Here is a 138052-nt window from a genome sequence, read left to right on the forward strand (position 1 = left end):
ATAATTTTTCCACAGTTCAGGTTTTTGAATCTGGCTCAGCCGCGCCTTTTGTTGATACTTTGTTTTTGTTAAATAAATCTACTTTGCTTTTTGAATATCCACATCCGTGTCCTTTTCAAACCCACCCCAAATTTACACATGATGGCTGTATGGATCATGGTGGCTGTATGGATCATGGTGGCTGTATGGATCATGGTGGCCGTATGGATCATGGTGGCCGTATGGATCATGGTGGCCGTATGGATCATGGTGGCTGTATGGATCCTGGTGGCCGTATGGATCATGGTGGCCGTATGGATCATGGTGGCTGTATGGATCATGGTGGCCGTATGGATCATGGTGGCCGTATGGATCATGGTGGCTGTATGGATCACGGTGGCAGTATGGATCATGGTGCCTGTATGGATCATGGTGGCTGTATGGATCATGGTGGCTGTATGGATCATGGTGGCCGTATGGATCATGGTGGCCGTATGGATCATGGTGGCTGTATGGATCATGGTGGCCGTATGGATCATGGTGGCCGTATGGATCATGGTGGCCGTATGGATCACGGTGGCCGTATGGATCACGGTGGCCTTATGGATCATGGTGGCCGTATGGATCATGGTGGCCGTATGGATCATGGTGGCCGTATGGATCATGGTGGCCGTATGGATCATGGTGGCCGTATGGATCATGGTGCCTGTATGGATCATGGTGGCCGTATGGATCATGGTGGCTGTATGGATCATGGTGGCCGTATGGATCATGGTGGCTGTATGGATCATGGTGGCTGTATGGATCATGGTGGCCGTATGGATCATGGTGGCCGTATGGATCATGGTGGCCGTATGGATCATGGTGCCTGTATGGATCATGGTGGCCGTATGGATCATGGTGGCCGTATGGATCATGGTGGCCGTATGGATCATGGTGGCCGTATGGATCATGGTGCCTGTATGGATCATGGTGGCCGTATGGATCATGGTGGCTGTAAGGATCATGGTGCCTGTATGGATCATGGTGGCCGTATGGATCATGGTGGCTGTAAGGATCATGGTGGCCGTATGGATCATGGTGGCCGTATGGATCATGGTGCCTGTATGGATCATGGTGGCTGTAAGGATCATGGTGGCCGTATGGATCATGGTGGCTGTATGGATCATGGTGGCTGTATGGATCATGGTGGCCGTATGGATCATGGTGCCTGTATGGATCATGGTGGCCGTATGGATCATGGTGGCTGTAAGGATCATGGTGGCTGTATGGATCATGGTGGCTGTATGGATCATGGTGGCCGTATGGATCATGGTGGCCGTATGGATCATGGTGGCCGTATGGATCATGGTGCCTGTATGGATCATGGTGGCTGTATGGATCATGGTGGCTGTATGGATCATGGTGGCTGTATGGATCATGGTGGCTGTATGGATCATGGTGGCTGTATGGATCATGGTGGCCGTATGGATCATGGTGCCTGTATGGATCATGGTGGCCGTATGGATCATGGTGGCTGTAAGGATCATGGTGGCTGTATGGATCATGGTGGCTGTATGGATCATGGTGGCCGTATGGATCATGGTGGCCGTATGGATCATGGTGGCCGTATGGATCATGGTGCCTGTATGGATCATGGTGGCTGTATGGATCATGGTGGCTGTATGGATCATGGTGGCCGTATGGATCATGGTGGCCGTATGGATCATGGTGGCCGTATGGATCATGGTGGCCGTATGGATCATGGTGGCTGTATGGATCATGGTGGCTGTATGGATCCTGGTGGCCGTATGGACCATGGTGGCCGTATGGATCATGGTGGCCGTATGGATCCTGGTGGTCGTATGGATCATGGTGGCCGTATGGATCATGGTGGCCGTATGGATCATGGTGGCCGTATGGATCACGGTGGCCGTATGGATCATGGTGCCTGTATGGATCATGGTGGCCGTATGGATCATGGTGGCTGTAAGGATCATGGTGGCTGTATGGATCATGGTGGCTGTATGGATCATGGTGGCTGTATGGATCATGGTGGCTGTATGGATCATGGTGGCCGTATGGATCATGGTGGCCGTATGGATCATGGTGGCCGTATGGATCATGGTGGCCGTATGGATCATGGTGCCTGTATGGATCATGGTGGCTGTATGGATCATGGTGGCTGTATGGATCATGGTGGCTGTATGGATCATGGTGGCCTTATGGATCATGGTGGCCGTATGGATCATGGTGGCCGTATGGATCATGGTGGCCGTATGGATCATGGTGCCTGTATGGATCATGGTGGCCGTATGGATCATGGTGGCTGTATGGATCACGGTGACTGTATGGATCATGCTGGCTGTATGGATCATGGTGCCTGTATGGATCATGGTGGCCGTATGGATCAAGGTGGCTGTATGGATCACGGTGCCTGTATGGATCACGGTGGCCGTGTGGATCACGGTGGCCGTGTGGATCATGGTGGCCGTATGGATCATGGTGGCCGTATGGATCATGGTGGCCGTATGGATCATGGTGGCTGTATGGATCCTGGTGGCCGTATGGACCATGGTGGCCGTATGGATCATGGTGGCCGTATGGATCCTGGTGGCCGTATGGATCATGGTGGCCGTATGGATCATGGTGGCCGTATGGATCACGGTGGCCGTATGGATCACGGTGGCCGTATGGATCACGGTGGCCGTATGGATCACGGTGGCCGTATGGATCACGGTGGCCGTATGGATCACGGTGGCCGTATGGATCACGGTGGCCGTATGGATCATGGTGGCCGTATGGATCACGGTGGCTGTATGGATCACGGTGGCCGTATGGATCACGGTGGCCGTATGGATCATGGTGGCCGTATGGATCATGGTGGCTGTAAGGATCATGGTGGCCGTATGGATCATGGTGGCTGTATGGATCATGGTGGCTGTAAGGATCATGGTGGCTGTATGGATCACGGTGGCTGTATGGATCATGGTGGCCGTATGGATCATGGTGCCCGTGTGGATCATGGTGGCCGTGTGGATCACGGTGGCCGTGTGGATCATGGTGGCCGTGTGGATCATGGTGGCCGTATGGATCATGGTGGCTGTATGGATCAAGGTGGCTGTATGGATCCTGGTGGCCGTATGGACCATGGTGGCCGTATGGATCATGGTGGCCGTATGGATCCTGGTGGCCGTATGGATCATGGTGGCCGTATGGATCATGGTGGCCGTAAGGATCATGGTGGCCGTATGGATCATGGTGGCAGTATGGATCATGGTGGCCGTATGGATCATGGTGGCCGTATGGATCATGGTGGCCGTATGGATCATGGTGGCCGTATGGATCATGGTGGCCGTATGGATCATGGTGGCCGTATGGATCACGGTGGCTGTAAGGATCACGGTGGCTGTATGGATCACGGTGGCCGTATGGATCACGGTGGCCGTATGGATCATGGTGGCCGTATGGATCATGGTGGCCGTATGGATCACGGTGGCTGTATGGATCACGGTGGCCGTATGGATCATGGTGGCCGTATGGATCACGGTGGCTGTAAGGATCACGGTGGCTGTAAGGATCATGGTGGCCGTATGGATCATGGTGGCTGTATGGATCACGGTGGCCGTATGGATCATGGTGGCTGTAAGGATCATGGTGGTCGTATGGATCATGGTGGCTGTATGGATCATGGTGGCTGTAAGGATCATGGTGGCTGTATGGATCACGGTGGCTGTATGGATCATGGTGGCCGTATGGATCATGGTGGCTGTATGGATCATGGTGGCTGTATGGATCATGGTGGCCGTATGGATCATGGTGGCCGTATGGATCACGGTGGCCGTATGGATCATGGTGGCTGTAAGGATCATGGTGGCCGTATGGATCATGGTGGCTGTATGGATCATGGTGGCTGTAAAGATCATGGTGGCCGTATGGATCATGGCTGTATGGATCATGGTGGCTGTAAGGATCACGGTGGCTGTAAGGATCACGGTGGCTGTATGGATCATGGTGGCTGTATGGATCATGGTGGCTGTATGGATCATGGTGGCCGTATGGATCATGGTGGCTGTATGGATCATGGTGGCTGTAAGGATCATGGTGGCTGTATGGATCACGGTGGCTGTATGGATCATGGTGGCCGTATGGATCATGGTGGCTGTATGGATCATGGTGGCCGTATGGATCATGGTGGCCGTATGGATCACGGTGGCTGTATGGATCACGGTGGCTGTAAGGATCATGGTGGCTGTAAGGATCATGGTGGCTGTATGGATCTGGTGGCTGTATGGATCATGGTGGCCGTATGGATCATGGTGGCTGTATGGATCACGGTGCCTGTATGGATCCTGGTGGCCGTATGGATCATGGTGGCTGTAAGGATCATGGTGGCCGTATGGATCATGGTGGCAGTATGGATCATGGTGGCCGTATGGATCATGGTGGCTGTAAGGATCATGGTGGCCGTATGAATCATGGTGGCAGTATGGATCATGGTGGCCGTATGGATCATGGTGGCTGTAAGGATCATGGTGGCTGTAAAGATCATGGTAGCTGTAAGGATCATGGTGGCTGTAAGGATCATGGTGGCTGTAAGGATCATGGTAGCTGTAAGGATCATGGTAGCTGTAAGGATCATGGTAGCTGTAAGGATCACGGTGGCTTTATGGATCATGGTAGCTGTAAGGATCATGGTAGCTGTAAGGATCACGGTGGCTGTAAGGATCATGGTAGCTGTAAGGATCATGGTGGCTGTAAGGATCATGGTGGCCGTATGGATCATGGTAGCTGTAAGGATCATGGTGGCTGTAAGGATCACGGTGGCTGTAAGGATCATGGTGGCCGTATGGATCATGGTAGCTGTAAGGATCATGGTGGCTGTAAGGATCATGGTGGCTGTATGGATCATGGTGGCTGTAAGGATCATGGTAGCTGTAAGGATCATGGTGGCTGTAAGGATCATGGTGGCTGTATGGATCATGGTGGCTGTAAGGATCACGGTGGCTGTAAGGATCATGGTAGCTGTAAGGATCATGGTAGCTGTAAGGATCATGGTAGCTGTAAGGATCATGGTGGCTGTATGGATCATGGTAGCTGTAAGGATCATGGTGGCTGTAAGGATCATGGTGGCTGTATGGATCATGGTGGCTGTAAGGATCATGGTGGCTGTAAGGATCATGGTGGCTGTATGGATCATGGTGGCTGTAAGGATCACGGTGGCTGTAAGGATCATGGTAGCTGTAAGGATCATGGTGGCTGTAAGGATCATGGTGGCTGTATGGATCATGGTGGCTGTATGGATCATGGTAGCTGTAAGGATCATGGTGGCTGTAAGGATCATGGTGGCTGTATGGATCATGGTGGCTGTAAGGATCACGGTGGCTGTAAGGATCATGGTAGCTGTAAGGATCATGGTAGCTGTAAGGATCATGGTAGCTGTAAGGATCATGGTAGCTGTAAGGATCATGGTGGCTGTATGGATCATGGTGGCTGTAAGGATCATGGTAGCTGTAAGGATCATGGTAGCTGTAAGGATCATGGTAGCTGTAAGGATCACGGTGGCTTTATGGATCATGGTAGCTGCATGGCTCTAATGATGGGGTCATAAAATTTCAAGTTGGAAAAAGATAGTTTAAGGTATTTTTTCTACAGCTAAACATGGTTGTGGGTCACTTTTGACCCGGAAAACAACAGGAGGGTTAAAGACCATAATAATGTGAAGTTGCAGGAGTCTTCTTTCAAAGGTCAAAAACTGCATCCAAAGGTCACGTCACAAATCTTTAAATAACAGCGTGCAGTGCTGAGCAGACTTCCTCCACACCCCAGCACGGCGTCATGCTTTGGCTGGTTTAACTGCTCCACTACGCAACAAAAGAAAGCTTAAGAGTCCAACTCGCTGCACGGGTTTAATTTCTCAGTGAAGCGTTTCCCTGAAAACATGCAGAGTAAGTGAAGCATCTACAAATTTATAGGCTGGGCGACTGCAGAATAAAGGCAGTGTGTGCATGTACACACTGGAAAAAATCAGTCTTACCAAGTATATTTGTCTCATTGAGTATCTCATTACACTTAATATCAGACACAACTGCCTAACAAGTTCTATTTCAGCCAGATATAGGGACTTCTTTTAATACAATACATCTGGAATATCTTGTTAAATGGAAAAAGTCTTGAAAACAAATTGTTTTGAGTCACATATGATATGATATGTTTCCTCCACCACTGGCACCCTCTATATTTTCATTACCCCCTACCCGAACCAGGGTTTGCATCCCCACCCCGCTGTGACTGGTGTGCAGTTGGTGAGAGGCTGAGGTACCTGACTTATCGCACTTACCCTGGCACTAGTTTTGCTCTTAGCTGTTTGGTTTTGGAAGGAAATGCACTTATGAAGTTCCTTTGCCTACCGATGTTGAACACACTTATTGTAAGTCGCTTTGGTTAAAAGCGTCTGCAGAATGACCGTAATGTAATATGAAACAAGCTTCTTTTTTTTTAAGCTAATTTCAAGATCACTTTTATCTCAAAAGTCCTAAATATCACATTTTATTTCAAGAAATCTGGACAAGCCGATTTTCACTAGTTCCACTGGCAGATTTTTTTTTGCTTATTTCAAGCAAAAAAGTCAAATAACAACTAATAACATTTACTTAAAAGAAACCTTTGTAAGTATTTGCACTCAAATGATTTAAGCAATATTTAATGCTGCAATATCAAGTAAATTTGGCTCACCATAAAACACAACAGTTTGAAGATATTAAGTAACATTTACTTAAGTAATAGGTTATAAGTTATATTTATTTAAACAAATGAAGTAAAGTCTTCTTGTTTTTCATAGGCAGGAACATCATTTTACTTAAAATTTTAAGTAAATGTTATATATCTGTAGTATTTGCTGTTATGAAGTAACTTCGTAGATTTGAACGATACACTTTCAGAGTAAAGTTTATTTATGTACATACAACTATTAAACATTTAAATTGTATGAGGAAACCTAAATAAAACTTACTCTTCCCCCATAATTCATGTATTACGTTAATAAAATGTTTAATTATACTTAAGAAGCTCGAGTTCTTACTGAATCTTACAAATACAAGGTAGAGATTATGAGTTACTCTAATAGAGTTTACTTCACCTAAAGGTCACTTTTTTTCAGTGCAGGTTTTAGCCTAATTCCAGTCATGTGGCTGTGTGCAGGAACACTTTCATGAGCACAGACTGGAAACGACAGACAGGAATGAGGCGCATACCTCCGCTGTGTCTGCACCTCAGTCACATGACTCCGTAACGTTCCCATGATTCAGCTCTGCTCTCTTGAACTCATCCGAACTCTTTCCTCCGCAGACTTCAGCGGAGACAATCTCCTCGGAGCAGATAAAAACAGACTGTGAGCACGAAAGGAAGCCAGTGTGGAAGATCAGAGGCAAACAAACAGATCCACCTGAGTGTTAAACAACAGGGGAAGAAGGCTGCAGAGCGGACGTCTCTGCAGAGAAAGCTCCATTTGATTTAAATATAACACAATCAGAAGCTGTTCGTCTGATTAAAAGGCGTCCCACACCAAAGGGAGTCATTCTTTCTGAAAGAAAGCCCAGCTCCTGCAGTTTGTGACATAAAAACAGACACATTTTATGGCTCATTCACATGTGCATTCATGCTTTTAGCACTTTATTTTACACTGTTAAAACGTAGCTGTGTCTGCAAACTCACTGTTTTTACATCAAACGTTTCTATGCATTCGAACAGAAAGCTTTTCACACTGAGTTGGATGCGTGTGTTCATCCATCTGTTCTGTATGTTCAGGTTAGGCCGCATTCTTTCCAACTGTTATGCGGAACGAGATAAATAATTAGCAACTTGTTTGATTCCTGGAAGCAACTTTCATGCATCCTTTGTTCTTTGACCTGACACAGCCTGTCTCTAAACTCTGCTTCACTGTGTTCTGACATTGTTTTGTTGCAGGACTGTGCTGAGAAACGAAGGGAACCAGTTTGTCATTGTCACTCAGGATCACCAGAAAGCATTTAACTGATGTAAAAACACGGATTTAACCTTGTAGCACCCACAGTTGCAGATATGCAACAAGCTTTTTATTTATTTACATTTTTTATTTACATTACGTTTTTATTTACATTACATTTTTTGCATTTTATATGTGCTCCACTTTTTCACAACAAAGATCTGTGAAATCTGTTTGATTTGTTGTTGAATGGAAAGTTTATGATGGTTGCGTTCCGCACTTTGTATTAAGAATGTTCAATAAAGGTTTATCATATACATTTTATTGTGGTAGTAGCAGTTACTGGTGAACTTTCACTATAACGATCTGCAGAGAATGACTTCTGCAGGAAAGCCCACAGCTGCAAATATGCAACATTGCCTAAAATGATCAGAAATAGCCCAATTCCAAAAATATTGGTTTATTCCCACCCAAAAAGATGCAAGAAGAGCCTAAATGATTTTTTTTTCAATGATTATTCATATGCTTGGGTGCTACAAGGTTAACCTGTTAAACGAAGAAGAATGAAAAACGAAAGCTTTAGAGTCAGCTTGTAAATATGAGTAGAATAATGTGACATCGTATAACGTCTCAACAGCTAAATTTACAACTCTGTCATCTGCACACATCTGAAAAGCTGCACCAGAATACAGATTATTTCCTCAGTTCAGTCAGAACCTGGCATCCTCATGCAGAACTGAATCTGTTTAAAGGACTGAGTCCAGAACCAGAACCAGACGAGGTTCCTGAGAGGAACTCTGAGGTCCAGAAGGTCTGAGTTTAACCGGCTGCTGCAGACCCAGAAGTCTCTCTGATTCAGGTGTGCTTTTAGAGCCGAGACGTCCGTCACCATGACGCTCTGAGATGGAAAAGATGGGGAGACTCAGATTAAAGAAATGATAAGAGATAATAACATGTCCTCTGACTCCTCTCTCAGCCTTTATAAAGTGTTGGTAGAGACTCAGACTCAGACATGAAGCTGCACTGATCCCTCCATCTCATCCAGTGTCCCAGTAAACGTTTCACCCCCAGACTCAGTAACGACTCATCGTCTGTCCACTCTGAAGCCGTGTGCACTGCATCGTGCTCTGCACATGAGCTGGATGTAGGTCAGTCACATGACCGCATCAAGTCTTCCAACTCTTCTCAGACACTCCAGGATGCTGCATCCCTTGATACCAGACTGATGCTCAGCTGTGCAGCAGCTTCACGGCTCATCTGAAGGTGAGATGCTCCTTTATCCCGAGTCCACAGAGTCTGCAGCCAACTTCAGAGGCCGCAGAGCATCCTGGCTGTCTCCAGAGACAGAGCCATGTCAGAGGAAACAGAAGCATTTAAGGTGTTGTGGGGCAAGATTGACGTTTGTGTGCAGACTAAACATGGAGAAGCAGCATTTAGCTGTTATGCTGCAAACAAGTGGAACAAACTGCCAGTGGAGATTAAACTTTCACCAAATGGAGACATTTTTAAATCCAGGTTAAAAACATTTCTGTTCTCATGTGTCTATGCATGAAATATCTTTGAACTTATCTGGACTGTTGAAATGAATTTATTTGTTTCTCTTTATATTATTTTATGTATTTTTAATGCTTCTTCCACTCCCTGCTGCAATGCTTTTATTTTATGTAAAGCACTTTGAATTGTTCTGTACATGAAATGTGCTATAAATAAATTTGATTTGATTTATATGTAAATAAATATAATGTTTCTCAGGGAACTTTTTCAGTTTTCCTCACCTTTTGCTTTTCTTGTTTAGTCATTGAAATATATTTGGCCTTAAACTGAATTCTTCAGTTGAGCACCGGCAGGAAACTCACAAACTGGTCTGGGAGACTATAAGAGGGAGAAGGTTATATTAGTTAAAAACACAGGTGACAGGTAGACCTGCAGCCCTTATAAAGCAGTGGAGGCTGAAGCTGAACTCTGGAGGAAACAGGGACTAAAGCCTCGGCCCTCCTGCCTCCTGGAGTTTCCAAAATGGAATATATCCAAAATTCCCAAGCTTAACTTCCCATGGAAATTTACTGGAAATGTTCCGCCCCTTTGCAACCCTATATGTGAGTGAGTGGCCTTAATAAGAGGACATAGTGGTGCATTTGTAGTTCTATGAGCACATCTTTACACCAAAATGCACTTGATGACAGTTATTGAAGTACTGAGTACATTTACTGTATATTACTGTAATTTTTCTGTATTTTACCAGATTGTGGTGATCACGGGGCCCTTGAATATTGTTGCCCAGGGTACAGCGAAGTGTCAGTCTGGCCCTGACCGGACCTGTGACGCGGCTCGGCTCGGTTTCCGTTTCACCTGCTTTTGCATTATGCAGCGATGACAAGCTCTCTGCTTTCTTCCACGTAATTTGCTTTGTCTGCGTGTCAAAGCCATCTGGGCGAAGCAGATGAGTGACTTGGTTGACAAGGAGCTATTTTTAACAGGCACTGACAGACTGTGATCATTGTTACTGAGAACGCGCAGTTAAATCAGACCGTTTCTAACACACAGTGTGCAGACCCCAAAGGAACGCTGTGGGACAACGGAAGGGTTGGCAGGACACGGACTCAGAGGTGTAAAAAGCAAACTTGGTTTATTTTTAATCTTAAAGGGACAGTTCGCCTCTTCTGACATGAAGCTGTGTAACATCCCATATCAGCAACATCATTTCTGAACATCTTCTTACCCCCTGCTGCGTCCTGTGAGCAGAGTTCCAGCCTCGTTTTGGTGCTGATGAAGGTAGTCCGGCTAGTTGGCTGGGGTTTAAAACATAAAGCGTTTTGCTTCTCAGAACAATATGCGTTCAACAGAGTAATACATTTGCATCACAAAATGGTTCTCCAGGAAAAAGTCAGACCTCACAATCGCTTGGCCCTATTTTCTCTCCCTTCGTATCACTGCCTGCTGTGCAGACCGAGCAGCAAACACCGTAACAGGCGCGGCTATCGCTAGGTAGCTAAACGCATTGATATGTAGTATGTAGTATGACGTATTTAGTATGAAGTATGTAGTATGTAGTAGGCCCTGGACTAAAAACTTAAACCAAACATGAGCCAGAAAACAAAGACATGAAACAAACCAAAACACGATAAAACACAAAACCAAGAACTCAAAAACATGGGAAAAACCCATGTGTGCGTGACATCTTAAATGTGCTTCGGTGACACAGATCTGCGTCCATCTTGGCCTGAATAAAACCAGCTCCGGTCCCCGTGCTCCCAGAGACTCGCGTCCTCTTTCAGGACAGAAACCTCCTCACATGTACTGCAGTGACCCACTTCCACCTGTGTCTATAAAACAAGGGCAGAAAGAGGCTGTTCTCCCCAGGAGTGGAAAAATTCCTCCTCCGGTGGCCAAAACACCGAGCGGGAGGCCGAGAAAACAAACTCATTTCTGTCCCGAGTGATAACCGTGGGAACTCTGTGGGCCTTTTTTTGGAAACAGAGGGAGTAAAATCTGCTGTTATCATAAAAACAGACATAGCGCCACACATCTGTCTCAGCGGCAGCCTCGTGCGACCCGGCGCCCTCTGGGAGGGTGCGCCAAAGCCTCAGGGACGAAGCCTGAAGCCGTTGCGTAACGCTGTTTGCACTACGGTTAACCCCGCGACCTCAGGCCTTCACTTAAAGCCGCTGCTATTTTTATTCCCCTCCATCCGTGACCTTGTAAATGAATCTGCAAACAGCCAGCAGGAAATAATTCACCCAGCTCAGTGAACAGGTGAAGCCCGGAGCCTGCGCTCAGTGTTCCCCAACATGAAGGAGGGCGTCACAAACGGCCTGATCTGCTTCATCATCCTGGTACAAACACGGGCCGACCGGCCATCAGGGCTCTGAATAATAAAGCATGTTGTGTTACACCTGGGAAGGAAGGTTAAAATTAATTGGCTTGTGTTATAAAGAGGGCTGGGCAACGATTAAAATGTTTAATCTAATTAATCTCATTTGTACGCAGAATCCAAAAATGAATCCAAAAGTAGCGTATAGCTTTTAGCATTTAGCTTTATTTTAAATGTGCTGCCATATGAATGAAAGTGCCATAACGTTTGTTGTGCAAACACACTTTTAACATCAGCATCTTTCTGTAGTTTTTATGTAGAAGCCTCGCTCCACTGTCTGTTTCCTTGAATGACTTGCTGCTATCAGTTGTGTGTTTTGCCTTTAAGTGATATTTTAGACTGGAACTACTACGCTGAGAAGACAATTCAACTTGGCAGTGTTTACAGATGACTTTGGTTCTGTCGACTGCGCCGTCTGGAAGAACTTTAAAATGAAAATGGCCGAGTAAAAGTTCCGTACCCTTCTCCATGTTTGGTGGATCCGCCGATTACTTTCTTTTCCTGTTCCACAGCAGACAGCAGCAGACTTTTACAAAATAAAAGCCTGTGAGCAACAGACTTTTACAAAATAAAAGCCTGTGAGCAGCAGACTTTTACAAAATAAAAGCCTGTGAGCAGCAGACTTTTACAGAATAAAAGCCTGTGAGCAGCAGACTTTTACAAAATAAAAGCCTGTGAGCAACAGACTTTTACAAAATAAAAGCCTGTGAGCAGCAGACTTTTACAAAATAAAAGCCTGTGAGCAACAGACTTTTACAAAATAAAAGCCTGTGAGCAACAGACTTTTACACAATAAAAGCCTGTGAGCAGCAGACTTTTACACAATAAAAGCCTGTGAGCAACAGACTTTTACACAATAAAAGCCTGTGAGCAACAGACTTTTACACAATAAAAGCCTGTGAGCAACAGACTTTTACACAATAAAAGCCTGTGAGCAACAGACTTTTACAAAATAAAAGCCTGTGAGCAGCAGACTTTTACACAATAAAAGCCTGTGAGCAGCAGACTTTTACACAATAAAAGCCTGTGTTCAGTTGGGCCGAACAAAACGAGGAACAGCTAACTCTGCAGGATGGAAATGTCTCTACGATGTTTCACCTGCAGCTGTGGCTGAAAGCTGCTCAACAGGTGCATGATGGGAAATAATCCGGCTGTGGTCTTGAAAATGGTGGCCGTGTAAGATCTGGAGTCTTTGTTAAAACCTTTAGGGCTGCACCCTGGTGATCTGGTGAGGATATCCGTGTAAATACCGCTCGACACCAAGAACATTGATTAACTGACAAACGATTGAGTCAAATCAGTAAAAAAGCAGGTGGGAACCGACACGTCGAAAGCCCGGCGAGTCCCGATCATGTGACACCTCAGTCTTGTGTTGCAGCAGCTGAAATCTGACGCTGAACTTTAAAACAAAAGGAGCTTTGTTGGTGTCGAAGGTGGAGTTTAGCTGCAGGTATAAACCCGGTTTAACCCAGCGTGAGAAAGCAGCAACTATCCCAACATTACATTACATTACGTTACATCACATTACATTAGATTACGTTACATCACATTACATTAGATTACGTTACATCACATTACATTAGATTACGTTACATTACATTACATTACGTTACATTACGTTACATTACGTTACATTACATTACATTACATTATGTTACATTACATTACATTACATTATGTTACATTACATTACATTACATTACATTACATTACATTACATTACATTACGTTACGTTACATTACATTACATTACATTACATTACATTACATTACATCACATTACACTACATTACATCACATTACATCACATTACATCACATTATGTTACATTACATTACATCACATTACGTTACATCACATTACATCACATTACGTTACATTACATTACATCACATTACGTTACATCACATTACATCACATTACGTTACATTACATTACGTTACATTACATTACATCACATTACGTTACATTACATTACATTACATTACGTTACATTACATCACATTACATTACATTACTGTCATGTCTGTGGCTTCTTGCCATGTTTTTAGTTTGTGTTTAGTTCTTAGTTTTTACTATGTCTTTGTTTTAGGTCCAGGTTGTCATTTTAGTTCTGCCTTGCCCTGCCATCAGCCTCACTTCCCTCACCTGTGTTTTCCCCATCAGCTGCACTCAATCCCCAATCACCCTCCACAGTATTTAGTTTCCAGGTTCCCTCATTGTTTTGCGAGATCCTAACCTGTCAACATCATCCACGCCACGGCCAAGTTAAGTGTTTTATCCTCCATGCTATGCCAAGTGTTTTGTTATGTAATTATCCCACAGTTTAGGTTTTTTTAATCTGGCTCAGCCGTGCTTTTTGTTTGAACTTTGTGTTTTTGAAAATAAATCAAGTTTGCTTTTTGAATTTCCACATGCGTGTCCTTTCACACCCCCCCAAACTGACTATTACATTACATCACATCACATTAGGGTCATTCTGCAGATGCTTTTATCCAAAGCGACTTACAATAAAAGAACTTCAGGTCACAAGAAATCATAAGTGCATTTCCTTCCAAACGAATGGGAAGAATATTTAGGAAACAAATAAGTGCGTAAGGAGCTGGGAGGAAACAGGTGAGGTCCTCAGAGGACGGATCTGGGTAGTGTTTCCCAGAGATGGGTTTGCAGCCTGCGGCCAAAGATGCCCATCCTGCTCATAAGCTTACAGATATCACTGTTTGGTTCCCCAGAAACACAGACGTGGGGTTTGACCCTGAACAGCAACACGATGAAGGTGTGGTTAGTTAGAATAATCAGACGTATGTATGTTCCCACAGAGAGGCCAGCCGAGCCTCAGCCTGAGAGTCTGAGCTCATGGCATCATACAGATCAAGCATGATTCGATTACTGCTGGAACTGTTACATAAGGAGGCTGAGCGGCCCTCGGCAACATGAAGCATCAAGTCGGCCTGGTTGTGTAACGATGAAGAAGAGCAGGGCTCTGACACATAGTAGCTGAGCTACTGCTGCTGCTGCCTTCGCAGGATCCAAATCAAATTTATTTGTAGCATATTTCATGTACAAACAGTTCAAAGTGCTTTACATGAAATAAAAGCATTGCAGATGCCCCTCCAAAAATAAGTTAAAAAAACAACAAATAAAAGACGTTTTTGCTTGAAATAAGCAAATAAATCTGCCAATGGAACTAGGGAAAATCGGCTTGTCAAGATTTCTTGAAATAAAATGTGATATTTAGGACTTTTGAGATAAAAGTGATCTTTTATATTAGCTTAAAAACCTCTTGAAATGAAAAAAAAAGCTTGTTTCATATGAAATCTGACTCAAAACTATTTGTTTTCAAGACTTTTTCACTTAACAAGATATTCCAGATGTATTAAAACAAGTCCCTATATCTGGCTGAAATGGTGCTTGTTAGGCAGTTGTGTCTGATATTAAGTGTAATGAGATACTCAATGAGACAAATATACTTGGTAAGATTTTGATTTTTTTCCAGTGTACAAAATGATTTCTTATGAAAACATTCAGCAGATATAAAGATAGGTATAGATAGATATATAGATAGATAGAAAGATAGATATAGAAGTAAACGGCCTAACTGGTCCCTTTGATGAACCGTGAAGGACTGAACATAAAGGAGAGCAGATGTGACGCAGTGCAGGTGGAATCTGAGACAACGTGTGCTCGACCTCGGCGGCTTTGGTTTTATTTTCCGTCTGTGAGAAGAAAAAAAAATTCAGAAAATTGAACCGTCAGAGGAACTCGGGCTTTAATCTCCCATTAAAACCTCCATTAAGAGACTCACTGCAGGATTAACATCAGCAGAGTGTCTCATGCTGGGGTTTCATCAGGAGAGAGTCAAAGTGTGCAAGATTTCATCCATGAGCCCGTCAGGCCTTTAAGACCTCCCAAATATGGAGGGAATGAGTTTTATTTCTGGAGGCAAACAGATGGCGTAACCGTGGCGATGAAGGCATCTGATGGAGATGAAGAGGTCACATCTGTCCATCAGAGGAGGGAGTCCGAGGCTCACAGGAACGGTTCACACCTGAGAGACGGGAAGGTAAATCAGGTTCGGTGTCAACTCAACTTTATTTACACAGCACCTTTCAGACAGATTCACAGAGGCCACGTTTAGGCAAACAGCCAGACAAAAAGGATGAGGATAAAGATTCAGATAAAAGCAGTTAAAGTGCCAATAAAGTAGGCGAAATACAAACAAAAGGGTCTGTTAAAACAAGTAGATCACAGGCAAGTCAGTGAATTAAGGATAAGCTTCATCAAAAAGCCTGATCATACAGGCAGAGAGGGGCCTGATAACTGAAGGCTCTGCCTCCCAAACTGGCAGCTGGTTCCTCAGAGAGGGGCCTGATAACTGAAGGCTCTGCCTCCCAAACTGGCAGCTGGTTCCACAGAGAGGGGCCTGATAACTGAAGGCTCTGCCTCCCAAACTGGCAGCTGGTTCCACAGAGAAGGGCCTGATAACTGAAGGCTCTGCCTCCCAAACTGGCAGCTGGTTCCACAGAGAGGGGCCTGATAACTGAAGGCTCTGCCTCCCAAACTGGCAGCTGGTTCCACAGAGAGGGGCCTGATAACTGAAGGCTCTGCCTCCCAAACTGGCAGCTGGTTCCACAGAGAGGGGCCTGATAACTGAAGGCTCTGCCTCCCAAACTGGCAGCTGGTTCCACAGAGAGGGGCCTGATAACTGAAGGCTCCGCCTCCCAAACTGGCAGCTGGTTCCACAGAGAGGGGCCTGATAACTGAAGGCTCTGCCTCCCAAACTGGCAGCTGGTCCCACAGAGAGGGGCCTGATAACTGAAGGCTCTGCCTCCCAAACTGGCAGCTGGTTCCACAGAGAGGGGCCTGATAACTGAAGGCTCTGCCTCCCAAACTGGCAGCTGGTTCCACAGAGAGGGGCCTGATAACTGAAGGCTCTGCCTCCCAAACTGGCAGCTGGTCCCACAGAGAGGGGCCTGATAACTGAAGGCTCCGCCTCCCAAACTGGCAGCTGGTTCCACAGAGAGGGGCCTGATAACTGAAGGCTCTCAGCTCATCTTCAGAGCGCACGTGAAACTGCACGACTCTCCTCGTGCGGTGCTCCAGAGAGAGCATGTGCAGTCACATTACTGCTGCACAGGAAAGACGGCGGCTAACAGACGTCGGACCGAGGCTGAAGAACAGACCTTTTGTTGTCTGTTCACATCCAAGGAAGCGCTCACCGACAGCTCGTATCACGTGTGCAGGAGACATTCACTGCAGAAATGTTGGGGAATTCATCTGAGAAGGTGGGTAGAGTAGCAGAAAAATGTATTCAAGTAAAAGTACTGTTACTTCAGAATAATATGACTCAAGTAAAAGTAAAAAGTAGTCATCCAGATAATTACTTGAGTAAGAGTAAAAAAGTGCTCTGTGATAAAACTCCTCAAGTACTGAGTAACTGTTGAGTAACGTCTGATTTATTTGTTAACACAAGCATTCAATCAGACAGACAAACATACTAAATAATCATCTTTAGGCAGATTAGAGTTCATCCAATTGATAAAATTAATGAAAATGAATTCATTAATTACAAAATAGCTTAAATTAAAAATAATCCAAGTAAATTCGAGTACTTTAATAAAAAATAAAAGAGACTTAGGAAATGTTTAAAACATATGTAACCCATATGTAACCTAAAAAACAAACATTCACCTATCCATGGGGGGAAAACGAGTTTAGGAAACTTAGCGCTACATGTTTCCTCAAGTTAGATGTTGAGTTGAGTAACCAGCTCATCGTAGCCTAATGTAGCAGAGTAAGAGGACAGTTTCTGCTGCACACATCTACTCAAGTAAAAGTAAAAAGTAGAGAGATTTACAACTACTCCTAAGTATAATGTTTTCCTTACCACCCCCCTCTGAAGGTGGGTGGTTCTGTTAAAGGTAAACGAGTGACGGCATGTAAAACAAGCGGCGACTCACCGAGCTGAAAGAAAGCCGTGAACAGGAAACCGACTCCCAGCGATGATTTGAATGTACATCACAGACCAACAAGCTGCTGACCCACTTATCTCTGACCTACTTCACCTTTGTGTCTCGTTGGTGTTAAGCTGAATGGAATCTGCACGGCTCATAACTCAAATCTGTGGAATGTAAGTTTATCTCAGAACATTTCAGATTCTGTCTGATGCAGATTTTCATCATTTCAGCTCCTGAATAAAAGTCTTAAAGTCATTAAAACCAGATTATGTTGAACAATAGATAAAATCAGTGGTTATAATATGATTAAGTTAAAGATGTAGCCGTGGCTGAAAGCTGCTGATCGGCCGACTTCATCGTTGTTAGGAATGTCCACCAGGTGCATGATGGGAAATAATCTAAACAAGTCTAGTTTTTGGTCTTAAAATTGTGACCAAGTAAGATCTGGAGTCTTTGTAAAATCTTTACTCTGAGACTTTAAACTCAGTGACTTTGTCTTTGGATGTAAGAGGGTGTTAATACTTTAAAGATAAGTGTTTTCAGAGTATTCGTGTGTGGCAGGATCCCTGTTACATCCCTGATCATTGTTTTCTCAGTGGTATCGTCTGTAAATAATGTCCTTTTTGGAAATTAATGACAGGAAAAACCTTTTTCACAAATTATCTGTTTCCGTGTTCTTCCTCGTTACTCTTTGCAAACACAGAGTTCAAACTCGGTCTGAATCCTGGTCTGTGAGTCACTCAGTGGGGTCACATGGCCCTGAAAGGATCAGATTATTGGCAAAATTACAATCAGATTGAGTTATTAAGGGTAATTCTCCTTGGATATGTGGCGGTGAATGAATGGGATCAGAGGCACAAAGCGTGTCATACCCTGGTATGATAGGTGGCGCTGTACCCATTCCAGCTGTTGCTAATAGAGCCACTTCCTGTTGACCTCTTCACCACCAACAACAACAACAAACTCAGGCATTGGAGAAAGATGGAGAACGCAGAGCCAGATGAAGCTACGTCCCTCTACATTTGCTCTGTGATGAGCTGCTTGTTGCACAAACTCGATGCCCAACGGAGCATTCTCCATCGCGTTGTTTGTTTCTTTCTGACGGCGACAACAACAGGAATATCGTCTCCTTTGACTTCCGGGTCACGACCCGGGAAAACATCTGGAGCATGCGCAGAACGCAAAGTCTGATTCACCACGTGCTTCAGCGTCTACAAGCAGGTTTAGAGTGACTTTCAACCCAGTTATCTCGGGTCTGAATCCCATCCGATCCAGTTCTTAGTCAGATTAAGGTGTCTACATGCACTTAATAACTCAGTCTGATTGTAATTTAGCCAATAATCCGATCCTTTCAGTGCCATGTGACCCCACTGAGTCTGATTGCAGCCAAACACTCAACAAAGCAGTAAATCAGACAAACAAAACAGCCGTTTGGCCGAGTAAAAGTTCCGTACCCTTCTCCATGTTTGGTGGATCCACCGATTACTTTCTTTTCCTGTTCCACAGCAGACAGCAGCAGACTTTTACAAAATAAAAGCCTGTGACCAACAGACTTTTACAAAATAAAATAAATAATAAAACGGGGGTGCTGCGTGTTGTTCCCCCTCTCTCTGCCCCCTGCTTCCTGTCTCTCTGAACTTTCCATTAAAGGCACAAAAGCCCCCCAAAATTTTTTTTAAAGAAAAATAAATAAATAACTGCGTTGATGCGCGATAAAATATTTATCATTGTTAAATAATTAACGAGTTCCTCGCCCAGCCCTTTTTAAAAGTCAAAGTCAGAGTTTTCATTTAGCTGAACAGCTGGCTGTTTTGATAAAGAAGCATAAAACGGATCAAATAAAAGGAAGTGATGCGATGTTTGAACTGGGCCGACGGAGCAGCAACTTGGTGTTTAATGTGGGAACTCTCATTTTCTCTCACTTTCTCTCATCTCTTGATTACTTTTTGTCGGTGAACTGACGTCATTCAGCTTGATTTCCAGTCCTTCTCTTACATAAAGCGCATGAAACACAAATCCTCCCGGAAGAGCAAAGCTCTTTAGCTTCTCTGAGTTGATGCACAGCTGCTCCACCTCAGATGCCTGAACACCTGAGGAGCTGCAGGAGCTGCAGGAGCTGCAGGAGCTGCAGGAGCCCTTCCTTCTGCACATCCTGCAGGGCTTCTCATTTCTTTTCTGTGATTATTTTCATCCCGACTCTGCCTGCAGAGGAAGGCTCAGCCCGCAGGCAGTGCTGTGCAGATAAAGGTTGCATAAGAAGCCAGAAGTCTGCAGCCTCTAACTGCATTAATGCTGCCGCAGCTTCACAAAGTGACAGCAGAAATCCACTCACAGATAAAAGAGGAGACGACGATACACAAGGAGCAAATCCACAGCCTGAACTCAGAGCAGCCGGCAGGCGTTTCATGCAAAAGCTCAAAGATACGTTTGATATCTGAGCGGAAGCATAAAGGAGGATGTTTGTTTCACGTTGAATCATCACAAGTTTGCAGCATTTTCATTGTTATTTTCAGTGTTATTTTAAACGATGTTAAACCTGCAGGTTATAGAAGCTACGAAAGCAGCCAGACTCTCCTGTGACCTTTAAAGTGTCTCTGATTTCTGACTGATCTGGTTTATGTTCATGTTGGAACATGTTTCAGTGAATCTCTGCAGCTGTTACCATGGAAACATCTGCAGATACTCACTTTAAAGCTGCTCAGAACTGAACTAACTCTGGTTCTGCCTCAGATTCTGGGTTTATGTTCATGTTGGAACATGTTTCAGTGAATCTCTGCAGCTGTTACCATGGAAACATCTGCAGATATTCACTTTAAAGCTGCTCAGAACTGAACTAACTCTGGTTCTGCCTCAGATTCTGGGTTTATGTTCATGTTGGAACATGTTTCAGTGAATCTCTGCAGCTGTTACCATGGAAACATCTGCAGATATTCACTTTAAAGCTGCTCAGAACTGAACTAACTCTGGTTCTGACTCAGATTCTGGGTTTATGTTCATGTTGGAACATGTTTCAGTGAATCTCTGCAGCTGTTACCATGGAAACATCTGCAGATATTCACTTTAAAGCTGCTCAGAACTGAACTAACTCTGGTTCTGCCACAGATTCTGGGTTTATGTTCATGTTGGAACACGTTTCAGGCCTTCAGAGCAGTTCTGTAAACCAAATGATGAAACTAGAAACTCACTGAAACTACGCTTTAAGGGTTAAGTAAACAAATCATTTCAAACTACATTTGCATTGACGTCAGACTGCAGCCACAACAAGCTGCTTTCTTTTTTCATTCATACGACCATGAAACTGCACGGCCCATTTACACAGACGTCACTCCAGAGTTTTGTTGCTGTTGTTTCAGCTTCATGTGGTTTAAAGCCAAGTTTATCATCATTTACACGGTCGCACCACAAATGCTTTCTTCAGCTGGAGGCGGGGCCGTTTCTGGGGATGATGAAGGTTGGGATGGAACTGTCGGCTCTGACAGACAGCCTTCATTCTGCCGACATTTTATTTCCACCTCCATGTTTCATTTGTTTAAGGCGAGGCACGGCGGGCAAAAACAGGGATTTAATGCAGTGGTCAATTTTTAGATTTTTGGCCAGTCTACTCCTTCAATATGTGTTATTCTAAAACTTATTTTAAAATGTTTATTTCATCACATTTTGTTTAATCGCGGCAGTACGTTTCGCCCAAATTTACCAAAATGAATTCCCCTATATAAATCTTTAAATGCCGTTTTCTCAAAATCAGTTTTTTGTATTTTTCCAGTATCAATATCTCAGCCTATGGAGCACCTACTAACACCAAACTTTCCAGTTATACACTTAGCAGTATTCTGAAGATATTTACACAAGGATTTGTTGATACATCATTCCTGGCCTGATTTATGTGAAAAATATGGCGAAAATTGATGTTTTTTAGGCTTTGGACAGTATATTTTGATTTCCTAGGAAATGAAAGCAGATATCCTGAAATCCCTCTGTAATTTTCTTTTCATTTTGTGTGTAAACAAAATGAAACATTAATTTTGCACCTGGCTTTATCATATGTTCAGATCTATCTTCCGGAAATATATGCAAATGTGCGCATATTTAATGAGATAATGCCTAATTTGCATAATTAAACATACAAATTTCTAAAACTTAGAATACATTTTTTTTCATTCTTGTATAAGTAATCAACTGAGGAAGTTTCATGGTGATATCTATTATTTTAAAACATTACTCTATTCACCTGTGGTGTCTCGCCTTAAGCAGCAGGAGTTACTGTCTTTAAACGGTTTTAATCAGCTGAGAAGACAGTCGAGTCTGAGACCAAATGTGGAGAAAAACGAGGGATTTAAAGTCTTAAGATGTGAATCTCTGGTTGTTCAACAGTCTCTGAGGATCTCCTGACTTTTACATGCAGATTCGGCCCATCCATCAGGCTTTAGGACACATATGCCCCTTTTCCACCGAACATTTTTGTACCGGTACAGCTCTACACGCACTCTACCCTGGTTGGGAGCTTTTCCACCGCGGGTTGAAGGTGGGACCCGTTACGATTTTTAGCCCCGGCTAGTACCTGCTTCAGAGGTGGGTGTAGTCGGGCCGAGCCGACGCTAAAACGTCACGTGATCAGTGCTGTCCACTGATTGGTCAGGTGAAATTACGTCATACACGCAACGAAGCTCGGGGAGCTTTAAATGATCACCCGCCGTATGAAAACACACCTGCGAGAGCAACAGAGAATAAACAAAATTGTGAAGATGGAAGACCAAAGAAGGAAAGGCAACCCATGGACGATGAGCGAGGTGCAGACCTTTCTGTGTGTGGTGGCCGAGGACCGCATTCAGAAGGAACTGGACGGAGCGACAAGAAATGAGAAGCTAGCCATGGCTATCACCGGAATTCTCAGCAGTACCGAGACAAGCTGAAGAGTGATTACCGGCAGGTAAAAGACCACAACAGCCGGAGTGGCTCAAACCGAAAGACATGGAAGTGGCTCGACCAAATGGACGGCATTTACGGGCACCGCCCGGCGAACCGGGGCAAGGAGAGTGGATACGGCGACGTCTTTGTTGGAGGCGATGGAAAATGGTAAGTTGTTCTTATCCCATTGGTGCAACGCTTATATCTTAACAAATGCATGTTTTATATCGTAACAAATGCATGTTCAGTCTTTAACTTGTGTAAAAAGTTACACAGGTGTCTCATGTAAGTTGTTCTGAGTGAGCTAGCAAACAACGCTGTTTTGGAAGGCTAGCACAGTGTCTCACCTATGAGGTTACATGTATGCGTTTCGTATGTTCACACTTTTTATTTTTTTTCCCTCGAGACTCGGTTTGTTCAACCGATGAGTGTTCGGTTGCTGAGGTCAGCGAAGATCCTCCAACCCCGCAGGCTTCAGAACCGACGCTGGCATCTCAATCTACAGCTGAGGCAACAGCTGCTATCCGCATTCCACCGGCACCAACACTGGCGTAATATTTGTTACTTTTGTACTCTTTTTTAATAAAGAGCTTGGTTTAACTAAACAATATAGATTGTCAATTACATTACACATTACACTCCATAGTTGTTAACTTTTGACTAACCGCGGCGTGACACTTTGTAATCACCTGAAACCGACGTCACGTTAGTGGTGAACGGGCCGACTCCGCCCACTTCCAGGCCACAGTTTGGGTGGAAAAGAAAATGGTACTGGTGCCGTGTTGTGTGGTGTAGTGTCGCGCTATATCGAACCGAGTAGAGTAGGGCTAGCTCGGCGGTGGAAAAGGGGCAATAGAGTCTTTGTTTCAGCTTCATCTTGATATCAGTGACATTTACAGCCCCTTTTGTTTCTTATTTCTACTGGATCTTTGATTATAACAGCAGCTAATAAAGCTTGTTTTGTTCCACACATGAAAACTGCAGTGGCAGCAAACAGTCCAAAACGCTGCGGCGCGCCAAGCGGACCAGGACGTCTTGTTACTTTGTGAGCTGTATGGATTCTCACGTGTGTTTGGTCACGCTGTTAAACTCACGCAGCTATAAACAAGCTGCAGCTGCAGGTCAGAGCCCCCCCCCCCCCCCCCCCCCCCACGAGCTGCTTTATCCCTCCGTGTTACGTAACAAAACGCACAGAAAACACGAGCCGTGCATCATTTATTGCAGCTCGCTAAATTAATTTATTTACCTGATTTACATCTTCTAACGAGCAGGTCTCTGAGTTAACACATCAAATGTGAGTTTTTGACTTCTTAAACATTGCAAAAAATGATCCAAAAGGAAAAAGATTGTCATTAGTTGCAGCTTTAGTTTGTCATAAAATAAAAATGTGTCGAAACCGGAGCTGCTCAATCCACATTTTCCCCTAAAATCACCAAGTTCTTGTGATATTAGACACTAAAAAAAGCGATTATCATCATTTTGTAACATTTCTTAATGTGTCTTTAAGGAAAAAGACTTTCACATTACACCTTCTTCTAGTTCCACCCACCGGTATTTAGTCAGACTTTCATCTTTGGAGAACATCACATACGTGGAACACTTCCTGTAAAGGACTAAATCTACATTAATTCCACATTCATGTACACATGTACACAATAACATCGAACTGTAAGCTCGTAAGCACCTTGAAAAGATGCTTCCAGTCATGTCTCAGGATTACAGACCTGAGTTAAAGATCAATTTGGGACAATATTCAATTTAACTTCTTTGTTTTCAGTTTCCTGTTAACTCACAGCCAGCAGTTCAACATCTGGGCTGCAGAGACGCTCCTTCTCAGCGACAGGTCCAGGATTACAGCATCTGTTGTTAACCAGGTCTGTGATCCTCCTCCTTTCCTGTTAGCGCTCTGTCTGCAGTCTCTGTCTGCAGTCTCTGTCTGCCCGGATAGTCTTAGAGCTGAGCAGAGAGCTGTCAGAGCTGCTCCTGCAGCCAGGTCTCTGCCTGATATTCCTGCTGTGTCCTCATCAGGGCTCCAAGCTCCTCCGTTTCATCCACCAGAGATCTCACATTCCCCCTGATAATCAGGGGAAGAGATGCTTTAAACTTCCTCCTCCTTTGTCTCCATTTTGTTCCTGCTCTGCATCCGAGACGTCTCCTCTTCAACTCACCTTGATTTTTTATTGCAGGGCTTTCGTTGCATGAAAAACAGCAAAGATAACACAGTTTGAATAGACAGAAAATAGCTCTTATTAGGCTTCGGAAAGCTCAGTTGGCTGCTCCGACAGGTTAACAACTTTCCCTGTTGCCATGGTTATGCATCATGGCAGATGTAGAAAATTGCCAGAAATCGTTCCAGCATCCGAACCAGCAGAAAAGTGTTTTTATTGATAAACACTGCAGTAGAAAATCTAAAAAAGATGCAAAATAAAGACAGTTTGTCCAAAATCATATATATATACATATATATATATATACATATCGATATATATATATATATATATATATATATGATTTAAATGAATGAGTGAATATAAATACATATTAATAAATAATAATTAATTAATAAAATATGTATTTATATTCATATTTTAGCAGTATGCTTAGGAGAGGAATGGAGTTATTGACGTCTCTGCTGCTGAAGCAGCTGGAATGATATTTAATAATCAGCAGCATATTTATTTCAAAACAAATACAAAAGGAAAGATTTGATCAAAGTGACAGTGGACAAGGACATCTTTAAGGTTTCATGAGGCCTGAGGTCGTGTCATGAGTGTCCTCACAGTCATTATGTAAGTGTTGGAGTCTTTGGGGGATGAGCAGCGACTCACCATCCTCTCCTGCTGCCCCCGGCCTGCTCCTGCTGCCCCCGGCCTGCACCTGCTGCCCCCGGCCTGCTCCTGCTGCCCCCGGCCTGCTCCTGCTGCCCCCGGCCTGCTCCTGCTGCCTCCGGCCTGCTCCTGCTGCCCCCGGCCTGCACCTGCTGCCCCCGGCCTGCTCCTGCTGCCCCCGGCCTGCTCCTGCTGCCTCCGGCCTGCTCCTGCTGCCCCCGGCCTGCTCCTGCTGCCCCCGGCCTGCACCTGCTGCAATTTTGTTCCAACGAATTCGGCGCTACTAAAGCTAGCCGCAGTGAGCAACGCACTTCCGGTTATTTTCACCAAAATAAAATACCCGTTGCCTTTTATCATAGGGAAAGCCATTACCATACAATTGGTGCTTTTGTTTTGAAAACAGGAAGTGAACCTACCCTCGTTGCAGCTAGCTTGAAACTGCCGTTTTGACAGGAAATGACGATCGGCGACGTCACGTTACGTTGCATCTTGGGTAGTTTGAGTATGAGTAGTAACCTCATGATGCATACCCAACATTTAGAGAATCTAGTATGCATCCGGGAACTTAAAAAAGGTAAAGTTAGTAGGAGTAGTGGGAGAAGTAGGTGGTTTCGAACACAGCCAATGGCTCTCGCTCCCGCTGACATGTTGATCCTGCGCTCCTATCGGGTAATCAATATTATTTTTTCAATTATCAATCTTATATTCAAACTGAAAACTTGAACTGAATAACTCTCAAGTCATTCAAGTCATCGTGTCTCAAGTCAAGTCAAGTGCCGCGTCTTTGACTTCCAAGTCCGAGTCGAGCCTCGAGTCTTTCATTTTTTGTCAAGTCAAGTCACAAGTCATCAAAACAGCGACTCGAGTCCAAGTCACAGTGACTCGAGTCCCCATCTCTGGCGTTAGCGTATGGACGGGCCCCTGAGGAAGTGATAAAACGTTCCTTTTTGTGGCTGCAGAATCTCATCATCATGAGCAAAGAGCTGCTGATTGGCTGTTGCGGCAGGCTTGTGGAGCGGGATTGGTACGGGTGAGAATGTCAGCCAATCAGAGGGCAGAGCTTCAGGGCTTTGTTCAAATTTAAAATGATGAATGCGGCTCTTACACATGATTCAGCACCGAGGCCGGACTGCGACAGAATAACTCATCCGACCTGTATCAGGCTCACAGATCAGTGGCGGCCTCCTCCTCCTGTAAGCCTCCCGGCTCGTTGGGTAAGCCGCTGAGGAGTTGTGTAACTACTCGACCCGTTCACGGCGGACATCCTGACCCTCGCTGCTCGTGTTCCCGGGTTATAAACACTCAGAGGCTCTTACACAATGAGCTGAGGGATATGAAATCAGGGTTTCTCCAGCATGAGAGCTTTCAGGATGACGTAATGAGTGCCACTGCTGTCCCTCTGACCTGTGAGGAAGCAGGCCGAGGGCTTCTGAGAATGATCTGTAAGCGAGCCGGGAGGATTTGGTCTATTTTGGAGCATCCTGCTCTGTCCTTCGGCGCCGGCTGGCTAAATGCTGCAGTGCAGCCCGAGCTCAGCGGCCTCATTACGCTCACACATTTCCCACTTTTCCCTCGTCTTCCTCAGCACATCCTCTGTGGGGTCCTCAGTGAGTCAGCTGACGTCTTTTAAACCCGAGGGTTGTTCACACAGTGTCCTAAAGGCGTTGGGTGGGAGGAGAGGTTTGCTTATCGTGTTGGGCTCCCAGCGGCATGTTTCTGCTGAGTGTCTGTTTGATGACTGAAAGTGACGAGGAAACAGCCTCTGCTGTCTCCTGGAAAATATTTCATCACCCTGTGGAAACCACCCGCAGCTCAGAGAACAACTGAGCTGAGGCTCACATGCCACCTTCCTTCATTCTTACCAACAGTTCTGACCAATTCAAACGCTCTCTGCTGCACGTTAAAGGGACAGTTCGCCTCTTTAAAGGGACAGTTCGCCTCTTTTGACATGAAGCTGTGTAACATCCCATATCAGCAACATCATTTCTGAACATCTTCTTACCCCCTGCTGCGTCCTGTGAGCAGAGTTCCAGCCTCGTTTTGGTGCTGATGAAGGTAGTCCGGCTAGTTGGCTGGGGTTTAAAAAATAAAGCGTTTTTCTTCTCAAAACAATATGCGTTCAACAGAGTAATACATTTGCATCACAAAATGGTTCTCCAGGAAAAAGTCAGACCTCACAATCACTTGGCCCTATTTTCTCTCCCTTCGTATCACTGCCTGCTGCCGACAGCCGCGCCTGTTACGGTGTTTGCTGCTCGGTCTGCACAGCAGGCAGTGATAAGAAGGGAGAGAAAATAGGGCCAAGTGATTGTGAGCTCTGACTTTTTCCTGGAGAACCATTCTGTGATGCAAATGTATTACTCTGTTGAACGCATATTGTTTTGTTTTTATTTTTTAAACCCCAGCCAACTAGCCGGACTACCTTCATCAACACCAAAACGAGGCTGGAACTCTGCTCACAGGACGCAGCAGGGGGTAAGAAGATGTTCAGAAATGATGTTGCTGATATGGGATGTTACACAGCTTCATGTCAGAAGAGGCGAACTGTCCCTTTAAGGAGGCGAACTGTCCCTTTAAAGTGTTGCTGAGCTGCAGGCTGGTTTTAGCAGGACGACAGAACTGCAGCTACTGTTTCTGCATTTATGGGACGCACCGGATTATTACTTTATTTGGATGAAATAAAGCTGATGTTCGGGTTTTCAGTTTGATTCAATCGTCCCAAACGGTGGAAAACTCACAAAGCAAAAACAGCAGCTTCTGCCGGAGTTAAAGAGGAAATAACTGCAGGGTTCTGTAGGGCTGTTAAAAATCTCCATATTAAGTAATATTGCTGTTAAAAAGCTCACTCAGGCCCAGCTGGTTCACCGTGTGCAGAGATAAAAGCTCCTGGATGCCTCAGATTCCTTTTACAGTCACAGTTTGAGCTGCATTTCATCTGGTTATTGAATGAGAAGTCTAAAGTCTGACCACACATACTCAGAATGGGCTGAATGTTGTGATGTTTGACAGTTTAAATGTCATGAATGAGCTCTCACTTTATCCCGAACAACATGGAGGCTCTTGAACTTGCTTTGTGACAATGACAAACATTGTGACCGCCGCCCACGGATCCAGCCTTATCCAATCGTTTTACCGCTGTGTGCATGCGTGTTCAGCGGCCTCCTCAGTTAAAAATGGAATTAAAAAAACTTTAATTAAAGCCACGCTTCTCCTGCTCCTGGGCTGCTCATCTCACTGCGTTGGGCTGTGTGGGACTGAAATAAAGAAGCTTTCTGTCCTCGTTTTCCTCTCCACAAACATTTTAACGGGTCACAGAACGAGAGCACGATGATGATAAGACAAATCCACCGAAAAACTGAAAGAGAAGTTTTGTTTTGCATCGTGAGACTCGGCCTCACCTCCCTGTTTGACCCTCAGACACAATCTGCACTGGAAAAAATCAAAATCTTACCAAGTATATTTGTCTCATTTCTCATCAAAATATCTCATTACACTTAATATAAGACACAACTGCCTAATAAGCACCATTTCAGCCAGATATAGGGACTTGTTTTAAGACAATACATCTGGAATATCTTGTTAAGTGAAAAAGTCTTGAAAACATCTTGTTTTGAGTCATATTTCATATGAAACAAGCTTTTTTTTTCATTTCAAGAGATTTTTAAGCTAATTTCAAGATCACTTTTATCTCAAAAGTCCTAAATATCACATTTTATTTCAAGAAATCTGGACAAGCCGATTTTCACTAGTTCCATTGGCAGATTTTATTGCTTATTTCAAGCAAAAACGTCTTTTATTTGCTGTTTTTCTTACTTGTTTTACATTATTTTCCAGTGTGACTTCAGGCTTCTGCAGGAAACGCTCCGTTAAGTTCCAGGGAGCTAACTTCCCTCCACGGTGACACACACACGCAGATCTTTACCTAACACGATCAGCTGCTGATCAGGTTAAAGATAGCAAAAGGTGAGCCGAGGCTGTCCACAGACTGACCCAGTGTGAAGACAGAGTGATCTTAATCCTTCACCTCCGCTCGGCCCCTGCTCACAGGTTACTGCCCGTCCACAGAGCCGACTTTCATGCTTCATTCATCAGCATTGTGAGGCACCTCAGACTGCTCTCTTTTTTATCTGGTGATCATTTTAAACTAAACGGATGGATCTGCAAACTGCCACAACTTACTGAAAATATTGCTCAGAAATTCTCCGTTCATTGTTATGCTGACGACAGTCAAATATACGTGCAGCTAAAAAAAAGAGCCCCGACTTCTATGTCTTGAAGACATTAAACTAGGGCTGGGCAACGATTAAAATGTTTAATCTAATTAATCACATGATTTCCCTGATTAATCCCGATTAATCTCATTTGTAGCAGAATCCAAAAATGAATCCAAAAGTAGTGTATAGCTTTTAGCATTTAGCTTTATTTTAAATGTGCTGCCATATGAATGAAAGTGCCATAACATTTGTTGTGCAAACACACTTTTAACATCAGCATCTTTCTGTAGTTTTTATGTAGAAGCCTCGCTCCACTGTCTGTTTCCTTGAATGACTTGCTGCTATCAGTTGTGTGTTTTGCCTTTAAGTGATATTTTAGACTGGAACTACTACGCTGAGAAGACAATTCAACTTGGCAGAGTTTACAGATGACTTTGGTTCTGTCGACTCCGCCGTCTGGAAGAACTTTAACATGAAAATGGCCGAGTAAAAGTTCCGTACCCTTCTCCATGTTTGGTGGATCCGCCGATTACTTTCTTTTCCTGTTCCACAGCAGACAGCAGCAGACTTTTACAAAATAAAAGCCTGTGAGCAACATACTTTTACAGAATAAAAGCCTGTCAGCAACAGACTTTTACAAAATAAAAGCCTGTGAGCAGCAGACTTTTACAAAATAAAAGCCTGTCAGCAACAGACTTTTACAAAATAAAAGCCTGTCAGCAACAGACTTTTACAAAATAAAAGCCTGTGAGCAACAGACTTTTACAAAATAAAAGCCTGTGAGCAGCAGACTTTTACAAAATAAAAGCCTGTCAGCAACAGACTTTTACAAAATAAAAGCCTGTCAGCAACAGACTTTTACAAAATAAAAGCCTGTCAGCAACAGACTTTTACAAAATAAAAGCCTGTGAGCAACAGACTTTTACAAAATAAAAGCCTGTGAGCAGCAGACTTTTACAAAATAAAAGCCTGTGAGCAACAGACTTTTACAAAATAAAAGCCTGTCAGCAACAGACTTTTACAAAATAAAAGCCTGTCAGCAACAGACTTTTACAAAATAAAAGCCTGTGAGCAACAGACTTTTACAAAATAAAAGCCTGTGAGCAGCAGACTTTTACAAAATAAAAGCCTGTGAGCAACAGACTTTTACAAAATAAAAGCCTGTCAGCAACAGACTTTTACAAAATAAAAGCCTGTGAACAACAGACTTTTACAAAATAAAAGCCTGTGAGCAACAGACTTTTACAAAATAAAAGCCTGTGAGCAACAGACTTTTACAAAATAAAAGCCTGTGAGCAGCAGACTTTTACAAAATAAAAGCCTGTGAGCAGCAGACTTTTACAAAATAAAAGCCTGTGAGCAACAGACTTTTACAAAATAAAAGCCTGTCAGCAACAGACTTTTACAAAATAAAAGCCTGTCAGCAACAGACTTTTACAAAATAAAAGCCTGTGAGCAACAGACTTTTACAAAATAAAAGCCTGTGAGCAGCAGACTTTTACAAAATAAAAGCCTGTGAGCAACAGACTTTTACAAAATAAAAGCCTGTCAGCAACAGACTTTTACAAAATAAAAGCCTGTGAACAACAGACTTTTACAAAATAAAAGCCTGTGAGCAACAGACTTTTACAAAATAAAAGCCTGTGAGCAACAGACTTTTACAAAATAAAAGCCTGTGAGCAGCAGACTTTTACAAAATAAAAGCCTGTGAGCAGCAGACTTTTACAAAATAAAAGCCTGTGAGCAACAGACTTTTACAAAATAAAAGCCTCTGAGCCACAGACTTTTACAAAATAAAATAAATAACAATACAGGGGTGCTGCGTGTTGTTCCCCCTCTCTCTGCCCCCTGCTTCCAAGGCACAAAATCCCCAAAAAATTATTAAAAAAAAAAAGATTATTTATTTATCAGATAAATAAATAGTTTTTATTTTATTTATTATTATTATTATTATTTATTTATTTTTGGGAATGCTCATCTTTTTGTGTCTTCAATCGTAACATTGCAACATCTGCTTACACCCCCCCCCCTCCAGTTTTATTCTCTCATGAGACGTGTGCTCATTACCGTATTTGTGTTAGTTAACATGTGTCTACAGCTTTATCTTTGCCTCAATAAAAAATGTTTCCTAAATAATTCATCTGATCCGATGACAAATGGAGGCTGTTGTTGCATGTTTGGTGGCGACTTTCAGCCTTTCAAACTGGGCTTCTGGAGCTCAGCAACAACAAAACAACATTTGACAGAATAATCCAACGAGAATACAACAAGCTTTTGTTTGCTTTGTCTCTGTGAACCGGAGTCCTGAACAATGAAGCCAAACACTGACGAGCGGTCACATGTCTGAGCGCACAGCAACATGTCGTCACTCTGTCTGATGCTAACTCGTCCGCCTGATGTATGTTCTCCTCTTCCTCAGCAGCAAACATGGAGCCTTCAGGCTCAAACAAACTGTTTTCTCTCCCTGGGAACTGAGCTGTGCAGGTGATGAGCAGAAAAAATATGTTTGCTGGCAGTCGGCTCGTTGCAGCACGAGGCTGCAGATATGAAATTACTCTGAAAACCTTCTCTGACCGGGCGGTGGGAGCAGCTCGAATGGATCCCTCAGGAGAGGAAACCAGATGCAGCTACAGCTGAATATTATGGTTTTAATTCATATCACAACTTTATATGGTTTTGTTGGAACATCAGCAAGAATGTTCGGTCTGACCTTGGGGTGACCTTTAACCTCTAACATGCTAACTCGTATGCTAACATGCTAAACGGAAGCTCAGAGGAGATGGAGCCTTTTCTGCTGCTGGTCCTAAACTGTGGAACGACTTCCCATTTCACAGCAGACACGCCCCTTCACTGACCATTTTTATTCCCTGGCTTTTAACCCAGCATGAGACTCTGTTTCTGTTATTGTTTATTATTGTTTTTACATTGTTCTGATGTTTTATGCCTTATATTTTGTGTTGTTATTCATGTACAGCACTTTGTTTCATCCACGACTGTTTTAAAGGACTTTATAAATAAAGTAGAGTTGAGTAACTGAGGCCTGCAGAGTCTGAGATGTAGCTCTTGGGTTTGTGTCAGTGGAAGAAAAGAAAAAGAAAAGAGAGAGAAAGGACTTTTAAAGAACTTTAAGCAATATATATATATATATATATATATATATCCATAACTGTTAAAAAAAAAAAAGGTAGTCGTTACAGTGCAATCTGTTGGTTTCCTTAGCTGGGAAATTGTTTTTGAATTGGCTCTATATGAACGAATTGGATTATTTTATAAATAATTATGATTACAATGAATTGAACTCGAATTGGACTTTATTATCTAAGTGCCTTGAGATGACATTTAGATAGATAGATAGATAGATAGATAGATAGATAGATAGATAGATAGATAGATAGATAGATGGATAGATAGATAGATAGATAGATAGATAGATAGATAGATAGATAGATAGATAGATAGATAGATAGATAGATAGATAGATAGATACTTTATTGATCCCGAAGTAAATTCAAGCATCCAGTAGCAGACATAATAAAGCAATAAAAATGTTTATACAAAAATAAACACTTTAAAAACAATCTAAGAATAAAAAAAAACTGTTTAAAAATATTAAATATAAATATATTTGTTGTATTTGGCGCTGTATAAATAAAACTGAACTGAATTAACGGAGCTGTCAGGGCTGCAGCTTCGGATCTTTCTGTCCTCTGAGAGGCGGTGACTGAGGAGGCCGTCAGCCTCAGACCGATTAACAGCAGCCTTCCTCAGGTGGTTCCCGCGTCATGGAGACCGGTTTCCCCTCCGGCGAGACCCCCACGCTCAGGGGAGCCGTAACCAGACACCTGCGTTTGTTTGTCCTCTCCAGGTAGATGAAAGCAGAGAGGAGGGGGGGGCAGGTGCGTCACAGATATCTGCTTTCAGCTCTTCAGTCTCAGGCTGCAGGAGGAGGAAGAGGCGGCGGGGAAACTTATTCGCCTGCGAATCCAGGAGGGCTGCATCCAGGAGGGCTGCATCCTTTCTGAGCATCACCTGGTCGCTCGGCAGACTCTGGCAGAGCAGCAGGCATGAAGTCTGGCAAGAAATCTTTCATCGGTAGGTGCAGCTTTATTCTGGGGAATCTGGGGAATGATGTGCAGCTCTGAAATGCATCGTGAGCGTGCAGCTTTCACATCTTTTACATGGAAGCACCGTCCTCTCTGCTCAGCCGCTCCTCTTTTTGTTTTCTCTGCATCGCAGAACAAAAGCCAAGCTGAAGGGAATCCTCTCCCCCTCCTCTGAGCATTTCTGTCGGCTTCATTTTCCTCACCTCATCGTCACATTTCAGGTTAAAAATGAAGCCTCTGTGGCGTAACCATCAGATGGTTCTGGGGTTTGTCCCACATAAACCAGAGGAAAAGGGGAACAAATCTGTTTTTACCGTGTTACTCTCCAGGAAAGTGTTGTTAGTTTCCTGGAAAACATTTAAAACCCTTTGGGGTCATTTAACAACTCTTTATCCAATGAAAACCTTGTTTTGTAACGTTGTAAAAAAAAGTGGGAGGGGCCTGCTGAGGCCAATCAGAGCACGCTCAGTTTTCTCTCTCCAGCAACAAAATGTCGCATTAAAGGCTGCGTTAATGGCACGAGCAGAGTTCTGGTGTCCAAGTGGACCGGGTCTCACTGAGCCGGGTTAACCGGTCCAGCGTCCATGTCCCACAGCAGCAGAATCCAGAATTAAAACCTTCCAGACCCTCCTCTGTGGGGGGTGTGAGTCCAGTTCACTGCTCAGATGCTGTCTTTGAGCTGCTTTAACGGTGATTCTGTGGTTCTGAAATCAGGATTTTATTAGAGCAGAGCGACAGCCTGGAGACGCTTTCAGTGAGCCGACTTTCAGTCCCAGTTTCTGACAAAGAAACAGAAAAACACATGAATGAGAGCAGCTTTATGGGGAATTCAGCTGGATTAATATCAAATCAAAACAAATCAAATTTATTTATATAGCACATTTCATGTACAAACAATTCAAAGTGCTTCACATAAAATAAAAGCATTGCAGCAGGGAGTGGAAGAAGCATTAAAATACATAAAAGAATATAAAGAGAAACAAATAAAATCATTTAAATGAATTTAAAAACCAGCAACAGTCAAGATAAGTTTGTATGGACATATGGGAATCAAGCACTGGTGTCACTTTTGTCTTTGATGCACTTTGTCACTTTGGATCTACTATTACTGTGTTTGTACTCCAAACTAAATTTGGTTGGCTTTTTTGACAATGACAATAAACTCTTGAATTGAATTGAATTGAATTGAATTGAATTGAATTGAATTGAATTGAATTGAATTGGATTGAATCGAATTGAATTGAATTGAATTGAATTGAATTGAATTGAATTGAATTGAATTGAATTGAATTGAATTGGACCCTGCTTGGTGGTACAGGCCCATGAATGGACTGAAACTGTCACTCAGGGCTCAGAAATCAGCTGCTGATGAACGATACGAGGACCGCACAGACGCGCCTTTCTTAGCAGCAGCGTGTCTTAATACATGATGAGAAGGTCCCGGAGAGGCCAGACTTATTTATAACACAACCATGCTTATTGTTGTCATCACAACATGGCTTCCCACGCTTCATTAAGGGGCTCAGGAACATCTCAGGAACATCTCAGGAACATCTCGTAGTGATAAGTGACCTCAGGAGGTTCAGGCTGGGTGTGCCTGACCCTGAAAAGATCAGACGGATGAGCTCGCTCTGTTTCATGTTTCACATCCAGCCCTCGCGTCATGAGACACGGGAGCTTCCTCCGAGCGTCAGGTTGCTGCTGCTGCTGTCGTTTCATCTCAAAGGAGGCCGTGAGCTCAGGAAAAGGAACTGAGAAGAATAACGGAAGTAACCGCGGAAGAAAATGTGTTTCTAACGGCTTCCTTCTCAGAGTTACAGCACCGACAGCAGCCACATTAACGAAGCTAAAGTCGCTTTGAGCATACTCATCGATCAGACAGTATGCAGAGCGTTTACCCACAATGCATTTCGCTCCTGCCCGAGCTGAAATCAGCCGGCCTGAAGCTGATTTCTCTTAAGCTCTAAACTCTGTAAACTTTAGCAACATTTGAAACATTTTCAGGTGAGAAAGTAGTCGTTTAGATCCCCAACGTGTTGAAAACCTGACAAAATACCGGCTGTTTACCATTTTGTTCCCACGAATTCGGCGCTACTAAAGCTAGCCGCAGTGAGCTAACGCACTTCCTGTTATTTTCACAAAATAAAATACCCGTTGCCTTTTATCATAGGGAAAGCCATTACCATACAATTGGTGCTTTTGTTTTGAAAACAGGAAGTGAACCTACCCTCGTTGTAGCTAGCTTGAAACTGCCGTTTTGACAGGAAATGACGATCGGCGACGTCACGTTACGTTGCATCTTGGGTAGTTTGAGTATGAGTAGTAACCTCATGATGCATACCCAACATTTAGGAGAATCTAGTATGCATCCGGGAACTTCTGCTTACTCAAACTCGCATACTAACTCAAAAAATTAGTAGAAGTAGGAGAAGTATGCGGTTTGGAACACAGCCAAAGAAACAAACAACGCGATGGAGAATGCTCCGTTGGGCATCGAGTTTGTGCAACAAGCAGCTCATCACAGAGCAAATGTAGAGGGACGTAGCTTCATCTGGCTCTGCGTTCTCCATCTTTCTCCAATGCCTGAGTTTGTTGTTGTTGTTGGTGGTGAAGAGGTCAACAGGAAGTGGCTCTATTAGCAACAGCTGGAATGGGTACAGCGCCACCTATCATACCGGGGTATGACACGCTTTGTGCCTCTGATCCCATTCATTCACCGCCATATATCCAAGGAGAATTACCCTTGCTCAGCTCGTTAGGGACCGAGCAGTGAAACTTTCTTTCTTTCTTATTCTTTGCAAAAGGTGCTCGAAAACTCTTGAAATTTTGCGAGCGCCACCTGCCAGTCAACGACATGAAAGAATCTAAACTTTATATTTTTGGGACTCGCTCATTGACTCTGTAGCGCCCCCTACGATGCTTAAAAATGATCCCCGCATTGGGGTTAGTTTCGCATAGGATGACAAAATTCGGTACACTCATTCATCATGCCCAGACGCACAAAAAAGTCTCACGCCGCCATGGTCCCACGTCCACAGGAAGGCGCCATTTTGGATGGAAAGTGAGTTTTCGTGCCATTTTTGACCGATTCCACGCCTTGTTCTTTTTGTAATTTAGCCAATTATCCGATCCTTTCAGTATCATGTGACCCCACTGACAGAGAAAAGCCTGGGAGATATGCACATGTTCACTACTAATGACCCCGCTGTTCACGGCTTAAGATGCGGTGTTCAAGGAGGCTTCTTTCTTTTGCTTGAGCTCCAGTCCAAAGCAGCAGATATCCACATCTGGAGCGAACACGGGAAGATATTTAACCTTTTTTACTATTTGAAACTATATAAAACTGGTCAGAACCAGATAAATACAGAAAAAACACAGAAAAACAAAGAAATAGAGTGGCTCATTCATGCCCGTGGAAGATTTAGAGCTCAGTTAGAGGCTGTTAAGTTGTTATGAAATGATCGAATTCATGATATTTGATTTGTTTAATACGGAAACGACCTTCTTTAATAAGCTTCCTGTCTGAGATCCTCACGGCCGGATGTGTCAAAGGTTTGATTGTTGCGGCTGCTGCTCGTGACCAAGAGGTTGCGTAACAATTTAAAATCATGATGCTGATGAAACAGTTTACAGCACGAGTCTCTGAGTCTCTGAGTCTCTGAGTCTGCTGGCTCTCGCCATCCAAACGTGTTTCTCTGACATGCGATCGAGATATTTTACTGTTTTCTCAAAGTTCCTCAGAGCTGTGCCATTTAAAGCCGAGGTTCTGGTTCCATTTGGCTCATGAACAACATGAACTGCACCATCTGGACCATCTTTTTGATGTAACTCATTTGAAATCTGTAAAGGCACAAGCAGCGAAAAGGCTCAAAAACTGTCAAATGAACACGCTGTCGGGGCTCCAAATGATTTTCTTCTGGTGAAACTGTCACTAAAGTGACACGGAACGACTGTGAGATGTTATAAAACGCTAATGAGGCGACGGTGAGGGTGGAAGTTGTGTGAAACCATGAAGTGACGCACCAGAGAAGCCAGTTTGAGCTCCATCTGAAGCAAAGCTGACTGAGAAGGTTTCACTTTGCATCTTCAGGGTAGAGTTATGGATAAAAACAGGTTGAACTGGAATCACTCACAGAGGGTGAGAGGTGTCGGTGTGGTGTGATCGGATCTGGACCGGCTCAGTGTGTAATCCAATCCAATTTTATTTATAAAGCACTTTACAACAACCTCAGTTGACCAAATTGCTGTACAGAAAAATAAAAACAAAAAATTAAAAGAATAAAAGAATAAAATACAAGAATAAATTAAAAAATATACAACAGCTACATAATTTAAAACAATAATAATACTAAAAAATTTTTTTTTAAAAAGCGTGTAAAGCTGTGCGTGTTGGCTCTGGTTCTCATCCAGGACCCGACCTGATAAGCTGCCAGCTGGCTCTGCACCCGGCCCGCTTCCTCTCCCCCTGCACAACAATCACTGACACCGTGAAGTCTTCCTTCTTCTAAATGAGGCGTGACTGTCATGTGTCGGTGGGACCAAACCCAGGATTCTCAGCTGATTCTGAAGGAGGCGTTCAGCAGCCAAAGCAGCTTCGCTCTGACAGGAAGCTGATGGCTTTGATAACTGAATGATTCAGTCAGTCAGTAACTGTAAAAAAATATTAAGTTACAAGTTAAGTTACAGTTAAAATTATAAATAATTACAACAGCATAAAACAGTATTTGTAATGAATTGCTGTCCAAATCTGGCCTGGCTGACGCGTCCACATCTGGATGAGATGGTGGTCTGGGAACTAGGTGTGCATTTTCTCGTATTTGAGGCGTGGTTTACGAATGCCTAGAGCCGTTTATTGGGCGCTACGAATGTCTATCAAATGACGTCTGGTTCTTCCCATGCTGCTTTGCGCGCGATTCATAGCCAATCGTATCACTTATACCAGATGACGTATGTAGAGCCACAGAAATTCGACGAGGAAGAAGAAGACGCGTTGTTCTTTTTTAAAGTAAACTTGCGTTCTAAGCTCCTTAAAACACTTTCTAAGGCTGCATCGAACGGTAACGTTGTGTCCGCTGCCATGTTGGATTAACACTCTACAAGCTTCGGTGTCGCGCATAGACGTCGTCATCGTCTTGCTGCCCCCCCGTTCTGTGATTGGTTCCCTAACTCAGGCAAAAATAAGGGCGGTGGTTTCCAGGCTGCCTTTGCAGTGAGAATGAAATCGCGTGCAAAGCAGCATGGGAATTCCCAGGCTAGTCCAAATCCAAAATACGTTATTATACTGTTAAATAAATTACAGTAGATGCGCTGTAAAATTACTAAAACACAGTTATCCTACCGTCATGTAATGTAATCCAAAAAACAGTAATATACTGTTAGAATAAATAACAGTTGCACTGCAAAATAACAGTAAAATAACAGTATTTCACTGTTATTTTATTAGAACAGTATTTTACTGTTATTTTATTAGAACAGTATTTTACTGTTATTTTACTGGGGAATTCTTTACAGTGTACCTGTAGTGGGAGAGTAGTTCTCTTTTGGCTCTCATGTTTTCCATCATCAGGATGAGTTTTTCTCACAGCTTTCAGGCCTGTTTGCTGCATCATGACAACACAATGATGTTTATTTTTTTACCGTGATGGGTGGACGGTGTTTGAGGAGATTGGACTGAAGACAATCTGTTGGTTTCCTTAGCTGGGAAACTGTTTTTGAATTGGCTCTATATGAATAAATTGGATTATTTTATAAATAATTATGATTACAATGAATTGAATTCCAATTGGCTTGAATTGGACTTTATTATCTAAGTGCCTTGAGATGATATTTGTTGTATTTGGCGCTATATAAATAAAATTAATTGAACGTGCTCGCTGCTGTGTCTGAACACTCTGACCCAGCACACATCAGGTACCATCTGCAGTACGGCACAGTTATGTAACGCAGAGGGTTAGTGGACCACAGCTGGACCACAGCTTAGATGAGCATGATGTCATCTCTGTTTTCTCAGAATTTATATAATTCTCCTCATGCCAGCTCAGCTCCATAAGCTCCTCGGCCGCAGAAATTCTCTGATGGTTCCATCTGAGATTTTAAGATGCACACTCATGTGTATATTCCATCTTTAGTTAGTAATCTTATGGCTTCATGGGGGTTTTGTTGGGGATGTGGATCAGTCCGCAGCAGAGGTGACGCATCCTGCAGACCAGCCCGCTGCGTGCGCGCGCGCGCGCGCCGATGGAGCGGATCCATTCAGAGAAAATGAGGATGAAGAGGCGGGAGGCAGATGGCCCCCTTCCTCCTCCTCCTCCTCCTCCTCCGCTTCCTCCGCTGCGGTGAGCTCTGCCGCGTCATCCCGCCGCGCGGCAGAGCGGCGCGGCTCGGCTCCGCTGCGGCGGAATCCCGTGACGTCACGGCTCGTTGCCCCGGTTACGCGGCTGACGCGGCGCGCTGACGCGGCGCTTGGTATAAAAGCGCCCGCGCTGGCTCGCGCAGCGGCAGTCATTGAGCTTTGTGAGTTCGTGCTCGTGAGTTGGAGCAGAGAAGCAGCGGGACCGCGGCGGTGTTGTGTCCGTTTTTCTGCGCTGTTTTCCGGATCTTGTCGCTCAGCATGGCCGTTACTGAGGCTGGATGTGACCTGACCTACTGCAAGATGAGGGGGATTGTGACCGTGCTGACCGGTGAGCGGGGGGCAACTTTCATTCTAACTGTCACAGGAGAACACTTATCAAGACTTTAATCAGTTATATAAAGGTTTTTATTTTATTTTATTTATTTTTTAATGAAAATGCACATTTTTAACGCTAAGTTGAATGTATCTGAGCTGTGCGGGTTATGTGAATGGAAACTGCTTTGCGGGGATGAATGGGAGCGCTGACTGGTTGCATAACCTGCCAGCCCGCAGCATTAGAGGTGTTTGCACAACAATCTGCACCCTAACGGGACATTTAGGAGCAGATCTCCTCCTCTGAGGTGCACAATAATAATAATAATAATAATAATAATAATAAAAATAATAATAATAATAATGATAAGGTGCGTGTGTGACCGTGAGGCTTCCTGTGTCTGCAGCTTTCATCAAGGAGAGGAAGATGGGGCTGAATGACTTCATCCAGAAGCTGGTGTCCACCCCGCACATCTGCCAGCAGTGAGTATCAGAACATCTTGCTCCGTAAATCAGGCCTCTGTCTGTGGGTCACTTCCTGCATTTATTCCTGATCATTACCCCCAATCCAATGATCCGCTGAGTTTGGCAGAACATTCTGTTAATCTGCTGCCTCCAGGAACCCGGGGTAAGAATAGTCCTGTCATGATGCCTCCAGCATAATCAGCTCCAAACAAATCCCGTCTGTCCCCTTGTGGAGGATAAAGTTGTAATTCCATTATTACATGAAACATGGCTGAGCCCGTCAGGTGCCGAACCAGTGCGGTGGAAAACCACCCAGACGGGGCCCCGGGGCCCCGGGCTGAGCCTCAGGGCTTTTTTTGAAATAAGCAAAAAAATCTGTCAATGGAACTAGTGAAAATCGGCTTGTCCAGATTTCTTGAAATAAAATGTGATATTTGGGACTTTTGAGATAAAAGTGATCTTGAAATTAGCCTAAAAACCTCTTCAAATGTAAAAAAAAAGCTTGTTTCATATGAAATCCGACTCAAAACAATTTGTTTTCAAGACTTTTTCATTTAACAAGATATTCCAGATGTATTGTATTAAAACAAGTCCCTATATCTGGCTGAAATGGTGCTTGTTAGGCAGTTGTGTCTGATATTAAGTGTAATGAGATATTTTGACTAGAAATGAGACAAATATACTTGGTAAGACTGATTTTTTCCAGTGCTGAGCCCCGGGCTGAGCCCCTGGTGCTGGATCAGAGGCTTAAAGCTGTCTCAGACAGGTCAGGCAGGTAAACTTGACCTTTCTGAGGTCTCAGACGGTGACTCGGCCCCCCGCTGAGCGTCCTTCAGGCTCACGGAGCGTCCTCGGGGACTCTTTAAGATCGTTAAACGCGTCTCTTCTGTTTTTCTCTCCTCCAGCGTTGAGGTGAACAACTTCCTGAAGATCAATCAGAATCAGAACGAGGAGGCAGACGATGACCAACTTCCTGAAAGTCAAGTAAGCCGAAACCTTTCCTTTTCTGACTCACCGTCTGTTGAAAACTTGGCAAAGTGTTCATGAATTCCCTTCCTGGTGTCTTTCAGCTGTATCTAAACCCCCGGAGTTCCCTGGCAGAGGAAACTCAGTAAGTCGTTTCTCTTTCTCACAGCTTCCGTTCTGATCAAACTCACCTCAAACACGCCAGGAAAAATCTGATTTTCTGTCTTTTTTGTCTCCTTTATTAGGATCAAACCTTGTGATTTTGACTACCTGAAAATCATTGGCAAAGGCAGCTTTGGAAAGGTGAGTGTGTCTTTATAAATGTAAATGTATTTTATTTCTACAGCCCTTTACAAACAATCCTTACGGTGTTCCAAAGTGCTTTACAGCAGGTGATAAATAAAGAGAAGAGGAAGTAAAAACAAATAAAAACAATAAAAGAACAGTGAAAGCAATAAAATACAACAAAATAAAATAAGATAAAATAAAATAAGATAAAAGTGTCATCATACTACGAAATTAGCTTAAAAACCTCTTCAAATGTAAAAATAAAAGCTTGTTTCATATGAAATCTGACTCAAAACAATTTGTTTTCAAGATTTTTTCACTTAACAAGATATTCCAGATGTATTGTATTAAAAGAAGTCCCTATATCTGGCTGAAATGGTGCTTGTTAGGCAGTTGTGTCTTATATTAAGTGTAATGAGATACTCAATGAGACAAATATACTTGGTAAGACTTTGATTTTTTCCAGTGAGCAGGTAATAAATAAAGAGAAGAAGAAGTAAAATCAAATAAAAACAATAAAAGAACAGTGAAAGCAATAAAATACAACAAATAAGATATTATTATTATAAGATAACATAAGATAGGACTGTTAAAAGCTCTGATAAATAAATAAATAAACCGTCTGATGTCTGCAGGTTCTGCTGGCTCGACACAAGGAGACCGCCAAGTACTACGCCGTGAAGGTGCTGCAGAAGAAAATCATCCTGAAGAAGAAAGAGGTCTGACATTACGCTCAGTCGCCGTAAATCTTGTTTCTGAAATGCCTTTAAAACACAGAGGAATGACCCTTTAATTCGCCTGCAGCAAAAGCACATCATGGCGGAGCGCAGCGTGCTGATGAAGAACATCAAGCACCCCTTCCTGGTGGGGCTGCACTACTCCTTCCAGACCACCGACAAGCTCTACTTCGTGCTGGACTACGTTAACGGCGGGGAGGTGAGTTCCAGCCAGGCAGATTCTGTTTTGAGTCAGATTTCATATGAAACAAGCTTTTATTTTATTTTTTTTGACAATAGGTTTTTAAGCTAATTTCAAGATCACTTTTAACTCAAAAGTCCTAAATATCACATCCTATTTTAATAAATCTTGACAAGCCAATTTTCACTAGTTCCATTGGCAGATTTTTTTGCTTATTTCAAGCAAAAACGTCTTTTATTTGTTGTTTTTTACTTATTATTGGAGGGGCATTTTTTCCAGTGAAATCTTACCAAGTATATTTGTCTCATTGAGTATCTCATTACACTTAAAATAAGACACAACTGCCTAACAAGCACCATTTCAGCCAGATATAGGGACTTGTTTTAATACAATACATCTGGAATATCTTGTTAAATGAAAAAGTCTTGAAAACAAATTGTTTTGAGTCACATATCATATGAAACAAGCTTTTTTTTTTTCATTTGAAGAGGTTTTTAAGCTAATTTCAAGATCACTTTTATCTCAAAAGTCCTAAATATCACATTTTATTTCAAGAAATCTGGACAAGCCGATTTTCAGTAGTTCCATTGGCAGATTTTTTTTGCTTATTTCAAGCAAAAACGTCTTTTATTTGTTGTTTTTTTACTTATTTTTGGAGGGGCACTTTTTTGAGGGGATGTTTGACAGCTGTTTCTGTCCCCCGCAGCTCTTCTACCACCTCCAGAGGGAGCGGGTCTTCCTGGAGCCCAGGGCCCGGTTCTACACCGCTGAGATCGCCAGTGCACTCGGCTACCTGCACTCTCTGCACATCGTGTACAGGTAAAGAGCGGTCGCACGGCGCCCCCTGGTGGACGAAACATGACAAAACATGGAGGAAAGACAAGGAAAGGAAAGGAAAGGGAAAGGAAAGGAAACAAAACAAAAGGAAAGGAAATTAAAGGAAAGGAAACAAAATGAAAGGAAAGGAAAGGAAAGGAAAGGAAAGGAAAGGAAAGGAAACAAAACAAAAGGAAAGGAAATGAAATGAAAGGAAACAAAAGGAAAGACAAGACAAGACAAGGAAAGGAAAGGAAAGGAAAGGAAGGGAAGGGAAACAAAACAAAAGGAAAGGAAAGGAAAGGAAAGGAAATGAAAGGAAAGGAAAGGAAAGGAAAGGAAAGGAAAGGAAACAAAAGGAAAGGAAAGACAAGGAAAGGAAAGGAAAGGAAAGGGAAAGGAAACAAAACAAAAGGAAAGGAAAGGAAACAAAAGGAAAGGAAATGAAAGGAAAGGAAAGGAAAGGAAAGGAAAGGAAACAAAAGGAAAGGAAAGGAAAGGAAAGGAAAGGAAAGGAAAGGAAAGGAAAGGAAAGGAAAGGAAAGGAAACAAAACAAAAGGAAAGGTTCTCTGTTGAAGGCATGCTGGGTAACCCCGTCTGTTGCTTCCTCCTCAGAGACCTGAAGCCGGAGAACATCCTGCTGGACTCGCAGGGACACATCGTCCTGACGGACTTTGGTCTCTGCAAAGAGGGCCTGGAGCCCAAAGGGACCACCACCACCTTCTGCGGGACCCCTGAGGTACAGTGCAAAGCTTTAACACCCCCCCTCAGGTGGCACATTCCCAGTGTGGGACCCCTGAAGACGCTTCTCTGTTGTTTGCTCCTCAGTATCTGGCTCCGGAGGTCCTGCAGAAGCAGGCGTACGACCGCACGGTGGACTGGTGGTGCCTGGGCTCCGTGCTGTATGAGATGCTCTACGGCCTGGTGAGCAAACACAGAAACACGGGTCCGCCCCCTCCCTCCCTCCCTCCCAGGCGCGGTGGGCTCGCTCTGACCTCCCTTTTTCTCCCACAGCCCCCCTTCTACAGCCGCAACACGGCCGAGATGTACAACAACATCCTGCACAAGGCTCCGGTGCTGAAGCCCAACGTGTCCAACGCGGGCCGCGAGCTGCTGGAGGGGCTGCTGCAGAAGGACCGCACCCAGAGGCTGGGGGTCCGGGACGACTTCGTGAGTGTGCACAGATGTTCACACACAGACAGATGTTCATGCTCAGACAGATGTTCACACACAGACAGATGTTCATGCTCAGACAGATGTTCACGCACAGACAGATGTTCACACACAGCTGCTTCTGCACACACAGATGTTTGCTTTCAGTCTGCTCACTCAGCTTCTCTCCCCCGCAGCTGGAACTCAGGTGCCACTCCTTCTTCTCTCCGATCAACTGGGACGACCTGATGGCCAAGAAGATCACACCCCCGTTCATCCCCTCAGTGGTACGTCCTGACGAGGTCTTAAAGGGACAGTTCGCCTCTTTTGACGTGTGACATCCCATATCAGCAACATCATTTATGGGAATCGTTTGCAAAATCGCCAAACGATTCCAAGGAATTGAAACACTGGGAACCGGTTCTCAACAAGAACCGGTTTTCGATTCCCATCCCTAGTCACAAGTCATCAAAACAGCGACTCGAGTCGCACTTGAGTCCAAGTCACAGTGACTTGAGTCCCCATCTCTGATAGATTGTACCTCAGGGGACAGAAAAGGACTCGTACTGTACCCCTGTTTCTGAAGCTGTGTTCGAAACCGCATACTACATACTACATACTACATACTACATACTGCATACTGCATACTACATACTACTACATACTACATACTACATACTGCATACTACATACTGCATACTGCATACTGCATACTACATACTGCATACTACATACTGCATACTGCATACTGCATACTGCATACTACATACTACTACATACTACATACTACATACTGCATACTACATACTGCATACTACATACTACATACTGCATACTGCATACTACATACTACTACATACTACATACTACATACTGCATACTACATACTGCATACTGCATACTGCATACTACATACTGCATACTACATACTGCATACTGCATACTGCATACTGCATACTACATACTACATACTACATACTGCATACTGCATACTACATACTACTACATACTACATACTACATACTGCATACTACATACTGCATACTGCATACTGCATACTACATACTGCATACTACATACTGCATACTGCATACTGCATACTACATACTACTACATACTACATACTACATACTACATACTACATACTGCATACTCATCGATCAGACAGTATGCAGAGCATTTACCCACAATGCATTTCGCTCCTGCCCGAGCCGAAATCAGCCAGCCTGAAGCTGATTTCCCTTAAGCTCTAAACTCTGTAAACTTTAGCAACATTTGAAACATTTTCAGGAGAGAAAGTAGTCGTTTAGATCCCCAACGTGTTGAAAACCTGACAAAATACCGGCTGTTTACAATTTTGTTCCCACGAATTCGGCGCTACTAAAGCTAGCCGCAGTGAGCAACGCACTTCCTGTTATTTTCACAAAATAAAATACCCGTTGCCTTTTATCATAGGGAAAGCCATTACCATACAATTGGTGCTTTTGTTTTGAAAACAGGAAGTGAACCTACACTCGTTGTAGCTAGCTTGAAACTGCCGTTTCGACAGGAAATGACGATCGGCGACGTCACGTTACGTTGCATCTTGGGTAGTTTGAGTATGAGTAGTAACCTCATGATGCATACCCAACATTTCGGAGAATCTAGTATGCATCCGGGAACTTAAAAAAGTTAAAGTTAGTAGGAGTAGTAGGAGTAGTAGGCGGTTTGGAACACAGCCTGAGAGTTTCTGGTTGCTGATGCTCTGTTTGTCGTTGCTCCACAGTCGGGTCCCACGGACCTCCAACACTTTGACACGGAGTTCACCCACCTGCCGGTGTCGTCCTCCCTGTGCAACGACTCGCTGACCGTGACCAGCAGCGTGAAGGAGGCGGCCGGAGCCTTCCCGGGCTTCTCCTACGGGCCCCCGGCGGACCGCTCCTTCATGTGAGCGGCGGCGCCTCCGACTCTCCGTCCTGGGAGCGGACAGGAAGCAGAACCAACGCTCCGGACCGGGCGTTACCCCGAGCGGGCCGGACTAGGCGGACGCTCTCTGGAGGATTTGGTGCATGACTTGTGTACAGAGGCGACTCTCCCGTTGCAGCATCACTGGCTCTAAACTTCTGCCTCAACCATCCAAAACAATGTTGTATGGAAGCCCTCTAGGGTCAGAAAGCTGCTCTGAGCTGCGGCGGCACGGAGGGAAGTGCCTGATGCAGGGGAGGTCCGATGGAGAGAGCCGGTTCTATCCGTCATGTTTGGACTTCTGAGCGGCCCGAGCGCCTTTGTTCCGAAGGTTCAAACCGTTTTTCTTCTCCTTCAGAGTTCAGGATGCATCTTTTTTTTTTGCACTCGAAGGAAACAACGGTCGGGGGAAAAAGTGTTTGGAAGCAGCTTTGGATCAGAAAGGTGCACATATCCTGCTTTTTCTGTAATATCTCCGCTCTGGACTAAAGAACGACGGCGTTTGGATCCCAGAACCTGCCGGGGACACTTGGACCAAACGGAGCGCTTCGTTCGCCCGTTTGTCCGCACAAACTGAAAACCTTCACCGTACTGTGTAGATTCCATTCGATGTTTCACATCCGCGGTTTACTTCAGAGGAAGCTCTGCGTATATTGTGTTTTTTGTTTTGTTTTGTTTTGTTTTGTTTATTTTGTTAAACGGTAGGGGTGGGACGATAATATGCTTTGGTCATGATTCGATTGTATCACGATTCTTGATAATTGCGATTCTACAAGTATTGCGATTCGATATCAGTAATTCGATATCAATCAGTAATTGCAATTTTCTTCCACCTTAAAAAAAAAACAACAAGTTGACTCATGCACTTCTAGAATGAATGTCGTTACCATAAACGATGTACATCAGTTGAAATAAACGTCAGCTGCTGGACTGACTGACACAGACTGAGACAAAAAGAGGCACTTTTTTTTTAAAGTTTACAGTTACAAAATGAATTGAAATGTCCACACAGCACAAATGCGGGGCTAGTTTTAACATAACTTAATGTAATAAATTGATGAAGTTTTATCTGGACACAGATATGACGTAATATAATCGATTCAGGGGAGAAAAATCGATGTTTTTCGCCCACCCCTATTAAACGGTGTCATACACCAAAAAGGTGCCCGCATTGGGCTTACAAGACACACCATAAGTAATAAAAAGCAATCGTCAAAAGAACATCTCCATAATTGCTAATCCAACATATACGGTCCTCAGTAGACAACAACCCCACTTCCAACACATATTGGGCTAAATAAAACACTTTTTCGCTAAACAAATATGTAAATCTGCACTCATCGGACATAGAAAACAAATCATGACATTCCAAGGTCAATTTAAGGAAGAGCTTAAGTCTAAATACATGGAAAAAAAGGACAGTAAAACACAAAATGCATCTCATTTTCCACCTCATTTAAGGCGAGACACGGCAGGCAAAAACAGGGATTTTTCATGCAGTGGTCAAATGTTTAGATTATGGGCCAGTCTACTCCTTCAATATGTGTTCTTTCAACCTGCTATAAAGAAAACGTTGAAGACATAAATTAAAATGTTTATTTCATCACATTTTGTTTAATCGCGGCAGTGCGTTTCGCCCAAATTTACCAACATGAATTCCCCTATTTAAATCTTTAAATGCCGTTTTCTGCAGTTTTTTTGTATTTTTCCAGTATCGATATCTCAGCCTATGGAGCACCTACTAACACCAAACTTTCCAGTTATACACTTAGCAGTATTCTGAAGATATTTACAGAAGGATTTGTTGATAAATCATTCCTGGCCTGATTTAGGTGACATTATAATAAAAAAATATGGCGAAAATCCATGTTTTTTAGGCTATGGGCAGTACATTTTGATTTCCTAGGAAATGAAAGCAGATCTCCTGAAATCCCTCTGTAATGTTCTTTTCATTTTGTGTGTAAACAAAATGAAAAAAGAATTTTGCACCTGGCTTTATCATATGTTCAGATCTATCTTCCGGAAATATCTGCAAATGTGCGCATATTTAATGAGATAATGCCTAATTTGCATAATTAAACTTGTAATACATTTTTTTTCATACTTGTATAAGTAATCAACTGAGGAAGTTTCATGGTGATATCTATTATTTTTAAATATTACCCTATTCACCTGTAGTGTCTCGCCTTAAGTCACACAGACTTTATCAAACAATACATTCTCAGTTTAGTTTTGAAAGGTTCCACAAAAAAAAACTTTTTTTTATTATGAATGACTAAACACTTCCACCTGTACATATATCTTTACATGCATAGATTTGTGAGAACTATATGTCTATATATTCTATTTTTGGTTTGAATCTGAACCAGTAACTGATATCTGCTGTAAGGAAGGACTTCTCTTATCGAATTCAACCAGCAATAACGTGCACACTGTAACCTGATATCCATCTTATTTAAACCGTTTGCTGTTTTATTGCAAACACAAAGCGTGGACGTCTTTGTTTCATGGTGTAGAGAAGAACTGTGACTGTCTCGTGCCTGATCCGTGTTCGTTACGTGTTCGTTTCTTTCCTAAAACCTTCTCGCTCCCCCTTTTCTGGAAGGTAATCTGTAAAAAGAAGAAGTGCTTTGTTATGTCGGAGAAGTGCAATAAATTATTAATGCAGAATATCCTTTTATCGCATTTCTGTTCTTAAGTTATTAAGAGAAGATTCCTGAATGTGTCCACCTTTTCCTTCTGGTTCTCGCACTGAAAATGAACTTAATTCTGTTGAATATGGAAAAAAAAAACAAAAAAAAAAACAAGGCAACGCACAGTTCTTGGATCATTTTCTTCCACATTTGGAAGCTTTTGTCTTTATTTTTATGTGTATTTATTTTCATTCCACCGTGTAAAAAAAAAAAGATCATTTTACATGAATTGCTGAAACACTGGACTGTAATCTGTGTCAGAAATGGAAAATAAAATCTCTAAATCCAAGTTAACTGCTCAGTTTGTAAGGCTGTAGTTCCACTTTTTCACAATATGATGACATAAAAACGCTCTGAATCCAAAGACCGGTTTCCCTCAGAGCAGCCAGACTTTCCTGTAATCTTTTAAGTGATCGTCAGCAACAGTTCTCCAGGCTCGTGTGCAGGTAATCACTCACCTGTTGTCAGTATTCAGAGCTCAGAGGTCTTCTTCTGTGGTTCTTCCTGTTCATAGTTTCCCTTTTCCTGCCTCACCACCACCTTTAGTTTAGCTCAAATGAACCATTATTCACTTTAAACCCTCATCTCGTGAGTTTTATATGAAGATGAGCAGCTCAAAGTGGAGAAACTGTGAAAATATGAAAATAATTTGATGTTATTCTATTTTTTTTGTTTTATCTTTATCTTAATAAACGAGTACAAGCTTTATGTTTAGCCTTTTAAGTCAGTTAGACCTTATCTAGTCCTAAAAAAAAAGCTTAATTCCATTAGAACAGTATTTTGTATTGTTGTAAATGACAGCTGATCTTAAAATTTAAGACAAAAGAACATTTTCCACAGTTATAAACAAGCTGTCTGTCGGTAAAGTATGGAAGCCCGTTTCCGCCATGTAAAAAATAAATTTAGAAATACTATCTCATATTTATGAGATACTAAATCGAAATTATGAGATAGTATCTCATAATTTCGATTTAGTATCTCATAATTTCGACTTAGTATCTCATAATTTCGATTTAGTATCTCATAATTTCAATTTAGTATCTCATAATTTCGACTTAGTATCTCTTAATTTCGATTTAGTATCTCATAATTTTGACTTAGTATCTCATAATTTCGACTTAGTATCTCATAATTTCGATTTAGTATCTCATAATTTCGACTTAGTATCTCATAATTTCGATTTAGTATCTCATAATTTCGACTTAGTATCTCATAATTTCGATTTAGTATCTCATAATTTCAATTTAGTATCTCATAATTTCGACTTAGTATCTCTTAATTTCGACTTAGTATCTCTTAATTTCGATTTAGTATCTCATAATTTTGACTTAGTATCTCATAATTTCGACTTAGTATCTCATAATTTCGATTTAGTATCTCATAATTTCGATTTAGTATCTCATAATTTCGACTTAGTATCTCATAATTTTGAGATAGTATTTCTAAATGTATTCTTATTAAGTGGCGGAAACGGGCTTCCATAGTAAAGAGCCTCTATCCAGAGTAAAAGACGCTGGAACAAAGCTGGCAGCATCTAAACTCCTCCACCTGCTCATATAACACCGCATTTCCGCTCACCTGTGCCGCTGCACCTGCCGTTTCCCATCGCGACCAACAGGGACCCTGCGCATGCGCAACAGACCCCGCAAAGCCCAACTTCCTGCCAAATAGTGCTCCCTAACATCAGACCCCGCAAAGCCCACTTCCTGCCAAATAGTGCTCCCTAACAACAGACAAAGCTTGAGACCAGTGGATTCCTGTGCCGACGCTGAATAACGGCGCTCCTGTTCCCCCCCTTCAATGGTAAGGCCGCACGGACCGCTGCGGGGGGCCCGCCGGGTTCGCTCGGTGTGCCGGGGCCGGGGCTCGCGGGTCCCGGGTTTGAGTCGCGTCCACACGCCGCCTCCACCTATGGCTGCTGGTCCCGACTAATCTCTGGAGCGGAAAAACTTTTAACGCCAAACTCAGCGTAGCCTGTGTTTTGGGTTGGCGTCACCCACCGAGTGTTGAACTAATATTCTAATATTATTAGATACTAATATTATTAGATACTAATATTTTATAATATGATTTATCTCAGAGGAATCAGGCTGCGGCTAGCTAACGCTAAGCTAGCATTGTTGTCATTGGGTGGAGACTAAATCCCGGCGGCTGGGCTGTATTATGTGGTTGTGTCAGAGCTAATTTGTTCATGTTTAGCCTCTTGTATATTAGTAGAACTCGTGTAGTTGGGTTTTACCTGCACCGAGCTGTCGCTTTTCAGGAGGTGAGGATGTTAATCTATTTTTTGTTTTATCTTTATCTTAATAAACGAGTACAAGCTTTATGTTTAGCCTTTTAAGTCAGTTAGACCTTATCTAGTCCTAAAAAAAAAAGCTTAATTTCATTATAACAGTATTTTGTATTGTTGTAAATGACAGCTGATCTTAAAATTTAAGATAAAAGAACATTTTCCATAGTTATAAACAAGCTGTCTGTCGGTAAAGTATGGAAGCCCGTTTCCGCCACTTAATAAAAATAAATTTAGAAATACTATCTCAATTATGAGATACTAAGTCAAAATTATGAGATGCTAAGTGGAAATTATGAGTTATTAGTAGAACTCGTGTAGTTGGGTTTTACCTGGACTGAGCTTTTCAGGAGGTAGTCTGGTGCATGGCGTCTGTCCCGGACTGCTCACCTTCATGTTGTAGGACAGGTGGGTGTAGGGTTGCCAACTCCTTGGGGAAAAAAAATAAGGGACACCTCATTGGCAGGACCGGTGTTATGCCGAAAAATGCATCCCCTGCTGGTCCCCTGCTTTAAAGAGAGTCTGGACTGGAATGATGTAACTACATTAGAATTTGTTTACCTGATTAAATTAACAGATGTGAATTTCAACAAGTCCAAAATTGTCTCTAAAATTAAATTAAAATAGTAAGAATTTCATAGTTCTAGGTTCATTTTTGGATTATTTTATCTGGGCTGCACTGAGTAAAGACTGATATTCATAGAAAATGTCTCCAACCGGCTTTCTGGCTTACTGGCAAAAGTGATGGTCACGGCCCTTACTTTGGAATATTTGTACAATAATATATATAATAATAGGTGTAAGGGATGCTCTAAACTGTACAATTGTGGGATTATCATAAGTGTGCTGTACATGTATTATTCATCTACATGAAGAAAAAAGATGAACGAATGAAAAACCATTATCAGCTCAATATCATCACTGTAACTTTATTGGAAAAATGTAATAATCCACACGCCTGAAAAGGTTTACGCGCGCTCCCGCGATTGGGGATGCATTTCTCGGCATAACAACGGCCGACCCGATTGCCTTCACCCTTCCTGGCGTGGTGATTTTTTTTTTTCTTTTTTTTATTATTATTATTATTTTTTTGGCTCTTTTTAGGTAAGTGAAATTGTTTTTTTTTTTAGCTATTTGACTCGAACCTGAATTGAATTAAATGCATATTTTTGAGTGATATAAACACATGGAAAACAAATGTTTAACCAGAAATGTACTTTATTACAAAATAAACTGAATAAAATAAATATCTTTCTTAAACAGAAATCTGTCTTAAACTTAAAACTGTATAAATAAATATAAAACATTAGATAGACAGTAACAAAAGTGCAAACAGACTATTAAACTTGTAAACATATTTAAAAATAGAACTTATGAACTTAATGCACAACTCAACGCTACTTGATGAGCGGGATTCCGTATTGTCGTACTCCTTTATGAATGTGCTGTCAGCTCATTGGTCACAGAGCAGCAGAGGGCCAGGGAGCAGGTTTACCTTACATTTTCATATAAAGCGCCGTGTTATTCATTTATTACACTGACATTTTATGGACTTTTTTTGATTCTCACGATAATACGGGACAAAGTGCGTCCCTTTTCAGCTCAATATGGGACGCGTACATTTGTTTCTAAATACGGGATGATTCCGTTTTTCAAGGGACGGTTGGCAACCCTAGGTGGGTGACAGATCAGACTAGGGCTATAAACTGGGTTCAGGTACAGACTTCTCAGAGAGCCGTGGTTAGAAAACACAGGCAGTCATCTCTCTGCAGGACATAAAAAAACTGAAAACACTTGAGTTGTAACCCCCCCCCCCCCCTTTTATTCATTTAACTTCAAACCAGTGTTGGCAAACGTGTTCCAGCCCCAAAATATTTAAAGGGATAGTTCGCCTCTTTTGACATGAAGCTGTGTAACATCCCATATCAGCAACATCATTTCTGAACATCTTCTTACCCCCTGCTGCGTCCTGTGAGCAGAGTTCCAGCCTCGTTTTGGTGTTGATGAAGGTAGTCCGGCTGGTTGGCTGGGGTTTAAAAAATAAAGCGTTTTGCTTCTCAGAACAATATGCGTTCAGCAGAGTAATACATTTGCATCACAAAATGGTTCTCCAGGAAAAAGTCAGAGCTCACAATCGCTTGGCCCTATTTTCTCTCCCTTCGTATCACTGCCTGCTGCCGCCTGCCGACAGCCGCGCCTGTTACGGTGTTTGCTGCTCGGAAGCAGGGGACTGCTCGGTCTGCACAGCAGGGAAAGGAAAGGAAAGGAAAGGAAAGGGAAAGAAAAGGAAACAAAACAAAAGGAAAAGAAACAAAAGGAAATGTCTGACTTTTTCCTGGAGAACCATTTTGTGATGCAAATGTATTACTCTGTTGAACGCATATTGTTCTGAGAAGCAAAACGCTTTATTTTTTAAACCCCAGCCAACTAGCCGGGCTACCTCGGACTAGCCTCTGCCCTCTTCTTTGCCTTCAGGTATCTGTCCCGTAGCTTCTTCCACACTTTCTTACAGAACTCTCCCTCTTTCCCCAAACTTCTGCCCATCTCTGCGCACCAGTTCTGGGAGTTTACGTGCTCCCTGTGCTGTTTCCCTGCAGTTTCCTGCAGCTGCCTGTACAAACGCACCTCCTGATGAGCCCGCTCTCACATCGGTCCGTCCGGTTCGTCCTTCTCGGCGCCTTCTCGGATAAAGAATGACTCCAAACTTTAAACCTGTGCCCTGAAACGTCTCAGAGTGGGCCGTGTAAATGGGTTAATGTGCCGCCCGTGGCCGCGCTCTGATCTGAATCTAATACTCTTTTGAGTTCACTTACATAAATCTTGCGTAAGCCGCTCTGTTTGCTTCGGTGGCCCCGACCGATTCACGTGGCACGCTTTTGTCTCAGAACGTGCTCGCCAGGAGAGCGCCCGACACATCGGTGTGGTTTTGAATTTACCGTCTGACCTGTTTTCCCTCCGTGTGTGTGTGTCGGCGTTATGTCAGTGGCATAAAAGCTCCTCGTCTCCAGCTGTGGTGGAAGGCCAGCTGAGCGAGCAGCGGATAAATCCAGGTTAGATCTTATCCCCCCGGGGCATCTATTGATATGACAGCTTGCACCTGAGCAGCTAATGCTTCGGAGAATATGTTGTCTTTGCACGTAGGTTGGGACATATGTAAGGTGGCCCGCGCCCTTAATCCGGTGAGCGATGGAGCCGTCGGTGAGCAGCAGCTCCACACGTGCCTCACCTGCGGGTCTCGTGCAGGAGATTAGACCAGGATCCCCCACTTCCTCCCTTCGCCTCGCTCCCCGCTGATGGGCCCGCGATAGGAGCAGGAGGGATTTATCGATGAGCGCCTGTGGGACGGGGGGAGAGGGGGGAGAGGACACTACATAAAGCTTCACCCCGGCGTTTATCCTGCGCCGATGTGTTTGTGCGCCACAGGGTCCGGAGAGGCTGGGCAGGTGCAGAGCGTAGGCTGAGCGTGCAGACATGTCGGGTCGCTCCGCCGCAGAGATGGACGAGTCGCAGGAGCTGCCGGTGAGTCCCGCGGAGCGCCGACGCCTCCACGCACGCATTTACAGACTCTAACCTGCAGCCAACGCCTCCACACACACATTTACAGACTCTAACCTGCAGCCAACGCCTCCACACACACATTTACAGACTCTAACCTGCAGATAAAACACATTTACAGACTCTAACCTGCAGCCAACGCCTCCACACACACATTTACAGACTCTAACCTGCAGATAAAACACATTTACAGACTCTAACCTGCAGCCAACGCCTCCACACACACATTTACAGACTCTAACCTGCAGCCAACGCCTCCACACACACATTTACAGACTCTAACCTGCAGATAAAACACATTTACAGACTCTAACCTGCAGATAAAACACATTTACAGACTCTAACCTGCAGATAAAACACATTTACACACTCTAACCTGCAGATAAAACACATTTACAGACTCTAACCTGCAGATAAAACACATTTACACACTCTAACCTGCAGATAAAACACATTTACAGACTCTAACCTGCAGACACACACATTTACAGACTCTAACCTGCAGACACACACATTTACACACTCTAACCTGCAGATAAAACACATTTACACACTCTAACCTGCAGATAAAACACATTTACAGACTCTAACCTGTAGATAAAACACATTTACAGACTCTAACCTGCAGATAAAACACATTTACACACTCTAACCTGCAGATAAAACACATTTACAGACTCTAACCTGCAGATAAAACACATTTACAGACTCTAACCTGCAGACACACACATTTACAGACTCTAACCTGCAGATAAAACACATTTACAGACTCTAACCTGCAGATAAAACACATTTACAGACTCTAACCTGCAGACACACACATTTACAGACTCTAACCTGCAGATAAAACACCTTCACAGACTCTAACCTGCAGATAAAACACATTTACAGACTCTAACCTGCAGACACACACATTTACAGACTCTAACCTGCAGATAAAACACCTTCACAGACTCTAACCTGCAGATAAAACACCTTCACAGACTCTAACCTGCAGATGAAACACATTTACAGACTCTAACCTGCAGATAAAACACATTTACAGACTCTAACCTGCAGATGAAACACATTTACAGACTCTAACCTGCAGATAAAACACCTTCACAGACTCTAACCTGCAGATGAAACACATTTACAGACTCTAACCTGCAGATAAAACACATTTACAGACTCTAACCTGCAGATGAAACACATTTACAGACTCTAACCTGCAGATAAAACACCTTCACAGACTCTAACCTGCAGATAAAACACATTTACAGACTCTAACCTGCAGATAAAACACATTTACAGACTCTAACCTGCAGATAAAACACATTTACACACTCTAACCTGCAGATGAAACACATTTACAGACTCTAACCTGCAGATAAAACACATTTACACACTCTAACCTGCAGATGAAACACATTTACACACTCTAACCTGCAGATAAAACACCTTCACAGACTCTAACCTGCAGATAAAACACATTTACAGACTCTAACCTGCAGATAAAACACCTTCACAGACTCTAACCTGCAGACACACACCTTCACAGACTCTAACCTGCAGATAAAACACATTTACACACTCTAACCTGCAGATAAAACACATTTACACACTCTAACCTGCACACACACACCTTCACACACTCTAACCTGCACACACACACACCTTCACACACTCTAACCTGCACACACACCTTCACACACTCTAACCTGCGCACACACACACCTTCACACACTCTAACCTGCACACACACACCTTCACACACTCTAACCTGCACACACACACCTTCACACACTCTAACCTGCACACACACACCTTCACACACTCTAACCTGCAGACACACATCTTCACACACTCTAACCTGCAGACACACACCTTCACACACTCTAACCTGCACACACACACCTTCACACACTCTAACCTGCACACACACACCTTCACACACTCTAACCTGCACACACACACCTTCAGACACTCTAACCTGCAGACACACATTTACAGACTCTAACCTGCAGATAAAACACCTTCACAGACTCTAACCTGCAGATAAAACACATTTACAGACTCTAACCTGCAGACACACACATTTACAGACTCTAACCTGCAGATAAAACACCTTCACAGACTCTAACCTGCAGATGAAACACATTTACAGACTCTAACCTGCAGATAAAACACATTTACAGACTCTAACCTGCAGATGAAACACATTTACAGACTCTAACCTGCAGATAAAACACCTTCACAGACTCTAACCTGCAGATAAAACACATTTACAGACTCTAACCTGCAGATGAAACACATTTACAGACTCTAACCTGCAGATAAAACACCTTCACAGACTCTAACCTGCAGATAAAACACATTTACAGACTCTAACCTGCAGATAAAACACATTTACACACTCTAACCTGCAGATGAAACACATTTACAGACTCTAACCTGCAGATAAAACACATTTACACACTCTAACCTGCAGATGAAACACATTTACACACTCTAACCTGCAGATAAAACACCTTCACAGACTCTAACCTGCAGATAAAACACATTTACAGACTCTAACCTGCAGATAAAACACCTTCACAGACTCTAACCTGCAGATAAAACACATTTACACACTCTAACCTGCAGATAAAACACCTTCACAGACTCTAACCTGCAGATAAAACACATTTACACACTCTAACCTGCAGATAAAACACCTTCACAGACTCTAACCTGCAGATAAAACACATTTACACACTCTAACCTGCAGATAAAACACATTTACACACTCTAACCTGCAGATAAAACACATTTACACACTCTAACCTGCAGATAAAACACATTTACACACTCTAACCTGCAGATAAAACACATTTACACACTCTAACCTGCACACACACACCTTCACACACTCTAACCTGCAGACACACACCTTCACAGACTCTAACCTGCACACACACACCTTCACACACTCTAACCTGCACACACACACCTTCACACACTCTAACCTGCACACACACACCTTCACACACTCTAACCTGCACACACACACCTTCACACACTCTAACCTGCACACACACACCTTCACACACTCTAACCTGCACACACACACCTTCACACACTCTAACCTGCACACACACACCTTCACACACTCTAACCTGCACACACACCTTCACACACTCTAACCTGCGCACACACACACCTTCACACACTCTAACCTGCACACACACACCTTCACACACTCTAACCTGCACACACACACCTTCACACACTCTAACCTGCAGACACACATCTTCACACACTCTAACCTGCAGACACACACCTTCACACACTCTAACCTGCACACACACACCTTCACACACTCTAACCTGCACACACACACCTTCACACACTCTAACCTGCACACACACACCTTCACACACTCTAACCTGCACACACACATCTTCACACACTCTAACCTGCAGACACACACCTTCACACACTCTAACCTGCACACACACACCTTCACACACTCTAACCTGCACACACACACCTTCACACACTCTAACCTGCAGACACACACCTGATAAAGTTCAGGCAACACTTTCAGGGGTCGAGTTTCTGCTGAATGTGGATTTAAATGTGTAAATTTACATCAACAGATTCAGTTTCTTGCTTTTTTTTTTTGACCGTTTGGACACATTCTGAAACCGTTTATCAGCCCAAACAGAATAAAATGGCTTTTTTATTAAATAAGTTAAACTCTTTTAGATTTGATTTCATTAGTTTTTTTTATTGTTAAATCTGTAAATAAAACCAGTTCGGCTCAGCTTTTCTATTCAAAATCAAATTTATTTGTAGCACATTTCATGTCAAAAACAGTTCAAAGTGCTTCACATAAAATAAAAGCATTGCAGCAGGGAGTGGAAGAAGCATTAAAAATACATAAAAAAACATGAAGAGAAACAAATAGAATAATTTAAATGACTAAAAACAAGCAACAGTCCAGATAAGTTCAAAGATATCGTGCAGATTTCATACATAGACACATGAGAACAGAAATGTTTTTAACCTGGATTTAAAAATGTCTCCATTTGGTGAAAGTTTGTCCTGTTCCCGTCTTTAACACGTTAAAACTCTGCAGATAAAACAACTCGGTGTTCCTGGCTCTTTCCATTTAAAACATGTAATTGTGTGACAGATGTTTTGGCAGATGTGGCTGATAAACTTTGGTGTGTGTCACTTTTAAATTAATTAATTAATGATTATTTTTAATGGGTTCTTAAATTTTTTTTTAAAACTTTAAAAAAAAAATTAATTTCTTTTTAATGCTGTGAAGCACTTTGAATTGAATTGTGCTCTATAAATAAAATTGCCTTGCCTTGCCGTAAATGATCAGAATCCCCGGTTCAGATGGAGGATAAGCTGAATCAAAACCTTTTCTCTGTGCTTGTTTGAAGGCGAAGAAAGCAAAGATTGAGTCGGACGACGGACAGAAGGCGGAGCAGAGGTCGGTGTCGCTCGTGTTCAGCCTGAGTTCTGATCACATCGTTGTTCTCGGAGGCTTTTCTTTTACGTTCTCTCGTGGTTGCACCCACAGTTCTGTCGGCGGTTTGGAGGACGGCAGCCCGGCGGCCGTGTTGGCCCCGGCGGCTCCGGACGGCTCGTACTCGGCGCTGTCGGCGGCCCGGCTGGATGCAGGTGAGCGGGAAACCCGAGCGAGCCTCGCCTCCTGAGGCGCCGCTGCCACACCGACGCTGTGATGTTTCTGGTTGCAGGTGATCGGGAGCAGTCGAGCGCAGGCGGGGGGGCCGCAGACCAGTCGTGTGGGGACGGAGTCGACTTGTATGCTCACACAGGTTGGGACAGATGCCGCCCGGCGTGGAAAGACTTTACAGAACTGTAACCCAATCAGTCTGAAGCTGTTTTCTTTTCCAGCCACCGACGCCACGACCGCGGCTGACTACACCCAGCAGGTTTACCAGGGAGGCAGGTGAGGAGGGTTTATCACGTTCTGATGTGGGTCTCTGTCCAAACTGATGGACTCCAGAGGGAATCGTTCCACTCACCTGCACTGTACGGCCAAAAGTATTCCCTCATCTGCCTTCAGATGCTTCAGTAACATCCCATCCTTAATCCAGAGGGTTTAACATGAGGTCGGTCCACCCTCTGCAGCGTTAACAGCTTCAGCTTTCCACAAGGTTTAGGAGTGTTTACGGGAGTTTTTCACCTTCTGTGAGGTCAGACCCTAGCCGCATTCGGACAGAGCAGTTCTAAGGACGCAGGTCTAAACGGTGCTCCTCAAATTCCATTCTGATAACGAGTTCCCGAGGGCCGCGGTCCCTGGTTCCCGAGGGCCGCGGTCCCTGGTTCCCGAGGGCCGCGCGGTCCCTGGTTCCCGAGGGCCGCGCGGTCCCTGGTTCCCGAGGGCCGCGCGGTCCCTGGTTCCCGAGGGCCGCGCGGTCCCTGGTTCCCGAGGGCCCCGCGGTCCCTGGTTCCCGAGGGCCCCGCGGTCCCTGGTTCCCGAGGGCCCCGCGGTCCCTGGTTCCCGAGGGCCCCGCGGTCCCTGGTTCCCGAGGGCCCCGCGGTCCCTGGTTCCCGAGGGCCCCGCGGTCCCTGGTTCCCGAGGGCCCCGCGGTCCCTGGTTCCCGAGGGCCCCGCGGTCCCTGGTTCCCGAGGGCCGCGCGGTCCCTGGTTCCCGAGGGCCCCGCGGTCCCTGGTTCCCGAGGGCCCCGCGGTCCCTGGTTCCCGAGGGCCCCGCGGTCCCTGGTTCCCGAGGGCCCCGCGGTCCCTGGTTCCCGAGGGCCCCGCGGTCCCTGGTTCCCGAGGGCCCCGTGGTCCCTTGGCTTGGATGCAGTTGACATGGAAACCCATTCCACGAAGCTCTCTGCGCGCTGTTCTTGAGCTAATCTGATGGCCACAGAGTCTGTAGCGACCGACTCTGTAGAAAGTCGGCGACCTCTGACCCCGTCGTTTCACGGGGCCGAACCACTTCCTGGCCGAGCTGCTGTCGTTCCCAGGAGCGTTTTATACCCCTGCGGCCGTGGAAGTGACTGGAACACCTGAATTTAGTTATCTGGATGGGTGGGTGAATACTTTTGGCGATTATAGTGTCTGTGAGAAAAACTCTAAATAACCAGCAGAGCTCATGAGTTCAGGGTGAAAAGTTATTTTATTTATGGGCAGATGGCAGATTTTTTTTTTAATTTATTAATTTATTTAGTCATTTATTAGTAGTAGCAGTAGTTAGTAGTAGTATTTTTTTTTTTACTAGAATTGGTATTATTGTTGTTGTTAATACAATCATTGTAAATATTTAAAAAAAATGTTGAGCTACTTGACTACTTTGAATTTCCCCCATTGGGGGATGAATAAAGTATTTTTCTATTTCTCTTCCTATGGACATGAGGTGAACTTATTAGGTTCTGAAGGTCAGAACCAGATTTCCGGAAAGTATCCATGGGAAGTTAAGAAGTTAAGAGAACTAACTGGGAATATATTATATCCAAGCATAAATATAAACAGAAGTCATAAGAAAGCATCCATACAAAATGTTTTCAACAGATTTATTTGTACGCAGAGTAAAACACATTCTAATTACTTGTTTCATGGATGAACAAAAACAGGAGTGTTGGGTTCAATATTACCCATCCTCTTACCCCACTCATTCAAAAATGCACCCCCCCAGTTTATTCCCATAAATTCCCGTTAATTCTTAGCCTGGGAATTCCCATGCTGCTTTGCAAAGGCAGCCTGGAAACCACCGCCCTTATTTTTGCCTGTTAGGGAACCAACTGGGGGTCTTTTTTATTCTTTTTGATGCCTCTTTGTTTTACCTTGAGCAGTTTGGGGTACTGGGGGGTCTTTTTTATTCTTTTTGATGCCTCTCTGTTTTACCTTGAGCAGTTTGGGGTACTGGGGGGTCTTTTTTATTCTTTTTGATGCCTCTTTGTTTTACCTTGAGCAGTTTGGGGTACTGGGGGGTCTCCTCTTTGTTTTACCTTGAGCAGTTTGGCTGCTGGTCGCTCATGCTCGCCCTCTCTTGCAGCCCAGCAGTGACGTCCTACACCGGCCAGGTGGCCTTCCCTCCTCTGGCCCAGTCCGCCGTGTACTCGTCCTTCCCCCAGACGGGACAGACCTACGGCCTCCCGCCCTTTGGTTAGTGCCTCCTCTTCCTCCTCCCGCCTGCTCACTAAAACCTCGGCAGCGCTCTGCTTTCGCTCTGCTTTGACGCACATCTTCCCCAGAGGACATTCCACCCGGTCCTCGGTGAGCTACTCCTGTCGCTGCCTCTTTGATTTCCTGCTTCCCTTTGCTCTCTTTCGTCTTCAGGTGCTATGTGGCCAGGCATTAAAACTGAGACAGGGCTGCCTGAGGCGCCCTCTGGTGGCCAGCCTGGGTTTCTCAGCTTCAGCACCGCATATACCTCAACACCGCCAGGCCAGCTGCACTATTCATACCCGAGCCAAGGCAAGCTGCAGCCTCACTCTGCCTCACAGAACACTGCAAACACCCGAGGAAACGCAGACCAGAAGCCTTAGTTTAACTCTGGATGCGCTCTAAAGGCTTCTGTCTTCTGTGTCCAGGCTCGAGCTTCACAACCTCCAGCGTGTACTCCAACATCCCCTCAGCGACCGCCGTCACCACCGCCTCCACAGCAGCCGGCCACCAGGTGAGGACGAGCGTTCCTCAGTGCGATGACGAGCAAAGCGTTCTCCCTGAGAACTAGGGCTGGGCAGCGATTCAAATGTTTAATCTAATTAATCACATGATTTCCCTGATTAATCACGATTAATCACATTTGTACGCAGAATCCAAAAACTAATCCAAAAGTAGCGTATAGCTTTTAGCATTTAGCTTTATTTTAAATGTGCTGCCATATGAATGAAAGTGCCATAACATTTGTTGTGCAAACACACTTTTAACATCAGCATCTTTCTGTAGTTTTTATGTAGAAGCCTCGCTCCACTGTCTGTTTCCTTGAATGACTTGCTGCTATCAGTTGTGTGTTTTGCCTTTAAGTGATATTTTAGACTGGAACTACTACGCTGAGAAGACAATTCAACTTGGCAGTGTTTACAGATGACTTTGGTTCTGTCGACTCCGCCGTCTGGAAGAACTTTAACATGAAAATGGCCGAGTAAAAGTTCCGTACCCTTCTCCATGTTTGGTGGATCCGCCGATTACTTTCTTTTCCTGTTCCACAGCAGACAGCAGCAGACTTTTACAAAATAAAAGCCTGTGAGCAACAGACTTTTACAAAATAAAAGCCTGTGAGCAGCAGACTTTTACAAAATAAAAGCCTGTGAGCAACAGAATTTTACAAAATAAAATAAATAATAAAACCTGCGTTAATGCGCGATAAAATATTTATCTGCGTTGAAATAACTAACAAGTTAACTCGCCCAACCCTAGAAAAAATCAATCTTATTTTAAATACTTCTAAGATCTGTGTTCTTGCATCCTCAAAGTGAGGATCAGCAGTCAGAATTAAAGTGAAATGATGGGGAACGGTACATGTTCTGTCTCCGTGTTTATTCTGAGGTTCTGGACCCAAAGCTCACAGGATCTTCAGAGTCGGTCAAACCCGGAGCTGGAAGCTCTTCCTGATGAATATGTTCTCCCGGCTGCTTGTTGTGCTGATCTCTTGTGTTTTCCGCCTCAGGAGTTCAGCAGCTACAGCTCTCTGGGACCGAGTCAGTTCTCCCAGTACTACACGCTGCCCCCCAGCTACGTGCCCGCCGGGCTGCCCAGCAGCGACGAGCACAGCGCCGGCGTCGGCGCGGCCGGGTACTCGGCCGTGAAGTCGGAGGAGGCCGCCTCAGCCGGACTGCCCCCCCGAGGTGGGTCTCTGACCTTAAACATTTATTTGTTTGTAGCTGTTTACACTTAAAGTATGAGGATGATTTTTTATTTTTAAAGTCTTTAAAATGTGGTGTTGCTGCTTCCTCCTCGGTTGAAACGCACCAACAGTTTCTGCCTGGTCCGTTTTAAATGTTTATTTCTGGTTCTTGTCCTCGGGTCATTCAATTCAAAATGTATTTATATCGCACATTAAAACAACCTCAGCTGACCAAAGTGCTTCACAATAACAACTGCATCACATATATTAAGAGTCATCAATAAGAATAACACATCACAGATAAAAAATCAAATTTTGAGATAAAATTAGCAATAAAATAACAACAAAAGTAGCAAGCCAAATTAAACTCCATTTCAGCTGGTGGAAGGCCGGGAAAAGAGATGTTTTCAGTCTGGATTTGAACTGAAGCCTAAAGACTGAGAGGAGCTGACAGACAACGGGAGTAAGACGGGCCCATGGAGTTTAAACACTTAAAAACAATCAATAAAACCTTAAAATTCACCCGAAAGCCGACAGGGAGCCATCAGGAGTTCTGCCAGGTGTGAACGAGGGCTGAGCAATTTTATCGATACCGCGAAAAGATTTTTCAGCCACGAGTATCTTTTTTTTTTTTTTTTTTTTTTTTTTTTGATTATTATTTTTCTTCTTATTATTATTATTATTATTATTTATTTTTAAAATGTTTATTTAATTAAAAAAATTTAAAGCAAACTATATTGAAAAGTCAGACGTTCCAATTAGTGAAAACACAGAACATAATACAATACAATACAATATAATACAATACAATGCCAGGGGCATTGTGGCCAGTCTGAAAGATGTTCAGTCCAGCACAGATTAAAGGTTCATCAAACACTTTTATTCTCTCCCGTAGATGCCACGCCACCGGAGAACCTCCCGGCGGGCGCAGCCCTCCCCACCGGCGTGACTCTGCCCGCCGGAGCCCGAGAGCAGGACGAGCTGGGCCGCAGGAACTCTGTGGGCAAAGCCAAAGGAAAGGCCAAGAAGTCCGACAGCTCCCCGCCGGCCGACAGCGACCTGGAGGTAACCACGCCCGCCTGGACTGAATTTAACCGTCTCCAATCGCATCAGCTCGTCCCGCCAGAATTCAAACTCTCGTTGCACTTTTTTAATTTTTATGTTTTTTGCACATTTTGTTTATTTACAAACGGTGAACAACGTAGAACAAGAAACATACAAGAACAAAAAAACAGATAATAAAAGCAATAATAATTATTAAAATAAAATTAATAGATAACTGGAAGAAGGAAAAAATAAATTTATTCAATTAATTTTATTTTTAAAAAGGGGGACGTTTTTAACCACTAAACAAAATATAATTGCTTGTGTAAGAATCATGGTGGTAGAGAGATAAATAAATGAAAAATGTGAATAAATAAATGCGTATATCTACATATGCACACACATACATTTATGTAAAGGTCTAAATGTGTATACTAAATCAAGATGGTATGAAAAGATGGATAAATCTTCATTCCAGCCATCTACTTCAATTTCATTTTTCTCAAGGAAATTACAGAAAACCTTTTTCCAGATGGTCCTAAACTTGTCCGGCTTATTTTTCGTGGTGTAGCTCATCTTTTCTAAAGCCGAGTAAAAACTTACTTGGCTTTAGAAAAATGCCACAATCCTGCCTAAACATGTAGATGTGTTTTATGATCCACTAAACTCTTCATTGTTCTTGCTTTTCTTTTTTCTTTTCTGTCTTATTGTGTTTCCTCTCTCTGTAATTATTCCCTCTTTTTCACACTGGCCATGAAGGCTAACTATTCTAATTGTTGTTACTGTTGTTTTATTGATTTTACTATCCTATCTCATCAATCTGCCAAAGGGACTAAAGATGGAAATTATCCATTGGCTATAATCTTGCATATTTACATGTATATGTTTATTAATATGTATGGTCCCTGTTTTAAATAAAAAAACTCAAACTCAAAAAGACTTCCCTGTTAACCATTGCGCAGTAGTACGAGGTTTGTCCCTTTCCCATGAACAGGCTGTACATCTTTTAGCTTCCAGAAAACAAATATTGAGTTAAGGATTTTTTCATTTTTGGACATTTATTACACAAAGTGAATCTCAGGTGGAAGGTTTTTCACTCAAAGCCGCCTCTCTCTGCTTCTTTCAGCGGATCTTTCTGTGGGATCTGGATGAGACCATCATCATCTTCCACTCGCTGCTCACAGGCTCTTACGCGCAGAAGTTCGGAAAGGTCAGTTTCCACAGAGACACGCAAACATTTCCACAGAGACACGCAAACATTTCCGCGTCATTCAGACGTCTGACTCGGTTGTGTTCAGGACCCGGCGACCGTGCTCAACCTGGGTCTGCAGATGGAGGAGCTGATCTTCGAGCTGGCCGACACTCATCTGTTCTTCAACGATCTGGAGGTACGGTCAGCTGGCACAGAGTTAGTCTGGTTTTAGTTCGCTTAGAAGAAGAGTTTTACACAATGTGGAGGCTTCAGGGTCCCAAAACATTTCAGACGCCTTCAGTCGCTGAGCATCACTCAGTGGGGTGTTTTTGTGTTGTTGTTTTTATGTTGTTTTTGTGTTTTTTGTTGTTTTTATGTTGTTTTTGTGTTTTTTGTTGTTTTCATGTTGTTTTTGTGTTTTTTTTTGTTGTTTTTATGTTTTCGTGTTTTTGTGTTTTTTGTAGTTTCATTGTTGTTTTCATGTTGTTTCGTTGTTGTTGTTTTCAGAGGTCCGTTTCACGTAGCAGGTTTAGTGAAAACTCTGAGTTTATTAACCCTGAAATGAGGGAAACTTTGAGTTTTCTGTTTCACAAAGAGAGGTAACTTAACCTCTCGGTCAGTTACCGTAGTAACAGACTCTCTGAACCTAACCTGGTCGGGACCAGGTTTTACTCAAGAAACCTGGAGTTTCTCTCTGTCTCCGCCTTCTTTCAGCCACACACGCCATTTGATTTCCTCATTCATTCAGTCAGCAGAGCGAGTTCTACTACTTCTAGAAGTCCATTAGATACAGCAGGAGGCGACTTTTTTCACGAACATGTCCTTTTGACAATGATCCTGTGGATGAAGGAGCAGCATTACTGCGCAGAGAAATAAATATTCATCAGGAGATGGTTATCAGACCATCATAGATGTTTGCATTTACAGACAATTATCTTTTTGAGCGGCACCATCAGAATGTGTTGGGACAAAAGAAAAAAAAGACAAATAAATATTTGTATGAATAGGCTTAAAAAAAATATATATAGGCCTATTATATTTTATAAAGGCACTCGTGTCTTGGGGGTGGACTCCCTCAGCCACTGCCCTCCCGTTAGAGGTGGCGGTGCTGGGCACCACCCGTTTTACAGGCATCTGCCTTCTTTCTGTTGGCTCAGTAGAAGTCTGTGTTAGTTTAAATAGGCTTAATTATTTAACAGAACATGATATAGATGAGAAGACATAGTTTATGTGTGTGAAAACAGCATTATGTTGGGGATAAAATAACTTCAGTAAAACAGCCACTTAATATTTACTTTACAGTGTAAAACATGATCAGAATGAGCCTCCATGCCGAAGTCTCACATGTTTGAACAATGTTTTTATATTTCATCTTAAGCTGCTGCAGAGTGCGCTTCTCCCCCGCGGGATTGCACCTAAATGAAATAAATGAATGGGTGACTCGTCGAATCGGGGCTCGAACCTACTCAGAGTTGATTAAACTCACTCAAATCAGCGTTTCTGGAACCGAAAACTCAGGGTTTTCTATCTCAGAGTAGATCAACTCAGAGTTCAGGAACAGACTCAGAGTTGGTTGAACCTGCTTTGTGAAACGGACCTCAGGTGGTTTTTTTATGTTGTTTTCAGGTTGAACTCGTTTTTTAGAGTGACTTTCAGCCCAGTTATCTCGGGGTCTGAATCCGATCCAGTTCTTAGTCAGATTAAGGTGTCTACATGCACTTAATAACTCAGTCTGATTGTAATTTAGCCAATAATCCGATCCTTTCAGTGCCATGTGACCCCACTGAGTGATGTTTATTGATGTAACAGATCCAACAAATCCTGGAACTTCTTCTTCTCTTTTGATTTCTTTAAGGAGTGCGATCAAGTCCACGTCGAGGACGTGGCGTCTGACGACAACGGGCAGGACCTGAGGTGAGTCGGACGCATGCAGAAATTAACCTTTTTGTGACGTCCGTCGGCTTCTAATCGAAGCGTTTCTCTTCCATCTCAGTAACTACAACTTCCTGGCTGATGGCTTTAACGGCCCCAGTGGAGGAGGAGCGTCGGGAGCCGCCGCCGGAGTCCAGGGCGGCGTGGAGTGGATGCGCAAGCTGGCCTTTCGCTACCGCCGGCTAAAAGAGATCTACAACAACTACAAGGCAAACGTTGGCGGTGAGTGAGGGCCAGAGGGCCTTTCATTCAAACTTTAAAATGTTCACAAGACATTCAGCTATTACCAATTGTTTCAGCTTTTTAAAATCTTCAGCCGATTTTGAAATATGACAGTTTAAAAAATATGAACGTTTTGCTCCTTCTTGGTTTTTATGAATGAAGAGCCAGCAGAACGGCGCACTGGTCATTTTCAGCTTTTTCTGATATTCAAACAAGTTCCTTTAACTTTCTTAGTTAAACTGACAGAAACAAATTATACCTTAAAATGTAGGAAAAAGTGTCCTCTTTCAGCCAATGTAACTACTAAAGAGCTCACATTGACAGAATTTCAGCTATGAGCCTTTAAGATAGATTTGTTTTCTTACAAAGTTTCAGGGCTTCAGAGACGCCCACCAGCTGTTAGATGAGAAACGACACACAGGGAGTTGTGTGCCAAGCTTTTCTGTAACCTCATGGTGTCGTCCTTCAGGGCTGCTGAGTCCAGCGAAGCGGGAGCTGCTGTTGAGTCTTCAGTCTGAGATCGAGAACGTCACGGACGCCTGGCTCAGCACGGCACTCAAGTCTCTGCTGCTCATCCAGTCCAGGTCTGAACAACCGGAGCTCTGAACAACCGGAGCTCTGAAGTGGGGCTGAAACGTCTCCGCGAGACACTCTGTTATCTGTTAACCAGCTGCCACCGGCAGGTTCTGCACAGCGGTCGCCATATGCACTTGCACACGTTTGTAGCAGCTCGATTTGATGGAGGAAACAACAAGGAGAAAATCAGAGAAAAAATGTCTAAAGTTTGGGAGCATTTCAAAGAAAAGAAAAGATAAAATACTGAACAGGGTGTCCATTGTAAAAGCCGGTTAGCTTAGCACGATAGCACAACGTTAACGCTACAGCATCTCAGCAGAAAGCAGCCGGTTCACATATCGAGTCCACTGAGCGGAACAAACACAAGGGAACATTTCATGTTAGCATTTTAATGGAAATCAGTCGGCTTGTTAGCTGAGAAGGAAGCTAGGAGAGAACAGTGGTAAGCTAGCAGAGAACAGGAGGAAGCTAGAAGAGAACAGGAGGAAGCTAGCAGAGAACAGAAGGAAGCTAGGGGAGAACGGAAGGAAGCTAGCAGAGAACGGAAGGAAGCTAGCAGAGAACGGAAGGAAGCTAGCAGAGAACGGAAGGAAGCTAGCAGAGAACAGAAGGAAGCTAGCAGAGAACAGAAGGAAGCTAGCAGAGAACAGAAGGAAGCTAGCAGAGAACAGAAGGAAGCTAGCAGAGAACAGAAGGAAGCTAGCAGAGAACAGTGGTAATCTAGCAGAGAACAGGAGGAAGCTAGCAGAGAACAGAAGGAAGCTAACAGAGAACAGAAGGAAGCTAGCAGAGAACAGAAGGAAGCTAGCAGAGAACAGTGGTAAGCTAGCAGAGAACAGGAGGAAGCTAGCAGAGAACAGGAGGAAGCTAGCAGAGAACAGGAGGAAGCTAGCGGAGAACAGGAGGAAGCTAGCGGAGAACAGGAGGAAGCTAGCGGAGAACAGAAGGAAGCTAGCGGAGAACAGGAGGAAGCTAGCGGAGAACAGGAGGAAGCTAGCGGAGAATAGGAGGAAGCTAGCGGAGAACAGGAGGAAGCTAGCAGACAACAGGAGGAAGCTAGCAGACAACAGGAGGAAGTTGGATAAAATGTTTTCTTTAAAAAATATTCTCATATTCTTCACTTAAACGCACTTCTTAGTTTGTTTTTATAGAGAATGAAATAATCAATAATTGATTGTTTCATTCACCACTGGATGGTTAACGTCAGGTCTTTTTCTTACCGACCTGATCGATTACCTGAACAACCGTCTGCTGCAGCCTGACTGCTCAGCATGCTGTAACCATGTGAATTTATATCATCTTAACACTGAGAACTGCGTGTGTATCAGCGTTTAAAGGGTGGTTTTATTTCCATACGCTGCAGCCACATCTGACAGACCTTCTGTTTCAGGGGGAAGTGTATGAACGTGTTGGTCACCACCACCCAGCTGGTTCCTGCTGTGGCCAAAGTGCTGCTGTACGGCCTGGGAGACGTCTTCCCCATCGAGAACATCTACAGCGCCACTAAAATAGGTAGATATGGGAGCACTGAGCACGCTCACTTCCTCTCTGCTCCGCACCGGCGACGCCACAGGCGACGCCACAGGTGGTGACGCCACAGGTGACGCAGGCCCGAGGTCATCGAGTGTTTGCTTCCCCGCAGGGAAGGAGAGCTGCTTCGAGAGGATCGTGTCCCGCTTCGGGAAGAAAGTGACGTACGTGGTGATCGGCGACGGCCGGGATGAGGAGTTCGCCGCAAAACAGGTTTTTAAGCTTTCTTTACGTGCGTCTTCTGTCAGAACGAACGCCACGTGCGCTGTGATAAACACCTTCCTCAGTGGAAATAAATGTAAAATGGAGGCATTGGAGACCCATCCAAGATGGCGGCCGCGCTGATACGTCAGTCTGAGGCGTCTCTGTATATTATGTCTGTGGTTGAGACGGTCTGACGGTACCACCACATAACAGGAAATACTGAGCTGTTATTTTTTACCATTTGTTTTGAAATATTATAGTTCTGATTTAAAAAATAAATAAATAAAATAATGAGAATAAATATACAAACACAAGGGAACATTTCATTTTAGCATTTTAATGGAAATCAGTCAGCTTGTTAGCTGAGAAGGATGCTAGCAGAGAAGAGAAGGATGCTAGGAGAGAAGAGAAGGATGCTAGGAGAAAAGAGAAGGATGCTAGGAGAGAAGAGAAGGATGCTAGGAGAGAAGAGAAGGATGCTAGGAGAAAAGAGAAGGATGCTAGGAGAGAAGAGAAGGATGCTAGGAGAGAAGAGAAGGATGCTAGGAGAGAAGAGAAGGATGCTAGGAGAGAAGAGAAGGATGCTAGGAGAGAAGAGAAGGATGCTAGGAGAAAAGAGAAGGATGCTAGGAGAGAAGAGAAGGATGCTAGGAGAAAAGAGGAGGATGCTAGGAGAGAAGAGAAGGATGCTAGGAGAGAAGAGAAGGATGCTAGGAGAAAAGAGAAGGATGCTAGGAGAGAAGAGAAGGATGCTAGGAGAGAAGAGAAGGATGCTAGCAGAGAACAGAAGGAAGCTAACGCAGAACAAGAGGAAGCTAGCAGAGAACAAGAGGAAGCTAGCAGAGAACAGGAGGACGCTAGCAGAGAACAGGAGGACGCTAGCAGAGAACAGGAGGACGCTAGCAGAGAACATGAGGAAGCTAACAGAGAACATGAGGAAGCTAACAGAGAACATGAGGAAGCTAGCAGAGAACAAGAGGAAGCTAGCAGAGAACAGGAGGACGATAGCAGAGAACATGAGGAAGCTAACAGAGAACATGAGGAAGCTAACAGAGAACATGAGGAAGCTAGCAGAGAACAAGAGGAAGCTAGCAGAGAACAAGAGGAAGCTAGCAGAGAACATGAGGAAGCTAGCAGAGAACAGGAGGACGCTAGCAGAGAACAGGAGGAAGCTAACAGAGAACAGGAGGACGCTAGCAGAGAACATGAGGAAGCTAACAGAGAACAGGAGGAAGCTAACAGAGAACAGGAGGAAGCTAGCGGAGAACAGGAGGAAGCTAGCGGAGAACATGAGGAAGCTAGCAGAGAACAGGAGGACGCTAGCAGAGAACATGAGGAAGCTAACAGAGAACAGGAGGAAGCTAGCAGAGAACAGGAGGACGCTAGCAGAGAACATGAGGAAGCTAACAGAGAACAGGAGGAAGCTAGCAGAGAACAGGAGGAAGCTAGCGGAGAACATAGATAGGCTACATATCCGGATCGAGTCAGAAACTGTTTCTTCTCCTCGGAGCCGACCCGTTGGCTGGTTCCTGTCTGTCCTGTTAAACCTGACGGTTCTCCCCCGGCTTGTCTCCGTCTCTGTGCAGCACAACATGCCTTTCTGGCGGATCTCGACTCACGGCGACCTGGTGTCCCTGCATCAGGCGCTGGAACTGGACTTCTTGTAAAGGGACCCCCTGTCGCACTCTAAAGGGAAGCCGTCGTCCTGCTGGCGGCTCAGCGGGTGGAGGCTCCTCTCTGCTCTCACTGTGTGACGGACGGAGGCGGGGCTGTAAGGAACAGGCCCCGCCCCCTCCTCTAACGGCAGCTAAACTCACCGCGGCTCAAACCGGCACTGATGGCGTCCATTCTTCTCCTTCTCCGTGGTCTTTATCTTTTTACTCTGTGTGAATTATTCCGTGTTGAACCGACTCTGAAGGGTCGCTCGCTGTTATTGCTTTCGGGGTTTTTTTTTACTTTAAAGCTACAAATCAAAGAGGAACATGAAGGTACGCTTGTTTAAGAAGTCGTCAAATGACTCGTTCTTTATTTGATTATGTGTGTGTGAGACGGCAGGAAGTGGGAGGGGTTAACAGCAAAGCGTGATCATGACCCGACCGCCGCCGCCCGCAGTCCCAGCGTCACATGTGAGGTCATGTTTACACACGGCGTGCGTGAGGTCACCGCGATGAGTCATAACCTGAAACACGGAGAGGAAGTCGGCATAATGTGGAAATGGTTCCTCTCTCCTCATTTCCCAGAACTTAGTTCTCAGTTTTGATATAAGCAGCCTTTCTTCTTCTTCTTCTTCTTTGGGTTTAACAGTGAATTGTAAATCCGGTTACGGAGCACACTGCCCCCTGCTGTACAGGAGGCGCCACCACACACAGATTCGGCTGCTGATGTTAAACGTTTTCCTCTCCCCAAACGTAAAGCTATGAGAGGAACCGGGGGATTTAACCGGTTTCATGTCCGGTGCCCAGACATCCCGTGACCCACATCGTTCGACGCCGGTGATGACGTTTCCATGCACAGCGACATCCTGACTGATAACCTGAAGCCAGAACTCCAGTTCTGATGCATAAAATAAGATAATTCATAGTTGATTCATGCTCCCGTTTACATGTCTGATGTAGGAGCCTCTTCCCACCTACCGTGATGCTAACAGCCATCCGAAGCCTTCAATGTTCGGGTTTCCCTGAAGTTCAGTTACTGACAGAGATGAGGAATCTGATCTGATCTGTGGAAACGGGCCCAAAACGAGCGACCGGGAGCATCGCTGTGCATGTGAACAGAAGCGCTGCCAGACGAACTGTTTGCTGATTCCCTGCCGGTCCACGACACGCCCGTCAGAGGGAGAAACCTTCCTCCAACAGATGTGTAAAGCAGCTGTTGGGCTGCGTTTCTGTTCTCTTTTTTCCCCAAAGTTCTTCTTTCTGTTCGACAGACTTAAAGTTTAATGAACATCAGAGAAGCGTGCGATGCGTTTAGTACGGTGGCCGACACGCAATCACAAAAACGACCGGAGCACAGGTGCTGCAAACCCCAAAACAAAACGGAAGTTCGCCAGGCCACTAGGGGGTCTCCACCTGGGGGAGATCGACCATATTAATGAAAGAGAAGAAAGTCAAAGGGTACGTTGTCCTCATGTCTTTTTTAAACACTTGGCCGTAATCTTTTACCTTATTATAGAAGAGCAGCGGAGTTATGTCGCTATAATAAGGTAAAAGATTACGGCCAAGTGTTTAAAAAAGACATAAATGTTAACGTACCCTTTGACTTTCTTCTCTTTCATTAATATGGTCGATCTCCCCCAGGTGGAGACCCCCTAGTGGCCTGGCGAACTTCCGTTGTGTTTTGGGGTTTGCAGCGCGTGTGCTCCGGTCGTCATTGCCGCATTTTTCTCTTGCAGCATTTTACTGTTGGATTTGTTTCAGCGTTTGAACGTGTCGGCCACCGTAGTTTAGCTTTAAAGAAACGACTCGATGGATAGAACGGCTGCAGATTGGAGGCTTGGTTGCGGGCGGAGGGAGCGGTGGAGGTTTGACGTCTGAGCGAGCGTCTCTGAGCCGGGTGAAGATCTCCACACGTGCAGCTGGACCGTTACGAATGTGTAATTACGTTGTGCTTATTTATACCGTGCCTTTAACCTTCATACTCTAAAGGGAACCTTTCTGTTCGACTCGTGTATCGCTGTATTATCCAAAGTGTTACTTTACTTTTTTTTAACTCGATATATTTTTTTATTCCGCTTCTGATTTTGACTGTTCTGTCTGCACTGTGGTTCAGAGCTCGCCCCGTCGGGGGCGGGACGCCGTCGTTTATAGACCCAAAGAAGGTTCTGGTTTGCAGTTGGATGTTTTTAGTTCTTTTGTTTAGTTGCTGTGAAGCGTGACAATCATTTAACTGAACCGGCGGCGGGTCGGAACGCTGAGGGGAGGAGCTGCTAACGGCTGAACCGCTGCACGACTCGGCGCCATCGGCCTCCTCTTTAACTGCTGCAGCCTGGGAGGATGTGGAACTTTAGGTTTAGTAAAACCTCGGTGAGCTCCAGAGCGACTGCCTCCTCTCTAACTGCTGCAGTCTGGCAGGATGTGGAACTTTAGGTTTAGTAAAACCTCTGTGAGCTCCAGAGCGACTGCCTCCTCTCTAACTGCTGCAGTCTGGGAGGATGTGGAACTTTAGGTTTAGTAAAACCTCGGTGAGCTCCAGAGCGACTGCCTCCTCTTTAACTGCTGCAGTCTGGGAGGATGTGGAACTTTAGGTTTAGTAAACTTCTGCTCCTGAGCTGCTTCTCAGGGGTTTGACCAGCTGAAGTACAGCGGATATATTAACGTGTCCCCACAGAAAGAGCTTCGTTCTCTGCAGATAATGAGCTTTAAAACGTGGCCGGCAGCCTCGTCTTTCCTCCAGAGACCAGAGGAGGGAGAAAGCTGTTCACTTTAAAAGCTTTGACATTAGTTTCTCCACACATGAAGTCCTGAGTCCTGCAGCGGTTCAGCAGGTTTATTGGGTTGATTTGCAGCTTTAACTCTGAGCGTTCGAGCCGCCGACATGAAGAGAAGCTGAATGTTCCTCACTGTGTCTGCATGTCTGTGGTCAGGATCCGTGTCCTGTTTGCATTTAATGCCAAAAAACTGTAACATTTACCCACTTGTTGTGCATTTGTTTCTGTACTTCATCTCATTGTGAGGCGGCGTGGAGCCCGAACGTGATCCTGTGTATCCGACACCTTCGGCACCATGTAAATACATTTAAAAAAAGTTTCTGACACAAGTTTCAGCGTTTTTATTTTTACTGTAAAGTTGGTAGGAAAAAATACAATTATAAAAACACGAGGTTGGGAGAATAAATCCCCGGATTGGTTTCAGGAATGTGGTGAAGCTGGAAGGCTTGTTCACCTGTTGACTCGGCTTCCCTTCTTTCCTGCAGTCAGACTCCAGCAGAGGAAGGAAACCCTTAAAAAAACAACCTTTACCCGATAATACAGCATATACAGGGTTTCCGCGGAGTCATAAAAAGTCATAAAACGTCATAAATTTAATAAGAAGAATTTTAGGCCATAAAAAGTCATAAAAACATCCAGATTTTCCATACAAGGTCATAAATTACATTTCGCCACGTCTTAAATTTATATGCTCGTTCATTCATTAGTTCTACCATCGCCTCTCCACCTCGAGCCCATACGCTGGTGGCGGAATTCATTCGTTTCGCCTGTTGCAGTAGCCTAGCAAATTAGCAAGCTAGGCTACTGTTGCAGTTCTGCCTGAGGAATCTGGGTGGTATCGCGTGAACTTCAAGATCCATGCGCCAGTGTAGCACTTCCATAGAAACCCGCGCGAACTTCAGAGCTTCACTGCCGGTGTTCTGATCATGTAGCCTTGGTCTATGGCTGTAAGGTCTACTTAGCCTGGCTCGTATTGTGTCTTAGCTTTTACTGTCTTAGTGGATTAGTGAACCTATCGGCGTATCACAATGGGAAAGTGCACATTTAACGTGTTATGGCTAGAAGACGGTGCATTTAAGAATTGGCTTAAGCCCGTCGCGAACAATAAATACCAAGCCTATTGCACTTTGTGCAAAAAGACAGATTAAAGCCTTGAATTTCCTTCAGGAAAGGATTCGATCCTTCGGAAAGGTTCCGATCCTTCGGAAAGGATCCGATCCTTCAGGAAAGGTTCCGATCCTTCGGAAAGGATCCGATCCTTCAGGAAAGGATCCGATCCTTCAGGAAAGGTTCCGATCCTTCGGAAAGGTTCCGATCCTTCGGAAAGGATCCGATCCTTCAGGAAAGGATCCGATCCTTCGGAAAAGTTCCGATCCTTCGGAAAGGATCCGATCCTTCAGGAAAGGTTCCGATCCTTCAGGAAAGGTTCCGATCCTTCGGAAAGGATCCGATCCTTCGGAAAAAATAGAATAGAATAGAAGAATAGAAAAATACTTTATTTATCCCCCAATGGGGGAAATTCAAATTCGTCAAGTAGCTCAACATTTTTTTTTAAATATTTACAATGATTGAATTAACAACAATAAAACAACAATAATAATACTACTACTAACTAAAGGTTCCGATCCTTCGGGAAGGTTCCGATCCTTCGGGAAGGTTCCGATCCGACGTACAGACTCACATCACAGCGTTTGGATGAGTTCTCCTCATCTGTACAGTTTAACATCAGAATTAAAAAAATAATCTACATTAGTGACTCGAAACCGCATACTTCTACTACTCATACTGACTATTTTCCCGGATGCATCCTAGATTCTCCTAAATGTTGGGTATGCATAATGAGGTTACTACTCATACTCAAACTACCCAAGATGCAACGTAACGTGACGTCGCCGATCGTCATTTCCTGTCAAAACGGCAGTTTCAAGCTAGCTACAACGAGGGTAGGTTCACTTCCTGTTTTCAAAACAAAAGCACCAATTGTATGGTAATGGCTTTCCCTGTGATAAAAGGCAACGGGTATTTTATTTTGTGAAAATAACAGGAAGTGCGTTGCTCACTGCGGCTAGCTTTAGTAGCGCCGAATTCGTGGGAACAAAATTGTAAATAGCCAGTATTTTGTCAGGTTTTCAACACGTTGGGGATCTAAACGACTACTTTCTCACCTGAAAATGTTTCAAATGTTGCTAAAGTTTACAGAGTTTAGAGCTTAAGGGAAATCAGCTTCAGGCCGGCTGATTTCGGCTCGGGCAGGAGCGAGATGCATTGTGGGTAAACGCTCTGCATACTGTTTGATCGATGAGTATGTAGTATGTAGTATGCGGTTTCGAACATGGCCTCTGATTCAGGAGTAGAAGTTCTCGGCCACCTTTTTCATCCTCCTGTTGCAGGCAGCTGACATGCTGCGGTCTGTGACATCACAGTCAGCCTGTAACCCGTCAATCTCATCGCCCTGCAGCCTCTCCCACCTGCCCCCCCTCAGCTGCTCCTCGGGTGGAAGGTTCGGGTGGAAGCACATGTAATACACCACCTTCAGCAGCAGGCCGAGGACGTACAGCGCGACCACGCCGGCGGCGGTGACCCTGGCGTACAGCGGCGGGATGGCGAAGCGCGGCGGGTCGGTGGCCATCTCCCAGCACCACACGCCGCAGAGGACGGAGACGTCCAGCAGCACGCACCCGTGGTACAGCTGCGTCAGCCTCCTCGTGCTCACCTTCGTCATGTTGAACCAGTCGAAGTACCAGATGAGCGCCACCGTGGCTCGGTAGGTCCACTCGCCGCCCGCGCTCTCCATGAACTCCGTCCCGAAGCGCCAGGCGCAGAAGAAGAACACCAGCCAGGAGCAGACGAAGTGAATGAAGATGAAGCAGGGCAGCACCGAGGCGAAGAGCGCCAGGGCGAGCAGGCGGGACGAGAGGAGCAGCAGGTTGCACAGGAAGTAGACCACCGAGGAGCCCAGCCGCCGCCGCTGGGCCCCGTCCGGCAGGAAGTAGCGCATGTTGCGGTGGTGGGTGGTCACGCTGAGGGCCAAGGCCACGGCCGCCACCGAGCCCACGGCCTTCAGCACTGAGGAGGAGGAGAGGCGGCATGAGAGCATTCAGAGAAACCTCACTTTAAAGGGATAGTTCGCCTCTTGACATTGATTTTAAAAGCCTGCTGATGGTTTACAAATCCCAGAACGTTTCACTGGAAAAAAATCAAAGTCTTACCAAGTATATTTGTCTCATTGAGTATCTCATTACACTTAATATCAGACACAACTGCCTAACAAGCACCATTTCAGCCAGATATAGGGACTTGTTTTAATACAATACATCTGGAATATCTTGTTAAATGAAAAAGTCTTGAAAACAAATTGTTTTGAGTCGGATTTCATATGAAACAAGCTTTTTTTTTTTACATTTGAAGAGCTTTTTAAGCTAATTTCAAGATCACTTTTATCTCAAAAGTCCTAAATATCACATTTTATTTCAAGAAATCTTGACAAGCTGATTTTCACTAGTTCTACTGGCAGATTTTTTTGCTTATTTCAAGCAGAAACGTCTTTTATTTGTTGTTTTTCTTATTTTTGGAGGGGCAGTGTTTAGGCCCAGAATGCATCTGTGATCTGTTCAGAGAATATAAAGCCAGCAGAGCTCTTAGATCCAAGGACTCAGGTCAGCTGGTCCAGTCCAGAGTCCAGACTAAACATGGAGAAGCAGCATTTAGCTGTTATGCTGCAAACAAGTGGAACAAACAGCCAGTGGAGATTAAACTTTCACCAAATGGAGACATTTTTAAATCCAGGTTAAAAACATTTCTGTTCTCATGTGTCTATGCATGAAATCTGCACGATATCTTTGAACTTATCTGGACTGTTGCTGGTTTTAAATTCATTTAAATGATTTTATTTGTTTTTCTTTATATTCTTTTGTGTATTTTTAATGCTTCTTCCACTCCCTGCTGCAATGCTTTTATTTTATGTGAAGCACTTTGAATTGCTCTGTACATGAAATGTGCTACAGATAAATTTGATTTGATTTGATGAAGCTGTATGACATCCCATATCAACAGCATCATTTCTGAACATCTTCTTACCCCCTGCTGCGTCCTGTGAGCAGAGTTCCAGCTGAGTTTTGGTGTTGATGAAGGTAGTCCGGCTAGTTGGCTGGGGTTTAAAAAATAAAGCCTTTTGCTTCTCAGAACAATATGCGTTCAACAGAGTAATACATTTGCATCACAAAATGGTTCTCCAGGAAAAAGTCAGACCTCACAATCTCTTGGCCCTATTTTCTCTCCCTTCGTATCACTGCCTGCTGCGCAGACCGAGCATGATTTTGAACGCATATCATTTTAAAGCTGCTCTTTTTAAAACGCTTTAGAACATGAGAACCTAAAATAATAATTAAAAAAAAGAAGCAGAATATTTTTGCAAAGAGCTAAATAAAAATTACACTGAATTTACAGTGCTGTAAATTTGAGATGAAAACATTTTATTCTTAAACTAAGTGTGCAGACCGAGCAGCAAACAGCGCAACAGGCGGCAGCAGGCAGTGATACGAAGGGAGAGAAAATAGGGCCAAGCGATTGTGAGCTCTGACTTTTTCCTGGAGAACCATTTTGTGATGCAAATGTATTACTCTGCTGAACGCATATTGTTCTGAGAAGCAAAACGCTTTATTTTTTAAACCCCAGCCAACTAGCCGGACTACCTTCATCAACACCAAAACGAGGCTGGAACTCTGCTCACAGGACGCAGCAGGGGGTAAGAAGATGTTCAGAAATGATGCTGCTGATATGGGATGTTACACAGCTTCATGTCAGAAGAGGCAAACTATCCCTTTAAAGATGTTTAAAGGGAGTTTTTCCCCCCTGCAGTCTGTTGGGTCCTTTTTTAATGAGCTCTGTATGATCTGGACTAACAAATATTTATGACATTTGCTGCTTTAATTCAATTAAATTCATTTTTATTTATAAAGCGCCAAATACAACAAATGTCATCTCAAGGCACTTAGATAATAAAATCCAATTCAAACCAATTGGAATTCAATTAATTTAGACCATCAGCTGTGAGACTTCCGGTTTAAAAGCCACTTTAAATGCCCGAAAAACGCTGAAAATATAAAAAAATATACTGAAACTGTTTGAGGAAGAAGTCCCGAACAGCCTGAAGATGGTTCGGCTCTCAGATCCGAAGTGATTCGGGTGAAAACGCACCTGTGAAGAGGACCAGCCAGCCCTCCTGCTGGTCCTCCTGCCAGTCCTCCTGCAGGATGACGGTGAGCATCAGCACCACCTGCGGCGCGCTCTCAGAGAACGTCTCGATGATGAGCAGCAGGCTCAGGTCCTGGCTCAGGTACACCGCCACGCCCTCTGGGTCGCTCTCCGGGTCGCCCTCCGGGTCGCTCTCCGGGTCGCCCTCCGGGTCGCTCTCCGGGTCGCTCTCCAGGTCGCTCTGCGGGGAGCAGAGGCTTCTCACGGAGGTCTCCAACACGCCCGCGTACCTGAGGACAGAAACCAGCTGATTGCTTCATGATGTTTGCCTCAGAGGAGTCGAAGCAGGAAGCTGTGACTCATAACGAGATTTTTACTTCCTCAGAGAAAGAAAACGAGTTCATCCTGCTTCTGACTCATTTATTTATTATTATTTCAGTATTTTCATAGAACTGAAAACATTAAAAATGATTTTTCATCCATTTGTGAAATATTTGTTTTTATTTATTTCATTTTTCTCCTTTAAGAGATTAATTAGATCCTCATAATACTAAACTAATAATATATCATAATAAACTATAAAAAATAAAGTACATAGAAAACTACACAGAACTCTGATAAATTAATGTAAAAATAAGTTTACTGTATTTATATATTCAGATACTTTTACATACTTTCAGTTCTGTGATCTACTCTCTTCTAACTGTTAATTTATTAACTTATTAAATATATTATATAAAGTATGTGACCTTAAAGCAATACTATGTAACATTTCTACCTTAAAATAACAGCTTGAAAAAAATTGTGCGGCTAGAATGAGTTTTAATATTACGATTGGCCTGTCTCCTATGCCCTTCGAGGGTCTGAGTTGGAATAACTGCGCTATGTAACTTTGCTGGAGCGGCCCGGGAGCTGAGCGGAAGTACTTCGACTTGCTTTCTGGCACACCTACCGCAAAAACAAATAGACCCCTCTCACGCTCCCAGGTACATTTGATTACTCTTACCTTCTCGGTCGACATAGCTTGCACCTTCTGACTCCTCGCCGATTCGTCAACAAACGTGAAAGCGAAAGGGTGTTGTATTTACGACAGTGTAACTGTACACTGTAAACTAAACATAATCAGCCCTGACAGTGTTTTATCTAGGGCTGGGCAACGATTAAAATGTTTAATCTAATTAATCACATGATTTCCCTGATTAATCACGATTAATCTCATTTGTACGCAGAATCCAAAAATGAATCCAAAAGTAGTGTATAGCTTTTAGCATTTAGCTTTATTTTAAATGTGCTGCCATATGAATGAAAGTGCCATAACATTTGTTGTGCAAACACACTTTTAACATCAGCATCTTTCTGTAGTTTTTATGTAGAAGCCTCGCTCCACTGTCTGTTTCCTTGAATGACTTGCTGCTATCAGTTGTGTGTTTTGCCTTTAAGTGATATTTTAGACTGGAACTACTACGCTGAGAAGACAATTCAACTTGGCAGTGTTTACAGATGACTTTGGTTCTGTCGACTCCGCCGTCTGGAAGAATTTTAACATGAAAATGGCCGAGTAAAAGTTCCGTACCCTTCTCCATGTTTGGTGGATCCGCCGATTACTTTCTTTTCCTGTTCCACAGCAGACAGCAGCAGACTTTTACAGAATAAAAGCCTGTGAGCAACAGACTTTTACAAATAAAAGCCTGTGAGCAACAGACTTTTACAAAATAAAAGCCTGTGAGCAACAGACTTTTACAAAATAAAAGCCTGTGAGTGACAGACTTTTACAAAATAAAAGCCTGTGAGCGACAGACTTTTACAAAATAAAAGCCTGTGAGCAACAAACTTTTACAAAATAAAAGCCTGTGAGCAACAAACTTTTACAAAATAAAAGCCTGTGAGCGACAGACTTTTACAAAATAAAAGCCTGTGAGTGACAGACTTTTACAAAATAAAAGCCTGTGAGCGACAAACTTTTACAAAATAAAAGCCTGTGAGCAACAGACTTTTACAAAATAAAAGCCTGTGAGCAACAAACTTTTACAAAATAAAAGCCTGTGAGCAACAAACTTTTACAAAATAAAAGCCTGTGAGCAACAGACTTTTACAAAATAAAAGCCTGTGAGTGACAGACTTTTACAAAATAAAAGCCTGTGAGCGACAAACTTTTACAAAATAAAAGCCTGTGAGCAACAAACTTTTACAAAATAAAAGCCTGTGAGCGACAGATTTTTACAAAATAAAAGCCTGTGAGCGACACACTTTTACAATAATAAAATAAATACTAAAACAGGGGTGCTGCGTGTCGTTCTCCCTCTCTCTGCCCCCTGCTTCCTGTCTCTCTGAACTTTCCATTAAAAAAAGGCACAAAAGCCCCCAAAAAATGTTTAAAGAAAAAAAGAAAAGCTGCATTAATGCACGATAAAATATTTATTGGCGTTAAATAATTAACGAGTTAACTTGCCCAGCCCTAATAATAAACTATAAAAAAATGTATTAATCACACCTGACGTAGATCCCCAGCTGCAGCACATGCAGCAGCTTCAGCAGCTTCAGCCTGCCGCTCAGCCACTTCTCCACCTTGGTCTGCATCTCGAAGTTGTCGTAGCTGTACCAGAACCAGCTGAAGACCTGCACCAGCACCGAGGAGCTCAGCAGCAGCAGCAGCAGCACCGCCAGGCTCGCGTAGGCTCCCTCCTGGTAGAAGTTCACGGCCGCCCACACGTCCAGCCCGATGTCCAACAGATGCAGCAGGAGGCCGAAGCAGGCGAAGAGGAAGTCCGACAGGGAGTACCTGAACACAGCCATGGTTCTGCTGGCGGTCCCGCCCGGAGCTGGAAGCCTGAGCTGGAAGCCTGAGCTGGAAGCCTGAGCTGGTAGCCTGAGCTGGTAGCCTGAGCTGGAAGCCTGAGCTGGAAGCCTGAGCTGGAAGCCTGAGCTGGAAGCCTGAGCTGAAGCCTGAGCTGGAAGCCTGAGCTGAAGCCTGAGCTGAAGCCTGAGCTGAAGCCCGCAACTGAAAGTAAGACTGGACTAGACGGCTCCAGATGTGGGCGGAGTGTCCGACCACATCTGGAGCCTTAAAAGCGCACTGCGCAGGAAACACGCGCGCACACGCACTGAACGGGCCTACAGGTGGAATTTGATGAACTGAAACAGGCTGAATGACTACGTGATCTTTGTTTCCTGTACATTTGTTTTGTCTAAAAGTTAACCCAGCTGCAACACAGTTCCCTCAAGACAACCCCAGTGATCAACAAAACACACGGTGCACAAGATTGTATTTTTACTTGCAAGGGGAGCCGGACGGAGTGACAGAACTTATTCCTTCACTGCTCAAACGACTCCATCCGACTTTCCCCGTGTAGTTCTTTTTATTACACAGCTTAGTTACAATCAGCATACGTAAAACAATCTTGTGAGCACCCTGTTTCTCACGGTTCCCTTTCATTACTTTGTATCACACTAAGCAGAGTTCACACACTACATGTCTGTCTATAAAATGTTGTTTACTCAAAATGAAAATCTATATACAGTTTTCCAACATTTCCCTCCTGTTTTTCATTTTTAGTTACCACGAGTCAACATCAACCTAGTACCATTCACATAATGTGTTTCCAGTATTGGTGTCACTTAGACTGTAGCATCCTTGCTGAGCTCCTCCGGGTCATGTTGGACAAGTAAGACATAGCTAGAAAACAGCCCTGCCATCATATTGTTAATCATTGATTTAAGACCAGGAATAATGCACATTGTAAATAGGCAAAGCAGAAACATGACACAGAGAACAGGTATTGCAATTCACATTAGGATGTGCCACCACGGTCCTGAAGTCAGCCAGGACATCAAGTCAAGACCCTGAGCATTATTGTCTTGACCTATGACCTTTTGAAGGTTACGGAGGCCTTGCATAGCTACGGATACATTAGTTCCGATTTCATCTGGAATGTAGGTACAACATGAAGTATTTATCATCACACAAACGCCACCAGAAGCTGCAGTTAGAAGATCTAAAGCCATTCTGTTCTGAAGAACCATTGTCCGCAAAGCATTTATTTCTCTGTTTGGACCTTCATGCACTATTGATGTAAGATTAATGAAAGCTCCGAGTCTATAGTCTATGGTTTCCAAACGGAGCACATTCTTGCCCTCCCAGCCAGGGAAAGACAGAAAGCAAGACTTTGTTGCTGGTTGACCAATGTTTGTGTTCATCAGGGACATCTGAGCCCCATACATCATCATGTGGTTTGAACTCGGGAATATCTCTTTTCCTTCTCGCACCCATCTTTAGTTGACCTGGAATTGCATTGATTATAGTTGTATGGTCAGTCACGAATATGGGCGCGCACACGCTGTCCAATTGGCTGGCAGCATCAGATATGCATCTCGCACACACAACCACCATCCACCCTGCACCAAATAAGGGCCGTTTGAATTTGCATTTATTTTTGAAAAATAGCAAAAATAAATGCAGGCTTATTGTTGAAAAATAATTTCAACAAGTTCACACGTTCACACGCCACACATGCCATTTCTCACGCTGAGAAATGATCAACTTCGTCGCACAGAAATTCTAATGGCCTATACTAACCCATCGGTAAATCACAAAATAGAATTTCTCAGCCAATCAAAAAACAGAATTTCTTGTTGCCGGGTGAGGTCTGAAATAGCTTAGCTGTACCAGAGCTATTCTGAGCTGTACGAGCGCACAGTAACCTGCCATGGACTCGTTTATAGTATAGGCCGTTAGAATTTCTGTGCGATGAAGTTGATCATTTCTCAGCGTGAGAAATGGCATGTGTGGCGTGTGAACTTGTTGAAATGCGTGTGTTTCACGCTCATTGCGTGAGACTTGAGAGCCCTGGTTCTGCCGCACTGAAATGCTGATGCAGAGAGGGTTTTTTCCATGGTGGGGCTCAATAAAACCAAGACCAGGAACACGTTGGCTCTGAATGGAACTCTGTCCTCCATCATGACTGTGAAAATGGCTGTGCTTTAAATGGGAGCCCCCAATATCAGTCATCATGGCGCAATATTGTGATTTTGGTATAAATAAAACAATTTCTTTGTTCTTTAAGTAGCTAGTTTATGGCGATGGGATACTGCAAGGGACCAGCCCCCCTCAAAAAACGAAAGAAACCCCCCGCGCACACGGCCCGGCCCCTGCCCCGCCCGAATCTCACTCCAAGCAAACTTGAAAACTTGATATAACCAGTCCATGCCTGGTCTAAACAGTCTGGCCATGCTTTCCCCGTTTGCTCCATAGTTTTCCTGAGTCTTAGTTTGATTGTCCCATTTGTTCTTTCCACCAGCCCAGCACTTTGTGGGTGGTAAGAACAATGATTTTTTTAATGTCATTCCCAAATGCTGTGCCATCCTGGACACAACATCATTGACAAAGTGGGGGCCATTATCACTATACAGTTTCTCAGGAATGCCATATAGAGGTACTATGGACTCACAGAGTGCCTTAGCTACTGTCAAAGCGTCCGCTTGTTTGCTCATAACTATTTCAACCCATTTAGAAAAAGGCATATCAGGACAAGGCAATACTTGTAGTTCTGGCATTTGTTTAATTCGATAAAGTCCATATGTAGATGTTGAAATGGGTGTTGAGCTTGCGGGAACTGACCACGTTTAGGTCTTACATCGCCCTGAGCGTTGTGCTTACAACAAATAAGACATGCTCAATTGGAGCGTTTGTTCGCATGTCTTTAAGGACTTGGTGGTCAATGTGGGGGTTTGATGTCGTCTCTTGGAGCATCACATGCCTCCCACGCAAGCCTGTTGCTGCTTCTTTGGCGGTTTTGTCTGCTAATGCATTTCCTTTAGTGACGGGTTCGCGACCTCTGGTACGTGCCGCACACTTGCATGCGGTTATGCTACGTAGCAACATTACTGCTGTTAGGAGTGATTTCAGTAAACAAGCATGTTCTACAGGCTTCCCAGGGGAGGTTTTCATTCCCCTCTGAGCCCACTGTGCAGCAAAATAATGTAAGGTGGAGAATGCATATTGGCTGTCTGTATGTATTGTCACTTGTTGTCCTTTTGCCACTTTGCATGCCTCTGTAAGAGCTATTATTTCTGCAGAGAGAAGTTGGAACAGCCCAGTTACCCACTGTAGTTTTGAGAGTGAAACTTAGTTTCCTGTGTGGGCTAAGGTGTTTGAGCAGTGAGACTGAGGTGTCTCTGCACTGTTGTTCTGTGTCTGCTGCTACCAAAAGGTCATCAACATACACAAGCAGCTGTGAACGAGGCGGGATTGGAAAGTCTGCCAAACAGTTGTTTATGGCAGTGGAGAAGATGGCCGGGCTATCACAGAATCCCTGTGGGAGGCGTGTGCACGTGTACTTTTTGTTGTTGTACGTGAACCCAAACCATCCTCGTGACTCAGGGGACACTGGTGTGGAGAAACATGCATCACTCAATCTATCGCTGTGAATCTGGTTTTAGCTGAGTTAGCAGTGTGTGTGGCTCAGGCACATGAGCTGCTGTGCTTTCCACCGCTTTATTCACAGCTCTAAGGTCTTGTACCCCGCTCCTCACCATTTGATTGGCCCGATTAAGTTTCGATTTGCAGCCTCACAAAACGACCACAAGTGACTAGACTAGCCCCGGAGCAAATTCAATTTGCGGTCGCTAGGGGGCGTCTAGATTTCTAGGCTACACAGGCGGCGCTGTTGTCATCAAACCCACATCTGTTTTGCCTTTTGACCTTTTCAGGCACATCCTGCAGTTCAGGGTGATCAGCTAGGTCTATCACATATCATTCAGTTTGTTCATCCAAATGAATATGAGGTGTCAGGGTGGTCACCCATCCTAACTTTTTCCTCAGAAGGCCATTACTCTCATTTCTCTCCCACCCCTGGTGACTTTCTTTCCACCCCAGTGTTCTCTCCCCCCTGGAGACAAGTTGTTCTGTGTCGTGCCATGAGTCTCCTTTTGCTTTAGTTAAGGACATATGGGGAGTGCTCATATTCCATTGTAGTCGTTTTGACTCTTCAGGTATCAGTACACTGCAACCTGTTTTCCCCTTGCTTGCCATCAGTGTAGATTGCTCTGATGGTCACTCTTTGCGGACCTAGTTTGGAAAACTGCTTGTCAAATGTTTTATCAGGCCCTGGTGTATCTTTATACCTAATTGTGACATGAAGTTCTTCAGGTTTGTGTATGTCGTAAGGCTCGTCCTGTACTGTCTGGGCTAGTGCTAACAGCTGTTGCCCCGTTCCTGCAATATCGGGTGACGACACGTCTAATGACCAGTAATAGTGAGGCACAGATGTGCCTTGTTGGACTAGTACTTGTTCAGGAGAGATTTCATCTGGTCCCACAGCCACCACACCATCAGTGGTTGGTACTATGGAAATTCGTCATTTTGCCATCATTTCTCTTCCTAATAAATTCACAGGGCACTGCGGTGCATACACTACAGGTCCTTTTCCGCTCTGACCGGTTAACCGGTATTTTATTCTTTTAAATTTCTTTGTTTTTATTTTTTGTACAGCACTTTGGTGAACTGAGGTTGTTGTAAAGTGCTTCATAAATAAAATTGGATTGGATTGGATCTCTGAACCATAAAGGACACGTCACACTTTGAACATTTACTTGGCCATTTGCTGATTTTACATTCTAAATCCTGCAACTTCTTGTTTAGGTACTGTTTTATCTGCTCCTGAATCAAAGAGAAATGACACTTTTTGTCCATTTACTTCAATGTCTCCTATGGGTTTTTGTTTTTGTTTGGAGAGGCTCAACATTGTTGTGTTCCGTATTAAGACCATGAAGAGAAGTCCAGCATGTAGTTTGAATCCCATTTTATTCTGCCGTGTGACACCTGTTTACAATCAAGTCTTCTTCACTTATATACATTTTTACTCCACCATGTGACCAAGAGTTATACTGACATCTTGTGGCTAAACTGGAATTGACTGTTATATCATCATATCATTACATCTTCCTTTCTTTAAGATATCACAATATACATTTACAATAAATACATGTCATACTCATTAACCTTTAAATCACAACAATAGAAAAACACAACATCCCAAACATGTACACATATTTTTCTCCCTTATTATTCTTCCTCAAAATGTCAAGTTCAGTCTTTGAGGTTTCTTGATCCGTCTTGTTGATCTTCTTAAGACAGGTTCACTAGAAAGCTCTGTGCTGGTATTTGAAGAAGATGGAAAAATGGATTTAGATGTAGAACCTGATTTGTTGTATACTCAAACTATATTATCTCCTCCATCACTTTCTTTAACCGCATCTGGTTCTTTAACAGTTCCTTGTATTTTAAGCAAACTGCGTCTATTACGTCTGATTATTTGTCCTTCCTCAGTTCTTACTGTAAAAGATTGAGGTGCAACTTCTTTAAGAACATTAGCTTTAGTCATCCATCTTCCAGAATCTTCAATTCTGACAGTGTCATTTCTGTTGAGAAGCGGAAGCTGCTTGGTTGTTTTGTCATACACATGTTTTTGTTAAGCTTTTAAAGATCTTAGCTTTCGATGTAGTTTTGGAATCTTTCTCACTTTTGTGTAACATGGTAATGTAGTTCGCAGTTTTCTATTCATCAACAATTCTCCTGGCGATAATCCACATTCCAGAGGTGACGCTCGATAAATAAGCAAAGCAAGATAAGGATCTGAACCACTATCAGCTGCTTTCTTCAGTAGTTGTTTAAGAATATGAACTCCTTTTTCAGCCTTGCCATTTGACTGGGGATACAGGGGGCTTGATGTAATGTGTTCATATCCATAATGATCTACAAACTTCTTCCACTCCCTGCTACTGAAACATGGTCCATTATCACTTACAACCACATATGGAATACCATGCCTGGCAAAAATGGATTTTACATGTGTAATCACACAATTTGATGATGTACTTGACAACAATGCCATCTCAGGAAAGTTAGAGTAATAGTCAATGACAACTAAGTAATCTTTGCCTTGAAGATGAAACAAGTCCATCCCCACTTTATGCCATGGTGCCACTGGCATGTCCATAATAATCATAGGCTCTTTAGTTTGCTTGCTTCTGTGTTTTTGACACGTTTCACATGATCTTATTACTCTTTCAATGTCTCTGTTTATTCCTGGCCAAAAGACAGTTTCCCTGGCCCTTCTTTTGCATTTCTCAATACCAAGATGACCTTCATGTATTCTACGCAGAATATCTTGCCGTGTTTTAATAAAAGTCCATCCACATGGCTCAACTCGCTTCTGATGTGGAAGAACAATGAACTAGATCCTTCTGGCCATCCATTCTCCATGTGATCGATCACACGCTGTAACTCTGCATCTGCTGCTGTCTCTGCTACTATCTGTCTGAACTTTGCATTAGATACAGGTAGAGCTGCACACACCATGTTTATATAGCTTTCCACATCTTCTGCAGTAGTACTCATTTTATCCTCAAGAGGTGCTCGTGACAGTGCATCAGCCATAATAAGAAGTTTTCCTGGTGTATATATCAGTTTGAAATCATATCTCTGAAGCTTCATCATCATACGTTGAATTCTTGGAGACATATCATTCAAATTCTTTCTAACAATTACCACAAGTGGTCGATGATCCGTTTCTACAGTGAATGATGGTAAGCCATAAACATAACTGTGAAACCTCTCCAGTCCAAAAACTAATCCTAGGCATTCCTTTTCAATTTGAGCATAACGACACTCTGCTTCTGTCATCGATCTGGATGCCTAAGCAACTGGTTTCCACAACTCACCCTCAGCCTGCAGTAACACAGCTCCTAGCCCATCCTTGGAAGCATCTGTCGACACCTTAATACTCTTTGCTGGATCATAAAAGGTCAACACAGGTGCAGTTGTCAGTACATTTTTTAGGCTTTCCCATTCACGATCATGTTCGTCAGTCCACTGAAGATCATTTTCTTTACGCAGAAGCTGTCTAATACTGGACGTTCTAGCTGCGAGATTGGGAATAAATTTACCAACAAAGTTTATCATTCCCATGATACGCTGCACTCCAGTTTTATCTTTGGGTTTTGACATGTTAAGTATGGCATTTATTTTCTCCTGACTTGGTTGAATGCCTTGTACCGATAACTCATCTCCTAAAAACACAATTTCCTCAACTCCAAAAAGACATTTACTTTTGTTGAGTTTTAGTCCATGACTTCTTATTTGATCTAACACTCTGGCAAGCCTTTCATTGTGCTCTTGACAAGTGGAACCCCAGATTATGATGTCATCAACATACACTCGAACTCCTTCAAGTCCTTCAATAATCTGTTCCATTGCTCTGTGAAAGTTTTCAGATGCTGAGATTATGCCAAATGGTAGTCTCAAAAAACAGTATCTGCCAAAGGGAGTATTGAAAGTACAATACTTGCTGCTACTTTCATCAAGTTTTAGCTGCCAAAAACCTTGTGAAGCATCTAATTTTGTGAAATATTTGGCACCCGTCATTTCACTAGTAATTTCTTCCCGTTTAGGTATCTGGTAATGCTCACGCATAATGTTTTCATTCAAATCCTTTGGATCCATGCACAATCTCAGTTCTCTATTCTTTTTCTTCACACACATCATCGAGCTGACCCAATCTGTTGGTTCTTCAATTTTTTTTTAATCACCCCCAACATAGTCATGCGTTCAAGCTCTTTCTTTACTTCATCTCTTAATGGTGCGGGAATTCTTCGAGCTGGATGTATTACTGGTTTTGCATTTTCTTTCAACTGGATATTATATGTAAATGGTAACACACCAAATCCTTTAAACACATCTGCATAGTTTTGCACTATAGAGTCAACAGAGTCATTTGGTGTACTCACAGTCATATTAATGCGATTCACTCTTTTCACCAACTGCAAATCTTCACAGGCTTTGTCACCCAACAGAGAATCCAGACCATCACTAACAACAGAGAATAATAGATGATGTATTTTTCCTTTGACGGTCATTTTCAGTCGACACGTTCCCAAACATCTAATACTTTGTCCATTATAATCTCTGAGTGTGACTACTTTGTTCTCCATTTTTGGCTTGACTTTCATTGTTTTAATATCAGACATACTGATCAGGTTTGCTTTAGCACCAGTGTCCAATTTCATGGGAATAATAGCGCCATTAATTTGCAATGGTGCTATCCATTTATCTTCTCGGATAACATGAACCGTTTCTTGTGGTTCATTTTCACAGTTCACCACACCAACAAAAAATGTGTCACTCAGATCAGTATCTTCAACCAAATTAACAGACCTTCCTTTTCTTTTCGAAAAGCACTGCTTGGCAAAATGGTTTTTTCCTCCACACTGAGAACATTGCTTGCCACACGCAGGACATTGTTTCAGATTATGTCGAGAACCACATGTCTTACAGGCGAACATCTTATCATCCATGCGTTGCACAGGTCGTTGCCCTCTGCGATGTTTTTCTCTACCAGAAACTGCACCAACCACTACAGTTTCACTGACGCTGGCTGGGTTGTCATCTGCTTTGTAGAAAGTCCTCAGGTGCATCCGGGAGAGTTCACTGGCTTGGCAAATCTTTATAGCTCCTTCCAAGGTAAGCTCTGCTTCCCTCAACAGCCGTTCTCGGATCCGCTTGTCTTCCACGCCGAACACCATCTGATCCCGAATCATGGAGTCTTTCAGTGTGCCAAAGTTACATGTCTGAGCTTTCAGCTTTAGATCAGTCAGAAAGCCATCAAACGGTTCATGTTGATGCTGCACACGAGATCGGAACACATATCTCTCATATGTTTCATTTTTCTTTTGCGAGCAGTGTCTATCAAAATGATCAAGCACATTGTCCAACTTGTCTTTGTCCTCTTGGTTATCAAAAACAAATGTGTTGTACACTTCAATGGCTTGTGGGCCTGCTATCGTCAGCAACTACCTCTCTGCTGTCTGGCTCCTCATTAAGTCCCATGGCCGTCACATACAGCAGAAACTGTTGCTTAAAGTTCCGCCAACTGCTGTCCACATTGCCGATCAGCTTCAAATTCTCTGGTGGCTTCAAAGTATCCATATTCCTTACTTCGTAGCGATTCAATCCGGTTACTTTACTCCTGACACCATGTTGTGTTCCGTATTAAGACCATGAAGCGAAGTCCAGCATGTTGTTTGAATCCCATTTTATTCTGCCGTGTTACACCTGTTTACTATCAAGTCTTCTTCACTTATATACATTTTTACTCCACCATGTGACCAAGAGTTATACTGACATCTAGTGGCTAAACTAGAATTGACTGTTATATCATCATATCATTACAAACATTATTTGTGGAATGTCAACCACATACAGGTGGCCCGGAGCAGGCCCTCCGCAGTGGGCCGCTCCACCTGCTTGCTTCAGCTGGTATAATCAGGGTTGTATGGAGGCTGTGACTCAGATCCTCTGGGGTGGTCCCGTGCCAGATGCCCAGGCTTATTACATCTCCAGAACCTAATTTCTCCTCTGAAACCCAGAGACTGTCTGTTCCAACCCCTTCCTCCACCCCAACCCCTGCCTCTGCCACCTGGGCGTCCCATGTAGAAAATCTGTGAATCGCTTGCATCGTCTACAATGATTTTTTCTTTTTGCTTGTTATTACATCCGTGTCCGTTGAGTGATTCACATTGTGTTTTCTGATCAAATCTGAATTTGGGTGAGTAAAGCCGGCCATCAGGGCTTGCTTTAATTGTTGTTGGTAGGGGTGTCTGCACCCCCTTCTTCTTGCAGTCCACTGTGCTGCCTGAATACAGTTTCCAGGCGGCTCCTGTATTCAAATACATCCTCTGCTTCCTTTTGCTTATACTGAGGGATTTTGGTGTAGTTTGGTCGCATTCTAAATATGTCACCACGTCTCTCTGCTGCGTAAGTGCAGCTGCATCATGGGCTAGTGTTGTGTCATCGTTGGCTAACCCTGTAAACTCGCCCCTGACCCGAGCCCAGTCATATGTCAGACACCTCCTAAAGGCAACTTCCATTTCTGAGCCGTTCAGTCTGTATGAATTACAGAGCTGCCTGTGCTTGTTTATGAAGTCACCCACATTAACCCTCGCATCGGGCAAACTTTTACCAGCATCAGAACACTCAGCATCAGTCCATGGCCTGAATACATGTATGTTTCTGTTTTCATCGTCGTCCACACCAAAGTGTGGATTTGCCACTTCCATCATGTAGGGCTGAACGATCTATCGACCGAAAATCGCGATCTCAGACAACACGATTTTGGGATCGAAAAGCTGCGTTTTTTCTTGGTGCATAATAATAATAATTTCGTCAACAATCATTTCCATTGACGTTTAGTGCTAATTTCACATGAATGCCCAAGGCTCGGTGTCAGCTACCAATCAGAAAGCTGCCGGCTGCGCGTGACCACATGACGTGTTCTCCACCCCAATCAGTGTGTAGCTCGTCATTCAATTTCAAGCATGGCTGAAGCGGGAGCAGAAGCGGAGCCGACGAAATTAATATCCAAGAAAAACAGCACGTCGGTCATTTGGCAGATTTTTGGATTTGAGGCCACTGATGAACACCAGTAGTGATGGCAACACGAGGCTTTCTGAAGCATTGAATAATTTTGAACCATTGTGTCATAAAGTGGTTCACTACCTGAAGCTTCATTCATTTCCCTTGGGTGACATCTACTGGCAGCAGCGATTGTTGCACCATACGAAGCCCTGCCAATGTGATCCTACCCTCACCTATGGTCACGAGCTGTGGGTAGTGACCGCAAGAACGAGATCCTACCCTCACCTATGGTCACGAGCTGTGGGTAGTAACCGAAAGAACGAGATCCTACCCTCACCTATGGTCACGAGCTGTGGGTACTGACCGAAAGAACGAGATCCTACCCTCACCTATGGTCACGAGCTGTGGGTAGTGACCGAAAGAACGAGATCCTACCCTCACCTATGGTCACGAGCTGTGGGTAGTGACCGAAAGAACGACATCCTACCCTCACCTATGGTCACGAGCTGTGGGTAGTGACCGAAAGAACAAGTTCCTACCCTCACCTATGGTCACGAGCTGTGGGTAGGGACCGAAAGAACGAGATCCTACCCTCACCTATGGTCACGAGCTGTGGGTAGTGACCGAAAGAACGACATCCTACCCTCACCTATGGTCACGAGCTGTGGGTAGTGACCGAAAGAACAAGTTCCTACCCTCACCTATGGTCACGAGCTGTGGGTAGTGACCGAAAGAACGACATCCTACCCTCACCTATGGTCACGAGCTGTGGGTAGTGACCGAAAGAACGAGTTCCTACCCTCTCCTATGGTCACGAGCTGTGGGTAGGGACCGAAAGAACGAGTTCCTACCCTCACCTGTGGTCACGAGCTGTGGGTAGGGACCGAAAGAACAAGATCCTACCCTCACCTGTGGTGACGAGCTGTGGGTAGTGACCGAAAGAACGACATCCTACCCTCACCTATGGTCACGAGCTGTGGGTAGTGACCGAAAGAACGAGATCCTATCCTCACCTATGGTCACGAGCTGTGGGTAGTGACCGAAAGAACGAGTTCCTACCCTCACCTATGGTCACGAGCTGTGGGTAGTGACCGAAAGAACGAGATCCTACCCTCACCTGTGGTCACGAGCTGTGGGTAGTGACCGAAAGAACGAGATCCTACCCTCACCTGTGGTCACGAGCTGTGGGTAGTGACCGAAAGAACGAGATCCTACCCTCACCTGTGGTCACGAGCTGTGGGTACTGACCGAAAGAATGAGATCCTACCCTCACCTGTGGTCACGAGCTGTGGGTAGTGACCGAAAGAACGAGATCCTACCCTCACCTGTGGTCACGAGCTGTGGGTAGTGACGGAAAGAATGAGATCCTACCCTCACCTATGGTCACGAGCTGTGGGTAGTGACCGAAAGAACGAGTTCCTACCCTCACCTATGGTCACGAGCTGTGGGTAGTGACCGAAAGAACGAGATCCTACCCTCACCTATGGTCACGAGCTGTGGGTAGTGACCGAAAGAACGAGATCCTACCCTCACCTATGGTCACGAGCTGTGGGTAGGGACCGAAAGAACAAGATCGCGAATACAAGCGGCTGAAACGAGTTTCCTCCGCAGGGTGTCTGGGCTCTCCCTTAGAGATAGGGTGAGAAGCTCGGTCATCCGGGAGGGGCTTGGAGTAGAACCGCTGCTCCTCCGTATCCAGAGGAGTCAGATGAGATGGCTCGGGCATCTGGTTAGGATGCCTCCTGGGGCATCTGGTTAGGATGACTCCTGGACGCCTGGTGAGACACGTCCCACTGGGAGGAAACCCCGGGGAAGACCCCGGACACGTTGGATCTTGGCTGGCCTGGGAACGCCTCGGGGTCCCCCCAGAAGAGCTGGAGGAAGTGGCCGGGGACAGGGACGTCTGGGTTTCTCTACTTAAGCTGCTGCCCCCGCGACCCGATCCCCGGAGCAGCGGAAGATGATAGATGGATGGATGGAATTATAATTTTAAAACAATGTGAAAATCTTTGGTTTGTCATTCACATTTTCTTTGGGAGTGTGCTTGGTGTAATAAAGAGGGTGCTTGTGTTACTTCAGGTGTTTTAATTCAAGAAAAGTAGTTTTTGCACAGTAGAAGGACTCAAACGGTTTCTTTTTTTTTTGAGTCAATTTCTCCAGCTTTGGAAAACACTCTGTCACAGGGAACAGAGGAGGCCGCTGTGACCAGGAACTGTTTGGCTCTAAATATTCCCACACTTTAGAACACTTCCTCGATGGTTGCTCCATGAGAGAATAATCAAAAACTCCGAATATCAAAAAACGAGAGCTGTTCGTAACATATAATACGTGTAGAACGAGGACATGAACCGGGGCTTCAGCCATCTTGAATACACTGATGTTCAAAGCTCCGCCCATCAACTCGAAGCAGTCAGCTGACTCGGTCCAAATGAAGCAGTGAAGTGGTTCAAACGTCATCAGTGACGTCACATGAAGCAAGCTCCGGTGTTATGCCGAAAAGTGCATCCCCATTCGTAGGGGATGCAAGTACAACGGATATATCAAGGTGTCCCGACAGAAAGAGCTTCGTTCTCTGCAGATAATGAGCTTTAAAACGTGGCCGTCAGCCTCGTCTTTACTCCAGAGACCAGAGGAGGGAGACAGCTGTTCACTTTAAAAGCTTTGACATTAGTTTCTCCACACATGAAGTCCTGAGTCCTGCAGCGGTTCAGCAGGTTTATTGGGTTGATTTGCAGCTTTAACTCTGAGCGTTCGAGCTGCCGACATGAAGAGAAGCTGAATGTTCCTCACTGTGTCTGCATGTCTGTGGTCAGGATCCGTGTCCTGTTTGCATTTAATGCCAAAAAACTGTAACATTTACCCACTTGTTGTGCATTTGTTTCTGTACTTCATCTCATTGTGAGGCGGCGTGGAGCCCGAACGTGATCCTGTGTATCCGACACCTTCGGCACCATGTAAATACATTTAAAAAAAGTTTCTGACACAAGTTTCAGCTTTTTTATTTTTACTGTATAGTTGGTGGAAAAAATACAATTATAAAAACACGAGGTTGGGAGAATAAATCCCCAGATTGGTTTCAGGAATGTGCTTCAGAAAGGATTCGATCCGATCCTAACTGAGTAAAATGACCCAGCTGCCATGAAAGGAGCTGCTGAGCCTACTAAAACATCTTGACTGACACTCTCTCTGATATTCATAAATTATTTAAATGACCAACATGGCTTCCATCTTATTACATTAATACATAAATAATTCAGCCTCTGGAGCAGCCTGATGAGCTTCTTTAAGCTCCTCCCACCTCCTGTGGTCACCTGACCACCCGCTGTGCAGCATGGGAACACCTTCCTTCAGGTGAACAGGATTAGTTTGGGTTTCCTTAGAAACCTGCAGCTGATGATCAAACTCTGACTCCTCTGAGGACTCAGACTCAGCATGAGTTATCCTCATCTGTACAGTTTAACAGCAGAATTAAAAAAATAATCTATATTAAAACCTTTTCTTTCAAGAGGAACCAGATGATCGTCTGACGGACGGCCGGACAGGAAGTGCTCGGGGAGTTTCCCCGTGACTGGCTGTGTTCGAAACCACCTACTTCTCCCACTACTCCTACTAACTTTACCTTTTTTAAGTTCCCGGATGCATACTAGATTCTCCTAAATGTTGGGTATGCATCATGAGGTTACTACTCATACTCAAACTACCCAAGATGCAACGTAACGTGACGTCGCCGATCGTCATTTCCTGTCAAAACGGCAGTTTCAAGCTAGCTACAACGAGGGTAGGTTCACTTCCTGTTTTCAAAACAAAAGCACCAATTGTATGGTAATGGCTTTCCCTATGATAAAAGGCAACGGGTATTTTATTTTGTGAAAATAACCGGAAGTGCGTTAGCTCACTGCGGCTAGCTTTAGTAGCGCCGAATTCGTGGGAACAAAATTGTAAACAGCCGGTATTTTGTCAGGTTTTCAACACGTTGGAGATCTAAACGACTACTTTCTCGCCTTAAAATGTTTCAAATGTTGCTAAAGTTTACAGAGTTTAGAGCTTAAGAGAAATCAGCTTCAGGCCGGTTGATTTCGGCTCGGGCAGGAGCGAAATGCATTGTGGGTAAACGCTCTGCATACTGTCTGATCGATGAGTATGTAGTATGCAAGTATGCAGTATGCAAGTATGTAGTATGCAGTATGCGGTATGTAGTATGCAGTATGTAGTATGGAAGTATGTAGTATGCAGTATGTAGTATGCGGTATGTAGTATGCAGTATGTAGTATGGAGTATGTAGTATGCAGTATGCAGTATGTAGTATGCAGTATGCGGTATGCAGTATGTAGTATGTAGTATGGAAGTATATAGTATGTAGTATGGAAGTATGTAGTATATAGTATGTAGTATGTAGTATGCAGTATGCAGTATGTAGTATGCAGTATGCAGTACGCAGTATGTAGTATGCAGTATGTAGTATGCGGTATGTAGTATGCAGTATGCAGTATGTAGTATGCAGTATGTAGTATGCAGTATGCAGTATGTAGTATGTAGTATGCAGTATGGAAGTATGTAGTATGCAGTATGCAGTATGGAAGTATATAGTATGTAGTATGGAAGTATGTAGTATGCAGTATGGAAGTATATAGTATGTAGTATGGAAGTATGTAGTATGCAGTATGCAGTATGGAAGTATATAGTATTTAGTATGGAAGTATGCAGTATGCAGTTTCGAACACAGCCTCTGATTCAGGAGTAGAAGTTCTCGGCCAGCTTCTTCATCCTCTTGTTGCAGGCAGCTGGTTGGCTGGACATGCTGCGGTCTGTGACATCACAGTGAGCCTGTAACCTCATTGGTCCGTCAATCTCATCGCCCTGCAGCCTCTCGCTGCTCCCCCCCCTCAGCTCCTCCCTGCGCAGGTTCGGGTGGAAGCACTTGTAATACGCCACCTTCAGCAGCAGGCCGAGGACGTACAGCGCGACCACGCCGGCGGCGGTGACTCCGGCGTACAGCGGCGGGATGGCGAAGCGCGGCGGGTCGGTGGCCATCTTCCAGCACCACACGCCGCAGAGGACGGAGACGTCCAGCAGCACGCAGCCGTGGTACAGCAGTGTCCGGTTCCTCGTGTTCCCCTCCACCACGTTGAACCAGTCGAAGTACCAGATGAGCGCCACCGTGGCTCGGTAGGTCCACTCGCCGCCCGCGCTCTCCATGAAATCCGTCCCGGAGCGCCAGGCGCAGAAGAAGAACACCAGCCAGGAGCAGACGAAGTGCGTGAAGATGAAGCAGGGCAGCACCGAGGCGAAGAGCGCCAGGGCGAGCAGGCGGGACGAGAGGAGCAGCAGGTTCCACAGGAAGTAGACCACCGAGGAGCCCAGCCGCTGCCGCTCCTTGTCGGGCAGGAAGGAGCGCATGCAGCGGTGGTAGGTGGTCACACAGAAGGCCACGGCCGCCACCGAGCCCACGGCCTTCAGCACTGAGGAGGAGGAGAGGCGGCATGAGAGCATTCAGAGAAACCTCACGTTAAAGGGACAGTTCGCCTCTTCTGACATGAAGCTGTGTAACATCCCATATCAGCAGCATCATTTCTGAACATCTTCTTACCCCCTGCTGCGTCCTGTGAGCAGAGTTCCAGCCTCGTTTTGGTGCTGATGAAGGTAGTTCGGCTAGTTGGCTGGGGTTTAAAAAATAAAGCGTTTTGCTTCTCAGAACAATATGCGTTCAACAGAGTAATACATTTGCATCACAAAATGGTTCTCCAGGAAAAGTCAGACCTCACAATCTCTTGGCCCTATTTTCTCTCCCTTCATATCACTGCCTGCTGCGCCTGCCGACAGCCGCGCCTGTTACTACCTTCATCAACACCAAAACGAGGCTGGAACTCTGCTCACAGGACGCAGCAGGGGGTAAGAAGATGTTCAGAAATGATGTTGCTGACATGGGATGTTATACAGCTTTAAAGAGGCGAACTGTCCCTTTAAAGATGTTTAAAGGGAGTTTTTCCCCTCTGCAGTCTGTTGGGTGCCTGTTTTAATGAGTTCTGTATGAGCTGGACTAACGAATATTGATGATATCTGGTTTAAAAGCCACTTTAAATGCACGAAAAACCCTGAAAATATTAAAAATATGCTGAAACTGTTTGAGGAAGAAGTCCCGAACAGCCTGAAGATGGTTCGGCTCTCAGATCCGAAGAGATTCAGGTAAAAACGCACCTGTGACGAGGTCCAGCCGGCCCTCCTGCAGGATGATGGTGAGCATCAGCACCACCTGCGGCGCGCTCTCAGAGAACGTCTCGATGATGCGCAGCATGCTCAGGTCGTGGCTCAGGTACACCGCCACGCCCTCCGAGTCCGTATGCCGGGAGGAGAGGCTTCTCACGGAGATCTCCAACACGCCCGCGTGCCTGAGGACGGAAACCAGCTGATTGCATCATGATGTTCGCCACAGAGAGTCAGTAAACCAGCTGATTTAGAATAGAACTACTTTATTCATCCCAGCTGGGAAATTTCTTCGCAGTTGCAGCGTACATACGGTAAAAATAAGAATAAAATAAAAATATATGTATGATGTGTATGTATATGATGGATATATATATGGATATATGATGTATATGTATGAAATATATCATGTTTGCCTCAGAGGAGTCGAAGCAGGAAGCTGTGACTCATAACGAGATCTTTACTTCCTCAGAGAAAGAAAACAAGTTCATCCTGCTTCTGACTCATTTATTTATTATTCTTTCAGTATTTTTATAGAACTGAAAAGATTAAAAATGATTTTTCATCCATTTGTGAAATATTTGTTTTTATTTATTAAATTTTTCTCCTTTAAGAGATTAATTAGATCCTCATAATACTAAACTAATAATATATCATAATAAACTATAAAAAAATAAATACATAGAAAACTACACAGAACTCTGATAAATTAATGTAAAAATAACTTTACTGTATTTATATATTCAGATACTTTTACATACTTTCAGTTCTGTGATTACTCTCTTCTAACTGTTAATTTATTAACTTATTAAATATATTATATAAAGTTTGTGACCTTTAAACTGAACATAATCAGCCCTAAAAGTGTTTTATCAAGGGCTGGGCAACGATTAACATGTTTAATCTAATTAATCTCATGATTTCCCTGATTAATCACGATTAATCTCATTTGTACGCAGAATCCAAAAATGAATCCAAAAGTAGCGTATAGCTTTTAGCATTTAGCTTTATTTTAAATGTGCTGCCATATGAATGAAAGTGCCATAACATTTGTTGTGCAAACACACTTTTAACATCAGCATCTTTCTGTAGTTTTTATGTAGAAGCCTCGCTCCACTGTCTGTTTCCTTGAATGACTTGCTGCTATCAGTTGTGTGTTTTGCCTTTAAGTGATATTTTAGACTGGAACTACTACGCTGAGAAGACAATTCAACTTGGCAGTGTTTACAGATGACTTTGGTTCTGTCGACTCCGCCGTCTGGAAGAACTTTAACATGAAAATGGCCGAGTAAAAGTTCCGTACCCTTCTCCATGTTTGGTGGATCCGCCGATTACTTTCTTTTCCTGTTCCACAGCAGACAGCAGCAGACTTTTACAAAATAAAAGCCTGTGAGCAACAGACTTTTACAGAATAAAAGCCTGTGAGCAGCAGACTTTTACAAAATAAAAGCCTGTGAGCGACAGACTTTTACAAAATAAAAGCCTGTGAGCAGCAGACTTTTACAAAATAAAAGCCTGTGAGCAGCAGACTTTTACAAAATAAAAGCCTGTGAGCAGCACTTTTACAATAATAAAATAAATAATAAAACAGGGATGCTGCGTGTTGTTCCCCCTCTCTCTGCCCCCTGCTTCCTGTCTCTCTGAACTTTCTTATCCATTTCTTATCCAAAATTTTTTAAAGAAAAAAAAAAGCTGCATTAATGAGATAAAAATATTTATTGCCATTAAATAATTAACGAGTTAACTCGCCCAGCCCTAATAATAAACTATAAAAAAATAAAGAAAACTACACAGAACTCTGATAAATTAATGTAAAAATAAGTTTACTGTATTTATAATATTCAGATACTTTTACATACTTTCAGTTCTGTGATCTACTCTCTTCTAACTGTTAATTTATTAACTTATTCAATATATTATATAAAGTTTCGACCTTTAAACTGATCATAATCAGCCCTGAAAGAGTTTCATCTGTTGAACTCTTCGCTGTTTCTGAGGGAACTTCCTGTAAAACGAACCCTTCGGGCTTTAACAGAACAGCTGAATGGAGAACCAGCTTCTCCCAACACACCTGACGTAGATCCCCATCTGCAGCACATGCAGCAGCTTCAGCAGCTTCAGCCTGCCGCTCAGCCACTTCTCCACCTTGGTCTGCATCTTGAAGTTCTCGTAGCTGTACCAGAACCAGCTGAAGACCTGCACCAGCACCGAGGAGCCCACCAGCAGCAGCAGCAGCACCGCCAGGCTCGCGTAGGCTCCCTCCTGGTAGAAGTTCACAGCCGCCCACACGTCCAGCCCGACGTCCAGCAGCAGCAGCGGGAGGCCGACGCAGGTGAAGAGGAAGTCCGCCGGGGAGTACATGAACACGGCCATGGTTCTGCTGGCGGTCCCGCCCGGAGCTGGAAGCCTGAGCTGGTAGCCTGAGCTGGTAGCCCGCAACCGAAAGTAAGACTGGAGCCGAAGTTCAGAGCCGGGCACTCCACCCACATCTGGAGCCTTAAAGGCGCACTGCGCAGGAAACACGCGCACTGAACGGGTGCACTTTGATCAGCTGAAACAGACTGAATGACCACGTGATCTTTGTTTTCTGTACATTCAAGGTTGTAAAACCTTGTTTGACGCGCACGAACACGCGCACGTGCACACACCGACATGTTCAAACCGAACTGAACTTTAACTGAAGCATTTCAGGCAGAAACTGACTAAAACAAATCAGTAAATAAATAAAAATGTGTTTATTAAAAAGTTTTGAACACGACAAATGTTTAAAATTAGAGAAAGTTTCTAAATTTCTGCATCAAACTTGTTTTTATCTCCGTCTTAAATCCTCTTTATTTATTAATGAAATAACTTTACATTCATTTTGTGATTTAATATCTGCTGAATGAAGACTTCCACACGCGTGCAGATCAGTGATGGAGAGGACGATGTTATTTTCATCCATAAATCAGCATCAGAACAGAATTCATCTGTTTTTATTTCATCTTCTTAAAAACACGAAGAAACATTAAATCATTCACAAACTTGAACAACTTTCTGATTATTTTCGTCGCCACATTCACTTCCTCATCGAACCATCTCCGCGTTTCCTCTCATTCGCTTCAGACTCGGCGGTTCCGGAGACGTGGTGTCGCCACGGTAACATAAATACGGAAACATTCTGTGGACGCGGCTCGTTCACCTGAGATTTAATTCGCCCTGAGGTCGTCCGAGCGCCCGCTCCCCTCAGGGACTTAACTTGGATAAAAACAGACTCCGGTCTGGTCCCGCGGTGGCGTGTGCTGAGCGGGAACCAGCCCGGCGGCGGCAGGGTCACACTCGGGTCGACTCGGTTCCGCCCGAGCCGCCCGTGGCTCTGACGGCTCCTCGCTCCGTGTAAAAATGGCCGGCGTGGCAGGCCATGCGTCTGTTGAGGAGCCGGGAGGACGGGGCGTCGTCCTGGACGGAAACGTCTCTGAAGGACACCTCCGCGTCGGGCAGGTCGTCGGGCAGCCTCGCCGGGGGCCTCCACAGCTTGGGGTGGAAGCAGCAGTAGTAGACGGCTTTGAACACGAGTCCCAGCAGGTAGACGAGCGGCAGGGCGGCGAGCAGCGCCGCGCCGTACGCCTCCGTCTGTGCCGGGTCCCTGTAGCACCACCAGGTGACCAGCAGCACGCCGCCGTCCGCCGTGATGAAGGCGTGGTAGATGGCGCTCCGCACGCGCGTGCGGCCCTCCGCCACGTTGAACCAGCTGAAGTACCAGATGAGCCCCACGGTGGCCCGGTACAGCCACTCGCCGCCGGCGCTGTCCATGAACGCCGTCCTCTGCAGACACGCCCACAGCACGAAGACGGGCCACAGCAGCAGGAAGTGCGCGGCGATGAACCCGGGCAGCACCGAGGAGAACAGGGCCAGCGCCGCCACGCGAGGGCCAATCAGCAGCAGGTTCCACAGGAAGTAGATCAGAGAGGAGCCCCAGCCCTGCCTGGCTTTATCCGGCAGGAAGGAGCGCAGCGAGCGGTGGTAGTCCACCACCATCCAGGCGATGGAGGTGGTGGAGGCCGCGATGCTCACAACTGTGGGAACAAAACAGGAAGTCAACAACAAACCACTTCCTGTTTCTGGTGACCTCCCAGCTGGGTCATCGGCTGTGTTCGAAACCGCATACTACATACTACATACTTCCATAATACATACTACATACTAATTGACAGTATGCAGAGCGTTTACCCACAATGCATTTGGCTCCTGCCCGAGCCGAAATCAGCCGGCCTGAAGCTGATTTCCCTTAAGCTCTAAACTCTGTAAACTTTAGCAACATTTGAAACATTTTCAGGTGAGAAAGTAGTCGTTTAGATCCCCAACGTGTTGAAAACCTGACAAAATACCGGCTGTTTACTATTTAGTTCCCACGAATTCGGCGCTACTAAAGCTAGCCGCAGTGAGCAACGCACTTCCGGTTATTTTCACAAAATAAAATACCCGTTCGCAGGAGCGAAATGCATTGTGGGTAAACGCTCTGCATACTGTCTGATGGATGAGTATGCAGTATGTAGTATGTATGTAGTATGTAGTATGTAGTATGCAGTATGCAGTATGTAGTATGTAGTATGCAGTATGCAGTATGTAGTATGCAGTATGTATGTAGTATGTAGTATGTATGTAGTATGCAGTATGCAGTATGTAGTATGCAGTATGTAGTATGTAGTATGCAGTATGTAGTATGCAGTATGTAGTATGTAGTATGCAGTATGCAGTATGCAGTATGTAGTATGCAGTATGCAGTATGTAGTATGCAGTATGTAGTATGTAGTATGCAATATGTAGTATGTAGTATGTAGTATGCAGTATGCAATATGTAGTATGTAGTATGCAATATGTAGTATGTAGTATGTAGTATGCAGTATGCAATATGTAGTATGCAATATGTAGTATGCAGTATTCAGTATTCAGTATGCAGTGTTGGTCAAGTTACTTTTAAAAAGTAATTAGTTACAGTTACTAGTTACTGCTCCCAAAAAGTAATTGAGTTAGTAACTCAGTTACCATATTGTAAAAGTAATTAGTTACAAAGTAACTTTGGCGTTATTTTTTGTGTTCTATAACGCTGTTATGTTCTATAACATCAAATATGTTTATATTAACTGATTGAATTCATTCAAGGTAAAAAAGAAACTTGTGCTAAAGGAAAAAAAAATGGACCAGACTCAGTGAATATTTCCCTATACTCCCTATATAGAAGATATATAAAAACACTAAATACAGTAATTTAGAACATTCGGTATTTATTTGAACTCAATAGATTGCAGCCTTCCATATGATGCATAGAAATAAATTAATAAATAAATTCTGACCCGAAAAATCGAGTGTTTGTTTTCGAGTGGCTCCGTCTCCTTCGCTGGGGCTCATGCTAGCTGCATTTGGGCCTGGGGTTGGGTTAGCTAGCTGCCTTTGGGCTTGGGGTTGGGTTAGCTAGCTGCCTTTGGGCTTGGGGTTGGGTTAGCTAGCTGCCTTTGGGCTTGGGGTTGGGTTAGCTAGCTGCCTTTGGGCTTGGGGTTGGGTTAGCTAGCTGCCTTTGGGCTTGGGGTTGGGTTAGCTAGCTGCCTTTGGGCTTGGGGTTGGGTTAGCTAGCTGCCTTTGGGCTTGGGGTTGGGTTAGCTAGCTGCCTTTGGGCTTGGGGTTGGGTTAGCTAGCTGCCTTTGGGCTTGGGGTTGGGTTAGCTAGCTGCCTTTGGGCTTGGGGTTGGGTTAGCTAGCTGCCTTTGGGCTTGGGGTTGGGTTAGCTAGCTGCCTTTGGGCTTGGGGTTGGGTTAGCTAGCTGCCTTTGGGCTTGGGGTTGGGTTAGCTAGCTGCCTTTGGGCCTGGGGTTGGGTTAGCTAGCTGCCTTTGGGCCTGGGGTTGGGTTAGCTAGCTGCCTTTGGGCCTGGGGTTGGGTTAGCTAGCTGCCTTTGGGCCTGGGGTTGGGTTAGCTAGCTGCCTTTGGGCCTGGGGTTGGGTTAGCTAGCTGCCTTTGGGCTTGGGGTTGGGTTAGCTAGCTGCCTTTGGGCTTGGGGTTGGGTTAGCCAGCTGCCTTTGGGCCTGGGGTTGGGTTAGCTAGCTGCCTTTGGGCCTGGGGTTGGGTTAGCTAGCTGCCTTTGGGCCTGGGGTTGGGTTAGCTAGCTGCCTTTGGGCCTGGGGTTGGGTTAGCTAGCTGCCTTTGGGCTTGGGGTTGGGTTAGCTAGCTGCCTTTGGGCCTGGGGTTGGGTTAGCTAGCTGCCTTTGGGCTTGGGGTTGGGTTAGCTAGCTGCATTTGGGCCTGGGGTTGGGTTAGCTAGCTGCATTTGGGCTTGGGGTTGGGTTAGCAGCTTCAGAAGCAACAAGTGCTTCATAGTCGCATGGGTTGATGTGAGGTGCTTCATTAGATTTGAGTTACTTGAGGCAGACGTGGATAAAGTTTTTTTCCCTGGGCATAGCGTGCACGTTACATACACATTCTTGCCTTTTATCTCCACGGGTGAGAAGTAGTGCCGGTAATTCCAGTTAGAGAACGCTTCCTGTGAACTTCCCTGGCTCGTCGCCGCTGTCTTGTGTGTGTTTAGCGCGTGAAGTGCGACAGCGTGAGCAGAACATCCGCCCACCCAGCCAATCATCATCGTATTTGCAACGGTGTCATCATCCCCACCCCTGCTCTCTCCAGGCAGCATGCAGCTGATATGTAGCCGAAAGCCTACAACCAAATTGTAGTTACGCGCCACTTTATATTCTCAGTAACGATAACGGCGTTGTAACGATGGGAAAAGTGATTAATTAGATTACTCCGTTACTGGAAAAATAACGCCGTTAGTAACGCCGTTCTACTTAAACGCCGTTACTCCCAACACTGGTAGTATGTAGTATGTAGTATGTAGCATGTAGCATGCAGTATGCAGTATGTAGTATGTAGTATGTAGTATGTAGCATGCAGTATGCAGTATGTAGTATGTAGTATGCAGTATGTAGCATGTAGCATGTAGCATGCAGTATGCAGTATGTAGTATGCAGTATGTAGCATGTAGCATGTAGCATGTAGTATGTAGCATGCAGTATGTAGCATGTAGCATGCAGTATGCAGTATGCAGTATGTAGTATGTAGCATGCAGTATGCAGTATGCAGTATGTAGTATGTAGTATGTAGTATGCAGTATGTAGCATGTAGCATGTAGCATGCAGTATGCAGTATGTAGTATGTAGTATGTAGTATTACGGTTTGGAACACAGCCAACGGCTCAGAACCCGTGAGGAACCGGCAGAACTCACACTGAACGGTCCGGGCCCGGTTGGTGCGCAGCATGACGTAGACCATCAGGATGAGCTGCGGCGCGCTCTCGCAGAACGTCTCGATGAGGCGCAGCATGCTCAGGTCGTGCGTCAGGTACACGGCGTACTCCGAGCCCGCCTGCTTCCGCCACCACACCCTGAAGCCCTGACGGATGGCGGAGATGTGTCTGCGAGAGAGGAGACGCAAACCCGTCACCATGCGTTAAACACCTGAGTGCTCACAAACAATCACACAACACAAATATTTCTCCCCGTTGTCCTTGTCAGATTCCCCAGTAGGTAAAGCTAGTTTGACCAGTAATGGTAAAAACAACAAACTAATTAGACTCCTGTTTAAAAGGAATCACACCACAGTTCCACACGTGGCCTCATCCTGGAACAAATACTTGGAACACACTGACTGGAAGAAGATCTGGCTCCTACCCAACCGATACCTGTTAACTAATAAAGTCAGAGAAGTTTCATTTAAGTTAATTAAATTAAACATAACTTTTATTATCAACCTCGTCATTTTAATGGCTAAATGTCATATCCATAAATGTAAATTCATGAAAAAAAACATATTTTCTTGCCTTTCTCGGTGAACTAAGGCAGTATATGACCTCCATTAAATTCTCAAACAACCAGAAAGTCATTAAGACTGTTGATATCTGTGAACACTTGAATATTTTAATGTGACCTCTTTTATCCCCTGGCGTATAATATTAGAAATGTTTCATGTGTAATGTAAAAAAAATTTAAATAAAAGGAAGTTGAAATAAAAAAAAAATTAAATTAAATTTTAAAAAAAAACAATCACACAACATTTACAAGAAACCACATCTGTCCACGTGACACAAACTTCGAGGTTAGACTCACTCAGAATGTTCATGTAAACCAACATTATTGATCCATTATCAGTGAAATCAGAAACAACTAGACCCGCGGAGGAGTGAGAGGTATGGAAGTTTTTCTGTGCCATCAGAGTTTGAATATGAATTTCTAATATTGAATTTTTACAGCATCAAAATTAGACTTTGAATTTGAAAAACCAACAGTGTAAAAAAAAAAAAAAAAAAAAATCAACATCTAAAAATTCAGTGGAAAAAGAACCAGACTCAACATCCGGGTAAACGGGGAGAAGCAATCGATCCCTGTTCTCAATTCATCCAACGGCAGCCAATCAAGTTACGCTCCATTGGACACATCAGCTCAATTTATATTACTCAAACTATTTTCCACTGAATTTTTTTTCACTGATTTTTTTTCACTAAATTTTTTTCCATTGAATTTTTTTAAGTTGATTTTTTTTCCATTGAATTTTTTTAACTTGAATTTTAATTCCTCTGAATATTTCACTGAATTTTGTTTTTAGAAATTGATTTTTTTTTTTTACACTGTTGGTTTTTCAAATTCAAAGTCTGATTTTGATGCTGTAAAAAAAAAAAAAAAAAAAAAAAAAAAAAAAAAAAAAAAAAAAAAATCAACATTAGAAATTCGTATTCAAACTCTGGCACAGAAAAACTTCCATAGGGAGGAACCGGGACCAGACGCCGGTGTTTACCTGCAGAGGAAGCCGAGCTGCAGCACATGCAGCAGGCAGAAGAGCTTCACCCGGTCCCCGCACAGCACGCCTCCTCCCCCGGGCTCCCCGCAGAATCCCGGCAGCTCCCGGTCGTATTTGAACCAGAACCAGCTGAACATCTGGACCACGACCGACGACAGGACCATGAGGCCGACCAGCACACCGAACCAGAAGAACTCCCCGCGGCAGTAAAACTCGGTGGCCACCCACACGTCGGAGCCCCAGTCCACCAGGAAAGTGCACACCCCGATCACGGAGAACGCGAAGTCCACCCAGGAGTACTTTGAGATTGTTCCGCGCTCCATGGCCGGATCACCTTGCGACCTGTTGCACCGAAGCTAGCATCCAGCTAACGTCTCGGACCGTTATTTTCAGCTAACGTCTCGGACCGTTAATTTCCTCCTTCGTGTCTCCGGAGGCGCCAAAAAGTTGCCCGGACTCTAACATTTGAGCAACTTCACACCACCAACGTGACGGCAACATCCAGCAACTTTATGTGAGGAAAAAGTTATCCACAAAGGTGAAAAATAAGAGCCACGAAGGAGGAGGAGGAGGAGGAGGAGGGGCGCGGCTAGTTTGTTAGTAATTATTAGCCCCGCCCACCGCAGTGGATCAATCCGGGACGAGCAGGATGAAACTTTAAACCACCTGATGAATATTTAATGATATTAATCGATTAATCGACCCTTACTACTGCTTTTTATATATTAATCTGCATATTGTTTGAGTATTTTTTCTAAAAAAAAGTTATAATAAATTATAAGATGTCATTTTTATTTTTTTTATTTCTCAAAATATTCAAATAAGCTTTTTTTAATTATGCCAAAATAATTTAAGTATGGAAGCCCATGTGTGACGTGATTAAAAAAAATTTTAAAAACAACAACATATTAAAATGTCTCAATGTCTGTTTACTTTTAACTTGTGTTATCTTAATGTGATCTTTAAAATATGACATCAGTTTTTTGTTTTACTTTAGTTCATTTTAACCGTCTGACATAAAACAACAACATAACGTTGTTAAACAATTGTGCAGCTGAGGCTTGAAGCCAAAAAGTTATCCACATCCAGGTAACCTGTCCAGGTGTACCCCACCTTTCACCCAATGGCAGCTGGGAAAGGCTCCAGCCCCCCAGTAACCCTGAGGTGGATTAAGCGGGTATAGAAAATGGATGGATGGATCTTTGATTGGGTATTGATTAAGGGAAGTCCAATACAGAATAAAAATCATTTTATTGTCACTGTAGAACATTTTAAAACATTTAAGACCGAGATGACGTTAGCAACTCCTCACCATTCAGCAGTGAAACACAAAAAGGCAATGACTAACTGGAGATAAACCAACAGTAAAAAGCAAGAAAGAACATTTGGAAGGAGAAGCAAGGGAAATAAATACTGCGATGGATATAAATACTGCGATGGATATAAATACTGCGGTCGGTATGTACACACTGAAAAAAGTGATTTTTTGGTGAAGTAAACTCTATTAGAGTAACTGTCATAATCTCTACCTTGTATTTTTAAGATTCAGTGAGAACTAGAGCTTCCTAAGTAAAATTAAACATTTTATTCACATAATACATGAATTATGGGGGAAGAGTAAGTTTTACTCAGGTTTCCTCATACAATTTAAATGTTTAATAGTTGTATGTACATAAACCTAGAAATACTACATAAACTTTACTCTGAAAGTGTATCGTTAAAATCTACTAAGTTACTTCATAACAGCAAATACTACAGATATATAAAATTTACTTAAAATTTTGAGTAAAATGATGTTCCTGCCTATGAAAAACAAGTAGACTTTACTTCATTTGTTTAAATAAATATAACTTAAAACTTAGATGTAATTAAGTAAATGTTACTTAATATCTTCTAAACTGTTATGTTTTAGGGTGAGTCAAATTTACTTGATATTGCAGCATTAAATATTACTTAAATCATCTGAGTGCAAATACTTACAAAGGGTTTTTTAAGTGAATCTTATGAGGTGTTTTTTAGGACTGGGGTATTGATGTGGAGAAAAAGAACAGCTGTAAGCAGTAAACAGGGCAAAAAAAAAGAGCAGTAAATTGTAGTAAATTGGTAGTAAAACAGTACAAAATCAGATAAAAGTGCAACTGGTGGAGATTAAAGTGTCACAGTGTAAACACCCTGACTTCAGGGGAGTGGGGGGTGGGTGAGGGGTTTCTCCTCTCTCAGGGGGGGAGGAGCGACGGCCGATGGCCTGAGGGGAGAAGCTGCTTTGGAGTCTCTTGGTTCTGGCTTTGAGTGTCCGATATCTCTTGCCAGAGGGGAGGAGGGGAAACAGTTAGCGTCCCGGAAGGGAGGGTCAGAGCTGATGTTTCCAGCCTTCTTATGAAGTCGGTTGGTGTAAATGTGTGTGAGGGGGGACAGAGTGGTTCCAGTGACCTCCCCTGCTGCCCTCACCCCCCCGCTGCAGGTCCCTCCTGCCCCCTGCTGTGCAGCTGGTGGACCACAGTGTGGTGCTCATGAAGAAGTTGGTGGACCATCGTTTGTAAAATTGTAAAAAATAATCTACAATAAAACTCTCAGATCAACCCCAGATCTGTTAAAACGTAGTAACGGGTTCAGCGTACCTCAGAAGTGGGAAGTCTGTGTGAAAACATGATTTATTCTTTTGCTTTACTGGGAACAAACTCTTGTCAACAATCTTTAGAATTAGAATTAATTTAACTAAAGAAGCTGCTAAACTAAAAAAAATACTTTGGTGAAATATTGATCCAACCAAGAGAAACTAAATAAATATTCCATAAATAGCATGTCATGGGGAAATTTGTAAAACATAGAAGTTTTTTTTTAAATTATTATTATTTTTATTTATTTATATATTTATTTATTTATTTATTTTTATTTAAACATGTCACATTGACAGAACAATGACATACTCAAAAGTAAACAGTTTGTGTTTTTTTTAACTTCACATATTCACACCTCCACATATAGTACAAATTGAAAGAAAATAAATGATTGTAGTGTGGGCTATCTCTTATAGAAAAATAACTATTGAAAGATCTTAGATGCACAAGATAAAAAATGGGATAAAACATAGAAGTTTTTGGTGAGAAACTTTAACCGTGTTGTAAACCAGGATATCTGATGTCTTCTCTTTTTTTTAATACAACTTTATTTTGCTTTACAAGATACAAAAACAGTGCAAAAACATGACAAGTATCATTAATAATAAATGAAGAACAAATAAGCAAACCAAAATAAATACATACATAAGTAGTTTAAATAATAAATGAAGTGAGAGAATATACCAGGGGACATGAACAATGAGGATTACTCTGAGTTAAAGATTTCAAAGTGGGAGACTAGATTTATAGTTTTGATATCTTTCTTGTTATTAGAGGAGGAAATTGACTTGAAATACATCTGGAGTTCTATCATGAAAGCACAAAAATTGGGTTTCACTTTGGCAAATTTACATTTGTGGATGTAATACTTAGCAAGAATTAAAATGAGATTAATTAAAAAATATTCTTTTTCAGTGGGAGCATCACTCTTTATAAAACCAAAAATGACATTTTGCAGAAGGAGCTCAAAATCACAACATTATCTAAAATAAATCTACAAATATCTTGCCACAGCTTTACGGGTATATTCACATTTCCAAAACAGATGAATAATGGTCTCAGTGTGAGTGTCACAGAAGGCATTTCTGGTGTCTTCTCGGTTCTCTGAATTTCCTTGGTGGCAGATCAACCTTTTACGAACGTGTCCACCTGAAAGTCTACGCTCAGGGCATGTACGCAGAATAAGACACGCCCCCAGGATAAGACACGCCCCCTGAAACCGCGGCATTGCTCTTGTGTTAGCGAGCCTCGCGCCTCCTCCTCGTGCACGTTTCGGTAGCTCACACACAAGCTAACAAAATGTCGCGGGTGTACATCGGAAGGTTGAGCTACAGAGCTCGGGAAAAGGACGTGGAAAGGTTCTTCAAAGGCTACGGGAAGATCCTGGAAGTCGACCTGAAGAACGGGTAAAGTGTTTGTGGAGGCGAACGCGTGCGCGGGCCGCAGAACCAGCAACCCCGGGGCCTGATGGAAACGGGCCTGGAATGCTAATGCTAATGTTAGCTTCCCTTGCTGATGGAAACGGGCCTGGAATGCTAAAGCTAATGCTAGCTTCCTGGCACCTTCCATATTTACCAACAAAAGACGTCGAAAATGCGATTCTATGATTATATTTGAGCTTTATTTAATTAGCTTTTGCTATTTTTCGGCCTAAAACTGAAGGTTAATGTCGATCAGCAGCCTAGGTTATTGTTAGCGCTTCATCGACCACCGCTAGCTTAAGCTAAGCTAATGTTGGACGTGGCAAAGTCACAGTCGGCTGTGTAATGTAATGCAGGCTAACCGTTATTTTACAGCTGCAGGTCCAGCCACATCTTTATTTAACTCTGTGCACGAAGCTGCATGTGTGCACGGGCTCGGGTTGTGACACGTTTTGTTTACGTTTAGTCATCGTTGTCGGGTGAAGCTAACCTGCACGAGTCGTTCCGCCACGATAATAGATGGCGATGCTTTGTTTGGCAGAGTTGTGTGAGATATGACTACATGAAGCCATTCAGTCTACGTGCTTTATCTGAAAATCTACGTGCTTTATCTGAAAAAATGTTTCCAGGCAAAAAGGGGACAAAAAGTCGCATCTTTTCCTAAATCTACAGATCCAATCAGGCGTCAATAATAAGTTTATTTTACTCTCAGTGGTGGTTAAACTATAATAATTCATATGGATGGAAAGGTCATGCATGATAAATGGTTGCAGATTATAAGTGATTTATATTTACAGATTACAAATAAAACTGAGTTTTTTTTAAATAATTTTTCTTTCCACAAACTCATGAATTCAAACGTAAGTCTGAAACCGTCTGCATTTTTATTTATAATAAGAAATTAATTACAATCAAAGGAAAAGTTACTTAAATAGTTGTTTACTTAAAGAAAATTATTTTATAGTAACTGATGATTAATATAGAAGCGTAAATGTTCATATTAACGCATCATCGTCATCATTATTATTATGGGATAAATCAGGAATAAGTGGAGCCGCTGGTTGAAATAAGTTATTTTTACTTTGTGGTGGTTAAACTCCATCATTACTTGCATCATAAACTATAATAATTCATATGGATGGAAAGTTCACGCATGATGAATGGTTGCAGATCATTAGTGATTTATATTTACAGATTACAAATAAAACTGAGAATTTTTAATAATTTTTCTTTCCACAAACTCATGAATTCAAACGTAAGTCTGAAACCGTCTGAATTTAATCCATTATTTTTATTTATAATAAGAAATTAATTACAATCAAAGGAAAAGTTACGTAAATAGTTGTTTACTTAAATGAAATAATTTTATAGTAACTGATGATTAATATAGAAGCGTAAATGTTCATATTAACACTTCATCATCATTATTATTATTATTATTATTATTATTATGGGATAAAACTGGAATAAGTGGAGCCGCTGGTTGAAATATGTTATTTTTTACTCTGTGGTGGTTAAACTCCATTATTACTTGCATCACAAACTATAATAATTCACATGGATGGAAAGGTCACGCATGATGAATAATAATAATACATTTTATTTATAACAGACTTTACATTCACAACAAAATCTCAAAGTGCTACAGTGGGATAAAAGACAAATATTAAGATCAAAAGCAGGGACAGTAAAATGCAAATAAAATACACAAATAAAAAAAACAGAAATGGTTGCAGATCATTAGTGATTTATATTTACAGATTACAAATAAAACTGAGTATTTTTAATAATTTTTTTCCACAAACTCATGAATTCAAACGTAAGTCTGAAACCGTCTGAATTTTAATCAATTATTTTTATTTTTAATAAGAAATGATTTACAATCAAAGGAAAAGTTACTTAAATAGTTGTTTACTTAAATAAAATTATTTTATAGTAACTGATGATTAATATAGAAGTGTAAATTGTTCATATAATGCATTATTATTATTATTATTATTATTATTATTATGGGATAAAACTGGATCTGAGGCGCAGATGAAGGTGTTTTTGCAGGTCTGACTGATGTGCCCACGTGTTTTTCAGGTACGGCTTTGTTGAATTCGATGACCCGCGTGACGCAGACGACGCCGTGTACGACCTGAACGGCAAAGAGCTGTGCGGGGAGAGGGTGATCGTGGAGCACACGAAAGGGCCGCGCCGTGACGGGGGCTATGGTGGGAGGAGTAAGTGTCCCGCAGAGTGTTGTGTTCTCTACACGGGAATGATGTCGATGAGCTAATGCGAGCCGCAGTTTGAAGCTTGTCCTTGGTGGCTGATGTGCATTGAATTTACATCATAGTGGGCGATGGACCAGGGGAACGTTTGTGTTTCACTTCCTGTTTGAAGTTCTGTATTTAATATAACTTAATATCTGTAGAACCTTGTTAGGCCTGGTTTTTGCTTCCCAGCCCAGAGCCCCACTCATCCATGCCTGGACATCGGTTTAAAACATCTGGCAGCACGTATAAATGCTCCAGCTGCTGCTTTTTAAAGAAGACGGCAGCTGTATTCACAAACAAAACCAATAAAATCGGATGTTCTTCCTCTGCTGCTTCGGGTTTTAATCTGTAGCCCCGTCCTCAGACTCTGGTGTAAAAGGTTCTTGGGTCGGTCGGTGCTGATCTGGGACCCGTTTTCCTGCTGAGATTTGGTTCGGAAGCTGTTGAAATGAGTAAAATAAGCGGTTCTGGATGAGGAAACCGTCTCTGAACCAGAACCGTCTCAGCAGAAACGAGGTGTCGGTGAGCACCTCTGAGGGCAGAAGGAGGCTTTTATGTGACGTGATTAAATTTGTGTGCATCAGAGCCACCAATGACGTAGAACATCTGTAAGATGATAGTCAGAATGAATTAACTTGTGGTGATGTGGGGAAATGGCTTACTAACAAACAGGAATATTGATTGTGTTAATTTAAAATATTGTCAAATATTTGTTAAATATCATGTAATCTATTGCTGTCTTATTCCGTTTTTATTTCATTTAAACATGATTGTCAATTTAAAGGTAAAGATTTAACAAAGAACCTCAATGTTTTAATTGAAAGAGTCCTTTGCTGACTGCCTGCCCCTATTGCTGGCCATGGTGTCCCCCCTTTCCAAGAGTGTGGTTTGACCATTCTGGGCCCCTGGGCAGACCAAAAAAGGGAGCCATTGTGAATGAAGACCGCTTTTCCCATTAGGCCCAGGCCGGGTGGTGAGGATGCCATGGGGTTAGGAGCAGATGTGGGTTCAGCTCTTATAGGTGCCTGAAAAGAAACATGTTTTCTAACAGTGAAATGTTGTTAGATAGGCTAGCTTAGACTCTTACTTTAGTTCACCGTAAGTACTTCCTCCATCAGTTATGATTTAATTAATTTTTTTTTTCTTTTTTTCTGTTTTTTTTTACTCCTTTTTATGAAATAGGCCCATTGAACATCTACCAAAGTTTGATATCTGCAGTTGTTGCCTTAAGCTTTTAACTCCAGATGTGTAGGAAGAAGTTTTAGGGTCTTTTTTTTAAGGGTTAAATGATTTTTTTTTTTCTTTTTTAGTATCTTTTTCTCCTTTTTTTGCTTTTCCCCTTTTTTGTTTCTTTTTCCCATTGATACATTATTGTAGTCTGTAGCTCTGAGTTTAGAATGACTGCACAGTTCCCGTTCACTTCTGGTCCTCATTGTTCCGTCTGTTTCCTTGTTGCCTTGAAAGGTGGATATGGGCGCTGGGGCGGCAGGGACCGCTACGGTCCGCCTGTACGGACCGATTACAGGCTCATTGTTGAGAATCTTTCCAGCCGCTGCAGTTGGCAGGACTTAAAGGTACGAAGACGCTTCTGTTCTCCCGCCTAACGTGTTCCTTAGGGCTGCAAAGAGGCGGAAAATTTCCATGGGAAGTTAAGCTTGGGAATTTTGGATATATTCCATTCTGGAAACTTTCCATGGGAATTTAGGAGAATTTGCTGGGAATATATTATATCCAAGCATAAATATAAACAGAAGTCATGAGAAAGCATCCATACAAAATGTTTTCAACAGATTTATTTGTAAGCAGAGTAGAACACGTTCTAATTACTTGTTTCATGGATGAACAAAAACAGGAGTGTTGGGTTCAATATTACCCATCCTCTAACCCCACTCATTCAAAAATACCCCAGAATGTCATCAAAACTTACTTCACTTTGTTAAGTCCACAGGCTCAAACGTGTGTCTTCGATAGTCTTTGTGCTTCAGGCTCCAAAGTGTGGTTCAGTCTTCTGGAAATCTTCTGTACATTTTTAATTCAATTTATTTATTTGAATAGGGACAATGCACATTAATGAACATCAGTATAAAAACAAATTTAAATATGCCGGATTATAGCTACAAAGCTAGTTTTCATCCGTAGTCCCTAGGCAGGCAAATACACAAGAAAGAAAATACATAAGAAAAAATACAACGTACAACAGAAGCATCACGGGGAATGTTTAGAGTCTAATGGTCACATGACTGGTTTGCTTTCAGCCATAGTTTGAGCTGAGCTCTAAAGCTGTACATGTGATGGAGGCGTGCACAGTGCCAGTAGGGGGCGTGGTCTCAGTAGCCATGCAGAAAGCAGTGTGCTCCGTGCACGTGATTGAGGAATGGCATCTGTTTTTAGTCAAGATTATGCTAAAATATACTTTCCTCAACTATACTTAAGTTCCCTAAAAGAGCCAACCTTCAATTTTGAAAATTCCCGTAAATTCCAGTTTATTCCCATGGAAAGTTTCCGTCTTTGAAAATTCGGGGAATTTTGCAGCCCTAGTGTTCCTGCTGGACCGGTTCTGCTCACTCCTTCAGCTGTATGATGAACATAAAGAGGGTTTCACGTGCGCTTCTGCTCCCTCTGCAGGACTACATGAGGCAGGCGGGGGAGGTGACTTACGCTGACACCCACAAAGGTCGCCGGAACGAAGGCGTGATCGAGTTCCGGCAGTACTCGGACATGAAGAGAGCTCTGGAGAAGCTGGACGGCACCGAGGTGAACGGCAGAAAGATCCGACTCATCGAGGACCGACCCGGCGCCAAACGCCGCCGCTCGTATTCTCGCAGTCGCAGCCATTCCAGGTCAGACGCGCAGCCAGAGCGCTGTTTCTTTTCTTTTTTTGGGAAAGGCGCGCTACTGATGTAGCGCCTGAAAAGTCACATGATGGTCACATGTTTTGTTTCTTTAGGTCTCGCTCCAGAAGTCGTCGTTCTCACAAGAGCCGCAGCCGCAGTGAGAGCAGCAGTCGCAGCCGCTCCCGCTCCAGGTGAGGAGAAACGTCTAACGCAAGGCATTGTGGGATATCTGATGACATCATCCCTTCACATTTAAACAGCCGGGTTTCAACGGGCTACAGATTAAAAGATGATGAGAGATAAACGGGGAAAATGCTGTGTGACCCACAGGGAGTAAATTTAATCACCTGATTTAAATGTGATAACATCACTGCATGGCGGCGCTTTGGATTCCATAGCTTTAGTGAACATTGGTGTTGATATCTGTTAGTTTCATCTGTTCTCAGAGTCCAGAAATCATCAGTTAGGAAGAGGAACAGCAGCTCAGTGGGCTCAGTATCTGTCACATCTGTCCCCGCGATGGCCAAGAGGCTCATCAAAGTGTCTGATTCCCCTCTGGAGCTAGCAGCCAAACGCTTCCTGTTAGCTGTATGAGCTAGCACCCAAACGTATGAGCTAGCAGCCAAACGCTTCCTGTTAGCTGTATGAGCTAGCAGCCAAACGCTTCCCGTTAGCTGTATGAGCTAGCAGCCAAACGCTTCCCGTTAGCTGTATGAGCTAGCAGCCAAACGCTTCCCGTTAGCTGTATGAGCTAGCACCCAAACGCTTCCCGTTAGCTGTATGAGCTAGCAGCCAAACGCTTCCCGTTAGCTGTATGAGCTAGCAGCCAAACGCTTCCCGTTAGCTGTATGAGCTGAAGGCATCACTGATGCTGAGTTTCATTCCTCAGTTCACTGGAACATTTGGAACATAAATTCAGATAAAAACACGTCTGTTATCTGGTGTTAATGTGGGACTTTAGCCTGTTTTACTTTTGGTGACTTCTGTTGATGTTTGTAAAGTGATGATTCATTCATGTTTTCGACTCTTTAAAGTAAAATAATTACTTCCAACTGTTTGAAAAACAGAACAGATTTATTTCTTAAAGGTATAAAAACATCTGGTGTATGGCGGCAGAAATCCCTCAGTTGGATCTTATCAGTACAAATCCATCTGTGCAGTTACCTGCTGCAGCTCGGCTAACATCCTGGTTGTAATATTTTCTGTTTAAAACGTAGCTCTGAATAAAAAGCGCTGCTTCTGTCGTCCACAGAGCGGCTTCTCGCTCCCGCAGCCGGTCTCACAGCAAGAAGAACAAGAGCAAGAACAAGAAGGAGGAAGAAGAGCGCAGCAACGGCGCCGAGAAGGACGAAGACCACAGCCGGAGCCGCAGCCCCAAGAGCAAAAAGGGCAAGAAGGACGGCAAGAAAACCAAGAAGGACGACTCCAGGTCCAGGTCCAGGTCTCGCTCTCGCTCCAGGTCTCGCTCCAGGTCCCGCTCCAGGAAATCCGTGTCAAAGGGCGGCGAGCAGCCGAAGAGCGACGACGAGGCCGCCGAGCCCGAAAGGGGGTCCCGGTCCCGCTCCCGCTCCCCCGACGAGTCCAGAGCCATGTCCAAATCCAAGTCCAAGTCCCGGTCCCCCTCGCCTGCCAAAGCCCGCTCCCGATCCGCCTCCCGCTCAGAGTCCCGCTCCAAGTCCCGCTCCCAGTCCCGCTCTCGCTCCCGTTCTCGCTCCTAGTTCAGGTTCTGGACTGTGTCGTGAGCCCTCGCCCCAGTGTCCCCCCCCGCCCGGCCTGTATCTACATTCCCCCGGACCCCTCAACACCACCCTGCCTCCAGTTTTTTGATAAGTAGCTGTAGAACACAGGCACTCGTGCTCAACGTCTTTTATGCACATGCTCCTCTCTTCATTTGACTTTTACTCAACATATTTTTTCATTAGAGGTGTTTGTAAAATAACGAGGTGTGATCTGAGTTTTATAAGTTGAACTGATGGTGTGTGTCTTTAGCCTTTTTTAATTCGATGTAGAAGCATTCTGTTGACATGCTGGGAGGGAACGTGTCGCAGCATCTCCTCACCTTCGTGGAATCCTTGTACCGTTTTGTTTCAGATTAAAGGGTATGTTCTGAACTTTGGGCCCATGTTTTTATTCCAAGCTTTTATATTGGATTCACGTCTTTGAAACGCATCTTTAGAGCTGCTTTAAGGACACATTTATCACATGTTTACGTACAGATGATCTCATTTATACACGATGAATTGTTCCGTAAAGAATGTGGACGTTAACATGTTCATAACTAAACGCTTAAATAGCTGCACACACACATTTACACACACACATGCATTTACACACCAGTGGCGGCTGGTGATTCAATTTGTTGGGGGGGCGCAGTTGCGCGTGACGGGTCAAATAGCACCTCACAATCAGAACACAACACACAAATTCTAAAAACCACAAACTAGACCATTGTTCAAGTATCAATACAATTAGAGAGATACTTTGGATATTGTTGACCTTAACTAAAGAGTTTTGGGACAGAATAGATAAAGAAATATAGGCTACTGTAATTAGAATAGACCACATGTTACACCATAACCACAACATAATAGTAGGGATGATGGTTCTGAATTTCCTATTCTATTGCAAAATGTACAAATATTCAGGAAAAACAAAGACCACATTAAAAGGTAGGTGTGTCTAATGTTTTGAGGACTAATATAGAAGACTGGATCAATTCTGATGTTTTTAAATGTGCTATATAAATAAAGCTGACTTGACTTGACTGCACTGAAAAATTGACAACTAATTTCTACAACAGAGACTCACCTCTGCAGCAATCCTACTGTCTGTGGTGTAGCGTTATCGGGCGATTATATATATCAAATATAAGGATTTATCTTAAACCTCGAATTCAGGGCACCACCTACCGTTATCTTAACTTTACGTTACAGTCAGGGAGGAAAACTGTTAGAATCTTACGATCCTGGTATGTTAAATTAATAATCAATTAATATTCAGTTAATAATCAATTAATATTCAGTCTCATATCTCGCTACTTTCGTGAAAGTTCTCGTTTGGTTGGACAGACATTACGTAAAGAAAGCATACGACACAATCTGTGATTATAACATATATATAGATATATGAGCTGTTTATTACAATGATATGATCTTAGACATGAACCTTTAAACAAACAGGAGATGCATTGAATATGGGTGATTATATAAAACACTTAGTGAATATAAAATAAAATATGGGGAATGGGGAGATACTGGATGCATTCAAATAGTTTGGGTTGGCTGACTATTTGACGCTAAATACTGACATTTCGGATTAATTTATCATTCTGTGAAAGCCTCGAGACATCCATCAAACCCACTTTAAGGTGAAAACGGGTCGGTCTTACTGTGCTGAAGTTCTGCTTAGTCAGCTCGGAACACGGCAGCGGCCACGCGGGGTCCGAGGGGATTTCTCTTCCGCTCTCTGGGCCTTCCTGGCTGTGGTGGCTGACTTTAGCGGACTTCTCAGTTGGTTCTTTCACTGGGAAACGGGAACGATGGTGCCGAGGGCTGTGGTTAGATGATCGAATCTTCTGAGTGTCAGTGGGTCCGTTGCTTCTCTGATGAAGTGAACTTAAGTTCACAGAAGATTAATAAAAGGTTGCTTGGAGTTGGCTTTCTGGGTAGGAAAACTTCATTCTGTTCTTATCTTTGTTCGGGTCTTTCTTTCTCGTCTCCGGGGTCTCACTGGGTTCTGGAGGGCTTCCTCCGGTCGTCCGCTGCATCGTTATCCTCACGTCCTTCCGCTCTCTCCTGAGATTATGGGAAAACTCCCAAACTCTGGTGAGCTCTTCTCTTCTGCTCAAACCATCTCCAAATCTCTCTGAGCAACTGTTCTCTGCTCAAATCTCCTTCTGAAACTCTGGGTTGAAACTCTTCTGGAACAAGTGGCATGAAGCCAGAAACAAGAACAAGAACAAGAAGCCAGAGAGTGTGTTTTCCGCGGTTCCGGGTTTTGACTCTCGGAGGCGGGGCTTACACTACTTTTTCAGCCAATGATATGCTTGAACTGTTGTGAATGTCTGCCTGGGTGTCTGTGTAAGGTGATCTGTTTTACGTGGGGATTTCTGGATGAGACAAAGAAACTCTTATTTCTCCATTACTCTGTCTCATAGAACATTTGTCTCGGTGATTCTGAAACACCACATCTTGTTAAGATATGCAGATTAAAGATATAACATAGACTTGCAATTTAAAGACATCAAAATAACACACAACGTAATTGATGATTATGACTTTCAAAATTCAGATGAATATCTATGAAATCGTGACATATGAATAGTGACCCACACAATGTTAATTTTCTGTGTTAACAATGGGGACACCAAACAAATACCAAATAGATACCGAAGGGACATCGTTAGAAGTTAATAGTTGCATATATCTTGTCCATTTTACTGAGTCCTCTGGGATTTAAATGTTCAACTAATCAACACTGCAGACCACTAGGGGGCAATGTGGTTCCATCAGGCAGGTTGGGCATTTTCCACCAAAATCAGTTCTTTGTCAATATTTAAGCCAGAATCGTACAAATTGTCTCTATATGCGTCTTGTGATCAAGCTGGAAACCTGAAAGAAATTGTATACGGTTATCAAACACACGCATTTACACACATGTATTTACACACACGCATTTACACACATGTATTTACACACTCATTTACACACATGTATTTACACACACGTATTTACACACATGTATTTACACACATGTATTTACACACGCATTTACACACACGCATTTACACACTCATTTACACACATGTATTTACACACACGCATTTACACACACGCATTTACACACATGTATTTACACACACGCATTTACACACATGTATTTACACACATGTATTTACACACACGCATTTACACACATGTATTTACACACTCATTTACACACATGTATTTACACACACGTATTTACACACATGTATTTACACACATGTATTTACACACGCATTTACACACACGCATTTACACACTCATTTACACACATGTATTTACACACACGCATTTACACACACGCATTTACACACATGTATTTACACACACGCATTTACACACATGTATTTACACACATGTATTTACACACATGTATTTACACACACACATTTACACACACGCATTTACACACATGTATTTACACACACGCATTTACACACATGTATTTACACACTCATTTACACACATGTATTTACACACACGTATTTACACACATGTATTTACACACATGTATTTACACACGCATTTACACACACGCATTTACACACTCATTTACACACATGTATTTACACACACGCATTTACACACACGCATTTACACACACGCATTTACACACATGTATTTACACACATGTATTTACACACACACATTAACACACACGCATTTACACACATGTATTTACACACACGCATTTACACACATGTATTTACACACTCATTTACACACATGTATTTACACACACACATTTACACACACGCATTTACACACTCATTTACACACATGTATTTACACACACGCATTTACACACATGTATTTACACACATGTATTTACACACATGTATTTACACACACGCATTTACACACATGTATTTACACACACGCATTTACACACTCATTTACACACACGCATTTACACACATGTATTTACACACATGTATTTACACACGCATTTACACACATGTATTTACACACATGTATTTACACACACGCATTTACACACATGTATTTACACACATGTATTTACACACACGCATTTACACACATATATTTACACACGCATTTACACACACGCATTTACACACATGTATTTACACACGCATTTACACACACGCATTTACACACTCATTTACACACACGCATTTACACACATGTATTTACACACGCATTTACACACATGTATTTACACACACGCATTTACACACATGTATTTACACACATGTATTTACACACACGCATTTACACACATGTATTTACACACACGCATTTACACACTCATTTACACACACGCATTTACACACATGTATTTACACACACGTATTTACACACACGTATTTACACACATGTATTTACACACGCATTTACACACATGTATTTACACACTCATTTACACACATGTATTTACACACACGCATTTACACACACGCATTTACACACTCATTTACACACATGTATTTACACACACGCATTTACACACACGCATTTACACACATGTATTTACACACACGCATTTACACACATGTATTTACACACATGTATTTACACACATGTATTTACACACACGCATTTACACACATGTATTTACACACACGCATTTACACACATGTATTTACACACTCATTTACACACATGTATTTACACACACGCATTTACACACACGCATTTACACACTCATTTACACACATGTATTTACACACACGCATTTACACACACGCATTTACACACATGTATTTACACACACGCATTTACACACATGTATTTACACACATGTATTTACACACGCATTTACACACATGTATTTACACACATGTATTTACACACACGCATTTACACACATGTATTTACACACACGCATTTACACACTCATTTACACACACGCATTTACACACATGTATTTACACACACGCATTTACACACATGTATTTACACAAATGTATTTACACACGCATTTACACACATGTATTTACACACACGCATTTACACACATGTATTTACACACGCATTTACACACACGCATTTACACACATGTATTTACACACACGCATTTACACACACGCATTTACACACACGCATTTACACACATGTATTTACACACGCATTTACACACATGTATTTACACACACGCATTTACACACATGTATTTACACACATGTATTTACACACGCATTTACACACACGCATTTACACACACTCATTTACACACACGCATTTACACACATGTATTTACACACGCATTTACACACATGTATTTACACACACGCATTTACACACATGTATTTACACACATGTATTTACACACACGCATTTACACACATGTATTTACACACACGCATTTACACACTCATTTACACACACGCATTTACACACATGTATTTACACACACACATTTACACACATGTATTTACACACATGTATTTACACACGCATTTACACACACGCATTTACACACATGTATTTACACACACGCATTTACACACATGTATTTACACACTCATTTACACACAGGCATTTACACACACGCATTTACACACATGTATTTACACACACGCATTTACACACATGTATTTACACACATGTATTTACACACACGCATTTACACACATGTATTTACACACACGCATTTACACACATGTATTTACACACACGCATTTACACACACTCATTTACACACACGCATTTACACACACTCATTTACACACATGTATTTACACACACGCATTTACACACATGTATTTACACACGCATTTACACACACTCATTTACACACATGTATTTACACACACGCATTTACACACATGTATTTACACACACGCATTTACACACATGTATTTACACACATGTATTTACACACGCATTTACACACATGTATTTACACACATGTATTTACACACACGCATTTACACACATGTATTTACACACGCATTTACACACATGTATTTACACACGCATTTACACACATGTATTTACACACATGTATTTACACACACGCATTTACACACATGTATTTACACAAACGCATTTACACACATGTATTTACACACGCATTTACACACATGTATTTACACACGCATTTACACACATGTATTTACACACACGCATTTACACACTCATTTACACACACGCATTTACACACATGTATTTACACACGCATTTACACACATGTATTTACACACACGCATTTACACACATGTATTTACACACTCATTTACACACACGCATTTACACACACGCATTTACACACACGCATTTACACACACGCATTCACACACGCATTTACACACACGCATTTACACACGCATTCACACACATGCATTTACACACTCATTTACACACACGCATTCACATTTACACACACATTTACACCCACACATTTACACACACGCATTTACACACACGTATTTACACACACACGTATTTACACACACATTTACACACACGCATTCACACACGCATTTACACACACGCATTTACACACGCATTCACACACATGCATTTACACACTCATTTACACACACGCATTCACATTTACACACACATTTACACCCACACATTTACACACACGCATTTACACACACGTATTTACACACACACATTCACACACGCATTTACACACGCATTTACACACGCATTTACACACGCATTTACACACACGCATTTACACACACGTATTTACACACACATTTACACACACATTTACACCCACACATTCACACACACATTTACACACACGCATTTACACACGCATTCACACACGCATTTACACACACGCATTTACACACATGCATTTACACACGCATTTACACACATGCATTTACACACTCATTTACACACACGCATTCACATTTACACACACGCATTCACACACACATTTACACACACGCATTCACACACACATTTACACACATGCATTTACACACACGCATTTACACACGCATTTACACACACGCATTTACACACATGTATTTACACACACGCATTCACACACACATTTACACACATGCATTTACACACATGCATTTACACACATGTATTTACACATGCATTTACACACACATTTACACACATGCATTTACACACACGCATTTACACACATGCATTTACACACATGTATTTACACACATGTATTTACACATGCATTTACACACACATTTACACACATGCATTTACACACACGCATTTACACACATGCATTTACACACACGCATTTACACACATGCATTTACACACATGCATTTACACACATGTATTTACACATGCATTTACACACACATTTACACACATGCATTTACACACACGCATTTACACACATGCATTTACACACATGTATTTACACACACATTTACACACATGCATTTACACACACGCATTTACACACATGCATTTACACACATGAATTTACACACATGCATTTACACACATGCATTTACACACACGCATTTACACACATGTATTTACACACACATTTACACACACTCATTTACACACATGCATTTACACACATGTATTTACACACATGTATTTACACACATGCATTTACACACACGCATTTACACACATGTATTTACACACTCATTTACACACATGCATTTACACACACGCATTAACACACATGTATTTACACACGCATTTACACACATGTATTTACACACACATTTACACACATGTATTTACACACATGTATTTACACATGTATTTACACACATGTATTTACACACACACATTTACACACATGCATTTACACACACACATTTAGACACACGCATTTACACACATGTATTTACACACATGCATTTACACACATGCATTTACACATGTATTTACACACGCATTTACACACATGCATTTGCACACATGCATTTACACACATGCATTTACACACATGTATTTACACACACGTATTTACACACATGTATTTACACACATGTATTTACACACGCATTTACACACACGCATTTACACACTCATTTACACACATGTATTTACACACACGCATTTACACACACGCATTTACACACATGTATTTACACACACGCATTTACACACATGTATTTACACACATGTATTTACACACATGTATTTACACACACACATTTACACACACGCATTTACACACATGTATTTACACACACGCATTTACACACATGTATTTACACACTCATTTACACACATGTATTTACACACACGTATTTACACACATGTATTTACACACATGTATTTACACACGCATTTACACACACGCATTTACACACTCATTTACACACATGTATTTACACACACGCATTTACACACACGCATTTACACACACGCATTTACACACATGTATTTACACACATGTATTTACACACATGTATTTACACACACACATTAACACACACGCATTTACACACATGTATTTACACACACGCATTTACACACATGTATTTACACACTCATTTACACACATGTATTTACACACACACATTTACACACACGCATTTACACACTCATTTACACACATGTATTTACACACACGCATTTACACACATGTATTTACACACATGTATTTACACACATGTATTTACACACACGCATTTACACACATGTATTTACACACACGCATTTACACACTCATTTACACACACGCATTTACACACATGTATTTACACACATGTATTTACACACGCATTTACACACATGTATTTACACACATGTATTTACACACACGCATTTACACACATGTATTTACACACATGTATTTACACACACGCATTTACACACATATATTTACACACGCATTTACACACACGCATTTACACACACGCATTTACACACATGTATTTACACACGCATTTACACACACGCATTTACACACTCATTTACACACACGCATTTACACACATGTATTTACACACGCATTTACACACATGTATTTACACACACGCATTTACACACATGTATTTACACACATGTATTTACACACACGCATTTACACACATGTATTTACACACACGCATTTACACACTCATTTACACACACGCATTTACACACATGTATTTACACACACGTATTTACACACACGTATTTACACACATGTATTTACACACGCATTTACACACATGTATTTACACACTCATTTACACACATGTATTTACACACACGCATTTACACACACGCATTTACACACTCATTTACACACATGTATTTACACACACGCATTTACACACACGCATTTACACACATGTATTTACACACACGCATTTACACACATGTATTTACACACACGTATTTACACACATGTATTTACACACACGCATTTACACACATGTATTTACACACACGCATTTACACACATGTATTTACACACTCATTTACACACATGTATTTACACACACGCATTTACACACACGCATTTACACACTCATTTACACACATGTATTTACACACACGCATTTACACACACGCATTTACACACATGTATTTACACACACGCATTTACACACATGTATTTACACACATGTATTTACACACGCATTTACACACATGTATTTACACACATGTATTTACACACACGCATTTACACACATGTATTTACACACACGCATTTACACACTCATTTACACACACGCATTTACACACATGTATTTACACACACGCATTTACACACATGTATTTACACAAATGTATTTACACACGCATTTACACACATGTATTTACACACACGCATTTACACATGTATTTACACACGCATTTACACACACGCATTTACACACATGTATTTACACACACGCATTTACACACACGCATTTACACACACGCATTTACACACATGTATTTACACACGCATTTACACACATGTATTTACACACACGCATTTACACACATGTATTTACACACATGTATTTACACACGCATTTACACACACGCATTTACACACACTCATTTACACACACGCATTTACACACATGTATTTACACACGCATTTACACACATGTATTTACACACACGCATTTACACACATGTATTTACACACATATATTTACACACACGCATTTACACACATGTATTTACACACACGCATTTACACACTCATTTACACACACGCATTTACACACATGTATTTACACACACACATTTACACACATGTATTTACACACATGTATTTACACACGCATTTACACACACGCATTTACACACATGTATTTACACACACGCATTTACACACATGTATTTACACACTCATTTACACACAGGCATTTACACACACGCATTTACACACATGTATTTACACACACGCATTTACACACATGTATTTACACACATGTATTTACACACACGCATTTACACACATGTATTTACACACACGCATTTACACACATGTATTTACACACACGCATTTACACACACTCATTTACACACACGCATTTACACACACTCATTTACACACATGTATTTACACACACGCATTTACACACATGTATTTACACAAGCATTTACACACACTCATTTACACACATGTATTTACACACACGCATTTACACACATGTATTTACACACACGCATTTACACACATGTATTTACACACATGTATTTACACACGCATTTACACACATGTATTTACACACATGTATTTACACACACGCATTTACACACATGTATTTACACACGCATTTACACACAGGTATTTACACACGCATTTACACACATGTATTTACACACATGTATTTACACACACGCATTTACACACATGTATTTACACAAACGCATTTACACACATGTATTTACACACGCATTTACACACATGTATTTACACACGCATTTACACACATGTATTTACACACACGCATTTACACACTCATTTACACACACGCATTTACACACATGTATTTACACACGCATTTACACACATGTATTTACACACACGCATTTACACACATGTATTTACACACTCATTTACACACACGCATTTACACACACGCATTTACACACACGCATTTACACACACGCATTCACACACGCATTTACACACACGCATTTACACACGCATTCACACACATGCATTTACACACTCATTTACACACACGCATTCACATTTACACACACATTTACACCCACACATTTACACACACGCATTTACACACACGTATTTACACACACGTATTTACACACACATTTACACACACGCATTCACACACGCATTTACACACACGCATTTACACACGCATTCACACACATGCATTTACACACTCATTTACACACACGCATTCACATTTACACACACATTTACACCCACACATTTACACACACGCATTTACACACACGTATTTACACACACACATTCACACACACATTTACACACACGCATTTACACACGCATTTACACACGCATTTACACACACGCATTTACACACACGTATTTACACACACATTTACACACACATTTACACCCACACATTCACACACACATTTACACACACGCATTTACACACGCATTCACACACGCATTTACACACACGCATTTACACACATGTATTTACACATGCATTTACACACACATTTACACACATGCATTTACACACACGCATTTACACACATGCATTTACACACATGTATTTACACACATGTATTTACACATGCATTTACACACACATTTACACACATGCATTTACACACACGCATTTACACACATGCATTTACACACACGCATTTACACACATGCATTTACACACATGCATTTACACACATGTATTTACACATGCATTTACACACACATTTACACACATGCATTTACACACGCATTTACACACATGCATTTACACACATGTATTTACACACACATTTACACACATGCATTTACACACACGCATTTACACACATGCATTTACACACATGAATTTACACACATGCATTTACACACATGCATTTACACACACGCATTTACACACATGTATTTACACACACATTTACACACACTCATTTACACACATGCATTTACACACATGTATTTACACACATGTATTTACACACATGCATTTACACACACGCATTTACACACATGTATTTACACACTCATTTACACACATGCATTTACACACACGCATTAACACACATGTATTTACACACGAATTTACACACATGTATTTACACACACATTTACACACACACATTTACACACATGTATTTACACACATGTATTTACACATGTATTTACACACATGTATTTACACACACACATTTACACACATGCATTTACACACACACATTTAGACACACGCATTTACACATATGTATTTACACACGCATTTACACACATGCATTTGCACACATGCATTTACACACATGCATTTACACACATGTATTTACACACATGTATTTACACACGCATTTACACACATGTATTTACACACACATTTGGACACACGCATTTACACACATGTATTTACACACATGCATTTACACACACGCATTTACACACATGCATTTACACACATGTATTTACACACATGTATTTACACACGCATTTACACACATGTATTTACACACATGTATTTACACACATGTATTTACACACGCATTTACACACATGCATTTACACACACGCATTCACACACACATTTGCACACATGTATTTACACACATGTATTTACACACATGTATTTACACACGCATTTACACACATGTATTTACACACATGTATTTACACACATGTATTTACACACATGTATTTACACACACGCATTTACACACACGTATTTACACACACTCATTCACACACGCATTCACACACTCATTTACACACGCATTTACACACACGCATTTACACACACGCATTCACACACGCATTTACACACACTCATTTACACACACGCATTCACACCCACGCATTTACACACACTTATTTACACACACGCATTCACACACACATTTGCACACATGTATTTACACACGCATTTACACACATGTATTTACACACGCATTTACACACATGCATTTACACACACATGTATTTACACACGCATTTACACACACGCATTTACACACATGTATTGACACGCATTTACACACATGCATTTACACACACATGTATTTACACACACATTTACACACATGCATTTACACACACATGTATTTACACACACATTTACACACACGCATTTACACACATGTATTTACACACACACATTTACACACATGTATTTACACACACACATTTACACACATGTATTTACACACACACATTTACACACATGCATTTACACACACACATTTACACACATGCATTTACACACATGTATTTACACACACATTTACACACATGCATTTACACACACATTTACACACACGCATTTACACACATGTATTGACACACGCATTTACACACACGCATTTACACACACATGCATTTACACACACATGTATTTACACACACATTTACACACACACATTTACACACATGTATTTACACACACACATTTACACACATGTATTGACACACGCATTTACGCACACGCATTTACACACACATGCATTTACACACACATGTATTTACACACACATTTACACACATGCATTTACACACACATGTATTTACACACACATTTACACACACGCATTTACACACATGTATTTACACACACACATTTACACACATGTATTTACACACACACATTTACACACATGTATTTACACACACACATTTACACACATGCATTTACACACACACATTTACACACATGCATTTACACACATGTATTTACACACGCATTTACACACATGTATTTACACACACATTTACACACATGCATTTACACACACATGTATTTACACACACATTTACACACACGCATTTACACACATGTATTTACACACACACATTTACACACATGTATTTACACACACACACATACACACATGCATTTACACACACACATTTACACACATGCATTTACACACTCATTTAAACACACGCATTTACACACATGCATTTACACACATGCATTTACACACACATTTACACACATGCATTTACACACATGTATTTACACACACATTTACACACATGCATTTACACACATGTATTTACACACACATTTACACACATGTATTTACACACATGTATTTACACACATGCATTTACACACATGCATTTACACACATGCATTTACACACATGTATTTACACACATGTATTTACACACGCATTTACACACATGTATTTACACACACATTTAGACACACGCATTTACACACATGTATTTACACACATGCATTTACACACACGCATTTACACACATGCATTTACACACATGTATTTACACACGCATTTACACACATGTATTTACACACATGTATTTACACACATGTATTTACACACGCATTTACACACATGCATTTACACACACGCATTCACACACACGCATTCACACACACATTTGCACACACGCATTTACACACATGTATTTACACACATGTATTTACACACATGCATTTACACACACGCATTTACACACACGCATTCACACCCACGCATTTACACACACTTATTTACACACACGCATTCACACACACATTTGCACACATGTATTTACACACGCATTTACACACATGTATTTACACACGCATTTACACACATGCATTTACACACACATGTATTTACACACGCATTTACACACACGCATTTACACACATGTATTGACACACGCATTTACACACACGCATTTACACACACATGCATTTACACACACATGTATTTACACACACATTTACACACACGCATTTACACACACACATTTACACACATGTATTTACACACACACATTTACACACATGTATTTACACACACACATTTACACACATGCATTTACACACACACATTTACACACATGCATTTACACACATGTATTTACACACATGCATTTACACACACATTTACACACACGCATTTACACACATGTATTGACACACGCATTTACACACACGCATTTACACACACATGCATTTACACACACATGTATTTACACACACATTTACACACATGCATTTACACACACATGTATTTACACACACATTTACACACACGCATTTACACACATGTATTTACACACACACATTTACACACATGTATTGACACACGCATTTACACACACGCATTTACACACACATGCATTTACACACACATGTATTTACACACACATTTACACACATGCATTTACACACACATGTATTTACACACACATTTACACACACGCATTTACACACATGTATTTACACACACACATTTACACACATGTATTTACACACACATATTTACACACATGTATTTACACACACACATTTACACACATGCATTTACACACACACATTTACACACATGCATTTACACACATGTATTTACACACGCATTTACACACATGTATTTACACACACATTTACACACATGCATTTACACACACATGTATTTACACACACGCATTTACACACATGTATTTACACACACACATTTACACACATGTATTTACACACACACACATACACACATGCATTTACACACACACATTTACACACATGCATTTACACACTCATTTACACACACGCATTTACACACATGCATTTACACACATGCATTTACACACACATTTACACACATGCATTTACACACATGTATTTACACACACATTTACACACATGCATTTACACACATGTATTTACACACACATTTACACACATGTATTTACACACATGTATTTACACACACACATTTACACACATGCATTTACACACATGTATTTACACACATGCATTTACACACACGCATTTACACACACGCATTTAGACACACGCATTTACACACATGTATTTACACACATGCATTTACACACATGCATTTACACACGCATTTACACACATGTATTTACACACATGTATTTACACACATGTATTTACACACATGCATTTACACACACGCATTTACACACACGCATTTACACACAAGTATTTACACACGCATTTACACACACATGTATTTACACACGCATTTAGACACATGTATTTACACACACACATTTACACACACATGTATTTACACACGCATTTAGACACACGCATTTACACACATGTATTTACACACGCATTTACACACATGTATTTACACACACACATTTACACACACATGTATTTACACACACATTTACACACACGCATTTACACACATGTATTTACACACATGTATTTACACACACACATTTACACACACGCATTTACACACATGCATTTACACACACTCATTTACACACATGTATTTACACACATGTATTTACACACACACATTTACACACATGCATTTACACACACTCATTTACACACATGTATTTACACACATGTATTTACACACACACATTTACACACACGCATTTACACACATGCATTTACACACACACATTTACACACATGTATTTACACACACATTTACACACATGTATTTACACACACGCATTTACACACATGTATTTACACACATGTATTTACACACGCATTTACACACATGTATTTACACACATGTATTTACACACACGCATTTACACACATGTATTTACACACGCATTTACACACATGTATTTACACACGCATTTACACACATGTATTTACACACATGTATTTACACACACGCATTTACACACATGTATTTACACAAACGCATTTACACACATGTATTTACACACGCATTTACACACATGTATTTACACACGCATTTACACACATGTATTTACACACACGCATTTACACACTCATTTACACACACGCATTTACACACATGTATTTACACACGCATTTACACACATGTATTTACACACACGCATTTACACACATGTATTTACACACTCATTTACACACACGCATTTACACACACGCATTTACACACACGCATTTACACACACGCATTCACACACGCATTTACACACACGCATTTACACACGCATTCACACACATGCATTTACACACTCATTTACACACACGCATTCACATTTACACACACATTTACACCCACACATTTACACACACGCATTTACACACACGTATTTACACACACACGTATTTACACACACATTTACACACACGCATTCACACACGCATTTACACACACGCATTTACACACGCATTCACACACATGCATTTACACACTCATTTACACACACGCATTCACATTTACACACACATTTACACCCACACATTTACACACACGCATTTACACACACGTATTTACACACACACATTCACACACGCATTTACACACGCATTTACACACGCATTTACAACACGCATTTACACACACGCATTTACACACACGTATTTACACACACATTTACACACACATTTACACCCACACATTCACACACACATTTACACACACGCATTTACACACGCATTCACACACGCATTTACACACACGCATTTACACACATGCATTTACACACGCATTTACACACATGCATTTACACACTCATTTACACACACGCATTCACATTTACACACACGCATTCACACACACATTTACCACACACGCATTCACACACACATTTACACACATGCATTTACACACACGCATTTACACACGCATTTACACACACGCATTTACACACATGTATTTACACACACGCATTCACACACACATTTACACACATGCATTTACACACATGCATTTACACACATGTATTTACACATGCATTTACACACACATTTACACACATGCATTTACACACATGTATTTACACACATGTATTTACACATGCATTTACACACACATTTACACACATGCATTTACACACACGCATTTACACACATGCATTTACACACACGCATTTACACACATGCATTTACACACATGCATTTACACACATGTATTTACACATGCATTTACACACACATTTACACACATGCATTTACACACACGCATTTACACACATGCATTTACACACATGTATTTACACACACATTTACACACATGCATTTACACACACGCATTTACACACATGCATTTACACACATGAATTTACACACATGCATTTACACACATGCATTTACACACAA

The 138052-nt window shown here is 42.8% G+C and overlaps 6 protein-coding genes across 9 annotated transcripts; 3 read left to right on the forward strand and 3 right to left on the reverse strand.

The window, feature by feature from the left end:
• Window positions 1-33643: 33643 nt before the first annotated feature.
• Window positions 33644-49995, forward strand: LOC142367486 (serine/threonine-protein kinase Sgk1). 2 transcript variants are annotated; one of them, XM_075449461.1, is made up of 13 exons: window positions 33644-33788; window positions 40871-40946; window positions 41834-41912; window positions 41999-42039; window positions 42140-42197; window positions 42818-42901; window positions 42987-43118; window positions 43807-43919; window positions 44533-44656; window positions 44746-44841; window positions 44932-45087; window positions 45267-45356; window positions 46835-49995. In XM_075449461.1, the coding sequence occupies exons 1-13, from the start codon at window positions 33761-33763 to the stop codon at window positions 46997-46999; spliced, it is 1242 nt and encodes a 413-aa protein (XP_075305576.1). In that variant the 5' UTR covers window positions 33644-33760; the 3' UTR covers window positions 47000-49995. The 2 variants fall into 2 exon arrangements, with proteins under 2 accessions (XP_075305576.1, XP_075305575.1); XM_075449460.1 differs by lacking the exon at window positions 33644-33788 and adding an exon at window positions 40301-40479.
• A 1413-nt stretch (window positions 49996-51408) lies between these two features.
• eya3 (EYA transcriptional coactivator and phosphatase 3) lies at window positions 51409-74072 on the forward strand. Of its 2 annotated transcripts, XM_075449560.1 has the most exons (19): window positions 51409-51509; window positions 55420-55515; window positions 59970-60019; window positions 60110-60210; window positions 60288-60368; window positions 60448-60502; window positions 62558-62667; window positions 62842-62979; window positions 63096-63181; window positions 64175-64352; window positions 65247-65416; window positions 66522-66605; window positions 66694-66783; window positions 68443-68501; window positions 68581-68741; window positions 69211-69325; window positions 70708-70829; window positions 70960-71060; window positions 72638-74072. In XM_075449560.1, exons 2-19 carry the CDS (start codon window positions 55468-55470, stop codon window positions 72716-72718), a joined length of 1830 nt encoding a protein of 609 aa, XP_075305675.1. In that variant the 5' UTR covers window positions 51409-51509; window positions 55420-55467; the 3' UTR covers window positions 72719-74072. The 2 variants fall into 2 exon arrangements, with proteins under 2 accessions (XP_075305675.1, XP_075305676.1); XM_075449561.1 differs by lacking the exon at window positions 62842-62979.
• Window positions 74073-77821: 3749 nt separating this feature from the next.
• Window positions 77822-83463, reverse strand: LOC142368196 (XK-related protein 8-like). Its single transcript, XM_075450333.1, has 3 exons — window positions 83162-83463; window positions 80719-80960; window positions 77822-78564 (listed from the first exon to the last, which is right to left on the reverse strand). Exons 1-3 carry the CDS (start codon window positions 83461-83463, stop codon window positions 77822-77824), a joined length of 1287 nt encoding a protein of 428 aa, XP_075306448.1.
• A 15170-nt stretch (window positions 83464-98633) lies between these two features.
• Window positions 98634-102726, reverse strand: LOC142367669 (XK-related protein 8-like). The gene is made up of 3 exons (XM_075449687.1): window positions 102351-102726; window positions 100274-100464; window positions 98634-99537 (listed from the first exon to the last, which is right to left on the reverse strand). The coding sequence occupies exons 1-3, from the start codon at window positions 102650-102652 to the stop codon at window positions 98810-98812; spliced, it is 1221 nt and encodes a 406-aa protein (XP_075305802.1). The 5' UTR covers window positions 102653-102726; the 3' UTR covers window positions 98634-98809.
• Window positions 102727-103303: 577 nt separating this feature from the next.
• On the reverse strand, window positions 103304-109681 carry LOC142367424 (XK-related protein 8-like). Its single transcript, XM_075449395.1, has 3 exons — window positions 109097-109681; window positions 107533-107720; window positions 103304-104334 (listed from the first exon to the last, which is right to left on the reverse strand). Exons 1-3 carry the CDS (start codon window positions 109420-109422, stop codon window positions 103592-103594), a joined length of 1257 nt encoding a protein of 418 aa, XP_075305510.1. The 5' UTR covers window positions 109423-109681; the 3' UTR covers window positions 103304-103591.
• A 3255-nt stretch (window positions 109682-112936) lies between these two features.
• On the forward strand, window positions 112937-120344 carry srsf4 (serine and arginine rich splicing factor 4). 2 transcript variants are annotated; one of them, XM_075449265.1, is made up of 6 exons: window positions 112937-113123; window positions 115224-115363; window positions 116864-116973; window positions 118025-118239; window positions 118347-118424; window positions 119486-120344. In XM_075449265.1, the coding sequence occupies exons 1-6, from the start codon at window positions 113017-113019 to the stop codon at window positions 119949-119951; spliced, it is 1116 nt and encodes a 371-aa protein (XP_075305380.1). In that variant the 5' UTR covers window positions 112937-113016; the 3' UTR covers window positions 119952-120344. The 2 variants fall into 2 exon arrangements, with proteins under 2 accessions (XP_075305380.1, XP_075305381.1); XM_075449266.1 differs by lacking the exons at window positions 112937-113123; window positions 115224-115363 and adding an exon at window positions 115426-116420.
• The last annotated feature ends 17708 nt before the right edge of the window (window positions 120345-138052 follow it).

This window comes from Odontesthes bonariensis, chromosome 18 (assembly GCF_027942865.1).
Source record: "Odontesthes bonariensis isolate fOdoBon6 chromosome 18, fOdoBon6.hap1, whole genome shotgun sequence".
NCBI classification, from domain to species: domain Eukaryota; kingdom Metazoa; phylum Chordata; class Actinopteri; order Atheriniformes; family Atherinopsidae; genus Odontesthes; species Odontesthes bonariensis.

What these genes read in the sequence shown, in the direction of transcription:
- srsf4 (XM_075449265.1), top strand. Translation starts at nt 113,017, where the DNA reads ATGTCGCGGGTGTACATCGGAAGGTTGAGCTACAGAGCTCGGGAAAAG. An exon ending in CGGGGGCTATGGTGGGAGGA is followed by an intron (nt 115,364 to 116,863) that starts GTAAGTGTCCCG and finishes TTGCCTTGAAAG; the next exon opens with GTGGATATGGGCGCTGGGGC. An exon ending in CGCAGCCGCTCCCGCTCCAG is followed by an intron (nt 118,425 to 119,485) that starts GTGAGGAGAAAC and finishes TGTCGTCCACAG; the next exon opens with AGCGGCTTCTCGCTCCCGCA.
- LOC142368196 (XM_075450333.1), bottom strand. Translation starts at nt 83,463, where the DNA reads ATGGCTGTGTTCAGGTACTCCCTGTCGGACTTCCTCTTCGCCTGCTTC. An exon ending in CAGCTGGGGATCTACGTCAG is followed by an intron (nt 80,961 to 83,161) that starts GTGTGATTAATA and finishes TTCTGTCCTCAG; the next exon opens with GTACGCGGGCGTGTTGGAGA. An exon ending in CACCGTCATCCTGCAGGAGG is followed by an intron (nt 78,565 to 80,718) that starts ACTGGCAGGAGG and finishes GAATGCTCTCAT; the next exon opens with GCCGCCTCTCCTCCTCCTCA.
- eya3 (XM_075449560.1), top strand. Translation starts at nt 55,468, where the DNA reads ATGTCGGGTCGCTCCGCCGCAGAGATGGACGAGTCGCAGGAGCTGCCG. An exon ending in CAGGTTTACCAGGGAGGCAG is followed by an intron (nt 60,503 to 62,557) that starts GTGAGGAGGGTT and finishes CCTCTCTTGCAG; the next exon opens with CCCAGCAGTGACGTCCTACA. An exon ending in GACAACGGGCAGGACCTGAG is followed by an intron (nt 68,502 to 68,580) that starts GTGAGTCGGACG and finishes CTTCCATCTCAG; the next exon opens with TAACTACAACTTCCTGGCTG.
- LOC142367486 (XM_075449460.1), top strand. Translation starts at nt 40,410, where the DNA reads ATGGCCGTTACTGAGGCTGGATGTGACCTGACCTACTGCAAGATGAGG. An exon ending in ACCAACTTCCTGAAAGTCAA is followed by an intron (nt 41,913 to 41,998) that starts GTAAGCCGAAAC and finishes GGTGTCTTTCAG; the next exon opens with CTGTATCTAAACCCCCGGAG. An exon ending in ACTACGTTAACGGCGGGGAG is followed by an intron (nt 43,119 to 43,806) that starts GTGAGTTCCAGC and finishes TGTCCCCCGCAG; the next exon opens with CTCTTCTACCACCTCCAGAG.
- LOC142367424 (XM_075449395.1), bottom strand. Translation starts at nt 109,422, where the DNA reads ATGGAGCGCGGAACAATCTCAAAGTACTCCTGGGTGGACTTCGCGTTC. An exon ending in CAGCTCGGCTTCCTCTGCAG is followed by an intron (nt 107,721 to 109,096) that starts GTAAACACCGGC and finishes CCTCTCTCGCAG; the next exon opens with ACACATCTCCGCCATCCGTC. An exon ending in CCGGGCCCGGACCGTTCAGT is followed by an intron (nt 104,335 to 107,532) that starts GTGAGTTCTGCC and finishes TTGTTCCCACAG; the next exon opens with TTGTGAGCATCGCGGCCTCC.
- LOC142367669 (XM_075449687.1), bottom strand. Translation starts at nt 102,652, where the DNA reads ATGGCCGTGTTCATGTACTCCCCGGCGGACTTCCTCTTCACCTGCGTC. An exon ending in CAGATGGGGATCTACGTCAG is followed by an intron (nt 100,465 to 102,350) that starts GTGTGTTGGGAG and finishes TTCCGTCCTCAG; the next exon opens with GCACGCGGGCGTGTTGGAGA. An exon ending in CCGGCTGGACCTCGTCACAG is followed by an intron (nt 99,538 to 100,273) that starts GTGCGTTTTTAC and finishes CCTCCTCCTCAG; the next exon opens with TGCTGAAGGCCGTGGGCTCG.